The sequence below is a fragment of the Cyclopterus lumpus genome, chromosome 18 (genome assembly GCF_009769545.1).
Source record: "Cyclopterus lumpus isolate fCycLum1 chromosome 18, fCycLum1.pri, whole genome shotgun sequence".
Taxonomy (NCBI): domain Eukaryota; kingdom Metazoa; phylum Chordata; class Actinopteri; order Perciformes; family Cyclopteridae; genus Cyclopterus; species Cyclopterus lumpus.
In genome coordinates, this window is record NC_046983.1 from 8,668,824 (window position 1) to 8,799,869 (window position 131,046).

The window sequence follows — 131,046 nt, forward strand, 5'->3', positions numbered from 1 at the left end:
TTTTGCCACATAATATATCAACTTTTACATTGTTTCAAGCTGTAACTTCTGGCTGCTGTTGTTGTTGTGTGGTATCTTTAAAAAAAAAATTGATACAGATGTTTGTATAAAACATAACACAGTAATTTACGGGTTTATAACATTTACACTAGCGTGACATTAAATACCACTTCATGACAGAGGATCGAGCTAATATAAAAGAAATACATAACCGTTTAAATACTGAAATCAATCACTAACGTTAGTAACTAACTTTAAACGTGGTTGTATAACGTTGTGATTCACTGCTGGTAACCGGAACGACCTGTCAGGGGCAAAAGTAGCTTATGTCACAACAAGAGATGTTAAAAGTTGGGATTTGTTCTTCTTGTGGTCCTCAAACTGGTTGAAGTTGCTCTCTCCCACTACACGTGGTGGGAGCTGGCACAGAAACAGTCTAGACGTGGAAGCACCCACTGGGCGATACCTTTAGGGTCAGATTAATCCTTGTTGGGGGTGGAGAGGAGGTTCTTATGAAGAATTCAGTGAAGACAGTGGGGAGTGAAGTATGAAAGAGCCCAACCCTCTTATTTGCCCCACGTGTTGTCAGCATTCCGGCAGCAACATGCTGTGTCAAGACAAACTCCCCAGTCCCAAAGAGTCTAATTTATCATTTCCACCAGCTGCAGTAATCTCTCCAGATGCTGAGCTAAAAATACAAAGAGGAGGCTGGACGACTGCACCGCAGGTCCACATTGGCAACACATCCCCAGGTGAAGAAGGTAGCTTGTTTCCCAAAAGGGAAATTGTTCAACTAAGACAACCACAGTCTTTCCATTAATTATTGACAATTATGACTAACTTGGCAAACACATTTAGCAAGTAGGAGAATTCGGAGCTGTGAATGTCTTGCGTAAGACTTGGGGAGCTATGAACTAAAACAAAGAAGTTATTTCAAGTCTTCGGGGGGCTAGAGGTTAGGATGGGATGGTGAGGATTTCCCTAGTGTCATAAATACCAGAATTAATCACGTACAAAAGAGAAGAGAGTCAGTGTTGTTGGAAATACAGCCATCAAAGCTTTTTAATCGTTGTGAACAACCTCAAGACCACAGAAGCAGGAAGTACAGGCCACAAAAGCTACGGTCATGTTCAAAACAAAGGAATGATATAGAGGAAATATTCAAATATGCATTAAAAGTGTCATTTGCCTCCCTTTTGAGTCCTGTCCAGCATATATGGTCCAACAAAAGTGGGTACAACTTTCTAACCCGGTAAAACAGTAGTTTGACAAATAAATTCAAACTCAAGGTTTACTAGCTTTTTTCTTCTTTTTTTTGCGCTTTCAACTGCATGTCACAGACTTCCTCAGCAGAAAACGAGCTTGACAAGCTAGTAGGTGGACATTGAATCAAGATTTTTTTGATCACACTTAATAAAGTCTTTATACTAGTTGTAATAAATAGCTTAATTAATGGTTCATCCCTTGGCTTGACGAATTGTTCGCTCTAAATTCATTTAGATGGTTTATTAGAAAGTAAAGACTTGTAATAAACCCATTGATTACAACGTATAAACTATTTGCAATGTATGCTCTACTTAAAAAAAAAAGTACCCAAAAGTTCATTTCCGGCTTCTTCCATGGTTGTCCTTGCTCCAACATGGCTCTTAATGCACCCTATCATTAAACTAAACCATAACAAAAACATATCACTGTCCAAATATCACAACCAGTACTAAAAATCAACAAGACGCCAGAAATCGTAACAAATATACAATATCTATCACTGTAATATTGATTTTTTTTTTTTTTGGAGTGTACATGCAGCCCATCGTTAAACTAATTCCCTTTCGAAAGACAGTGCCTCAGGCTTAAAAAGTGCAGCAGTGTTTCCCTTCAGACAATTGTGGCCTTGTAAAGGTCAGCCTTGCAGTCCTTGCCCTCTGGTGCGTTGCGGCCGTTCTGGGGCATCTGGGTATTCCTCAGCTTGCTCTGGCACTGCCGCAGCTCAGCGACGTAGCCCTGGAAGCTCAGGCTGAGCTCGGAGTCCTCTCCCCGCGATGGTCCGGGTGTCGCCTCCTCTAGATGAACCCCCTCCACATCCATCACCTCCTGGACCGCCGGTGCAGCTTCGGCTCTGTCGGCGGGCGCTTTGGTGTCAGCGTTGGGCTTCGTCCCTTTCTCTGTGCACGGGAGATAGAGACGCACATGGAAGATTTAAGACCGGTCGATGCATGGATTGCCGTGGTCCATTTAAATATTATAGCTATCCCTTTAACATGCCACGTCGTAATTAAATCCATTGTTTATAGAAATATATTGATGACGGCAGCTTTAAATGAGCAAATTAAAACAGACAAACCCATCTTCATATTACAACTTTGTGTCAAATATATTGTTTTTTATATACAATGGTGACTAAATATAAATGCTAAACATGTTTCCCCATCTCTGTGCAGCTTTGACTCACGTGAACCTGCGTGCTGCCCGTTAGAATGCATGACGACCAGATGCTCAGCACGACTGTGAGACTTCAGAGGGTCTAAGGGATGGAAACCGTCCCCCATGACGCGGATGCACATGCATTTCAACTCAAATGAACACATCAGTTTAACATGTGTGTGTAAACTGACAACTGCATCAGCTGTGTAATCCAGCTGTTGTCAAGAAGGAGAAACAACAATGACATAACTTCTTCAGCTCAAACTCGCTTGGCCAATCGTGGGAAAGAACTGAAGAAAATGGCGACAGGATTAAATGTATTATTTCATAGACTTGTTGTCACATGCGGTTTATTTCAACATTACCACTTGTGCTTTTTTTCCTTCTTTTTTTTAACAATTCAGGGCTGCATGACCTCATCAGACACACGTTAATAAAACCTTAAACCCACATGTGTTGGGCATGAGGCCACCCCCTCCCCCCATCTCTCATGCGGGTACCAAGCAGAGTTTCTGGGATGCAGGCCTGATGAACTCTCCCATCCTCATGTGAACCCTGTGGCCCCTCACACTCTAAACACAGAGGCCCGGCTGACACAAACACACAACTTCAACACACAGACTCTCCTATCTCTGCCGACCGTGATTCACTGCCGTGCAGTTCAGATGTAAACACAGCCTGTGAGCTCCAACAGCTGACCTTACACGGACCCTCAGCCCAACTGCAACAACTTGAACGGCGTGGGTGCAGATCCCGAACCATAGTCCGAGGACTTTTCATGCAGCAACCGCCTCAGGTCTTGTCTGAAGTTCGAGGACACGATCCCGACGCGTGTTTGGCAGTCGAGGTCGTGGTCGTTGATGAGAATTTAATAGAATAGGGGTTTCCCGCAGGATGTGATGTTTTGATGCTGGTATGCAGAGTGGCTCGATGACGCGCTGCGATAAAGGATTAGGATTGGTCAAACTAAAAACAATACGTGTACTTTCAACGTCATAAATGTGTATATATATATATTCTTTTTTAAGAAAAAGCTAAATATTAAAGTACAAACAAAGATACAAACCTACTCCTTAGTTATTAGGGATGGGTTAAATGCAGAGTAGAATTTCCCCACTGTGGGATTAATAAAGAATTATTATTATTAACAATTAAGCCACTAGTTATATTTACAATAAATGCCCCTGTGTGTCTGAAAGATGGGAAACTCCAATGAGATTTTTTTTTTTTTTTTAATTCTATGGATCAATCTGCACACCTCGCTTTCTCTACATTATTTACCCAAAACTCATCTCAAACACTTTCTCCCTGTCCAACGGGTGCTCACGCCGCCGTGTCACCATGTCTCCTGTGGGGAGTCTTCGTCAGCTGACACAGATCAGCCAGACTGGAACGGACCCAGCAAACAGTCCTCACTGAGGACGACTGCCAAAGATCTGCATCGAGCCTCCAGCTGGATGGTAAGGCTGACCCCGGGTCAGAGGCTGCCAGCTTTGAGAGCCGACACAGAGACACAAGGAGGAAACGGGCCTGAAGGGAAACAGCCACGTGGCCCCCGAGGTCAGGTGTACCGCGGAGTCAATACAGTCTGAGAGTGGATGTCCCATTTACTCCCAGGAATCCTTTGATCTTCTCGTATGGGCCAAACCTTTCCTCTGAATTAAAACGTCTGACTCTGAATGTCATTTCTACCATAACTTCATCATATTTATCACTAAATCAGTCATTACACTGTGTGATGTCGCCCTCTAGTGGGCGTCCGTATCCCCACCACCCGGCCTGCTGGCCAAGAAGCGATGACAGCTTGATTAGGAAATGATCTGGTGACAACAGGGCAGCAGTTCTTGATATGAACAGTCTAGTTAGGGAATACATTACACATTACTTTTATATTTTGTATTTTTTCTCTTATTATAGTGGTATTTCTGAACTGACTCGGACTATTGGTTCTAGGCACAAATGGCAAATAAAACTTTGAAACTTGAAACTTGATGTTTTAGTACAAAAGTAACTGTACCCCCTAAAAATAAATCTATAAAGATATTTATGAATTTGTATAGTTTGGTGACTTTGCAGTACATTCAGAGGAAACAATAAAGTCTCAGTATTAAAAACAAATGTGGTTATTTCTCTAAGCAACATAACTTCATATGAAGAAGATTCATCCGCACTTTGTCCTCTGCCCTTCTATAGTACTTTATTATTCATGGCATAGTGGCAGCGGTGTCTGATGAACATGTTGAGCAGGTCATTATTTATTCCCTTGGAACAGCAGAGGGCGTCAGTTTTACAGCGATAAACAGGAGAGGGACGTCTGCAACTGCTGAAATCCAGCAGATTGACCAAAGTAAAAGAGCATAATTGCTACTGAACCATTGTTTACATGCGTGGACTGGTAGCCTTTGACTTACTCCGTGGGTGTTTGTTTCTTGAACACATTATTAAGCCTGTGAGCATGACTTTCCACCAGAATTCAAAAGTAACAACTTCATAAAGTCTCTAAAAAGTGGAGGCGTGTTAACTTGCTTGCGTATATCCATGTTTGCAGACCGCTCACAGCTTCAAGCCTCAACGTGGTGACAAACAGAGATAGAGGCCTGAATCATAGCTGTTTCTATTTTAGCTGGTGGGAGAGAGGGAGAGAGGCTGGGAGATGGATGAAAACCAGCAGCAACAGTTTCTATCTGTAGCTCAGTCAACTCATGGATAAGGTTACCATGGCGCCCAGTGGTGGGATACATCAGGCAGATGCACTTAGCAACCAGAAAAGAGAAGCGAGTCTGTGGAGGAAGCTTTGATTCCTTCCTCATCGTGTCGTAGGCTTTAAAGTAAGGTATGTACCTTACATTAAAACCTTGCTATCAATATAAAAAGGTGGTGAGCGCACACGTGCTCCTTCGATGAAGGGCTTTGAGTGAAAGACTCGTCAGCTGTGTGGTTGAAAAACATGTAGAGCGGGATTATGTTCTGCTTCTGTAGAGTTCACAAGGTTTCAAAGAAGGTTTCCTGGCATTTTCGTTAAAGCCAATAATCCAAAAGCACGTTGCCTCTGATTGGATATCTGAAAACCGAAAGCTTTTGGCCGTAGTTGATATATATATATATATATATATATATATATATATATATATATATATATATATATATATATATATTCCTGGCAACTCTGAAAATGTCCAGTGTAGAACAAAAATCCCATCACCATTACAAATCAATTCACCACTTGAGTGTTTACCTTATGTCAGAGTGGGGGAAATGACATGGAGGGGGAAATAGAAAATTAAATCCATCTGCAGGAGAGGCACTTCACACACGAGTCAACACCGAAAAGACGTCACGCTTCGAAAACACAAGTTTGAAAGAGGGCGGACTCAAAAAGACCCACAATGCCACGGCTGAGGCGACACACAAGAGAGCGGTGACCCCCGCCGTCAAATCACAATACACCAAGCAGGCGGACCGAGCTGTGTTTTAACAACGCCGCACTGAGCAATCTGAGCAGAACACACACGGCGAGCGGCGACACCCTGGAACGAGCACACACACACACACAGACACACACACACACACACACACACAAGTACACAAAGGAGTGGGAGCTGATGAGAGGAGGAAGCCACAAGACAAAAATGAGACAGCGCTGAGGGAGAAGGGGAGGAGGCATGCGGAGGAGAGGTGGCGGCGGCGGAGGAAGAAAAACTGAGCTCACAAACATGTAAAAAGACAGACGAGAGTGATTTCAAATTCTAACATTTATTAGATCTACTCAATCACAGGTACAGAGTTTATTGGCAGTGATTATCTACAACAGGCATCTAGAGAGGGAGTGAATGACCCACATAGAGAATGACAAGCAATTCAACAATGTCACCTGAGCGAAGGAGCACTTGTCCTCCAGTGACTAATTATTTGTGTCATTGCTCAATTTGCTGACTCACAGGTTTGAGAGAGATACAAAAAAAAAAAAAAAAAGAAGCTTTTTGACAATGTTGAATTGCTCTTAACTCGAGGTGGTGGGATGGAGAGGAATACAGTATTTATATTGTACTGACGGTTTCGCAGTCGCAGGTCCAACACTGTAAAACAATTCTATGGGTCTGGTTTGCTACGACGTTTTCTAATTGCACATAATGAACCCATATGCCAGGAAGCACAGCGGCTAATCGCATCACTCTCAGTCGTTCTGAATTCACTGACTACAGCACTGTCAAATATTGAGAATTAATCTGTATGCACTGTGCATATATTGTTCGTATTCACAAGCTCTGCAATCAGTTACACCTGCATTCTCATGAACGCCAAACTACAAAATAAACTGAATATCTAACTGGAGTGAACTAATAATCCCGGTCATGTGGCGTAAAACCCAACAATTTGTGGCGTGGGAAGTGACATCCAAATAAACGTTATCTACTCAACAAAAATATACACATCGCTATTTACAAGACGATCCGAGTGTAATTATGATCAATCACACACATGCTTTGCGAAGTATAATAAAACAAATCAGTTTAAATGAATGGCAAACTGAGAGAGAGTCAGGATCAATTTGTCATTAAAGTGCATCAGAGTCAGTGTAGAGGGAGTTTAATCATGAAGGTGGTCGGGTGTAAACCACCGGGGGGGGGGGAGAGCGCACACATGCACATACCACACACACGCAAACACACGGAGCACTGGCTGGTTACACTGTAGAAGTACCTGAACTGGACTTTCCCTCCCCACCTACGCCTTGAGATGGAGGGCAGGGTGGTGGCGGGGTGAAGTTGGCTTCAGGCAGGCTGCTGTCGAAGGACGGCACGACGGACGGCGACGGAGGCAGCAGGGTGCTGTTGGGGCTGCTGATGTCGCCCTCCCCCACCAGAGTCAGGTCGTTGTGGGCGTCCTCCTCGACGGTGCGGAGGATCGGCCGGGTGTCCAAGGGCCGGGGGATGGGGGAGAGATGGGTGCCAAAAGTTGGGTGGCGAGGAGGGGGCATCAGGCACCGCCTGTTCCCAGAGTGTCCGTTGGCACTGGAGCTGAGGGAGGAGTCCAGGCTCTCCGAACGAAGGCTGGCGGTGAGGGACACCCGCGAGGAGACGCCGTTCTCCCGGCTCGGTTTCAGGCAGTCGGGGGTGGAGCAGGCCAGGTTAGAGGAGACGGAGCAGGAGGAGGTGGGTGGAGTCAGGCGCAGGAAGTCGGGAAGCACCAGGTCTTCTTTGCTCAGGAGTCCGCGCTGGTCGTTGACTCGGGTGCTCTGCGCCCGGCTCAGCAGCTCAAAGAATTCTGCAACAAAAGAGTTCAAACAAGTTTCCTCACTTAAACGGAGTTGAGGGTTAACGTTCAGCGTAGCAGCCTCACACCTGACAGAGAAAATAACCCTCCAGAGCTGCAAAAGATATATCGGTTAGTCCCGAGGCAAAGCAAAGCAAAGCTAAGAAATCCACCAACGAGTCAAAGAGAGAAAGAGAAAGAAGGACAAGAGGGATTTACCTTCAGCTTCATCTATATTAATCTTTTTCTGTTTTCTCTTTTCCCCTGGGAGTGCTGAGTCTGGTCCACTTGCTCTCAGAGAAAAGTCCTTTGGTGTTGACCTCTCATCTCCCTGCAGATGCAACAATAACAATGGACTCTGTTAGGGGATGGGGGAGCGGGGGAGGAGTCATAAAGGGGAGGCTAAGCATGAGCTGCCAAGCACCCTAGTGAGCAGAGTGTCCGGATTTACTGACACCTCATGTATAGATGAGCCTCGTCCATCTGCCGGCTCTCTGTGTCTTTACGGACCTCGCTAGGCCGCGAGTGCTATCTGCCTCCGTACGGTGCAATAAGCATGGAAAGTGAGCGAGTGAGTCAGCCACAGGCAGTGTTAGGGCAAGAAATACAAACAAAACAGGAACCCACCAACTTAAAGCGTGTCAAAGCGTGTACATTGTTAATAAAGTTGAATGTGGGCCACTAATGAATGACACTGAATGTTGCATAGGCAGCGCAGCAGTTGAAAAGGGACAAAACACCACACCGGGGACCGTAAGCCACATATATGAGAGCAAAGATGTAGCAAGTACTTACTGTGGCAGAAAAACTTCGACTTGGAGGGTGGTTTTTTAGGGAGGAGGCTTTAGATTTGTCTATTTGAAAGAAAGACAGAGAGATGTACAAGAAAATAAATGAGAATGAATGGAGGAGAGAATGAGACAAGAAAAGAGAGGGCATTTTATACATAAGGGAAGAAACTGATGTTTACAAGTTCCATTTAAAATGTATCCAAGTTTGTAATATTTAGTAATGATATTGTGCTACAGTGTGTTTGATGGTCTCACCTTTCCCTGAAGCTGGGTCGATCCGCTCCAAAACAACTCGAAGGCCATCCAAGCTCGATATGGGGGCGCCCAGGTCCAAAGGCTCAGTTTCTCCGCTCTGAAACAAAACACAATGTGATTGGTCAATCTTCACCTGTTGTGGAGAAATCTAAAAATACGGAATATTTTCTCTTAGCATGTTGAGCACAAGGCTGATATTTGACTTCACGTGCCCTTATTTAATGTATGAACTATTCTTTAGCTCTGGACTACTGTATAATACAGTTATAATGCCTAAAAAACCCACAGGACGAAAATAAATCTTCTTTCAGGGGTTTAGGGGAGGAGTTGGCATGTTTAAAGGGTGTCGTCATTCTTAATTATAGCCCTGGTGCTCCATCTTCGGAGGCTGGGCTGAGTCAGAGAGCTAACCATCGTGTGGAGATGGAAAAGGATGCGGTCGCTTCCCTCCCCTAACCATGATACTCCACCCTGTGGCACTGTCACACACTACACAGGCTGCTCCCTGTACACACACAAGCTTTAAAAAGATTAAGGCCATTGTAGCCACCGGGGATGACTTACTACTTTGGCCACAAGATCACTGAGGTGGAGGCCGTATTTGGCCACCACGGGGCGCAGGACCTCAGTGACCGGTTTGGTAGGTTTGGCTTTAAGCCCCACGGAGCGGTTAATGGGTACCAGGTCCAATCTAGGAGCCGGAAGAGAGCACAAGTAAATGTCAGCACAGACATGAAAGCGTAGACAGAATATGTTAATATGTGAAACTTTGATTCATTATTCATACCTAAACAAAGTCCGCTTCTCCACTCTCAACTCTCGAGAGCTGAGGGTCAGGCAGTCTTGGTCCAGCACCAAAGGCTATGAGGAACACAATTAAACTAGCCATTAGCAACACATAAAGCTCCAGCAACAACAACAACAAAAAGACTGTACACATACACTTTAATCCTTGGAAATCTTTTCAATTGACTTTGGTTGAAATTCCTCTTTTTACAGTTCTCACAACGACTCCTTGCAAAATAAAGAGCGTGTAAATGTTGAGTGTAGTCGTGCAGTATTTACCCAGGTTTGATTTATAACAGATTTATAACAGAGGGTTGAGTCAATTAATTACAGAGGAGCGTGCAGCAGTGCTCTGCTCTCTGATCTATTAGCAGCAGATGTTTTTTAGCAATCGTCAGTAGTTTGTTGTCGGTTTGTTTTCCTCCCTCACCTTCTCCCCTCCCACCAGGAAGAGGTCAACAGCAGCGATGTTGATGCTAATGCTCTGACAGAGCTCTTGGAGGACTTCCCTTATGGAGGCACCAGGCCGAAGGCTGATTGAAGGGCAGGAACCGTTGGGCAGCACCACGCTGCAATGTTTGGGCGAACGCTCCCATACGGAGTGGCGATTATCAGACTACACAAGATTTGAAGAAAAAAAGAAAAAAAAGAGTATAGATCTGGATTATGGCTTTTAAAGTGTCAACGATACATAGTTTTGGTTGAAATTATAGCTCGTTTTATTTATTTTTGTACTCTCATTTATGCCATCTATAAACAAACAAGTGACCAGTAAAAGATAAAAACAACTGTGGCTTGTTACGATGGCTTCACCAGACACAGGGCTCTGTGTTGCCATGGTGATCTGTCCAGAGGAATCTTACCTCAATCTTGCCAGCGGAGCAGGAAGTGGCCATCTCCACACTGGTACCAGACGACAAGGAGCCCTGGGACTCCCTCCGCCCATTACTGCCCCAGTAATCTGCACAAAACCGCACAGAGGATGATGAATACATGCAGATAAGAGACATCAGCATTGAAGGACTCACAATATGTAACACCAAGACAGCGACAAGCTGACTTGTGATCGTTGTTTGACACCATAAAATCTTCACAGGCCAAAAAAAGTGAAAGTCGTCACAGAAGATAGTTGCGATAGGTGTTTCATTAAATGATGGTGCAGCTGAGACATTTAGGTTGACGCACCGGTGTGAAAGTAGGTTCAATTTAGGAAGAAATCACACGATTGAAATGGAGATAATTAAGATGGTGGCCAAGCTGTGCTATCTGCAATGTTATGTAGACCAGAATGACTACTTTCAGAGAATATTTACAAACAATAAATGAGGAATGGTTATTTATATATTCTACAAAGCTTGAAAGTGTAAAAGAAAAAAAAATCAGAAAAAGACACAATTGGAGCCTTGAAAATAAGACACATAATTTAACATAAGAAGCTATAATTTGACATTATAACAGTAAGATTCTCAAACGAAGATTTTCAGAATCAATATCATATCAACCTCATGTTGGTATTTTGCCACCTTTAAAACATTGGCCTCTAACTCTCTCCGGTGTGTTTGGAATACTTTGAGGACTGCGGAGCAGCTGTGTTCCTACGTGCCTCTAGAGTTCATGGCAACCCTGGAGCTGCGATTTTGGTGTCTTGTTCAAGGACACATCAGCACTTTGGAAGTTTGTGTCTTGCAAAAGCCTAAAACTGTAACCAGACAACATCAAATTCTTACCGAGGTTAATGTCGGCTATGTCTTTCTTCTTCGGACCCTTCCCAAAGCTCCTGTTGCGTGACCACGAGAAGAAGATGCCCCGTTTCTTGTCAGCGCTCTCGTCCCTGCTGTCTTCATTCAGTGACCTCCCCGGCCTCTGCTTTCTGGCCTCCTGTTGGTTGGAGAACAAAAAAAAAAACAAAGATTGGCATCGCTCGTACTGACGTGATGAGCGATGCCCGCAGCGTTGTGTTTCCACGACGAGCGGCTTCGACGCGGTCATGAAGCAATAGTGGCACCTTTTTGGGAGTGGAGAGCGCAGAGCGGTCAGAGCTGGCACTGTGCTTCGAGGGCGCCGGACTGCAGGGAATCTGGTAGGGGTCCGGCAGGGATCGGCCATCCACCTCGGCACACATGCACTCTTGGTAAAGGGAGGACTTGAGGAATCGGGAATAACTGTCAAACTTCATCAGGTTGAAGATCTGAAGATGTAAAGAGTGGGTGTTGGTAAGTTAAACAAAACACAATGAAAGTGATGGGGAGGGAGAGGTGAGATACACAAAAGAGGCACGTCAGGCTCAAAATAAGGGAGTGAGGAAGAGAAAATGACACATTGACAGAAACAAGAGAGAAGAAACGACTAGTGTTAACATATGGTTACAGTTGATGCCATGGCAGATCTTAACAGTTAGCATATCATCACGCTCGTGTGCAGGCTGAAAATACACAGATCTCTGACTGCATGTCGATGTGTCAGTGTGTACAGTAAGCGCGAGATTCTCCGTGGGTGTATGCCACTTTGTGTTTATCGCTCTTGTAAAGGCTCAGAGTCCTTTCGTAAACAAACCCAGATGGCCATCGAAAAAACCCAATATGCTCGCGCACAGTGACTAAAGGCTAGATGAGAACAACCCCCCCCGTCAAGACAAATGTCTCGATCTTCAGTGTTCATACGGAGCAACCGAACATGCGTGTATGTCGTACAGACTGTAAAGCCCTCTGAGGCAAATTTGTGAGATTGGGCTATACAAATAAATTAGAAATTCAACAGTGTACATTTGAAAGTCTAAATTAACCAAAGACACAAAGGTATTTCATTAAGAGATGAGCTAGAACTGCTGATACCTGTAGCTGCTGCGTCTTGAACATGTCGGGCCGCGGGGAGGTGAGGACGTCGTCCGCCAGCTGGGCCTGGCTGTCGATGTTGATGGGCATTGTGGCCTTGCTGGACAGGAAGCTGTTGTAGATCTCTCCAGCTCTCTGGGACAACTGCAGCACAGAGGTTGGATGACGGAGAATTTTAAGAACAAATGTTTTTTTTGTTTTTTAGTCGTTTTTTAGTCGCCACGTGTCTTCTTATGTACTCTTTCATTGATGTATTTTACACACAAATCCTAGAAGCATCCAGATGTCATTTAATGTGGATTGACCATTTGTGACTATATAACTGTCGTACTAACGGAGAATCAAAAACGTGCAAATTCTACATATGCAGGTACACAAAGTTATGTTAATTAGTTGTATCTACCCCATAGAAGACCTTCAAATACAACAAACTGAGGAAAGGAAAATGTACTTGATATTTTCAAATTGGATTGGTCAGGTTTGACTGTTTTATTGACGTGGATATTATACAAATAGGTATCAGCGTATATGTTTTGTAGCAATGGCCCTCACTCGTACTGTGGACTTACCTGCTTTTTATCAGCTGCAGGGACATGACTGTAGTATTCGCAGGCCTGCCAGAACAAGATATTCTCCTCACTGAATTCTTTCTTGAGAAATTCCTGTGGAGACAGACACAGTACGAGAGTTTCTCTATGATCTCAAGCTCATTCCTTCTCGTCGCTCCAGTGCAATTGTTGAGGCCAGTAGTGAGGGCAGAAATGATCGAGTGTGATGCTGTGAACAAGACTGGTGCAAGGTGTAGGCGAGGGAGAGTGTGGGCGCACAGCGCAGCTCTGAGGGAAGGTGAGGAGCGAGGTGGTTCTGGGACGCCGTAACTCAATGTCGAGCGTTCTTGAACGTGTTGTGGGCTCAATTCAAAAGACACATCTTTTATGTGGGAGGTAACATAAATAAGGTGCCCGTGCTCGGAGAGGTTGGACATCGAGAACCGGTTCCAAAATAAACCTAGGATTTGTTTAAATATGTGCTTTTTAAAAATTCGGTCAACTCTCCAAAGTCTGGCAATGAGAAAAAAAAAAGAAGGTTGACTCAACAAAAAAGTAATGATGCGTTGAAATGATTAAATTCACAAGAGGAAGATAATCTAGTCAAGGACTAAACTAAACCAGGACCAAGTCAAGACAAAGACCAAAGCCAGGCTTAACCGGGTCAGGACCAAGACCAGTGTGCTTCAGATAAAATGTGGAACATGCGAACCAAAAGGATCTGAAAAATCCACATTCCTACAGAAAGCAAAAGAAGATTCCTCTTCATTTCATATACTGTATATGTGTGCATGTATATACGTGTGGAGAAATGTCTTGATACAATAACCAAAAAGAGAGTGTTTTATGTGTGGAGGTTCACAGTAATCAAGATAACAAAGTACTCGAATCACAACCAGGCTTCAACAAGAAACCAAATGAATAAGCAGAATCAATAAAAATCAGACGCAGTCTACTGCCGCTCGCCCACTTTAGTTTTGCTCTGGTAATCTGAGGCACCGAGACACTTCACGCTGCAGGTTTTGACAACCACTTTTGGCTGGTTAGTAAAACAGGATTAAATCTATTTCGGGAAAAACTTTTCTTCGTTTTCTTACCGAGAAGTAGCGCACACCCACTGGATCCTGGAGGAGGCGTTCGAAGCAGGCGGCCCAGCTGGCCACACGCTGCTCCGAAACCCCTCGAAGGCTGCCTGCTCCTGGGAGACTGCCATTACTGTTCAGGCTGCTCTGGCTGCAGCATCCCTGCAACTGGACTCCACTGTAGTCTGCAAGACGGAGAGAGCACAATGCAAAAGGTTAGAGGGCTCACGTGTGAAAGGGTAATCCCAGCCACAGGGAACGTTGGAGCGATTCTGCTGTGTGTCCTGCGGCCTTTTTTTTTTGTATTTGCTTTTCTTTTGAGAAGGTAGACTGAGTTAATTGAATCCGTGGAGGAAAACAGAGCTTTCATTAAAAAAAATATATATAAAGTTTTTAAAAACATTCTCTTAAAAACCAACAAAACATATCTTCTGTTGCTACACATCGTGTAAGCAAGAAACTACGATAAAACAGCACATTTCTGCCCTCAGATTCGGGTTACGGTGTTAATTTCTACACCTAAAACTCTCACTACAGTCTTTTCACTACTTTACTTCAGAGTACAGGGAATGACATACGAGTTGTCCGCAATATAATAAAAGTCAACTTGCCATAAAAGGATCTCGACATAAAGGGGAGCTAAAAGGTGCCCTATATGTGCACCGAGCATAATTGCAAACGGAAAGTGGATTAGACTATAAAGTGAAGGCCGAGGGATTTAAAAGGAAAGCTCATGGCTCTTCACTCTACCCATTGCTACACCTCCCACCGGTAAATGTCACACACTAAGTGAAAGTCAAAAGTTCAAAATATGTTACGGGGGAAGTGTGGAGAACAAGGATAACAGATCTGATCGCATCCGACAAAAAGCAGATGTCACTCGGTTGGTAAGAGAGGAGCCGAGAGGGGGCAGCGAGGACAGAGAGCAGAATAAAAAGAAGACACAACAGAGGAGACGAGGATGATTGGAAGGACACATGGAGGGAGAGCGGGTGAGGATCCGGGAGCTGCTGGTCAAGTAAAGTGTGTGTGTGTGGGGGGGGGGGGGCTTCGGCCAGCACAGCCCCTCCAATCATGGCAGCAGATGGCCACTTTACAGCTGTGGGGCCGAGCAGGCACAGTAAACACCACAGACACCCACAAAAAAACAAAAAGGGTCACGGTGTGAGATATATTACAGACACATTGCCGTTGTCATTCTGGGGAGAGTCAACTGGTCGGCACGGGCAACGGGTATTAACAGAGTGCATCTTTGCCCCTATAAGTGGGGTGGATTTTACAAATAGGTGTAGCTCAACTGTGGCGAAATTAAAGCGCTGTAAATAATACACGACGTCACCAACAGTGAGGTCTTTCAGAATGTTACTCAGGTGGCCTCTACGTGACCTTTAAAAACGCCGTGCATCAGCCGTCTCAGGCATCAGTCCAGTCTTCAAACGTGCACAGCCTTTACGTTGAGCAGGAGATTCTGTGGGATTTGCTCTCTTACGATGAGGCCAAATGGCTGGTTTCCCCCGGGCCTCTGGAAGTCCCCATCAGGACGGAGGCTTTAGGAGACGTGTTTACCACATTGTGTGCCGCTCGGTTAATGGCTTTAGAGAGCAAAGAGCCGTGCATTTGTCTGATGCCGGGCCTCGCCGCAGACTCGGTCAGCCTGTTAGAAAACGTTATTTAAAAACTGCATTGAAAGGGAGGAGCAGACAGGGTGCGCACGACCATCCCCGGTTAACCCAAAACACGCTGGGCAAACATCCTTTGTTAATGAGGCATGCTGCTGCCTACAGTGCATCCTCCTCACTGGGCCTCTTTTATGAGAGCGTTTCTTTTGAGCAGCTACAAAGTTGAGTGTCGGGCAGAAAACGAGAAATCAAAATGCAAGAAAAAGCCTTCCAATCCCGTTTCTCTGGCGATTCAATTCAGTATTAGGAGTTTCCCCATACACGGCCGGCATTCTTTTTTTTTCTTTTTTCCCACGCTTCACATCAAATGATCACATTGAGATTCTTCCGGTATCGTGTTTTAAAAGTAGTAGGAACAAAGGAATTGTACTCACCGCCATCGGAGGAAGCAGCAGACTGAAAGAGAACAAAGGGAGACATGAGTGAGAGGCTGCCCTCATGACCTCCTGTGCTGAGACAAGAAACTGAAGATAGCAGTGTCTCTTCAGGCATCCCACCAGTCGCTCTGAGCTGTGTGTCCTTGTGGTCTGTAAGTAAGAGTGTGTGTGTGCGTGCTACTGGGAAAGTAGAATCTTGGGTCCTTACACAAGGCCATCAATTTGTCAGTGGGTGGACCCCCAGGCCTCTACCACACACAGCTGTTCACACCTCCACACCAGGACTCACCCTTTATTTTATATTATCCTCACACACACAAACACACGCACACACACACACACACACACGCTGTGCATTCCTGCTAACTGCAGTCACAAAGATCAGAGCTCATCAAGGCAGAGCTACTAGAGAGGCCCTCACTGGCCGCAATGGTCCTCTTTTCACTTGCTAATTCAAGCAATCGGGAGTTTATGCATGTGAAGACGACCGTGAATAAAGAGGCAAATGGCACGTTTCCATAATTGGGTGTAATTATAGCCACGGAATAATGCGGAATTAAAACACGAGTCGCGTCTGATTTTACGATGGATCAACAAATATCCTCGTGGCAACGTTTCAGTTTGAAATCCCTGCCTCAGCTTGGGGCTTCTCTTAAAAAAACCTGTTAGCATCCTATTTGGTGAGGCTGATGGAGAGAGATTTAAGGCCAGAACTGTGGAGCTGCTGTCGCGAATATATTTAACTGCAGGGGAGGACATGAGAGGCGCAGCTTAGGGTTCGGTCCAAGAACACAAGAACAAAACAAGAACAAAAAAAAACAAAAAAACACGGCGCGTTGGAGGATTCATCTGAAAAGGGGAGACTATTTCCAGAAGAGTGTTTTCTGAGCTGCCACTTCAAAGTGTGAATATCGAAGGCTGATAATGCGTCTGAACAAGGCTCTTGTTACCAGGCTGGTGCCTCGGTGTGAGCAGTACAGACCGTTTGTACTTCAGTGCAATTGCACAATACTGGACTGCAACGCCGCGACAATCACAGAACAATGGAAAGGAACAAAAGTCGCGTGTCAATTTAAATAAGCCGTTTTCAGATCGATCAATCGGGGCCGAAGAACGAGCTCAGACGCACTGTGGGGCGGGCCCCGTTGAGGCTTCGACGGGGCTACCGGCCGTCTGAAGGCACGGGATGTGACCGTGGGTCATGAGCACTGACGTGATGCCCCGTTCCATTTTGGGAGAGACCACATGTAAAAGCTCCATCAGAGCTGAAACCACTAATTGTCTGTCACGGCCTCTTTACAACTCTGCTGCTGGTGAGTCCAAACCCCCGATGTAGTCAACACCCAAAAAGCCACCCCATCTGTGGCGGCTCGCATGTGTACAGTAATCATGGGCGGGTAGGACGAGGACCAAACAGAGCAGAGAAGAACACCCACTCCATCTGGCTGTCCCTTCGGGTCTAAAAACAGCTAAACCTCAAACTTTAAATATATACATTGAGCGGTTCGTTTTAAAAGAAGCAGACCCGACATGACACACGACGTGACGCAAACTTTGGTTTTTCGAACAAAGGTCTCCAGGCTGAAGAGAACGGTTCGGTGTATTTTCCTACTCTCCATTCTTTGGGAGTCAAGACTACTTTCCAAAACCTACGTATGGAAAGATTTGACTTCTGTGGTGACAAATAGGATAAATATCCACTTCCTCTCATTCGCAGACATGTGATATGAGTGGGGAGAGGTGAATCCTAATGAATGCACCTCTTGGTTTGATGCAATATGTCGTCATTTAAAGCACGCTTGTGTCAGAGGAGATTTATGTTGATGACAGATATGCCTGTATAGCTTGGTATGCAGGAGGAGGTATCCCAACCAACCCAGGGTGAGGAAGAATGTCTGTTAATCACATAACCACTGCAGTTTTTATTTCTACTGTTTTTTTTCCTTCTATTCTATTGTATACTCGAAATTTGTGTGATTGATTTTAGTTTTATTCTTTTGAGTCTTTTGTTTTCAACTCAAGTGTTGTCTCATGTCTGGCGGTTTGTTTTGTTAATTTAATTTACATTTAGAAATACATATTATAACACGATAGAAGCTTTTGGCAAGCTAAACAAACTAAATAGATAAATGCATTGTCAAAAGTATGGTTCGATCAAGTACTTGCAAAGAAAATGACATCATGATCAAGCATCACAGTTGTAAAAGTTGACACCGTCACCTGGCCGAGGGGGTGGTGTTTGTATGTGTGTATGAATGAGGCTGCCGGGGTGAGACCACACACACCCCTCGTTATTGCTTCCTCGCCCACAAGTCCCCTGCAAGGAGGCACACCATCACCTCTTGTCCACCTTCCTCTGTCGACACCTCTGGTGACGAGCCGGTCCGCCGTGGGTGCTTAAGCGGTACTTCGAACCCGCTTTGATCCTGTTCATATACGGCTGAATTGCAGAGATCCCATTTCACAGCTGGAATCCCTCTGAAAGCCGTCCACGTTAGAGGCTGTTATCAACCAAATGGACCAAATCCCAATTCCAGTCCCGGCGAGTACCCTGGCTCCAAGCGGAGCCGGATTTGGCTCTCCAGTGGGAAAATACTCTCCTGGCTTTAGTGTGGTACAGCCCCCACGCCTTACAGTCTGGCATCCCCGAGACACCACATGCTGAAGGAACATAGAAGATCCCACCAAGACAGACTCATGTGTGATCTCTGAAGTGAGCCGCCGCGACAAAAGCACACTTTAACCGGTCAAACAGGCTCCATTAACACAAATGCTAACGTCACCCATTACCACCTCTCACAAAGTCTATTATTTCTGATCTTTTAAAAGTGATTTCTATTACCTTTTGGGCTTGTTTAGGCATGTTCCTTCCCTCAAAAACTGGATTGAGATGTACCCTGCGCCGCACTTCACCAGTCAGGTAAAAACAAATAATGTTAAAAGCTCCTGCTAAACTTTTACACAAGTCAAGGCTGATTCTAGCATCCCACAAACAAACAACCGCAAGTCCCAACCGCTTCAAACAGCTGTTCTGAGTGGTTGAGAGAAGCACCAACGAGGGAGATTAATGAGAAAAGCAGCTGACTGAAACAAAAGGAGTCTCCCGGCTTCATACAGAGGAGGAAGAGGAGGCTCGGCGGGCAAACCACAGTTTACTTACAGTGTTGAAGTTCCAAGTCCTCTTGAAGGAAAGTCTCTTTTTGAGACTCATTGTTCCCTAGTCTGCTACACAAGCAGCGCACAGACAAATTATGTGTGTGTGTGCGAACGCATACCTGAACATTCCCCACCCAAAACTCTGCAAACCATGTCTGTACAAGTCAGAGAGAGAGAGAGGAAGAAAGGGAGGGAGGGAGGGAGAGGAAGAAATCTGACAAGGTACTGGACAGAAAGAGAGAGGAAGAGGAGGAGGAGGAGGAGAGGGTTGAGAAGGAGGAAAGAAAGAATGCCGTACGCCACAGCTGTTGCCATGGCAACGCGCCCGACAATACATTCAGTCTCTGCCACAGTGGCATGAAGGAATCAAATGAATTAACTTAACCGCTTTTTTATAACACACACACACACACACGCACACACACACACACACACACACACACACACACACACACACACACACACACACACACACAAACACCATGTCCAAACCACAGTGGCCTTCCCCCTCTTCTGTTTCCAGTTGGGGCACTCTCTCTTTAGAGAGAGAGAGAGAGAGAGAGAGAAGAAATACCCAGTCAGTTTAAATGGAAACCAGATGAATTTTGTTTCATCGAAATAAAAAGTCAGCCACGAGTTAGCCGCTGTCACAGGGCACCGGTTTGCCCTTTGACCTCCCTGAGGCAGAGCGTCCACCGCAGCCAGGCGAGCCCATCTACACTCACATAACAAAGAGCGAAGCAATGTTGGAACTCTTCGAACCCCAAAATGCCTGTCCGTGCCCCCCCGGAGAAGCGTTTTTTTTCTACCTCTTGCTTCAGAGCTGCCACAAAGTGAATAGGTTCCACGTGAGTTCTGAGCCTCCGCTTGAATTTAATCAATTCATAAAACGTTTGACAGGCTTTAGAGCGACAAACGAGCGCTGCTTGTCACAAGACCGAACTAATTGAATGTCAAGTTCTCCGCCAGGCAATCTTGAGCGCAGACGGAAAACTATCTGGGCCTGCTATCTGTGGCCGACGACGAACTATTCCCTGACAATAACATCAGGAGAGACCCTCACATGGAGGCGACTTCCTTTTCGAGGCAGAGCGGGGGCGAGGGTGCGGTGACTGATAAGACGGGGGAGACATTTAGTTCCCAACCGAACAAGGAGTCTGGGGAGAGAATTATGAAACACCCCTGGCGGTATCTCAGTGAAGATAGTGGAGTCAGACAACCGGGTGTTTGATTTTCCGAGGTTTAGGAGGATCCAGTGTGTTCACTGTGGAAACATCTTGTTTGGCACAGCGAGTCTGTCCGACACTCACACAATCACATTAGCAAAGGTCTGATGAGGTCAGCATGCTTAAACGATACGCGGCGGACAGGAATGGTAAACAACATCAACATAATTAGCGTCCCCTTTAGATTTCCTATCTGTATTATGTCCATAGATTGAGTCTCTTCCGACAACAGCATATTCATGTGAGAAATTCCTATTTGATCATTTTGAAACGATGCGAGTGGTGTAATTCAACTTTACTTAAGTTATGATCTAATTTGGTGTCACATATTCCCGGGAAATAACTTAATTAGATTTTCACTAAAAACCAGGGGGCAGTGGAAAGCATGTGATTTGGGCATTCCGGCTTTTATTTTTAGACAAAGTGTAACGGTGTTATTGCCAAACATTTTAAAAAAAAAAGATTTGCATGGCAAAATTACAATTCAAAACGGTTGCCATTACCTCACCGGTACATATTCAGTCGTTGACAGAAATGTAGTGCTCAGATTTTTTTCTATAAATACAATACATTAACAAAGACCGTCCCTCAAACCTTACAAAGATGCTGGGTGAATACGTGTCTGGCCCTCGGTTGTCGAGCCATAACGGTCCAGACTTTTAAGTGTAATCTCCTCAGCCAACAAATGGGTTGTTCTCGATGTCTTTAAAGACACGAGTGATGTGCATGCAAACAGAAGCCATCGCCGCGACGCGTTTCATCTCTTAATCCCCTTCGTCAGCAGTAATCTACGGATGCTCCCCAACTTTAACCGGTTAGCCACGGCAGATGGGTACGGCTCTGCTCCCGTCTGGATTAAAGTGGCATTACTATGATTTTGTTCAGTGCTGCCGGTGTGCGAGTGCGTGTGTGTGTGTGTGTGTGTGTGTGTGTGTGTGTTGCCGACAGGGAGTACGAGCATTCCTCTGGTTTAAGATGTTTACCTTTTCCCCTCCGCTGCCCTACTTCTCACTGCGTCAGGAACGTGGCGCTTGAACCGACATCAGAATGTGTTTTTTCCCCCAACTTATGACGACAACGTAAATTCTGATTTTGAGATCTTCGTCCTGAACCTGTACAGCTCACGGCACCGCTCGCTCTACCAGAAGCTTCCCTGTGAAGCCTAAAAGCATGCATGGAAACATGACGTTATTGTTTGGAGTAGCCATAAATGAATGCTAGGTTGGAGGAAATGGAAGTAACAAATACAATACATTTGATTTGCAAGGCACTGCTAAACAGTTAATAGAATAACTTCGGAGAGGGAAACTGGAACCAGTGGCCACGACCCCTCCCATCTCAAATTCAGAAACGTCTGCGCTCACATGAGCCTGGAGGGCTCGAGGTGGGTAAACCGCATAAGATACCACCACACCCTGTTACGGCTCCCTTTCTCTTCCATAAAAAAAAACACCTGAAATGGACTTTCCATCCTGAAACCCGACACTTGTAATTAGTCCTGTGAGGTTCTTTTTTTATTTTATTTTTTTTTACATCAAGAGTAACTGACACAAAAGTCTAGCGCACAGTGTTTTGAAAAGTCTGGGTGCTTGGGTACATTTGTTGTGTGGTGATTTAAATGAATATCTGCCTCCTGGAAGTGCACAAGGCTATATGCTCCAAAGGACTGCCATAAGTGTTTACTTCCAGCCCACTGTTAATCATTTTGGTCATGCAGGGAACCTGAGCTGGTTGAGGGACACTGGAAAAGAGTTCATCCCTCTCGGTCGGATGGCATTTTGATGGCAAGTGCACATTAATGCTAAAAAACTCTACGATATGTGCGACATGTGCTGGTCATCTTTTGCTGAAACAACTCACACAGCGCTGCACCATTTGCATTTCAAGGCAACCTTTTTATCTACTGCCTTTAGAAATGCCATGACACACGGTGGAGGTCAACGTATGAACAATGTGTCACAGTTTACTCCACCTAAAGCAGTGAGGTCATGCAATAACCAAGCCACCTAAACAGATTTCTTGACGTGGACCACAGGATGAATATGTTGTAGGAATAGTTCACGAGGGAAAGTTGGTGTTTAGAATTCCAAAGTCGAGCGCCAAGCCAATACATCACAGTATCGCGGGGAGAGTAAGTTGGCCGCCACCAACAATCCATGTTTATGACTTCCACAGTGGGAAAGTAGACATGGTTTTAGCTTGGTTCCACGGGGCAACCTGCGCCAACACAAGGCCAAAAAGATACACTCAGTTTCCGAGCCTCCCCGCAATCCTCTCCGGGTTCAAACAAGACGAGCCGTCTTGCTCAATGCCTCAAAAGACAGACGTGAAGCAAAAGCGCCGTGGCGTCACCTGAGCTCCAGGTGTGATGTAAAGAGTTGAGCACGACGAGCGGCCCACTGTTCCCCAGACATGTCTAAACTGTTTCCAGGGACGTGATACAAGACTTTGGCCCTTTCAAAGCCGTTCCTTGTTGAGTAAACTCCACACCCTTGGCAGTAGATTCACCTTCAGTGGCGCAGATAAATAATAATAGTAAAATTGAGGAAGGTAAACAATGAATCACCCCCCAAGAAGAAATTGTGTCCCACATTCATCTGTCCTGGTTCACTCTTTCCTATCGCCAATCAGCACGGGATGATGAAGCGCTTGTGCGGTTAACTCATAGCGTTGGTGTGACAACGGCCCAAAACGGAGCTGCAGTGCGTCTCCGTCCAGAGATGCCGAGGCGGCGGGTATTTTCCGTGGTCACAGTTTTGGTCAAACAGCAAACTCAGCAACCGCAGCCACATCTGGTCATCTGGTTATTGGCTGTTGCATATTCAAACCCCGAGCAGCTGGACAGTTAAATAACTTCTATTCAAGTTCTGTTGTGTTAACATACTGTTTTTCCACCAGTCGGTGGGTTTGGAGAGAGACGTAATGGCAATAATAAAAACCCTTTTGCGGGAGAAGAGAGGCAGAGAAGGAATCACACTGGAGACATTCGGGGGAAACGTGGGGCTGCTTGGTCTTTGCATTCGGTAACGCGAGCCTAAGGACCCGTTTCCTGAGCGTCGACCGTCCACCCACACTCCAGAGCCGGCCGAGTGATGCGTGTCGTGTTCTCCCCGCCTCTCTCTGCAGCTAATCCCCAGGAACACGCCATTTCCTGCTCATCTTTCTCAAATCATAAAACATCAAGAATAGAAGGAAGGATTCATGTGACGAAGTGCGGCATCTAAATTTAGCAGCGTCTGGAATATTAATAATAATCATGATTCGACTTGTGAGGAATATAGGTTTGGATGCTTGGAATAAAACATATTGTATGAGTCACAAAGATCACGTGGTAGCCATGGAGACGTCTTCTTGAGAAAAGTGATTAAGAGGGCTGGTGAATCAGAGCGGGGGACATGCCTGCACAGGCAAGGCAACAAACCACAGGCAACCATTTCAAGTTCGATCCCCTCAGAATTGAAAGCACGACTTCAGTTCGATCCGACCTCTGACCTCTGACCCCTGACCTCCGCTTCCCTCACACCGAACCCAACGTCTCCCAACGCCACCAAAGTGACTGCAACAACAAAAAGCGGGTCACTTCAACAAAGCACACACTTCATTCAGCGGCCCGTACAATCTGGGGGGGCGGAGGGGAGGGGGGGTCACTTCACAAAACAACCTTTTAGTGAGGCGTCTAATTTAAAGTCAGCGCGCATCCCGATATAGATGCTCGGACACATTTCACTATATAGAGTGTGCGTGTGTGTGCGTGTGTGCGTGTGTGCGTGTGTGCGTGCGTGTGTGTGTGTGTGTGTGTGTGTGCGTGCCGCTGGTCAAAACATTCCTCCGACGGACCACACAAGCCAACCACTGTATGCCGCTCAACAGGCTGCAACCGGAGCTCCAACGAGCCCAAAGACGGAGCCGCGGCCGGCGAGACGGAGGAGAAGCGAAGACACACACACACACACACACACACACACACACACACACACACACACACACACACACAACCACACATCCACGCAGACTCCGGGATTTCCTGGCAAGACTTACAGCGCTGAGAGTCAAAGTTTGCTCCATGTATGTCGCCGTGTGCGTGCGTCGGGCTCGTCCTCAGCGCTGCTCCACACGCCCGCTGCGTGGAGACCGATCCATCCGCCGGGTGCTCCGCGGCGGCGCGTGCGGTGTTTGCGGTGTTTGCGGTGCAGAGAGACGGCGCTCAACCGGGGGCAGGAGAGAGAGGGAGAGAGAGAGAGAGCGTGCAGGAGAGCCGAGGAATCCTGACAGCTACTGGGAGTTCAAAAGCTCCCTCTCACTTCCACTGCTGCCTGCTCCCTCCCTCTCTCTCTCTCTCTCCCTCCCGCCCTCTCCCTCTTTTTCTCTCTCTCTCTCTCCCTATCTCTATCTCCCTACCTTTCTCTCTTCTCTTTAAATTCCTCCTCTTTCCCTCTCTGTGTCTTCATGCCTTCTCTTGGTTCTTTGCTATACGCCCACAAGAAAGACCCATTACCCGCAGGCGTGCAAACAAGAGCTGCTAATGTCTCCACACCTAAGAGGAGGGGAGAAACTTCACACTCACGGGGCAGGAGAAGAGGTGGCACAGACTTTTTCCCAGCAGGCATTCGCCTGAATAAAACACCCCGCTTTGACGTAAGTCACATGAACAGATGTTTTCACCTCAGGAGACAAGAGGCAGTGTGACCCCGGGGGCGCGGAGTAAGAAACTGGCTTGCATTGGCAGAGTGGCGTGCTGGGATGCACGGCGGCCTTTGCAGCTGGGCTCTTGACAAGCTCCTAGTAGGAAAAGAGACCGGGAGGTACAAAGCGGCACATTCTTCGACATGCCCCAACATAAGGGGATGTGTCAACGAAAGCTCAGCGTGCATCAAAAGCAGCCTTCGTCACGAGATGGGAAGACGACTCGGAGGAAGCACAGCGCTGTACCGTCGTCCACCCCCAACCCCCCTCCGCTGAACCAGGAGGACGCAAATCCAAAACAAAAAGCACGGGACCACATTAATGCAGCTGACTTGGTGCATGGGTCGCAAAGCCTACGTGCCACAGTCGTTAGAAAAAAGAACATTTGCTCATTCCTGTGCTAGCCACTGTGACGCACAACGTGGCCACACGCGTCCAAATTGTTTCCGGGCTCGTCCGCAACAGGCAGCGAGGTCACGTACTGGGGTTACCCGCAGGGGTCTTTCCCCCCCCCCACCGAGCGGCGATCGTGAACTCCAAAATAGTCTCACGGCGTCCTTGTGAGTCCAGGTGCATGCGCTGGCTGAGCGCTTATCACGTATCTTTGCGAAGCTTGCCGTGAGAACAGTCCCTCGGTAAATCCCTCACAACAACACACACACACACACACACACACACACACACGTTAGAGAGACCAGAAACCATTCCAACCCCTCGAGTGCGTATACTTTCACACTGAATATATAGAGGCAAGGAGTGATTCAAGGTCAACATCTTCGCCGTCTCTCCCGTCTGATGCAATGGCTCTTCAGAGCAAAACCCGTCGCTGAAGTAAAACCACCAACGTTTGCGTGGCTCGACCTTTCTAACGACACACTTAGTAATGCCATTGGAGTGGTTTCGGTTTGCTGTGGCAGGGGCTCTTAGAAGTGCACCACCAGATCCCTGACCATGAACCCCGGGGTGAAGCTCAGCCCTTGAAACCAGAGTCCTAGGGCAAGTGCTGCGTGAGGATCTAATAGCCTTCGACAACCGTGAAAACCTCCCCTATGGTGGCCTAGCATGACTTCAAACTGCGCCGGGTAAAATGACCTGTTCCTGAAGATTGGATGCAGTCTGAATACCTATTGAGCCGGCGGCGGCACGAGCGCATAACCCTCGGATTTCTTTTATGCCATCTCACAGGAAGTGGAGCGACATCATCTCCAGAAATCGGCTAATCCGATTAGTATAACATCCGCGTGTTTGTCTGCAGACATCGCGGGACAGAATTGAAATCGATACTTTTTTGGGAGAGATACCGTTGTCATTATATTGTTACATATGCGAAAACTGTGCGCACTCTCCACAGTTGGTTATGATTCTTTGAGAAACAAATTGCGACAACCTTTATCGAGGCATGTTTGTTTTGTGGGGAAATTGAACGTCTACGTCTCTTCACTCCCAGCAACTGCAGTCGATACGGCTTTGTGCACAAACAAACAGCACACAACTCTGTTTGCAGAACAGTGACTGTTTTCAATTGTGGAAATGGAAATTTCTATTCAGGGATTATTTTTGTATTTTTTTTACATGAACATTCTTACATTTGTCTTCAAAAGATGTCTTTTGTAGCCCCCCCCAAAAAAAAGAACACAGTGATATACAGTACCTGCACCAGCATGAGTCACACTCAGCTGTGTTTTATCCCTTTCGTTCAGCAGCCAACATGCCAGAGCTTGATCATGTAATGTTACCCATAATGCTTTGCATGCGAGAGCTGATACGAGACAAACATAACAGACCCCCCTGTCGGTGTCGTAGCAGCTCCTAAAAGAGTAGGTGTGTGAAGTCCACGTTTTACATTGTGCACAACTCATTATGTAACGAAGAAATCAACACAATACTACAAGTGTGAAAGCATCCTGCTTTCTGTCCAGACAATGTTGTTTTGTTCAGTGAGAAATAGTTCCACATGAGAAAGCGTAAAGTAGGAAAGTGATTATGGCTACTCAGTTCTTTAAAAATATGTTTTTTAAAACTTTTAACAATGCTTAGCAAACAGCTGCATCAGTAGGGATATGTGTGAACTCAGAAGTAATTATGCTCTTAGATGCAAACCAATTTGCAACTGCTGAGAAACCATGACCAGAGCAACTGAATCAAATTAAACACACGACAAACATGGTGAGGGGATCTCTGCATATTGGCCAACTCTGAGCAAAGAAACAAAACTAAAATGCATATTTAACAAAAAGAAGTGTGTCTGAGGAGAGCTTCTATGAGTATATGTGTGGTCGGCAGGTAAGTCTGTGCCTGCTATATAGACAACGCACTTTGGTTTGTTTTTGTGTCCGCTCGTGTGCTTTCAGGGCAATTACGAGAGGTAGGACGGCCCAGCTGGCGTGTATTCTTGTGGATATGAATGAGTGTGCATGACTATTGCACTCATGCGAGTGAGTTCCTTTAGCGGCATCAAAATGAGAAAATGTGAGCACGATATTCCGCCGCGCAGCAGCGCTCATTAGCGAGGCCAAACAAACAGGACCACGCCTCTGGTGCACACAAAGACCACTTTGTGAGCCAGCCCGTGCCACTAGTTGAACAGCGAACGCAGAGTTCAAGGCAACGGAAATGGAAGGTTGAGAAAGAGCTAAAAGTGGAGCAGCATGAGAAAGGGGGGGGGTTCAACTGAATGCCCACGTGAATGTAGCAGACCGCTGATGATTTTCCATTTTGAAAAAAACTTTTGCAGAATATAAAAGCTGAACATATATGAATGTTCTGATTCAAATCAAATGAAAGATGAGAGAGAAAAAAAAAGAAATTTCAAGCGCGTCACCTACCTCAAGGTCATCCAGTGATCGTGCCAAGCTCATTCGTTTGCAAGAGCGGCGCTTGGAGGAACGCGTAACACCCATACCCCAAAACCTGGAGCCCTGTGAGAATAAAGGAGTAACAGATGAGCAAAGACACAACGGACAATAATATAGACAGCATATTCAACACCATTATCTTTGTATTTCATTGTGAATTAACAGACCGTTTGTCAGTCAACAATACTAAGTGACTGAAATTAATTTCAAATCAATTTCCTTACATTCAATTGTATTGTCATTTCTGGCTTGGATGAACTATCAAATATGACCAATAAGGGGTGACAAGCTCTGGAAATCTCTGATTTTCTACGGAGCTTCTGTATTCATATATAATGGGGGTAATGACACACAGTCCTGTCTGACAACATGCAGATTGGTCTCATGAAGTGGACCTGAACTACTACAACCCTGTTTCCAAGGTAACGATACAGCACCAACTAAACCACCATATGAGACCAGACAAAACCACCCTAGTGTTCTGCCTTTCATCACTTTAGAAGGGATAAAGCAGTTTCACCAACCACCGCTGTTCTTATGATTGGAGAGGCGGAGCCTAATGTTTGATGGAGAGTTGAAGAATTGCAGATAATTACCATTGCATGACATGGGCTCTACCCTGTAATTTGCAGGCTTCCTGTGGAAGATTGTCTCCTTTCTGATCTAATGCGCGACACAATCTGCTTCTGATTCATAAACACAGCTAAATGCTTTGCCTGAATAAGGCACAAAAAAAAACACACCAATAAATAGTGTCAACGACAGTTCAGAAACGATATATTTTGAACACGCAATAACACGCTTAGTAGCCGCATCAAAACTAATGTCACGGAATTGGCAGGACGTTAAATTCACCATCTGCCAATATCTGGAAACTAACAGAGATAAAAGAAATGGAAATGATCACAGAAGAGGAATTTAATAGAAGCTGGAGTAAATATGTTATGGAATAGATAGAGGGAAGTAAGAGATCCCTGTATGGTTACCTGGACAAAATTACCTGAATTTTTATTTTATAGCTACCGGCATGTTCACATGTCTAATGGCTGATTGCATTAATCCCCTTGGCTGAGAGAGTTCAATAAACTGTGAGATTCTGCATACAGATCATGTATTTCCTCACGTACGGGACTGTGTGGATACACAGGGCCATCTTGTGGGCAGAAAGGACAGTTACATTTAAAAAGAAAATCCCTCTCTCGGCATGTTGTAATGACATCATTGACTTAAAACAGGTGCTTTCTTGAGTTCAATTCACACTCTGCACCAATTGACTGCTGAAAAAGGTGTATTGTATTTCATTTTAGGTGCCACCAAAAACAGGCTTACAAACAGCCACTCAGTGTCTGGAAAGTCAACTCCGCCTCATTATTTAATACTTCCTGTGTCGCTGTGTTAAACCTGAACGAAGTACAGAAACAGATGTCTTAGTATGACTGTGCTTCCAAGGAGTTCTCATTTATACATGGCTAAAAAAAACAATATATGCAAGGATACAGTTTAAGTGAGCAAAAACAAGTCTCAGCAGTACGAAAAAGTACACACAAATCAAGTTTTGATTTAAGATAAAATAGCCATGGGTTAAATGTTTTTACCTTCTCTAGAAATTAAATAGGAATGAATTTGTCATTTTTCACACAATCTAACTGTAGGCTTCTAAACATTTTAATAAAAAAAGTGTCTTCTACTTACATTTTTGGTACCGCATTCTTTCCGCTGTTGCTCTCTTTGTTCAAGAAACCTTCTGGTCCATTCCTGTCGGGGGGGAAGCATCATGACCTCTGCTGAGCAGTACCTGTCTGAGGGGATCTGGTTCATGGGGGGAGGCAGGTTATTTGTGCCGGTGCTCAGACCGAGGCTGGAGGACCAGTTGTTGGTCACCGGGGGCACAGGATCACCGCTTAGTGCCTTAGACCACTTTGGCTTTGAGAACCACCTTTGGCTACCTCTGAGAGGGTCTCCTAAGGAGTTAGCTTTTTTACTCAAAGGCAGGGGAGGCGGTGGGGGCTTAAACTGGAACTCGAGCCTGGGTGGAGGACCTCCATAAAAGCTATGAAGAGAATCAGGGCCAGGTAGTGACTCTGAAAGGGAATGTGTGCCGGCACTGTTCTCGGGATTCAGTTTTTGCCCGCTCTTGGAGAGATTTATTGGGGTGAGGTCTTCAGCCCGGGGATAATCCCATGGACAGCTGGGGAGGTGGGCTCCAGGGTGGTTTTGGACGGCAGAGGGGAAATCCCTGTCCGCTCTCTCCTCAGGGGGGGACGCATTTCCAATTCCACTGTCCCCATTGCTGCTGGCGCTGCCTTGTTTTCCCCTGCTGCCGATCTCCTTGGCTTGCTGCTGAGTCTCCATGTCCAGTTTAACTCGAAGCCTCTCCACAGCCGCCCCCATGTCACTGTACAGCACTGTGACAAAGTGAAGAACATCTTGGGGAGTCTGAGGGAATTCCACGCAGCCCAAGGCATCTGGATCTGGAGTGCAGTCAAAGCCAAAGCGTCCGGCAATGCCTATATGGTCCTCGTGAGTTCCCAGCTCTGGGTCGATGAAGAAAACATGGCAGGAGGCCCGCAGAGGACCATCCTCGGGTACACGGCCATTGATTATATGTGCAGTAGTGACAAGGCATAAAAAACGTGGGTCTTCAGCACACACGGCCCCTAAAACCAGGTTCTCAGCAGGCAACGCTGCCAAAACAGCTCCTGCGTCGTCACAAAGTCGGATGCAGTCAAACATGATCTTCATCATCACCAGAGTGTGGGTACTCTGCTCTGTTCCCAACAATCGGATTCGCTCCCGAATGGCTTTCAAACAGTCCTCATCTGATTCTGCAATATTTAAAATCAGCTCTGTGGAGCTCAGATAGCCCACCACCAAGGTCATGTTGAACATGGCCCAGTCTGAATGAGCTTCTTCTGTGTCTGTAAACGCAGAGTCTCGGTCCCCGGCTCTGCAGGGTTCCTCCCGTCGCTGCTCAGCTAAAGAGTTCCACTGGTGTCCGCTCCACTGGGACCATTGCGACATATCAGGCTCGGACACCGGCCTCTGTTTGGTGCTGCTAGCAGGACTTGAGTTAAAGGAGGAATTGCTTGAATCATGCGAGATAGTGCGGAGAACACCCGCCTTTTTGAAAATACCACTTTTCGGGACAATCCCAAATTTTGCATCAGTAAGAATGGGGTTCCCCATGATTCGGCTTGCAGCATGCACCACCAACTGCAAGGTTCCTTTGCAGCTGCCAATCAACTGCACCACAGTCTCGTGCAAAGCAGTGGACACGTCGTTGCCATCGATGGCCATTATGTGATCCCCCTGTTTGAGTCCCACCAGGTCAGCAGGGCTTCCCTCCAGGATGCCGCTCAACAGACATGGCCTCTGTCCCGAAATAGTAAAACCATATCCGGCTCGACCACGGGTGACCTCCACGCCCCTCAGCTCACCGACCGCATTTAAATCCAGACGCCGCCGTGCGCCCTCAGGCTGCCCCTGGATCCTCATCTTTCTTGTCGGGATGCTGTGAGATCCAGTGTGTGGGGACTGAAGCAATTACAGGTTGCCAACACTATTGTGTTATTGTCATCCTAAGTGGGGAAAAAACAGGACACTTTAAAAGCAGTTTGTTTGCCAAATTATACCCCCCGAAAAAAAAGAGAACAGAAGTATTATCACACAGGATCAGACAATAATTCAGTTGCTCACCAGCTATCACCAGAGACACGTGGTGAACTACTCATTTGAAGCGTTACACTAGGGCTCCAGCACTTATTTTCATTATCTCTTATCTGCCAAATTCCTTGGCAATGAGTTGAGTTTGGTCTTTGTGAAATTGTGGAAAAAAAACACAGTTTCCCAATATTGTGTGTCTAAACAACAACGCTATTTAGTTTACAGCCATTTGAGGCGATATAAAAGAGAATGTCCACTTCTGAGAGGCTGTGACAGGTTAAGTTGTACTTCAACTATCATCAACATTGTAACTCATTCATTAACTGGTGATGACCTCGACCTAACCAATTAACTGTTTCAGCTCCAGATCATACAGTATAATAACGAGGTTGTGTTTAAATAAAAATGTTATACATGAATAAAAAAAGAAAAAAGAATTACAAATACACTTTACACATTAAGGGCAGGGTGTTGCTCCAGCTCTTTCTCACTCGTACTAAAGTAAACTATAAACCAAGACTGACATCCATCTTTTTTAAGCAATTATCTGTCAGAGATAAGGCACAGACAGCTTTCATGGCCCAGCACAGCTTGCAAAGTATCCACCCCTCCACCCACTCCCCCAAAACAGAGAGCCAGCTGGCCCCCTGCTCACGAGCAACATTTAAATGAGAACCAGACTCTTTGGTTTCGGTCAACCATCGGTTTTAAATGGTCAAATACTCTGCTGACCACACAAAATAAACATGTTGAACTCCGGAAACACGAAGCCTAGTGGTTTTATTTTGTATTTTTTATCAGTTATATTTAGTTAAAAAGTTTAAACCGAGGTTACGCTCGAATCCGAAACTATCGCCACAACGAGGCTGCGCGAGGACTAACTTTACAAATTACCTTTTACGGGAGTGAAACAAAAATAAATCCTCAAACGCTTCCACGGATTAATATGAACGCTGTTTACATTTCCCCTCTGAGCGTCCTTTGTTTTGGTGGTCCATTTGTCTTTCACTGCCGTGCTTCAATAGTTATTCCATGTGGCAGCGCGCGAGCACCGCGGCGCACCATTCGCTGCCGGCAGAGATCACACAGCGTCTTTCATTGTAACCATGACAGCGTAACGTCTCTGGAGCACGTGACCTCCGTTTCTGGCCAATCACCACGTCTGTCACGTTCAATATTCAAACGATTGGAGAGACGCTATTGGCTGATGCTGATGACTGTTGACAGTCTTTATTTTGCAGAACTAATTTAAAAGCATAGAAGGTTATTATTATAAGTAACGCCACTTCAATATGGAAATAGTGTGATTTAAACAAACTCTGTTATTATTACGTCAACATTAAAAAATGCACACACATTAAATGTTAATGAGTTACCAACATACATATCTGAATGAAAACCCACTCATTATAAGTCTTACCTATATGATTTTGCTGTTACTGCCATGTGTCTCAATCCCTGTGCATGTGGTTCGCCCCCAGCGTCTTCCACACAGGAGCAGCAGCACTTGACTTGTCTGTAAACATACCTCTCTGGTCAAAGGGCGCAACGGTCACATGGTTATATTACACATGTGCAGCAGCCTACACATTTGCAAGAAAGAGGGTTTAATAAAGATTTGACATAAAAGATGTCACATTGTGATTACTGATGAATAGGCGAATGCCCTTTGTCATGGAGCAATTGTTTATTTTCTATATATAGTTTTGGGTAACGTCACTATCAAAGGTAGGAATATTTGCTTCACATCTTCAACAAACAGTTGACGCAGTGACGTCCATGGAGTTGGTCCATTGTGCGGTGAAACTAACTTAATCCCCAGTTCCTCCAAATCCTCTTAAAATAGTCTGAAAGGCAAAGACTTTAACATTTTGACTCTATCAGGCCATGCCTTGTGTGTATTTTGCATGTCAATATTTACTCTGTAGTAAAAAAAAATGAAAGACGATAAATAATGGCAGACTGTTTTTTGTTTTATTCAGCAGAAATGCACACCTTTGGACATCTTTGCATATTCTAGAAATTGCAGAATTTGTTTTGCGGTTTCTGTCTCCATTTGGCCATTAATCTAATCACACAATGCCATGCATGTTTAAACTGCACGCTATTTGTTTGTCATTAGTCAGTCCAAATGTGCAGGCAGAGAGCCAGTCTGTGTGGTCACAGCGACGTACAATATGAATTTGCTGGATATGAACAGAAAAAATTAGTCAATGGACTCAAACATTGTCAGATATTTTTTATTGCAGCTAAATAAGAGTCACAAAATAGACATGTCTGTGGGCTGCAGCCTGTTATGTTGACATTTGCTGACAACATTTCCAATCCCTTCATTATTGCCTCAACTTCTGCTTCATAATGCTACTACACATTGCTCTGTTTCGGCATCAAAGTTTTTCAACTCGTAATTATCCTGGCACAGTGAAAATGTGACAAGATAAGTGTGGTTTTTTGCAACACTGTTGTTCCCACAGGGATTTTAATAGGGTACTTGACAAATTATCACGACAGAAGATCTGATACAGCTATCCTTACAATAAAAGCACACATTGGGGCCTGACAAACATTAGATGCTTTTTAAGTACCATCATTTGTCAATATGGTTATTAACATGGTCCATGCCCTTAATGATATTCAAGCTGATGACACTTTTAAAAATCGTAACAGTATAAGTTTGTACCTCTCGGCACTGATAAGAGATACACTTTGACATATGCAACATTATAGACCTTAAACATGTTCTGTATTGAACTAAAATCCATAATAAATATATGTTATTCTTGCTTTAACAAGGCTATAAGTGAGGCAAGATCATGATCTCCCCCTCTGTGCACCAGAACCCACACACTTCATGGCTTCACTGGATCTTTGACCCCACTCTGACCCCACGATGCTGACGTGGCGGAAGGAGGCTGGATCATCTTCTCAAGAAGGTTCATCATGCGTTCCTGCAGCTGCAGACACTGGACCTGCAGAAGGTTCTGTTGGTGCATGACGCGTCGGACCTCCCTGCACGTCTCCTCTATGGCCCGGCTCGACTTCTTTTGTTGCTGTAACATGGCCTGCATCACCCGCAGTTTCTTTCTCTTCATGGACAGGTGCTTGTTGGCATGCCTTTTCCTGGCTGAAGTCGGGTGAGAGCTGGAGAACAGAGAGTGGACCTTTCAGAGCAGATAGTGTCTTGTAGTAAGAGATCACCTCTTAACGCAATAGCTCACCTTTAGTCCTTCAATCTAAAACAGTGTGTTAACATCAGCAACTCTCTCAAAAAGCCAGAAATCGTAGAACTTAAGGACCAAAGGTAATGAAAAATACAGAATAAACTAATTAAATTGGTATCAATGTATACAAAAGCCAGAATGCAGTAACTAAGTCAAATTTGAGTTAAGACCAGACACAAAGTAAAGGTTTTACCATCGCTATCAGCTACATTGCTAAACACCAAACCAAACAGTCAACTACCGAAAGCTCAAGCTAGCTGAAGAGAATCATTCTAAGCACCTCCTGTCCCCCCTTGTTATGTCACATATGTGTGAGTTCAAAGAAAACAGTGTCAAACTCAAAGTTTACTACAAGAGAGCCCAATCCAGTGAAAGCTAGCTGAGGATAGATGCAGCTAGCCCAGCTGTTTCCTGGAATTGAAACGTATACATTTGGATTAACTAACATCAAAGTCATTTAGTTGGTTATCTCTTGATATTAAGAAAGCAGCCTTGAGGATCAAAACCAGCTAAACTACTCCTGCTACAAAGGTAACTTAGCATAGGAGCAGTCACCGCAATGGTAGCTTTTTACGCTCTTGAATTTGTGGTTAAGCTGTTAAAAATCACATATTCATGAACTTGGAAATAGTTCAGGGCAAAGAAGAGGAATACATCCTGTTTCATTAGTATTGAATGTTTTCTAATTCACGTGTCTCCCTGACGTTTGTTCTAAAATACTAAAAACTTCAAAAGCCCTTTTTCCTCAACGTCAACTTTTTGCTGTAGTTATACGTTGCTCCGCTCTCTAAAGTAAGTGGAGCTACAGAGGTTATACCTAATAGCGGGTTTACTTGAGATTGCAAGTTCAGTCTCGAGTTATTAAGACGTCATAGAGATGGAGAGGCTATTTTGTTAATACAGTGACGTGATAAGGTGGTTTTATGATATTGTAGTCATGTCAAAGTATCAGATCAAGGCGTTTAATCTTTGATATTATCTCTTGTGATAATGTCATAGAAATATCTTTCCCTCTCTGACAACTCCATCAGCTCAGGAAGACGACAAAATACGCCTGAAGGCTAACCGTGAGTTTTTTGCCATTTAGTTTCTCTTCTTCAAAAATACATATAGATCACTAGTTCCTGTTACCTGGAGCCCTGCGTGTGCGTCTCACTGTCAGAGCTCAAAGAGTCCAGCTCTTGTTTGATCTCCATCTCATCTGAGGAGCCTGTGTACTCTGGCAGGAATCCCATCACCCCTTCCTCCGACTGGGGCGCCAGGTTGTCTGTAGACTGGGAGGAAGTGGAGGGACCTGCAGCGGAGTCCTGCAACTCCAAAGAGTTCACCCGCCCGTTATCCAGCGGCTTGGAGAGGATTTTCTCGATGGCCTTGAAATACGGCCAGTCCGGCGTCTCCCCACTTTCACAAACTACGGTTTTCAGTCGCCTGTAAAGATAAAACAAAAATACATAGATGTTTAAAGTCATCCAACAGCTGGAGTTTCCTGTCATACCTCTGATTGGAGCATTTGGACCTGCTGCACTCGCCTGAATTGAAATGACATGTTGGTGATTTTCATCTTGATCTCCTCTTTGAATCGCTGCTCTCCGGTCAGCTGGTAAAACCTCTGGGACATCTTCTCGTAAACCTTGGCGTTCCTCTTGCTCATTTTCAGTTCGTGGTGGTGGTCCTCCCACACGTACAGGAGGGCTTTCATTTCGCCGTCGGTCCAGTTCGGGGCCCGCCTGTGTTTCTCATTTTGACCTGCCATGAGGTAGCTGAAACCGTCCTCGCTTGCCATTTTTGTAAAGGCTGCTCTCTTGGCCTGCGTTTGCAGAAGCAGGATCTTTGGTGGTTGTATTTGAAAGTCTTTTACCGTGCTAAGAGCCGTGTTCAATCTGCAGTGAGGGAGGGATGCATGCAAACAGGCACACACACCGTCCTGCCTGTGCCCTTCCCCCTAGCCTAGCTGAAAGAGGACTCAAAATGGGGCCTAAGGCGGGAGAGGAATCCGGTTAAAAGCTTTTAGTGGTGCGTGATGTCATCGTGACATCAAGTTGCCTTGGCAACGCCGAGGGAGGCCCACTTCATTTTCCCTCCCTCTCCTCTAACCACTCCCATCCGCTCTCCTTTCCCCTCCACTCTGCTCCACTGGCAGTACAAAAAGCTTTTAGCTGAAAGGCAGCAGTGTGAGCGCATGAGATTGCCGACAGTTTTGAAATATGAGCCTCTCGGGACGAGGGAAAAAAAAAAAAGGAGAGCTCAAGGTATGTGTTTCCCTGGCAACAAGGCACTGGATTTGGTCATCAGCCAACACACTGCTCCATTTAAAAGCTTTTAATAATAGACAAGTCATTTTGAGACAGACGATAGAGGTTTTGCTTTATGTATGATGTAGAAGAGAGGAAGACGCTTCTAGCCTGCAGTTTAGCCCTAAAAGGCAAGAAAAAACAGCTCACTGAAAAACTGTGAAACACTTTAGGTGGAAATACCAGGGGGGCGGGGGACATAGGCAGCATTGCAACCGAATACAAATTGCTGACTGCTCTGTAATCTGTAATCAGCTTTCTATTCATAGCCGCGGGCTGAAGACAATGGACCCCTGCAGGAGGGGTTTCTCTGACCAGTTGGATACCCCACCCCCATTTAGATCTCAGCAAGGGGTGGATCTCCACCTCCCCCCCCCATCTCAAATCCCCTAATCTAGCATATTATGTGCATTTATTTCCCCTTGTCTCTTTCTCTTCCTCCCTCTTTGTTCCCATCTTTCTTTCAGGAATATTTATGTATCGAAGCCACAGTGCACAGAGCTCCAACTGCTCCCTCCCTGCAGCATTTGTTGCCATTTTTTCTTTGTCTCTCCATATTTACTTTTGATACCCTAAAGGTGCAGAAAATGCTAAGGCACTAACACATAAGCCCACCCTCACTTCATCTTTATTAGTGCCACTAGTTGCTGTCAGTGCAGCTTAACTCAGTTCTGGCCTGATTAGATATTTAACCCATCTGCTCCTCAGTAACCTGACAGGCGGCCAGTGCATTTATTTAAGCCACAAATGTGCTTCTTTGCCCAATCCATCACATCTGTCACTTAAGACAAACGTTAATCTCTGCGGTCACAAAAAAGGAAGCGCAAACGAAAGTTGATGTGAAAGGTTTTTGTGTGCGTTTGTTTATCCACTGATGCCTCCATGTGTGCAGGTACAATATCTGTGACTCAAAAAGTGAATTAGCCTTTTGGGTATGGGTTTATATGTATTGCTTTCTGACTCCCTGGCGGTAAAATACTACTTGTGCAAGGTTCTCTCGGGATGAACAGGGTAGGTGTTTTTTCACAGGACAATGTAAATACTCACTAAACCTCGTCCGTTTCAATATCCTGACTAAATCCTCTCGCTGGGGTCCACTATAATTGTGTTTAATTATCTCCGTACATTTTTTCATTCATTAAAGTGGAAGTAATCCAGACTACTAATCCAGGAGCCAGACTAATCTACAGATAAACTGGTCATGCGCCGCTCTTGTCTTGAAGTAATGTACCCACATCTATAAAATCCCAAGACTAACAGGATCTACAGTAATTTCCAGGAGACTTTTACATTGTGACTTGCTCACAATGGCAGAACATGTATCTGTAACTGCACTATCTATAACACAGTGACGTTTGGAAGTAAATGCTGTATAGTTTTTAAATGGCAAAAAAAGTTTGAATGAGTTTAAATAGATTATTTCAGAGTGGATGGTGAATTATAATGACTCTAGTGCAACATAGTGCACAAACGCACACAAGGAAAAACTGATTTCTCGTCTCGATTTTTCCATTAGATTGTCCCACTTCACTATACTTTACAGTATATTCAAGTTGCACTTTCCACAAATATGTATATAAAGGATTCAATTACATTTACAGGTGGTTTTCCAGTAAATTCAACAGTGCAATAGCAGCACAGAGTTGCAGAACAGACATTGACCCGTGGGATGACGTGTCTGAACCAGCTTTTAAAAAGAAAAAACTCTGTAGTGCAAGAATCATGATACATCTCTAGCCCAAACATTCTTTCCAAAATGTTGATACAAGTTAAACATAACCTGTTAATCCTAGAAATCAACAGCTACTCTTTTATGTTGCCACAGAGAGACGTGATGTAACGTTCATGGGTTTGGAAATCTTCTAGGAGAAGAAATAGACCATTCGTCCTCATACAAATGAAACGTTACTGTTACACAAAGCTTTAGCATTCAGTATTAATTTGTATTTATCACATAAGGGGAGGCTTAAGAATTTCCTCTTTGATAGTGCTTATAGTTAGGGCTGGCTCAGGTTTGCCCTGGTCCAGCCCCTAGATATGCTGCTATAGGCCTAGACTGCTGGGGGACATCTTAGGATACACTGAGCTCCTCTCTCCTCTTCTCTCTCTCCTTCTGTATGAATTCATGTCCCATCAATGCACATTACTAACTCTACTTCTTCCCCGGAGTCTTTGTGCTTTCTCGCCTGACAGGTTGGAGGATCGTGGTTGTGTCTGGACCCTGGTCCTGCCTGACACTATAGCTACTATTATTATTATTATTATTATTATTATTATTATTAATATTAGTTACATTGCTATTGTTATTACCAATACCATTACTGCTTCTACTACATCTACTGCTACTAAGTGGTCGTAACTTTTTCATCATGCCTACTCTTGTATGAATAGTTCCTGTTATATGCAGTGAATGTGTTATAACCCTGTTATGTTGTTCATTCTGTACACATGACATCTATTGTATTTCTGTCCATCCTGGGAGAGGGATCCTCTGTTCCCGTGCCAATGTGAGGTCCCGGGACACAGGATGTCGTATGTGTGCACATTGTAAAGCCCTCTGAGGCACATTTTTGATTTGTGAGCTACAGCATCTGCTGTTACAAAGTCCTACTTTAAAGGTGTTTGAATTACAGAGCATATCTATGGCCTTCACATGGCGTTCAACACGGTGGGGGTTAAACGGGCAGCTGACTGAGCTAACCTGTGAGGCACATGCACGTGCACTAACCAAAAGGCATGCAGGCCGGACGGCCGGCCGGCTACGTCAACAAAGCAGAGAGAGAGACTCAGATCACAACACACACAAACGACAAGTGACTTAATTCTCTGCTCAGGTCGGCATTACTCCATTAAATCTTTATATTTCAAACTGTTGTTTGATGCTAACGCTCAGCAAACATTATAATGTAATGAAAGCTGGCACATATATGGAGTTCAGTAAACCTTAAATAACACACCTAACATATAAAACAAAGGACCAGAGTAAAGTTCTGTTATCTCTTTGAACCTTAGAAAAACGTTTAATGCAAATTTGTGCACATAAAACACATACATACAATACAGTGCATACAGTAAGTATCATAAAGTATAAATGCTTTTAATGTTGGCCTACATTAGTATGTCAACACATACGGTTGTACATCTCATCTACTGTACCTCATATTAAACCGGTCCACAATGGACCGAATGCACACTAACTGGACCACTTTGGCCAAAGCTGGATCCACAACAAGAGATAGTCTTCTGCACCTGCTCATGGCAAAAACTACATATGATGAAAACAACTGATGAGCACATGTTTAGTGTGAGTAGAGCATTTGAGGCTGGTGTGTGTGTGTCCTACACAATTATACAGTAGATACAAGCTGTCTGGTTCATTTTGATACTAAGTAGAAAGCTCTGTGCAAGTCTGAGCTCAGGCAGGAGGTCCAATCCTAGCTTTTTGGGAATTTACTCCTCCTGGGGGGGGGAATGGTGTAATCCATAGTCGCCTATCCTCTATCAGTTCTTAACATTACTGCAGATACAAGAAGACATAGAAAGCTATTAAATGCACCCATGCTCTGAGGGCAGAACAATTAAGGAATGTCAGTTTGTGAACTAATCTAATACAAAATACTGAGAAAAAAACAAAACAATTTTGTTAAAGAAAGGGGGCTGGTATATGGCATATAAAGTGTCAGGCAAACTCTGGTACACCAGCAGTTTATCTTAACTTCACCCCACAACTGAAAACAATGCAAAGAAGCACACCATATAAAACAACATGTCTAATTAAAATGTTAAAAAAACATGACAGAATGGAAACAATATCATATATCAAGTATTCATAATATACAACAATACAATAAAATATAAATCAAACCTAAACAGGAATGTAGTTCTGGAAAAGTACCACTAGAGGTCAGCAAATATTCATGCTCAGATATCCAGTTATACATTTGAAATATTTATCTGCAATGACAAGTTTCTTCTGCTTGTGGACTTGAAACAACTTACAGACCTTCACTCCTTTTCAGTGTAACCTCCGTTCAGCTCCACATAGCAGCAGCAGCAGTAGTAGTTGTGGTAAACACTTGATCAATTCAGCTAAATTCACTTAAGTTACATTCTTGAAATGAAGTCTCACAGTATAAATGACAGTTGTTGTTGTTTTTTTTGTTTTTTTTTAAACCAACACTGACTTGTATGTGCACAGTGGTCTCAAATGTCTCACTGAATAACATCTTGGATCTTGACACGGTTACTGCATTGGGAGGAAAAAAAAAAAGTCTTCCCATGTATCGTAACTGACTCATGCAGTCATGACATTTAATTCCCAGCAAAATCTGCTGAAACACTTACTCCAACGCTCCCGTAAAGTTTTGCTTTTTCTCAGTTGGTAAAAGTTCTCTCTGTTTGTCTTTTTTTAAGCATACTTTTAAGTTCATTTGTCTGTCTGGCCGTGAATCCCGTTCCAGGATCCCGTGTTTCTTCTCGTGTCTACAGCGTTTTTGGATGCGTCTGTTCAGTCTCTGGGCAGGCACTCCTCCTCGGTGATGCCCTGAGCCTTGAGCTCCTCCAGAACGTTGTCCAAGTGGCCCGGGTCGGGGTAGCCGTGGCCCGTCAGGTTGGAGCCGAACTCTGTCTTGTGGTGTACCTCGTTCCAGATGACTGTATCCGACTCGCCGGTGGTGCTGGATGTACCCACGGAGAAAATGAGCCGGCGGTCCCACGCTACCAGAAGAAGCCTCAGAACCTGGACGGAGAGATGAAGAAAGAAAAGATGACGCTTCGTCAGGGAATCCCCTTACATTAACTTGAACCCAACCAGGAAGTTAAACCGCAGAAAAGACTTTACCTTGCGTCCCTTCTCGCTGTCAGGGAGGTAACAGTGTCTGGGGAACCCGCGGGCAGTGAAGGGTTTGCCTGGATTCGGGTGCTCTGGGCCCTAAACAGCGAGAGCAAAGGTCATCACATCATCCAAGCAAAAATAACGCTTCCTGTAGTCATCATTTAGAAGCTAGTGTTCATGCAAGCATGGGTAGGACTTTACCTGGATGCCAGGAGGGATGTTATAAATGATACGGATGGTTTTGCAGTCCGGGTGGCCCGGTAGCGAGTGGGGGATGACGTGGTACTCCATTTTGCCGGGGGGCTGGTTGCCGGTCTTGACTCCGTAGATGGTCTTGCAGGTGGGACACTGCAGGCTGCCGTCCTTGTTGCCGTTGTTGTACATAGCGACGAGGCATTGGAGATGGTACTGGTGGCCGCACTGTGCGAGGCGGCCCACTGACTCGGCCCGGGAGATGCCACCCACGCCGGGGCCTTTGTAGCCTGATGGCCCGGCCAGGGCCTCCATGCAGATGGTGCAGTCCTGAGACGGGAAGACAAGTACGAGTTATGACTTGCCCAGTCGGATGCAGACGGTTTTCAACATGTGTTTTCCTCATGTTGGTCTTTTTAGGTTCAGCCAATTAAAAACAGGTCTTTCCAAATGAATGAAACAAAAAACATCGGTAAGGGACAACTCACCTCCTCTGGCGGATTGCGGACTTTCTGAAGGTACCTCTTCACCACCTCCTCAGGGGTCTTCCCTACGAGACGGAAAGGCGAAATAAGACGATCCATTTATGACCAGAATGCACATGATAGGCGTGACTGCACACGAAAAAAGCAAACAAATAAGCAGGCTTCATGGTCAAACCCACCTTTACGAGCCTGTTTCTTGGTGGTTTTGCGACAGCAGTGGCCCAGACCGGGGACGGGCTTGATGTCACTCTTGCTGATGGGTGGAGGATGAAGCACCAGCTTGGGAGGGCGGGTCAGGCAGACAGGAAGTCCTGCTGCGCTCATCAGGATGCCTGTAATGCCTGGAAACAGCCAGTAGAGGGGGAAAGTGACACTGTATTTGGGGTTTAGTCAGTGGTGATGAGCTCTTTATTCAAGGAATTATCTATTAACCATACTCTAGAGGTCTGGTCAGGTTAACTTGTTAAATTTAGGGCTACATGTCATTAACTGTGGTGTCTGTAGGGCAGTAAAAGTAAAAGTCTATTTAAAGAGCTAGTTGAAGAAAGATGAATCCTCCAAGTTTTGAGAGCAGACCTATTTTTAATTAAGCCCTTTTGATGGATTCAAATATAATGGATATAAAAAAATAGTTGCCTCAATTTGTTTACCTGCCAGTGCAGGATGTACAGGACTTGATCCATTCAGGTTCTTGACTGGAACAGTTGGCACTCTGAAAAACAGGGAAACAAAACACATTAATCAAAAGACACACAAAAAGCAAGCATGCGACTGTCCGAGCCACCTCGGCCTACATCGAAGGCATCAGATGAGTCACATGTTTTAAAAAAAAAAAAAAAAAAGGTGGAATGACAGAACATTGGAGCTTCCGGTTCAGTCAACGTCAGCAGGCTGAGGAGCTTTTGCCGAGTCATGTAGAGAAGAAAACAGATGCTGCTCATCACGACTTGACTTACTGTCCTATAATTACCAGGTAGGCCCCCTGCTATGTGAGGCTTAAGATTAGGATTGTGTGTACTGTAGCATTATCGACAATTTGGACGTGGCAAAAGAGGTATTTAGCTATTAGTTATTTTTCAAAATTGACTGAAATCAGCTTTCATTTGAATCTAACTGCAAAGCAAGGAATCTCTGTCTGCCTGTGTTCTGAGCATATCTCAAGGACCGCTCATCCGATCTACTTTCTACTTGGCAGGCGTATTGCTGGGGGATCCAGTGGATCACTTCATCAAAGTTGGTGCAACACGCAACGCGTTCAATATGAATAAACAAGCACACGGCTCTGTGTGACAGCAGGGGCGGAGCCTCGGGGGCTCTGTGGACATCGGGCAGCAGACTCTTTACACTGTGGGTTTACTGAAATATGCAAAAATACAATGCACGTTTGAATAACTAATAATAGTAAAAACTGTTAATACCACACAGTAAACGTCCTGCATTAAAATGTGTCCTTGAAGTGAGGAGTGAAAAAGAGGCTTCATCAGCACAATGCACTTCAAGTTTAAAATGGAGCTTTCAAATCCAATATGATGCTGGATGGTTTAATAAGTAACGATGTATAATAATAATAAATGTATAAGTAGCCTGGCTGAGGACCCGAGAGAGCGCAGTGTTGAGTGTGGAGTATGAGCGGTTCTCCAGAAAGCAGCAGCAGCGCTCTGCCCGTTCTGAACAGGCACGTTTTGAATGCTACTAGATTGAATTCAAATGTCAAACCATCCTTCACCACTGCTGTGCTGCATCTCTGCTCATCAACAGGCAACACACACATAAACGCATGTCACTATTACTATCCAGTCACAGGTGTCTACTTACGGTGTGCCAATTCTGATAATTGTCATTTTTTTTGGACAATGCTAGAAAGCACCGAAGACCAACTCAAGACACTTTCTACTCGTCGCAGTGTTTGACTTCCTCCGGTACTTGTCCGTCCATCCCTCTCTCTCTCTTTCTCTGTTTGTGTGTGGCCGTCGGGTATCCTCCCTCCTTTTATAGGGATAATCCACCTGTTTCCATCTGTTGACTAAACTCCGGGCTAGAGATCCTTCACAGGAGGGATTACCCGTCAGTTACCATGTCACACTGCCAGGCTGCCAGAAGGCCGACACGAGCACACACACACTAACGAAGTACCACCGCATCATAGAATCCTAACCTTAGATTGGGGCAGGAGCATTTTAATACTCTGTTGTGTTACATTCATCAAAGCTGTCCATGGAAGTTTGCCGTCTGAACTCACTGATCTATTTTACTGGAACTGGAATGTTTACAACCCACATTCCCCGTCGATTAATGCTCACGACAAAGAAGGCCAATTAACTAGAAGAGCTACACTGATGTGTTGTTGGTGTTTGGGGGCCTTTGCTCCTCGACTGCCTAGTGGAGATGTTTACATCAATCTATTTATCTTTTATGTATTTTATTCCTTCTTTCTCCCCACAAAGACAGCCCATCCTCTAACTTTTATTTATTCATTTGAAGTCATTATTTTTCTGTGTGGGGTTTCTTTTTTAATTTTTTATGTCTGAATGTTTATTATTATTTACCTTTTATTTTTGACATTTATTCTCTCCTTTTGATTTGTGCAATGGGAATAACACATTTAAAAACAGCACTGCATTTACAAAAACAAAAAAAACATTCCCTAGAAATCTTTTCCTGTGTCTGTCTCCACCTATGTAATTACAGTTCATTTAACTATGTATTTCATTAATATTGTTTTTGTGAGTATATTTTCATGTTATATATTTGGTTATACTTTACCATAGTCTCTAACTGAAACTTTAAATTGGTAAAATGAAGGACTAAAAGAAATTGGGTAAAAGCGAAGAGTGGGTGACACAAGACAAAAAATGTTGAACAATGCTTCAATGATAAGTCTCTTTTTTAGAGAATGTTAAAATTACTCACAAGCTGGAAGAATATATGTGTCCCTACGAATGATGCAACCATGAAACGTAGTCAAGCGTTACTAAACTGAACCTGACAACCTGCCTCCACTGTACTCTGTTAAGTACAAGTGTCCGCGCCATACGTGACTCACCTAGTCACAGAGACGTTCTCTGGCTGGGTTAAACATGAGCATAATAAACTGACCGACATCGGCGAGTCATATGATAATACAGATTAAAGGAAGGTGAAGGAAAAGCAGTCACGTTTCTTTAATCCCGGCTCATCGAGGACCTCCATCTGGACGGACACACACACACACACACACACGCACGTATACACACTTAACAGTGTAGGTCTTGTGACACGCTTGCAGAAATCAAAGCCAGTGCGGTGAGAGGAGAACGCATCACAACAGGTGTGTGGACCAAAGGTCACTCTCGTCCCTGTGATGGATTTGTGACGTCAGCGACCCCCTCGGAGTTCAACACTTCACTCGGAAACCATCTGCTCCGTTTCACTTCGGGCAAGCAATGACATAACAATAACAAATGTGAGACTTTTTTTTAGGAATATAATGATTTTCCTTTTGTTTTGACTTCCCCATTTCTTACTAGCTTTGCTCGGACCACACCCATCTTCAAACTCGGCCTTCATTTTTATCTCAACGACACGCACCTCTTTTGTGGCTGCATTTGTAGCCATTTAGTGCCACTTGTGAATTTGGGGATAAAGCAATAAGACGATGACAGCAGGAGCACTAAGTGGCGTCAGGAGCAAATAGAGGGCGAGAAGAAGAGCGAACATCGGAGGGCTGAGCGGAGAATCCCCGGCTCACTGTTGATCGGTGACGTTGGTTCTTCTAGCTTCGCCACAGCAGCAGCAGCAGGTGCTCTCACCCGATAGGTTGAAAGAATGGGTTTGACACACAATTCACCCGACACAAAATACAGATTACTGGAGCCAGGATATTAAGCCTGTGGTGTTTGGTATTAATATGAGGCTTAGCTGGATGGCTAACGCGAGGATTCTGAGAGTTGGAGTTTTCTGCAGGGGCAATGTTGGGTTTGCTCACGTCGAAAATCCTGTTAATTTTTTTTAAATCATAGTACTCCAAGTAGCTCCATGCAGATCTGCGAACGTGACTGCATGCGTTTGATTAATTTATTGCATGTTACAGCCGAGGCAACTGCAGAACAAGTGAAATCTAGAGCACTCCAGAAATGTCGCTGTTAGAAAACGTTATAAAAAGAAAGGCTATAATTGGAATCTGTCGCAAAAAAAATTGGGACGCTCACAACAACAAGGCACCCGAAAGAGAACCAGCTGCGAAACTGACAGGAACGATAACATGATGAAGGAACAGCAGTGCTCTTGGTCCACGAGTCTGCTCGTAACCTCTTTCCACCCCCGACCACAGATGTCTCGCTAATCAGCGGCCTCTGGCTACGACACCTGGATACTGTGATTTGTGTTATCCATCAACACCGATGCCAACGACTGTTGTGTCTTTACAATCAGCTCATGTTTCAAACGGGAGGTTTTTAAAACAACAAAGTTATCCAGATATCTCAGTAAACCTGCCTTATGAAACAAGCCCCTGGTCCATACTGGTTGCTACGGTTACTAACCCCAGTGCTGACACACACAAGTCCACAAAGCATTTTCGGGCTTTTCAGATTTCTCGAGGCCCTGAGCGACAAATTGTTTCCATGAAAACGATACACAAACTACGCACTGTATATATTCGTCTGTGTGTGTGTGTGTGTGTGTGTTGGCAAAGTAAATCCATCATCCAGCGACGGCATGACGAATGTCTGGAATGCGAAAGACTTGCGAGAGCTCGGCTCGTTCGGCGTGAATGCTCGTCATTGTTTTTCCAGGGAAGTGAACGTGCCCGAATACCCGACGGACTTTGTCACAAAGATGAAAGGCTCAAACGAATGCTAATGAGACACTGTGTAATGAGGGCTTCAAACTAATTACACAGTCCGGTCTGAATTGTCTTACACTTCGGGTTTAGTTTCATAAACAGTATATTGATAACGGATGGAATGTCCCATCAAACTTTAAACAATAAGAGCCCATTAAAACAATGCTGGCGCTCAAACCGACACACCGCTTATGTACTTTTTACAATATCATTTATTTGAATTGTTTCCATCTGTTCTTGGTCGGTTAGTATGTTCATAAAAAGGTTATTGTATTCTTATATTGAACTCGAAGGCCGACAGTCACAAATGCTCACCAGCTTGTCACTAACCGCCTTGAGCTAACTCACAGTGATAAACAGAGATATTTATCCACGGCTTCATCAATACGAGCGATCGACATCACTATTTGATCCACTGATCATATAATGATATTATACTAATCATGTGTATAATTCAGTTATATATATATATATATATATATATATATATATATATATATATATATATATATATATATATGCGCAAACTGACTACTACAGCGGTTGTGTACTCACCCAGAGGCAATAAGGGCGCGCGACTGAGCCATGGCTATACGCTGCAGCGCAGGTCGGCTCAGCCCCGCCAGGCTGGACCGGGGCGGCAGAGGGGCTGCGCAGGCGGCAGCACCAGACGAAGACACTGGACCCAGGACGCGGGCCGAAGGCGATGGCGTGCAGGTGGAGGCAGAGGTGGAGATGAGAGGCGGGCCCGGAGCGGGCGCCGCGGGAGCGGAACCGGCGGCAGAGAGGGAGGACGAGGTGGAGGGGTGCGGGGGGGAGGTGGCAGCGGATGAGAGGGTGGTGGCGGCGGAAAGGGGAGGCGGTGGTGGAGGCGGGAGAGGCGGCGGAGGGGGCCGGGTGGAGGAGATGGAGAGGGCACCGGTGGCTGAGCCAAGGAAGGACAGTGAGTGGGGGAAGCCTCCTCCGTAACCGAAGCTGGCACTGCCAACACCGCCACCGCCGATGAAACCGACGCCTCCTGCACCACCCATACCACCAACACTGAAGCCACCTGGCACCCCGACTATGGACGTCCTGTGGGGGGAGTAAGACCGAGACAGGGAAGGAGGCCGAGGGAGTGTCAGCGAGTACGAAGACCCTGGGATGGGGTAACTACTGATTTTGGGACTAGGTGGCTTGGTCTGTGGCGGCCTCCGACCCAGAGTGTGAGCAGACATGGCGCCCGCTTTGACACTCAGCACCAGCATACACTGCTGACAGGCGCAGGGTTGTCCTAAGGAAGTGATGGCTGAGGCCGGGAGCGCCCCACTGGGGTACGCGCTCCCGTTTCCAGTCCCACCGCTGCTCATCCGTACCCCCATGCCCACCCCAGATACGTCCACACCGAGCAGTCCTCCATGGCTGGGCATGGACATGGGCCCCCAGGCGTGGTGGGATTTGGGCAGGGGCCCGGACACCAGCGGGTAAGCCAGGTCGGAGCGGCGCTGGATGCGTCGGCAGCGCTGCGTCTGCCCGTTGATTTGGGTCATGCTCTCGAAGTCAATGAGGTAGCAGAAACCCAGCGGCGCCAGGTCCAGCCAGGGCTGCTGGCGATCGCGTGCTGCCTGTATAGCGATGCCCACCTCCGTGTCGTACGCCGTCCAACTGCCAGCGTCGTTCTCCCACTCCCACAACCAGCCCTGGCCTGGCGCTGAGGTGGGGTCGTAGAAGCTACGTCGTACCGGTCGAAGGGTACCTGAGGCAGGGGTGAGGAGGTCAGAACAATGCAAAAGACCAATGCACTTTGTTTGGATTTTGAGAACTGCTGGCAATACATTCCTATTTGCATTTGGACTATTTCTGTGAATAAAACTTTGGACCGATTCAATGACGATTTCTACACGGCTTCCACTGTCACTATGAAGTCATTCTTTGGCCCTCGACCTGAACGACTATCATGACGGTTGGTGACAAGAGGTAGTTCCAAATAGGAGATAAGAGACTGTTTACTGTAGACAAGTGGATTGCAACCCGGACAAATTCAACATGTCTGTGTTTGCTTGCTAAGGATTTGGGCAAACAGGTTGCCCCTGGTAACAGCACACAGTGTTCTGAATTCTGATTGGCTGGCAGGCTTGATCCAACCCAAAGCTGGCTGTGTTTGCTTTCCCAGGGAGTCCAGAGAAACTCTACGGAGCCTCCATACTGTAAAGCATTCACACATCCAATCCCGTGCCTCAAACCTCAAAGATTAGTGCATTTGAATCCACAAGTGTGAGATGAAACTATTGCGGGATCAGAAAACCTTCCTAGAGTATACTTACAACTAGGCATTTAAAATACATGTAGTATCAAACATTCTTAGCAAACCATCTCTGATGTCCTCTGAAAAAAAAAAATGAGGAAACAATACCTATAACACGTAATTTGGAACAGTATTCTTCGACATTTAACAAGACAAGGGAGTTCATTCATGAGATCTGCTCCCATCGACCCCATTTCATCAATGACCTCAGACTCCTGAAATTCTTCCCCACCCTTCTCTCTCCTCTCTCCTCCTCCCTGTCTCCTATTTAGACTGGGGGCCCTGTCTGCCTCCAGACAGGGCCCCCAGTTCTTCAGCTTCTGCTGGGTTTGGAAAACAAACTTCACAAAGGCTTTTGTCAGCCAATGTTTAGAGAGAGAAAGGGGAAATGTTGGCTTCTCTGCCAAAGTAAGACGCCTGACAACTGACAACTCCCTGCTTTGTCTTACTGCTCTGCTTGCCTCTCTTTAGTGAAGCTTTGACTTGTGAAAGATGATTTATTATGCCCACATTCTGCTATAAAAGACAGTAAAACCATTTTTTTTTAAAGAATACATTTGGTGTGTGTGTGGTTATGACTGGACACTTCAGCTGCCACTGTGGCCTTTGTGCCAGTTGCTAACACACACACACAAGCCCAACCAGTATGACTCACTTCACCACCGACACCTTTCAGAATCACAGACAGAAATCTCCCCCTCACCTTTAAATGAAATGTCACATAATACAGAAAAAGGTGTAACCGAGACTGGACTTGGGAATCTACATTAAAAAAAAAATAACAAAGAAAAACAGAATGCCATTGTCATTGCTGCAAAAAAGGAGACGCAACAAAACACTTCTGGAGACAGAATCAACATGAGGGCTTGCAAAGACAAAGTAGACAGACACACATGAGCAATACAAAAAGAAGAAGAAGGAAAAAAATAAAATAAAGGGCCTCCACCTCAGGCCCGGCTATACACCGCTCCAACCCCCGCCCCTGTGTGTGTCTCTCTCGGCTATCTCACCTGTGTCTTGTCGGAACTGGTGCATGGAATGCAAGTCGATGATGTAGGGCGAGAGGCGAGAGTCCACCTGGCCGAGGACAACACTACCACACCGCGGGTCGCTCCGGATGACTGCCTCGATGTGATGACAGACAGCCGGGCTGTAGGGCCGCCAGCGTCCGTGCTCGTTCAGCCATTCCCATACCACCACGGCGGATGCTAGTAACATCCTCCTCCTGCAACAAAAAAAAAAGGTGGAGAGAATTTTTTTTTTTTTTACTGACAACACGGAGGCACAGATGTAGGCAAAACCGCGAGGATGATGATGATGATGATGATGATGGGGCGTTTAAAGACAACCTGCTGCCGCTCCACCGTGCATCCCTGCGCACAGCGGCGCTGCATCCATCTTGGACAGTTTGCAAACCAGATGTGTTTTCCTATCTGTGAATACATATATATATATATATATATATATATATATATATATATATATATATATATATATATATATATATATATATATATATATATTCTTGCCATGACACGAAATGCAAACCGTACCTTCCATGTTTGTAGTTTCGGTTATGCAGCAATTAGTAGGTCCTTTAAAATCACACGGCCAGGGTACAGTGAGTTTCAGTGCGCGAGAAGCTTGATGCAGGATGGTTGCATTTTACTCCCTATGCAGATGAGTGACGTCTGCTGAAATCATTTCTCCGGCACAATCAAGTTAGGGTGAGAGGAGAAAATGCAACTTGGATGCTCACGGTGGTGCGGCACTCCTGAAGTAGGTTACTGTGGCTGCACGGCTCTTGATCGTGCCGTGCAAGGTTGCGCGTTTCTTTGTTTCTTCTTTTTTGGTACTAGATCTGTGCTGCCGGTGAGGGAGGATCCGATTCCTGGAAGCAAATAATAGAAATATTTACCGGGTTAGATCAGCTCCAGTGTCTCCAGTCAAAGCACAGAGGAGTTTGGGTGCGTTAGCAGCCTAATGGTCCACCTGTCACTGTGAGAATGTCTTCAGTCTTGAGGTAAAATCACGGATTTCTGGTTACATAATTGCTTTGATGATGTTTCACTGCAACAGTTATGTTTACGTTGACTCTGGTATACTTATTGGTTCATCCATAATGTCTCGATCGAGGGGCTCTCACCCACCACTGAAGATATTTTGGTCGGTGGAAAAACAATGTTTGACACTCGCGTGCGTGAACACTCCCACACTCACGCTCCTCGAAGACCTCCAACGTCCAATCCGAATCGAGCCTGCGTGCCGTCTGGCCAATCACCGACATGTCACATCTCACACGCACATTGTACACTTCACACCAGTATGAATTGTTTGTTGAAATGTTTTTGCATTTGTTACTAATAATAAAAACGGCTTTAAGACAAGAACATTGTCTCATGATACGTTGTGCCGTATTGTGAACCTGAAGAGAAATAAGTTGTTAAAATTATGGAGATGCCGGGGATTGAACCCGGGACCTCATACATGCGAAGCACGCGCTCTACCACTGAGCTACATCCCCATTTATCCAAAAACTTGAACGAAATTGCGGTTTTAATAACCATAGCAGATGTAATCGTACTGTTGGTAAGACGGTACTAAAAGGATAGTTCTAATGTAAGAAAGAAAATCCTCTTTTATGGATTTTCTTGCGTACAAACATTTACACATGTACACATTGTGCGAACACAAACGACCATGAACTGCCTATAATACTTTAATTGTACAGGGAAGTAACTCAAATATGTACATCTATCACAAGGGTTTTGAGTTTTAAGTAACCGTATTATATGTTTTAATGTCATGGTATCATCATTACAACAAGATATATATATATATATATATATATATATATATATATATATATATATATATATATATATATATATATATATAATCTTATAGTTTTTTAGTACATTAAACATTCTGATATGTTTACTACAATTTAAGCCACATTGTAACTCACATACAATGTGAAATGTTACTTGATTGAAACATTAATATGACTCCAGTTGCAACCAAATATTGTACTGTAAATATTCTTCCAATTGCCTCCTCAACTTATCATTACAGCATGAATCCACATTTAAGAAGCTAGGACAATCTACATTTTGTCAATTGTCTTACCTAAACAATTATAAAAACTCTTCTGACGCTCAATCAATTAATTTACTAATGTTCTCATATTTATATCATGAACAATAAAAATGCAGTCCATTGTTTTTGTTGTTTTTCTGTTTTTAATTTTCATGTAAATGAAAAATAAACATTTAAAGATATAAAAAACAGTCCACAATAAACAATATGCAATAAACAGTACGCTTGACACAATAATACACATTTTTATTTGAACAGTTTTTCTGGTAAACATTTAAACACACATTTAAAATGCAATCCATTGTATTCCTTCATATTTATAACAGCTTCATCCATCAATCACATATTTATTCTCATGCCTCAACAGGAAGTGAAGTTAAGACAAAAGCCAAAGCTAACATTGAGGACAAGGTCTCCAGCGGTATCTAGGGGGGTTTTATAGGGTGATTCCAGTATTGTAGACTACTTTGAGACTTTTCTTCGGCAGTGTGCAACAGTATTTACTCCTTCATGTTGGGAAATCCAATGTACACAGAATATATTTTAACATCTAATTAGGAAACTTGGACTAATGACCTCTGTAGGCTACTACATCCGAAGCCTCCAAAGTATTATTTTTTTTTGTACACTGATCTCACAGTGCGGTCACATTACTGATGTCTATGTCCTCACTTCCCTCTTGCTCATACCAGATGGCACTTCCAGAGAACTGCTTTAGATCTATCAACAATCCAGCACCCCCACTTGCTTTGCCTTTACCTTCCCCATCTCCCACTTTCTCCCCAGTCTCTCCCCCAGCCTCCACCTCATCCGTTAGTCTGTCTTGTACCTCTGCCTCCGAACTCTGCAAACTTGAGTCATCATGTGTGTCACTTCCTTCTCCCTTAGCCCCACCAAACTGCCGCTCCTCCTCCTCCTCCTCCTCCCCTTCTTCCTCCTCCTCCTGGTCGTCCTCCTTGCTGTCACTCCCCTGGCTACCACCCTCCTCCACCTGTTCCTCTTCATCTTGGACTTCCTGCATTTCTTCTCCATCCTCATCTGTATCACTTTGAGGCCACAGCTGGACTCCGAGACGTGTCTCCAGAGCGAACACTGCCCTTCTCACCCGGTCCCTGACCCCTCCTTCCTTATACACCATGCGCCGCACGGTGTACTCTCCATTGGCCTCCTTGTTCAAACTCTTGTACAAGAAGAAGAGCAATACTAGGAGGCCTAGTAGAGCGAATAAAAGGATCAGCACCGTTGAAGTCGATGATGTATATGTGATTTGTGAGTCAGCCATGCCTGAAGTGAAGTGAAGAGAGAGAGAGAGAGAGAGAGGTTACCACGGTCGCACAATTGGATTTATTCATTTCTGAATATTGTTGTACTCTGTGCCACCGACACTTGAACAAATAGTTAGGCAGTTTGGTCGTTCATGCCCCTCTCTCTCCTGTACAGTTCATATGTAGCCGAAGCAGCTAGTTAGCTTAGCTTAACATAAGAGCCATTGCTAGCGTTTATTTTAGGCGAAACTACGCTAGCTAGCTGTATCTTCATATTTACCATACAGAGACAAAGTATTCCTAGAGTTTTTCTTTATGTGATATATTGTACTTGGGTGCCACGTGGGTGTGTTTTGTCATACAAAACAATAGTCTACTAGGCCTTCTGTGCATGAATGATTAGATGATGTCAGCGAATGTAAATGTCACGTTTTACATGAAGCTATAAAACATCCCTGGAGGTGATATAAAACAGGTTGACACAGATGCTGAACACTATGAGGACTGTTAGAACGTGGCCTCAATCCACTGGTGGTCCTTTCCAAGAGCAACAGAAATCTTCTCATTCCACAAAGCAGACAGCTTAGATTTATAAATGTACTTTACCTCCTCAGAGTAGAGTAGAACAATTCCACTGGCTTGGAGTCACAATTACAAGCAGAATATAGAAGAACTCTTTGTACTTTAAAACAGTTGTGAAGTTTTCAGGAGATCCATTGATTGATATTAAGGATCTAGAAGAAAAAAAACATTAGAAAACTAGATAATGGTTCATGGTGCTTCCAGCTAAACCATTAGATGGCGTCACATAAAAGATTACCCATTCAGTTCAATTGCTGTAGCATTTGAGGTTTACCTCACCAAGAAATGCCAATATTAGCTTTAAAAAGCTGCGAAAGTGGCTTTAATTTGAACATAAAACATTTGTTCTAAATACGGATATCTAAACCAGACTCAATTTACAATAAGAGTCATATTTTCTGCTGGCTGACACGTAGCCAAAGGTTCATAATTGCAATATAGAAACGTACATTGGAAGATGTGACAGGAAGTCTGTATTGCCTTTTATCTTATGTGCATGTAAACTGTCTGTATGGTCTGGGGTGGCAGGAAGCTAGCAGAGCGTTTGCAGCGTTGCTGGTTTCCTGTCAAAAGGATATTTGAACAGCATCAGTCAGCCTGACATGGGTGGAAACTTTTTTCGTCATGGTTAGTTAGAGTGTTGCAACATCTTTTAATGTTGTTTAATGAAAAAAATAAAAATACGATTTGGGAAATAAGTACATGTACCTAACATGAATTTAAAGCTGAAATGCATGAAGATCATTTGTGGCAACTTAATGCCTGAAATGATACGACCATTTAAAAACATGAAGCACATTAAGTTAAATATTCATATATCTAAGCTCCGAAATATGAATAGCGCCAGAGTAATTCAATATAGAAGAGCAGCAGAAACACAAGACATTTAATATCACGATTAATTAAGAATAGACACAAATATGTGCAGCAAAAAAAAAAAGAGTTAAGATAATGTTAAATATATTTTTTAAACGTTGGAAATAAACTGTGAGGCACTTACCCTTAAGTCGTGAGCAGAAGATAAAGTTTGAGGTCTCAGAACATGAACGTGGTTAAGGGACTGACTTTTGAACTGTGTGTGTGTGCGCATGTGTGTGTGTGGAGGAGACAATGACGCAATGAGAGAGGGGCTGATGCATGAAATGTGGAGAAGAAAGCATGCTGCAGCCCTTTGGGGTAGGAGGAGGCTGGAGAGGGACTCAGATTAAAGATAAAACCATGCAGGGTGTGGTGGAGCACACAGATAACCAAATGTGCAATTATTTATGGAAAGAGGAAGACATCTTATATTTTCTCCCTGCAAAGTTGCCTTTCGGTTTGCAGCTCAGGTGCAGATTACATCGTGCAGCATAAATCACATTGCATTTAAAAGATAAATTCTTCAGGAAACATATACATTATATTAGACGAGGTTAACATGATGCCATGCTTTGTCAAAAATCTCACCATCAAAATTGAACTTTTTAAAAGTAGAATTTATGAATTTCTTGACGTCACGTCACGTTTAAATGACAAGACAACCCAAGAACTAAACCACGATCTAGATAAGTCTTTTGAATTCCCACAAAAATATTAAGGTTTTTGCTTTAGAGATTTGAACCGAAGAACACGAAGAGTACATCTTCATAATGTGAAAGAAGAAGACCACATCCTGTTTTCACTCCGGACGCCCGGCAGCCACAGCTCAGATGTCAAGCGAAGTTTTACAGCATATCACCCAGTGAGATATCGGTGTGCAATCATGAGATCATCTGCATTGACTGATGGAGAATGACAATGTTAAATTGTTATCAGATATTGTTTTTAGGTCAATTAAGATGCTAGATCTTTATTTAGTTTTGAAGTCGAAGTATAAGATGAGAAACTTTTTTTTTTGTTGCTTTATTTCCTTCAAGGTGGTTTGGGTATATTTCCATTCTTGTGTCTTTTGATTTGGATTTTGGAGTTCAATACTTTCTGTAGCTTCATATTTACAGTACAGACACGAGAGTGTCATTAAGCTTCTCATCGAGCAAGAAAACAAACAGCCCCTTTAAGAATACTTAAATAAGATAAATTTAAAAGAATGGCGAAAAAGGCCTCTATAAAATGTGAGAATTAGCCAGCGTGTTACATCCTTAATGGAGGCAATGTGTTTTGTGTCCATAGGTCTATTTAATTGGAGTGTGCAGCCGTTGCTTTGCACACTCAACATGTAGACTGTCCAAGTAATTGTAAGAAATACCAAAAACATGTGATCATGATCAGAACATTTCCTTTAATACAAAAGGAGGAATGCATGTTTATTAAGCTTTCACAATGTAGTCTCATTTAATCTGCTACTGGATTTACAGTTAGTGTTGGGAGGTCAGTGCATAAAGAAATATAAAGCGAGTAATAAAAGGGATAAGCTTGAAGTGGAATGTACCATTGTTACATATTCACCGACCGACAGGTAACAGAAAAATGTCTCTAAACGTAAATGGCAAAAAACACAAATCCAAAGTAAAAAAAGAAAAGAAAAAAAGAGCCATCTTTAACACCAATATAAATGCAAAAATGATTTCCATTTCAGAGAAACTTCCTCTTTGAAATGCTGTTCTGAGACTGCACCGTTACTTATGCTAGGTCATATTTGCATGTATTGTATACAGCATAACTTCGGCCATGTCCACAGAATAACTCTTATTTTAGCTTACAGCTCGTGCACAACTGACGACTAAACTCGAAATCAAGTTTATTTTAGGGGGCACAAGATACTGCGGCCTTTCTACACAAGTCTTAAGGAAAGAGGCAAGAATTTATGTGTATTTAATCTCTTAATGATTATGTGGACAAATACTATGCCGTGTGAGATTACAGAAATCTTTGTAAAGCCGCAGCTCGTTCCTGATAACGCGTAAAAAAAATGTTTAAAAAAAGGGAAAAAAAGTGCTACCTTTTCATCGACTGCAAAGACGACACAAAATCACGATACACATAAACTATTCAGCTACACTCCCGTCAGCTATCAGCCACACAACTCTCACGGTCATGGTATGTGTACCACAATATTTTTCTACGGTTACATTTACACATGGCGTCCTATAATGAAGCAGTGAAACAAAGCATAAGTCACACAATGAATAACAATTGGGGGCCTGATATGACATCACAGTTTAGCAGCTTCAACTACTTGATTAAATAGCCCTAATGGTTATATTTGTGAGTGCTTTAGAGGAAGAAAATCATGTCGGAGGTCCCCATTTGCTTTGCTATCATAGGTCATCCTTCATTAACTTTAACACAATGCTTGTAATCAATACTTTGTGCAATATAAGTGTGGGTAATGCAAAGCTCAAAGCTGCACTATATGTGCCACCAAAGAGCTGCTACAATACTCCTTCATATGAAAAACAAAATATTATCTCACTGTCAGAATTCACCTTTACGGAGATGACGCCCTTTCTCAATCACAGAGGCTGGAAAACATTCACAGAAATAATGAGTGGTCTCGTTTTCATCACAATAGTGGACCTGGTTGTAAGCCACTGAGATCCACAGCTAGTCGGCATCCTGCACTACACTCTTCCACTCACACAGCTCACGGTACTGTTGATTCTAGTAAGGCTACGGTCTGGATTTAGTAACTATGCCCTACGAATGTAGTGGTTCTCTGCCACGCTCATACATCCCCGTCCTCAATTCGAGCCAGCTGTCTTTCCAGTAACTCTATTCTCTGGCTCTGAGCGAGGACGACAGCGCGCAATGCCTTCATTTCTGCCAACAGCTCGTTCAGCAACTCGTCCTGAAAGAAGGAGAGAAGGAGGAACGTGTCAGAAAACGACGACTCGGCGCACTTAAATCGTTGCAGCGGTCAATACGTCTCATTCCGTCAACTCGCCTCCCTCTTTGGCCTCTCGGTATTTCCATCCGTCTCCCGCGTGGCTACTCGGGGCTGTGGCACATCTTCGTCCGCCTCTTTGGCGGCAGAGCCAGACGTGGGCGCGGCCGCGTTGCCGGGCGGGGCGGCCCCGGTGCCAGAGTCCTGCGAGGGAAGCTTGGGTTTGCTTCGGAGGGTGTCTCGGTGCTTGGATGGAGGAGCCGAGTAGCCACCGCTCAGAGAGACCAACAGGGGCGGCGCATCCTGCCCGGCGATCCATTCATCAGCCAGGAGAGCCGGCTCGGAGCCGGCTGTGTCCGGGTAAAGGTCTCCCTGAAACAGATCCGACTGGGGAAAAGAGGCGGGGACAGAAAAGTGTTGCATACATTTATTATACAGTTATGGATACACTTCCCAGGCATGCAAAAGCTGCTTTCACTTTTTTTTTTTTTAAATCTTAATTTTCTTTTTAAAAAGGCGGTGCATGTCTTACCTTTCGTGGTACAGTCATTGAAATGGGTTCCACTTTCCTTTCATGCAGTTTGTAGAACCTACAGAAGACCAGGACATTAGTAATCACAATAAAGTATATATATCCTATTCAATATTTTTCTTTTTATTAACACACATGAAAAAAAACATGAATCTAAATGCTTTATTACTTATTGATGCTAACTGCGGCACTAAGGCCCAAATCCAATTGTTCCTACAGAACATATACAGGAAATCCAACACGTCGTCTCAATTTGTTGTTGTTTTTGTATTGTTGTCTTTCAATGGACTCGGTTGATGACAAGGAACATATACAATTTGATCGGCAGCCATTTAAAAATATTTTGAAGTAATTAAAAGAAGGAAAACATCACCAAACATATTTACCTGGCAATTTCGCACTTGTTGACATCGACACCTCTTTTACTAAGAAAGCCTGCACCTCTCTGGGGCTCCTTGCTGCTGTACAAGCTGAGGAAGTGAACATACGGGGACTCGTCCGTCACTTCAAAATACCGGATGGTGCAGTCCCCCTGAAAGCCAGCAGACAATCCAATTAAGACCACAGACCCGAAGATGAATGGGACTCGATACCAATTTGACCATTTGCATAATTCTGTGTCGTCAACACAACTTAGGTCCTACCTTTCCACACAGGTAGACCATGTTTGTGTCAGGGTCGTAAAAGGGTAAAAGGACCCCGTTACTTGTATCCATCTCCTGGACTGCCATTGGCTCAGAGAGATCCTTCTAAAAAAAGAAGAAAAAAAAGCACAAAACATTTATTTTTAATTCTCATTAAATCTATTTTTTTTTTAAAGTGTCTGTACATGAAAAAAACGTTATGGTTTAGATGATGGATTGGCAGTAGTTAGGGCATGTAAGGCGCCAACAACTACTATGGTATGTTAAATGTCAAGTCAAACTCTTAATGGGATAGGGACATCTTTCTTGCTGTAATCATTCATCCAGCCTTGTAAATTATTATCTGCTTGTTTTGACTTGCTCCAAACAGCTGACGCCTCATGTTGCCTTCAATAAGTTAAGATCAACTTAATTCATGTGCATCCACCACCTCAACCGCCACACACTCTTGGTCTTACTAAATAAAGTGTGCATTACTTCCTACATCGACCCTGAAAGAGACTTACCGTATCCCACAAGGCCATCTGTCTCTCGCTCATACGGCTAAAGCCTGTTGTGAGGATTTTCCCATCCGAGAGGAACACAGCTCTCATTGGCCTGGTGCCATCATGGACCTTCTCCTTCACCTGGGGGGGGGGACGACAACAACAGGTAAATACACATGCCCAATAGAGTGTAGCACCACTTATTTTTGATATGCATCTGCACGCATGGCAACTAATGTGAAATAACCTTGAGGACGGTGCCCCTTCGCGGGTCGATGACACGCAGAGCCTTGTCCTTGCAGACAGTACAGACAGCACTGCCGTCCTTGTTCCAGCCGACACTGTAAATCAGGTCTGGGTGGGCATCACTCAGCTGGTACACAAGCTCCCCCGTGCCCACGTTCCACACACAAATCACATTATCGCAGCCTGGAGAGGGGAAGACACAACATCCATTCTTTAAGTGCGTGAAACAGGAAAATACATTTAGGGAGATTGCCGTCTTGTGATCTGAGAGATCTGCCGAGTTTGTAGAGCATGCCTGATGTCTGTGGAAAATGCCATTAGGAGCTGTGTATAGCAAGAGGAGGATCTGAAATGGATATGCAAGACGGTACAGTTCTGAAAAGCAGCAGGGAGCTAATGTGGGATTCGGAGGATTGTAGTGATGTGGTCTGATTGGTTTCAGAGGAAGCCGACAGAAGGGTCAACTTTTACAGATGGAGGGACACACAACATTTAAAAAGCCGGAGTACAAAGATTTTAGCGAGGGGCAAATAAAGATTATGTCACTTATTTTGAAAACCTATTTTCTCAACAAATTCTGAGTTTGACCGGTTTTGGAGATTTCATCATCACTCGTTTGGAAAACGATGACATCCTGTACTTCTGAGCACCAATGAGAAGAGCCGAGGTGGACACCTAGAAAAAGGCTGGACCATGCACGTGTGCTAAATTGCGACCAAATTGTTACAGAAATAGTGAATGTGAATTCCTGGATATTAAATGTTCATCTGCAATTTTCGGTCGCAATCCCAGTAACATTTGTTTACAAATTGTTCTGAAGTAGGATAACACACGACATGGTTAATGGGTGACTTTTTCAATCTTGACCTCTTATCCCAATATTTTTGTGTCGAAGAGAAACAAAATGGGGCCAACAATCTTTAAAATTGGTCCAGTATTGATGGAGAGCAATGCAGCCGGCAGCCACGAAACGGGCTGAAATGTATTTCTCCCTGACAATCGTAGAATGGACGTCCACTAAAAGTGTTATTCTGAGTGTCCGACAACATTATGGAAAGGGCCGAGAAATAAAAACCATTACCCTGCGCTTGATCCGGCCCCTGTTCTCTCTGGATAATGTGAAGAGTTTAGCACATGGATGACAAAACATAAATACCGTTGGCAGCCATGCTTCTCATAGGCATCGTCAGTATTGGTTAACAAGGGAACATGGAAATGTGGCAAAGTCGATTTACATTCGACAACAACAACAACTCGTCCTTTGACATGTAAATCTATGTAAAAACATATAAACCACATGGGTCTTCCTAATCAAGTCATCCGTCAGCAGTCACAGACACTACAACAGAGACGTTACCTGCAGTCAGGAGGATATTGAAAGCAGTTGGGTGCCACGCCAGGATTCCCACTCTTTTACTGTGTCCCTCGAGGTTCACAATGGGCTCAGTCATTGGGCTCGTCAGGCCCCCGTCTGGGATCTGCCACACCTTCAGACCGCCGGGGCGAAAAGCAGACATTTATTTGTGAATGAGAGCCATTCAGGTGCATGAGAGCTCCTGTTGTTTTATGTAATGCAGCGACATGTTTCGTGTCATGTTTCTGGGCACAGAAACGGGGAAAAAGGTTCGTCAGGCAGAGCAATGCCACGTTGAAAATCTTTATTTTTGCCTAATTTCTGCTCTGCTTGTGAAAACACTGAGATGTTAACTAGTCAGCATATTAACAATCACTCTCAAATAACTAGAGGCTTTTTAAAACTGAAGGTTTTCCTTGCTCCGGAGCAGCACAACATTTTGAGACGTACTCTTACTTGCTTTCTCCTCTGTCCGTTAAATATGAAGCTCTTAGCTACGAGACGTGAGCTTAGTATAAAGAATGGTAGCAGAGGGAAACTAGTCCAGCACATAACACCTCACAAAACCACAAATTATCAATTCAGAATTTGTACAAGACAAATAAACAAGATATCATGTATTAATTATTCATGTTTATCAGTGCTTTGACAAAAACAGGTCAGACGTTTCCCTCCTGCTTCCAGTGTTTGATCCAAGCTAAGCTTACCTTCTCGTAGCTAAAGCGTCATATATCCATCTTCTTAAACAACTCTTGGCAAGAAAGAGGGAACACATGTATTTCCCAAAATGTCAAAGTATTCCGTTCAGGTTCTCTGGAATGCGCACTAAGCCGTGTGTCAGAATAAAAAAGGGGATTTTAATCAGCGGTTACATCGTGGGCCGTTAAAAACACGAGCAGCTCTTTAACGGCAACAACAATATGCTGAAGAAGAAATAAATTCACTGCCGGTGTTAAGAGGTCTAGTTTACACAACTGTGGTCAGGAGGACCTATGTCTTATGTGACACTAATAACCGATGAAGGGCCAGAAAACCAGCAGCACACGAGCTTGACCGAGGCGTGAAACTACCTTTACGGTGCAGTCCTCTGAGGCACTTGCAATGATGTTGTCGTCATGAGGAGACCACTGGATGTCCAGCACCGGCCCCGCATGGCCGCACACCGTGGGACACGTCTGATCGATTCTGCCGCTCTGTGGGAGGAAACTAAAAGTTAAGATCACGACCCTGTGACGGCTGGCGCAAAAAAAGCTTTTTAAAAGCGCGCTACAGGAGTAAAACCGTTGTAAAACTATTGGTCTTGTAAATGTTAAAGTGCTGCATAGGCATCGGCCAGCCATGGGTCGAGGCGTCAACGACTTGCTGACACATTGCTTTTAGTAGCAGAGTGAAAGACTGGAAACAAGATAGAAGCTTAACATATTAATATTCATTAATATATTGATCTGCTGTATTTTTGATGCCGAACCTTGCTGATCGGAACGACGAGGAAGGCCCCTCCGCCGCTGGCTTCGATGATGACGGCGATGAACTTGGGGTTGACCGCACAGAGGCCGGTGTCCCACGTCACGCGGGACACTCTCACGTCGTCGATGCAGTGCTCGGCTTTCCACGCCTGGGCAAAGACGTGGCGGAACTTGCTCTGCCTGACGACACCGCGCCGGAAAGACATGTCTGTCGGAGAAGGAACAAGAACACGAATAATGTGGCACATCCAGCTGAAAACATCTGGGAGAGTGAACAATATAGCAAAGCAGGACTTTCGATAATAACGACGTTGAATTCATCTGCCACCTTTATTGCGTGGGCAGTTTTATTTTCTAAATCTTTTTTGGGGAACCACACAATAATGTTTAACGATTTTTTTTTACTTTAAAACATGGGTCATGTTTGAGAGACGGAATCGACTGTTCACATAAGAATGAAGAAAACAACAAACAAGATCAAATCAAACTAAACTTTTATTTTCGGACTTCTGCTATTCTGAATTGTACACCTGTTAGTTCGGAGTTTTGCTAATGTGTAACTAGATGATGTCTCGCTGTACTTTCGGTGTTTGATAAATAGCTGTGTTTGTTTGAGATGGGCAAAATGTTTGACATGGACTCATGACTCACTTCAAATATAAATACATGATAAATGACAGCTTTAGTCTTTTCCATTCCAAGCAAGTTAAGCAAATACACTCCGAATTAAAATAATTGTACATTCCGTTATTTCACAGCTCATTCGACAAATGCCCAACACCTTTAGGTTGTCAGCTAGAGGAGAGGAAAGGGTCCAAAAACAGCAGACACATTCTTTCATACTGGGGAGTCAGTCCTGAAAAGCTTCAGTGGGACAAAAGGGCACCATGATCCGCCTCAAACCAAAACAAGCCGTGGCAGTGAGGGGAAGGGGGTTGGGCAGCCAGAGCTGCTGAGGCAACTCGGTGTGCTGCTGCACGGTTCTCATAGATACGATGTATTTGAGCAGGTATGCAGGTGGTCGTCTCCATTTCGCCCCCCGAGTAGCGAGCGAGGATAAAACGACTCCACATCCACGCAGCTTTGAGAGCCACAAACTGGGACACTCGCATCCGTGATAGTCCAATAAATGATGTGGTGTTTAGTTCCCTTCTATATAGTTACAAAAAACATCCACATGGTACTTTACACCATTTGCGTTGGGTGTTTCTATTGTTGCCTGCACGCAATGCGAGCAAATTTGGCTTTTTTTGCAGAGTAAACTACATGCATGCGCGACAAAGGGTGCGCAGCAACGCATAGTTGATCCCAGACTGAGACATTTTTTTTTTTTATGGAAACGACAAGGTTATTGTTATCGAGTACAATAGCATACCTGGCTTTCGACTTCTCCTAAATGGAAGAAAGAAAGAAGAAAAAAAAGGATCCCTAAAGACTCGGGCGTGACAGGAGGAGGCCAATAAAAATAATCCACCGCCAGCAGCAGTAACTTAATCCTCTACTGTGTCACGGCAGGCGTTCACGTTGATTGCGCAGAGCTATAACAAAACACGTCCATTAGAGATAAACACGCATCCGTACTATCACCAAACACTCATCTGTCCTCGCGCTAGTTCGTCAATAATTGCGCACGTCTGGTGTAGTACAAGCCGAACCTGACCGCGCATGTCCCGTGCCGATACAGAGCGACGCTAAACGATGCACAGCGACGCTGGAGGGAGTCGGAGGACCGAGTGCAGACCGGGTCGCAGGACTACGTTAGTGTTCGCCCCGTCTCCCTTCGCAAACCACCAATTTGATGAGCAGAGCAGAATCCCAGACACTTCCGCCTATGGCAGGATATATCAAAGACACCAGGGGGGTCAAGAGGGAGACGGTCCGTCTACATCCGGATTCCTGTCTGACAGACTGGATGTGTGCGCATGCGCAAGATCACCATATTAAAAACATTTACCCCATTCGCTCAACGACGACTGAACCATTGTTCATTTACAAAACGTACGCGCGCACGCGCACCCGTGGGTGTATAGAGAACGGGGCTCTACTTCTTCTACCGCGCATGCGTTAAACAAAAGTATGCATGAATACTAGTTTTCGAAGACTTGTCGACTTTTGTACGTGTTAAGAAGTGCCATAAAGAATGAGCAATATGCTGGAAAAGCTCCCCAGCAGGCTGCGCCACCTTTCGTTGCTCCCACTTGGTTAGGAAGGAGCTGAACCAGAAAAGCGTGACCCATGCCATAAAAAGGCTTGTTGATTGCACACTGCTGGCAGAGGCAATACGGTTTGAGGAGGCACATGTACGTTTTTACTGGTTTAAAACATACGCAATAATAATTCATTAAAGTGAATTTGCATTTATTTGTTATGTTTACGGGTTTGGACGTTTCTGTGTTCTTGATGTTTTTACACTTTGTTAATTATATAGAACTTTATTTAATTACATTTTATTGCATTATTTAAAGTTGATTTATGATCATTTATGTTACACTTTATCATTATTATCATCATCATTGTTGTTCTAACTACATTACAAAATATAAAACGGACGTTTCTGTGTTACTGTGTTCTGTGTATCTTCTTCATTATCTTCCAATTTATTATTATTATTATTCATATTATGAATTTATGATTTCAACAACTTCACTCAAATGTACAGTTTTAAATGTTTATAAACCCAAGATCGGTTTTCTGAACTCAAGCTCTGTCGATAAATTATAATCCTCACATTTGTCCTATTCTTTGTCTTCTTCATCATCACATAAGGTCCTTAGTTTGGCTCTGCGGGCCTTTTACACAGTGGTGGGCTGTACAATTGTGAGGTACGTTACCTGGGTATTTCCATTATATGCTATATTCATTCATATTGTACTTTTCACCCCACTTCATTCCCAGATCTCAGATTTATTTTGGCCTTGTCACTTAATCTTCTGGACATTTGGTAACACATTACTTAAGGCAGCTGTGTAGTTTATATGCCTATCAGTTGTATTCAGTCATGACCACCTTGTAATACTGATTTCATATTATGCCCTATATCATAGTCAGATGATGTCCCAGAATCACTATGAGTCAGAATTAAAGCATTGTAAGGGGGCATATGCGTCACGACAGGTATATTATTATTATTATTATTAATAATAATAAATAAGTATTAAACACGGTACTTTAGTAAATTTAGCAATACCACTCCATGACAATCAGACTCTTACTTAATTAGAATGAGCTCGTACTGTTTTTGGTAAAGCCAAGCCGTATGACGCCTTTAAGTGTGTCATATTGATTTGAAAAGGTGATTCCTAGAAATGAACTCAATTATATGGAATTAAATGAAATAATTTGTGTGTTTTGTTATTAGGTGGGGACTCGGTCGGAACCGTAGAGTCACCGGTTCAAGACGTCAAGCGTGTCGTGAATGGGGCTTTACCGCCACCCAGTGTTTAACATCCCACAACGCAGGTTCATTATTTGTTTCCAAATGTAGTGTTTATGAAAGAAATTGTGGTTTTTGCTCCAGGTAAATCAACGCCAACGGCCATACATTATGAGCAGTATATGATCCATACATGTCATGTTTCTTACATAGCCATACATCCTCGGGAATTAAATAAAGTGTCTGTAACCGTTTATATGCAACAAGTGGCTCCGTGGCGCAATGGATAGCGCATTGGACTTCTAGGTCATAATTGAAGTGATTCAAAGGTTGTGGGTTCGAGTCCCACCGGAGTCGTATTTTTCTTATATTTCTTTTTCATATGGCGATATGTTAGACACATTTTAAGCAAAATAATGCACATGTCCACAGTTTCGTTTACAGTTCAGTATGTGTAAACTGGTATTGTGTCCTTTTCAGTAAAAAGGTAGCTAGCCAGCTTGCTCCAACGTTTACATAAACGAGGAGTGCTCTCATTAATATACCTTCCTAACAGCGTTCAGTAGTTTAAATGTATTTTATTATTAATATATTTGACACTGTTGCCGACGTAAACGTTAGTTGAGCGAGCTAGTGAGTAGTACAAATAATCACCCGAATGTGCAAGGTTAGCAGCATTCAATCAAGTTTGTTTCCGCTTGTATCCTTCAAAATAAAACACGTTCTCGCGCTAAAATACTAAAGTGGAATAGGGGAACACTTATCAGTAAATATACTGATTTTCTGACACGCAAAAACGAATACATTTATGGAAATGTAGATATCACATCATTTGTATTGTGATGACCGCTGACTGAGATGAACATTAAGACTTGTTTTTAAGCGGCAAATAATACCGACAAAATGCAGTTTTACTTTGAAGGCAAAGGGGAAACAATGTTGCCCATCTGTTTCCAGACGAGACAAACATTATGTTGCACCGGGTGTAACCAACGAGCCAACGCTAGGCTAGTTAGATGTAGCTAGCTGTAGATTATTAACGGCGTACGCAGCTGTAGAATGAACACTATACACACTAGCATTGAGGGACACTCATGAAACCCGTCGGTGTCACTTTATTTTACAACCAACGCGCTCGTGTCGTCGACGTCTTCGGTTTACTTGCTTTCACCATAAGCTGTCCTGTGTTGGTCAGCTAGCTAGCCTTCCCAGCCAGCTAGCTAGGTGCAGTAGCGTATGGGTGTCAAAGTTAGCTGTGACTTCACCGGGTGTCTGCTTCCCTCAGCTCACATTTGGGACACGTCAAGGTAAACATTTGTCCCGTCGGCCAGCTTGAAAGCGAGCTCGTGGATTAACGAGCGGTGCGGCTTTCTTTTTTTCTCTCTTTAAAAACAACAACAACAACGACCATGTAGTGAATGTGCACTGTGTCAGCTGGTTGAGTTCGAGAAAACACGACACGTCGGGGTTTCTTTACTTTATGGGCTGTCATTACCATGACTCCCATTGGCCTACGTGGAGCTAACCGGTTAGCCTCTGGTGTCATGCTCATCAATGTGTCAGAAGCTTTCATGTTATCATCTGTGTTCTTTTGTTAATTGCACAACTGTCAAATTTCCCTGTCTATAACATTATAATCACAGGGTTTTAAAATATTGTCTACTGTGTAAATTCATATTTAACTGGGTCGTAGGCAAATTAGGAAAACAGAATCACACTTAGGGGGTTTAATCACAAGTCAGTCCCTTTTATGCACATCTAATTCCAGGTGAAACACGTTTTCTTAGTAAAACGTGTCAGCAGTAAATCTGTATTGATTCCATGGTTAATGTTTTACCTGTTAAACCACACACTGAAATATCAATATCAATCACCAGTGTTTTAGCCCCCTTACTGTAGTATTAATGTAAGACTGCGTTTAACAGATGTCTTCATTATTTATTAATTATTGCAATTTCACAAAGTCCAAGATAGCAGAAGAAAATATCTTGCCTTGTTTGACACAGTCCAAAATAATAATAAAAAAACACAAAAAATATGCTCATTTGAGAAGCTTGGAGCAGCGAATTTGTGACTTGTTTGCTGAGAATAAGTTGAACGATGAATGAATTGACAAAAAAAAGTTGCTGATTAATTTTGAGGCAGCCTGCTTATTGTTAAATAATGTCCTCCCAATATGAGAACACAAGCCCCATCATTTAACATACAATATTTTTATTTTAATTTCCCCCAAAGGTTCCTAAAATCTGTCTCTTGATTTTGGGGGCTGTGATGTCGGAGCCCAAGACCCCCACTCCCCCTCCTGCTGGCGACACATACAAAGGATGGGTGTTCAAGTGGACAAATTACATCAAGGGTTATCAGCGGAGATGGTTTGTCCTGAGCAATGGCCTTTTGTCATACTACAGGTAGGCTTGCCTGTAAAACACATAAAATCGGGGGATATCCCATGATCATGTCACCAGAGAAATCTCTCAACCTCAATGTGCCAAACTACTGATTCATTAGTAGGCTGTTGATTAAGCAGGGGGACAATCAACCTCCAAAAAATATATATGTCTTTCCTACTTCAGTTGAATTTTGTTGGTGGATTGAAGCCTAGTTCTAATATTGTACTCAATGAAACACAAACATGCTGTTTGTTTTCTGTTTGGTTACATTTCCCCAACACCTCTGATCAATAGGACCCAAGCAGAGATGGGCCACACGTGTCGAGGTACAATCAACCTGGCCACAGCAACTATCACTGTGGATGACGCCTGCAACTTTGTCATCTCCAACGGTGGAGCACAGACCTACCACCTGAAGGCCAGCTGTGAAGTAGAACGTCAGCGCTGGATCACTGCCCTGGAACTGGCCAAAGCCAAGGCAGCACGCATGCAGGCTGAGTCAGGTAAAACGTAAACATAGGCAGACCAAAAAAAACAAGTATTCAGTGCCCCATGAAAGCCTTTTTGTTCTGATGTGTTTTTTTGCTTTCCTTTTGCTTCGATCGTAAACAGATGACTCGGGGGACGACTTTTCCCCGTCTTCCCCGCCGGCAGCACCCGGACAAGGTGGCGTATCGCAGAATTCAGAAGTTCAGTCTGCTCTCAGAACACTAGGCAGCAAGGTGGAGGATCTCAGCACCTGCAACGATCTAATTTCAAAGCATGGCTCTGCCCTCCAGAGGTCAGCCTTGAACAACCTATTGCTCTCGCTCTCTCTCGTCACTATTACTTCCTGAGACATACGCACACTAATGTTTGACATGAAAACTCCATTTCAAAACCTTTTTTTAAGTAATGGCCTTATGTCCAGAATATCATATCGCTGTTGCATTGACAGTCACATGCAGTGTTTAGATGTGATGTTGCACTATTTGTAAAAGATCATGTAAATAAACAAACACAGCAGTTGACAGACATAACAAGCATGAGTTTGAATAATAAACCCATTGAGTCTGAGGCTGATGGCCTTTTACAGTGTATGTTGATGGTATATTGTCCCAACTGCTTAATCACATTGTACATTTTGATATTTATTGCAGGTCTTTATCAGAACTGGACAGTTTGCGAATGACTGGAGAGGCTGGGGATAAGATCCGCCAGGTGACAGAGAGGGCCACGCTGTTCCGCATCACCTCCAATGCCATGATTAATGTAGGTGTTGCCTCTTTGCTCAGTTTACTTATTTCTTATACATGTCTGATGTGTAAAGGAGCCACTCTCCTTTACACATCTACACTTTATACAATCTGTAGTATGTGCAGGCCAAATTAACTGTTCAAAAAGCTCTAGTTAGACCGTGTTGCATGTTTTGCCCTTCAGGCGTGCCGAGACTTTCTTGCGCTCGCTCAGGCTCATAGCAAGCGGTGGCAGAAAGCCCTTCAAGCAGAGCGGGACCAGCGGGTCAGACTGGAGGAGACTTTAGAGCAACTGGCCAAGCAGCACAACCACCTGGAGAGAGCGTTCAGAGGGGCTGCACAGGCTAATGCTACTGCAGACAATACAAGTAAGACGGGACTCTGACGCTGTTACAGTGAGGATATGCTCAGTTCTTTTCCCAACTCACTATCAGGGTTTCCTGAGCAGTTTTCTTGATAATTGTTGTCAGCAATGGGGAAAATGCTTTTAATTTAAAGTTAAATACAATTTAAAAAAAGGATTTATTCATAACTGTAATTAGGTTTTAAGTATCTATATAGGACACACTGACAAAGCAGTCTTTGGTTAAGGTGCTGCTGGTCCGGGAAAAGGTGAGGCCAGTGACGACGATGACGACGACAATGAGTTCTTTGATGCAATGGAGGAAGCACCTGAGTTCATCACTGTGCCGGCAGACCCCCAGTTTCACAAGTCAGTGGACATTCATTCGCCGTACACACTTATTTACTGCAAATGCCGTCACATAAGGAAAGACTCTTTAATTGTTGAATTCCCACGGACCTTTTAATCTTTTTTACAGTGCTTACAATAAAAGCATTGTAAGCAAGATACAATGCCTTAACCCAGTTCCTTGTATGACTTGCTTGATGAGATATGATTATACGGGTTGATGTCGTCAACCCTCCCTTATTGTGAAACGGTTGATTGATTGATTGAGTTGAACCAGGTAATGTTGAATTTCCTTGTATGATAAACTGAGACACTTTGTTTTTGAACCTCTTTGCAGAAGGTCAAGCAGTAATATCAGCGGTTTCAACAGTGACATGTGTCCTGATGATCAATCGGTAGGTTTTATTCTGGGATGACTGTTAAAAGACTGGTTCACTGTTTTTTTTCAGCTTGAACCTCATTAAAATGATTTCAACTCTCATTTATTACTTTCAATATAAATTGCAAACATATTTTAACAAAAACTGTCAATCTGTTTTGAAAGTTTTTATTATTTCCAGAAATATGCTGTTTATTGACATAATGTTCTGCCTTTTAGCTTAATGAGGAGCCTTTAGCGATGAACCAGGAATCTCCCTCACAGGAGTTGGTTCCACTGAAGAAAAGACGGACATGCATTTCAGACAAACCCAACTACTCTCTCAACCTGTGGAGTATCATGAAAAACTGTATTGGCAAAGAGCTGTCCAAGATCCCGATGCCCGTGAGTATTCTCTTTAGAGGTTACTCCAAATCAAATGTGACTGACAGGAAGTTTGTTATTCAACCTTGCCACTGAAGGCCTCGGGCAGTTCCACCTCCTCTTCGGGCGGTTGCTCTTTTATACGTCTTTGAATGCTTCCAAAACAAAAGCATTCACTGTGACAAAGACAATCAGGTCCCATCAGTAAACTATTGGCACCATTGTGCAGCTGTGCCATGGGTTGTGTCACAAGACATTCTTTCATTTGTGGTTAAAATAGCTCTGTTGACAGTTTAGAGTGACAGACCATTTAAAAAACAGGTTTGTTTGTTCCTTTAGAGACTTACTGTAGATTTACACCTGTGTTCTGTCTAGTCTGACGTGGGTGTGCTCCTCCAACATCACCTTTCAGTCAACAATGCAGGAATCTGGGTTTGGTTTGGTTTCATGCAGTCATAAACAAACTATACATAACACTCTTCATCCAAAAAGTAATACAGTAAATGAGTAAAAACAAAACAAAAATACACAGATTCAATCCAAAATGGAAAGACACAAACATTCCACAAGACAAAAAAAACACCACAAAAATCATCATCATCATCATCATCATCATTACTACTACTTATCACACTTGCCACAATATTCAATACAATAATACAATGTACTCATTATACAAACAGTACATACTTATTCAATTATTAAGACTGCTCAGTATGTATATTTGTCACAAAAAAGGCGTCCTTTTTAAAATACTTTGTTGATAGTATGTGTTCATGTTTTTGAATTGGCCGATATATATCGTTATCATATTTTTTATAAACCCAATTGTCAATAACAGTATCAGCCTCAAGAATCCAGTATTTTAGGGCTATAATATAGAATTCATTATACTGTATATAGTAAAAGAGCATGCCCTATATTTAGATGTGTAATTGGGCCTGTTGTTGCTTAGAAAGACCATGGTAGTAGAAATTGACATTTCCAACTAAATATTATGGGCTGAGCGGGAATGCTAACATCAATTTGTTTCATTCTGACCTCCAGGTGAACTTCAACGAGCCCATTTCCATGCTGCAGCGGTTGTCTGAGGACCTCGAGTACCACGAGCTGCTGGACAAGGCCTCCAAGTGCCAGAGTTCGCTGGAGCAGATGTGCTACGTGGCCGCCTTCTCCGTGTCTTCCTACTCGACCACCGTCTACCGCACTGGCAAACCCTTCAACCCTCTGCTGGGAGAGACGTATGAGCTGGACCGTCGGAGAGAGAGTGGCTACCGCTCCCTCTGCGAGCAGGTGAGAGAAAAAACAAACACAGAGATGTAGAACTACCACCAAGGACATTAAACTGAAGGAAGGAAGTCTTAAACTTCATTTTTATAGTATTTTGCTTCCTTTTTGGATTGCTTGTTACAGATAAGTAACAATTATGTGTCTTGACAAATCACATCAGTAATTGAAGGACAGTTTGATCATAATTAAGGTTTAGAGGAGTCGTGGTTAATCAACAATCTTTTTGTGGTCGCAATTTAAACTAAACATGTATTAGAAGTTATTTGTGTTCGTGGCATTTTGACCTAAAGATACACGACTCCGATGAAGATATATGTTTGTGATAATATATAATTTGGCGCATACTCTGGCATGGATGTTTAAAATAAGCAAAGTCCGCTTTCTTTTTTGGGTAAAAAGCAGAACCGGAAAATGATTTGGGGAGGGGACTGCAGGACACAGATTGGAGGCTTATTGCTGGAAAAGTGGCTGAAAGGTTCCTATTCCTGAAGACCAAGAAAATAAATCCCGTCTAACAACACACATCCGGTGATCATGTAGCTGTGGAGAAGGCGCTATTTAGAGCTGCTAGATCACTCAATTTGCTTTTTTTGATAAACCTCTACAGATAAAGTGGAATTGTTGAATCTCAACTGTTAAGTTGTTGAAATATGACAGAACACTTTGCACTATTTGTGGACAGACTTTCCATTGTGCCGTGCCAAGTTCTTTTTTATTTTTAAAACATTTGTACCCTTCGTGCAACCTCAACCTTTTTCTCAGGTGAGTCACCACCCCCCTGCAGCAGCGCACCATGTGATTTCCAATCGTGGCTGGACCCTGAGGCAGGAAATCACTGTTGCCAGCAAGTTCAGAGGGAAGTACCTCTCCATTATGCCTTTAGGTAAGAGAACATATTAAGCATGCCTTGCAGTGTAATCATGATGTAGGTTCAGGGAGTGACTCCATTGTGGGTTTCTTTCAAACACGTATTGAATGCATGACACAGTCGGTGCTCCTGTGAAGAATTCAGTTTAGCCGGCGGAATGCAAGTCACACCTTTTGGTTAATTGTAGATCAACAGTTTGTTTTGTTTCCTTTTCGCTTTCCTCGCAGGCACAATACACGCAATCTTTGAGAAGGGCAACAATCATTACACATGGAAGAAAGTCACCACCACAGTGCACAACATCATCGTAGGAAAACTGTGGATCGATCAGGTGAGACTGACGGATAAAAAAGTAAAATGACACATTTAAACATACAATTTTGACACGTTTTATGTTTTTATACACATAAAAAAATATAAAGAATTGCACAACATTCTTTTTATTCATTTTGTTCTACTTCTTATTGTTGATAGCGCACTAGCCTGTGTTCTTTATAACTTGATTCTTCTTGCTTTCTGCCAGTCAGGAGAGATAGACGTGGTGAACCACACCACCGGAGACCACTGCCACTTGAAGTTTGCTCCTTACAGCTACTTCTCCAGAGATGTTGCCAGGAAGGTGAGAAAAGGGCCCCGAGAGCCTGTGCCCCTTTCCATCCTCCGACCCCCCCCTACTTCAACCTTCAATTTGAGCTTGCAATACACTGACTGGTGTAAACCGCTGTTGATTTCGTCTTCCTAAAGCAGTGGTTCTCAAACTTTTTCTGTCACGCCCCACTTTGGAGGAAGAAAAGTGTTCATGCCCCAAACAAAATGGTCTATGCTGACTTTTTATTGAAATAACCTTTTGTGACTCCTCCATCTGTGCTTTTTCAAATAATAGAATAAAGAAAATTGCAATCACTTTCAAGTAAACCAAATGTGAAATCACTTTGTTAGAACAATGCAAATAGAGTTATACATGTGCGAAAAAGCACACTGGCAAAGAAATAGCTTATTGTGGATTTTTGAAATTTCCTCCTGCGCCCCACCTGTAGTACCACTGCGCCCCACTAGAGGGGAGCGGCCTACCGTTTATGAACGACTGTCTAGTGAACAAACACAACATCCACCTCTACTAAAAGTTCATCTGTAGTAAATTGGGCACGGCCTGTCCGACATTTCATTTGTAAACAAACATAATGTCGTGTTAACATTTTCTTATTGCTGAATACTAATGCAATACAAGGTGGGTTTATCAACGGGACGCCGGCAGCACAGGTTGCCGATTAGGCTACTTTTTAATTTGCCAAAATGTGTCTTAATGACAAATGACAAACATCCAGTTTGCATGGAATCAAACCAGAAATCAACTCAACAAAGTCTTAACTATAACTAAACTACAGTAAGACTTCTATGCCCTCTACCCTGTGACCAGTCTCTTAAGTTTAAATGACCCGTGATGCTTCACTCCCCTGTTAACTCTCTCTCTTCAGGTGACAGGTGTGGTGATGGACAAGGACGGCAAGGCCCACTACGTGCTGTCGGGCACGTGGGATGAGAAGATGGAGTTTTCCCGGGTAATGCAGAGCAGCAGAGGAGAGAATGGCACAGAGGGCAAACAGAAGACCGTCTATCAAACGCTCAAAGCCAGAGAGGTTTGGAGGAGGAACCCTCTCCCGTAAGTACTATCAGTACATGGTTAGGTGTGAGTAACATTATGCTCTGAAATATTTGAAAAGCACTAAAAAGACATCAGTTATCTATCAAAATGTAATCATATACTGTACAAAATCATTTTTCATTTATTTATAACCAGAAATAATCACAAAATACACGGTAAAAGATGGTTGGCAGGAAATTTGAGGAAAAAAGGGGGGATGGGGGGGTCAGGGACTCACTGCCACAATAAAATATTGTGCAACACCCTGCTCTTATAATTGATTAAAGCTGAACAATTCTCAACACTCCACACCAACACCAGTGTATTAGCTCTGTGGCCACCCATGCTATCCACGTACACTCAGTCTCAATTCTCCTTGTTTGTATATGTTCGTTCATTTTGTGTTCCTCATTTTTATAGTATTAACAATCAACTTTATTTTTAAAGCCGATTTCATGAATATGATTCAACTCAAAGTGCTTTACAAAAAATTATATGAAAAAAAAATATGATGTCACGCCAAATACTTTAATGTGCTGCAGATGGATCTCCTGCCAACCAGCAAGGTACTGCCTGTATTTACTTGTCGCCTTTCAAACTCGTCTTTCTTGGTGTGTTTATTGGAACACATCCATATAAAAATAGCAGCGTCATTTTGACTGGCGCTCCCTTTCAGCGTGCATTTTGTGTATTCTTTATTTTGATTGTATGGACTGTATGATGTCCAGGTACTAACCAGTGCACATTTAAAAAAAAAGCTACAAACAAACAATTTAAAATATAATAATACTTATTCAATAGAATAAGCGAGAGGTAATAAACAACAAGCTGCGTCAAAAGTTAGTTATTGTCTGTGTAGTACTACTTTCCCATCAGTGAAGAGAGAATTGCATCTCTGTTAAAGGTCTATTCAGCCCTTTGACCGTTTTTCATCTTTGCTTCTCCACAGTGAGGGAGCAGAGACCATGTACTACTTCACTGACTTGGCGCTGACCCTAAACGAGCCTGAGGAGGGCATGGCTCCCACTGACAGCCGGCGCCGGCCTGACCAGCGTCTGATGGAGGACGGCCGCTGGGACGAGGCCAACTCGGAGAAGCAGCGACTGGAGGAGAAGCAGCGCAGTGTCCGGCGGGAGAGAGAGAGGGAAGCTGCCAGCCAACGCACCTCCAGCCAGTCAGAAGAAAGTGAGTGTCTAGTGTGTGTTTACTTTATCTGTATTCCTCTCTGTCGTGCATGGGGGAAATCTTGGAATATGGTGGTAAAAAAATGATCCTTTTCTCTTCTAAAAGCTGTCGAAGAGGACTCTCTTACTGATCTATCCTTAAAAAGCAAGTACTACTTTATTGCCGCCCCATCATGCTTTCATTCCTGTTTGAATCCTCTATCTAGGTTTTCTGTCTTTGTTGTTAACACATGTTTTCTGTCGTTCAGGCGCGCCTCATGACAGCTACCAGGCTCTTTGGTTCGAGCGCTGCGAGGACCAAATCACAGGTGAGCAAATCCACATCTACAAGGGAGGCTATTGGGAAGCCAAGGACTGTGGCAGCTGGGAGGGCTGTCCGGACATATTTTGACCTCAGCATTGACTGCAAAGTGCCCCGAAGAGACCGATCCCTCGAAGCCACCTGGTGGACAGCTACCACAAAGGCCGGCTTGTCCCCCCACTTGGACAGTTGACTCCCTCCAGCGGCTCTCTGTTCTAAGAGATCTCCAGGACGATCACTGCTGTCTGACCCAGCGGGGGAGCAGGGTTTTTCCTCTGGCCTCCCCCCTTCATCCCATTTTGGTTCCCCTCTCCTTGAGTCTTAGCGCCTACCCCCTTGTTGCCATCACACATCTGAGAGGACTGGAACAAAGACATTTTGTGCTGCTTTGACTCGGGTCCGGCTGTAGGGGAGGAAATGGAATGCACAGTGCTTCCAAATCACACATTCATCTTTTAGTCTCTCTGCTCAAGTGAGCAGAGAGCAGGTTTTGTGCTTATAACATCCTGTGAGATGATATAGTTTTCCTGTTGTCATCCACAGCATTGTGTGCTTTGGTAATCACAAAAAAGAAAAGAAAAAAGGGGGTAAGACCTGGTTAATATATACATTTATGTATAGATACGATTCAAATAATTTCATTAAAATGTCGACTGGTGGCCTTCAAAACGTTAGCAAGGATTTCTTGTTTATCTCTCTGATTTAGTGTCTTAATGTAATGAAGTGACGGTTCTAGTGTGCTTGTGTGTATGACTGCATATCTGCTCTTGCATCACTTTACACCACTGCCACTGTGCAGTACACAGTGTTTAAAAAGAAATGATTGTCTGAAATACAGATTGAACCTCCATACTCATGTATAGTAGGTAGAACAGATTTTATATATATATATATATATTTTTTTTTTTCCATCACAAATGGCCTGATGAAAATTATGATGGTGAAAAGTTTGATTTGGCCACTAGGGCCCTCTCTTCGCCTTAGAAAAGAGCAACCAGCTCTTGTTTGTTTTTAAATCACACCTCCGTGGATATGTTGCTGACATTGAGAGGTTTCTTGTGCAACAATTACAACTTTTGAAGAAGTAGGGAAAAGACTTGCAATATGGCAAAACGCTTGTTTTGCCATATTGCCATATGAAATCTTCCAATTAGTGCGGTTTCATTTAATAACAATTATTGAAATTAACCCTTTTTAAAATATTGGAATAATGTTCTTTCCATTTTGCAGATTGTTTTTGTGTTTTGAGAGGAACGCAGACAAATAAGCAAAGAAAACGATTCAAAGTAAATGCAGTGGTCAAAATACACCTTTGTGTATCTGCTGAAGAGTTCATACATATGCAAGTACATTTTGACACCAAAAACATGGGATATTGTGTGTGTTTGTGTGTGAGAATTTCATAATTTGTTTGTAAGTGTACTTAAAAATTAAGAATAAAGAAACAAGGAATTTAACAGCATTGCAAATAACTATGATTTTATAAATGTATAGAAATTAATTTAGTATTAAAAACTTTAAGGTAGATTTTTTTTCTTTCAGTTTTGGTTCCAGTCATCTGATTGGAAAAGGAATGTCTTTATTTTCAGAAAAAAAGTGAGTTTCTATACTTTACTGAGAGGGCCGATATGAATGACATTGTTCAGTATTTTGTATTAACACGAAAAAAGATAATGTAATAAACAAATGCTGTGATGTCAAACAAATAGCTTTTCATAGTGTTCTTTAATTTACTACAACATTCCCATTAATGATTAATTAGGTAACAAAATGAATGACTTGCAAAATCAATTATTTTGGGAGTTTCTGTCCTCATGTTTAGTAGGAGCTCAAGAAGGTATGACAAATCTTGTCAATACAATAATAAAACCCAATTAAAACATGTTTGTGTTCCAGTTGCATTTGTTATTTGTATGCAACGGTTAATTTAAAATCAATATAAATACAGAATTTTCACAGGTAACCAAATTAGATTGTAAGCAAATGAAATAAAATCCCATTTAATTTGTACCTTATTGTTAAATTGCTAAAAATACCATGAAAATTGTCCGCATTTATTAAAATAGTTGATCTGTGTATGGATATGTGCGTTAATTGATAGTGTTGGCCCTTAAAAACAGTATTGGGAGCAGCAAACAATTATACAACATAGACAAACACAAAAAGATGAATGACATGTGTGATTATGCCAATTGGCAAAAGAAAGAAGTCTGACAAATGGGTATTACAACACAATTAAACCTACTATTAGGTACCTCCTTGTATTTACAGGTTAAGATTGAATGCGTGTTTATTTTCCCTGTGAGTGGAGCTGTTTCTTTCACTGTACACATCACAGGCGCCTCTCCTGCTGTGTCATGCCAGCAGATTTATTTTTAGCCAATATCTCTGAAAGGTAGACTGGAACCTACCGTCCTATACATGGGGCAGAGAGAATTGTGTGTGTGTGTGTGTGGTGGTGGTGGTGGTGGGGACGGGGGGGGGGGGGACCAAAGGAAGCAACTGATGCACCACATCACACTCAGGACACACCATAGAGTATAGTACAGTGCAGTGGACAAGAGGTGGTAGAGAGACGGTGAGAGCCTGTACAGAGGGAGGGATGGGAATGCTGATTCAGTGAAACTGCATGAAAGCCTGGGAGAGGGTAAACCACGGGGGGAGAATGAAGAGAGAGGGTAGGGAAGGGTAGACTGGGTAAGATGTACAGTACGATTCCTCTTATTTGTGAATGTGGAGCTGAAAGTTAATCCTGTTTTACCTTGAGTTAAGAGACTTTAAATAGACTTTTAATCTCAGAGACGCTTCAGTGAAACCGGAACTGCCCCTTTACAGTTTCCAGCAAGCCAGAACAGCGAGGTAAGGTTTCAAGAATCAATATGTCCGCTTTGTGTTGCAGTTGTTGTCTACAATGTGCCCAGTGACATCAACACTGGAGTAAGTGATACCTCCCACCGAGTGAAACCAGGGGAATCAAACATCCGTGTGTCATTTTACATCATTTGATGTTGATGTGTGTGGAATAAAAAGAGACACAAGTAGCGTACAAGCAGAGAAAATGCAAAGCAATCTGTGCGTGTGCCGCTCGAAACTGGATGCGGAATATACAGTAATAGAGGAGGACGAAACAATAAATCCTTGAATTCTTGCACTTTTTCCACTGTATCTCTGCCTGCTCTCTCTCAGATGGAGGTGGACGAAGTGGTGTGTTTACCAAGGCTGTCCCGGGTCGCTGTGTGCGGTGGTACCCATGGCAACGAGCTGTCCGGGGTGTACTTGGTGAGAGAGCTGCTGAAGGTGAAGAAGGGAGTGATGGAGAAGGAAGAGGAGCAGGAGGAGGAGGAGCCTCTGTCAGTGTTGAAGGTGCTGTCGAACCCGCGAGCCATGCAGCAGTGCCGCAGATACGTCGACACCGACCTCAACCGCTGCTTCACTCACGCAACCCTCAAGTAAGGCGATGAGAGGGGACGCTGCTCGTGGTTACTGTTGTGATGATGATGCTCAGATTGTTTCTCTGTCTCCCAGTGGTCTCACTTCAGGCACTGTCCCCTACGAGATGATCAGATCCCGAGAACTGAACGCCATGCTGGGTCCCAAAGGACGTTCTGGGGCAGTAGATCTTGTTTGCGACCTCCACAACACCACTGCCAACATGGGCCTGTGCCTCATCGCGTACTCTGACTGCGACTGGATCTGCCTGCACATATTCAGACACCTGCAGGCAAGCGCCAACTGTTCCTGAGCACTCAAGTACAGTCCATTCACGCTGTATGTTTGAGGAACTTTACACTTAAATGGAGCAAAGAACTGATATAATCCCAGAAATCTAAAGTCAAGAGTGACTTCTCATTTTCAGAGGAAGATGCCAGATATACCAATGAGGTACATTCATTTTGAAGTCTCCAATAAAGAATCATATTCCCTCGATTCTGTGGGAAAGCATGGCTTCGGTGAGTTTTTCATATTTACAATAGGGCCAGTTTATTTAAAGCAACGAGCATGTTTGATAATCTACCATCTTTCTCATCTAAAATCCATTTTCTGCAGCCATGGAGATCGGCCCCCAGCCCCACGGTGTGGTGAGGTCAAACGTCTACACGGCAATGAAAGCTGGCGTGCAGCACATGCTCGATTGGGTTTGTTTCTTCAACTCAGGTACAATTTGAGTATTTTTGCTTCTCAAACTTTGTGCATCTTTTAAGCCCTTTTAGGTCTTGTTTTAAAACCCTTCTTTTATTATTAGGTACTCTTTTTGAAGGAGAATCTGTGGATGTGTTCACCATGATTAAACACATCGACTACCCAAGAGACAGTGAGACCCGCAACATCACAGCAGCCGTTCATCCTCACCTCCAGGTATGTCTGAAACCCTTGTCTAACCTATCCTGTAGCTTCAAGGACTACAAATAGGCCGATTTAAATGCAAGCCTATTATCTTGGTTTGAATAGTCCAGGGAGTGTATATAATTACAAGACCAACAATAAGAATATAAACTACTTAACACTAGTGGGCAGTTAAACAAATAATCCAAAAAATAACAAAGCCTTTTGACTTATAGTTGGTGTCAATCTATTGTGTGTACTTGGTGGCACTTTTATTTTCTACAATGAATATTCGACCATGCGCACACACAGTTGTGACGCATAACACAGGGTGGGGCCTCTTTGTGTAACGTAGTCATGAGACAGCATGACGTCCACAACATGGTTTTCATAACAGCAAGTAACCTGTAATTATCACCTGAACTCAAGCTATATTTACACTCTTCCTTCTCGTAAACAAGCCCATTCTGCACGAAGTACGCAGTGAAATAAACCAAAGAGCTAATAGAACGATCGCCACGCGAGTGTTTATCCGTTGCCCTGTACTGTTGTTGCTATGCATTGAAGATAATGTCAAATAGCCATAAAAGTCTTGTTTGAATGGGGAAATCAGTATTATGAGTGTTGACAGAAAGGATTAAGAAAAAGTGACTGTTGTGATGTGTTGATCACACTGCAACTGGCAGTGTGACGTTTCCAGTAGAAAACCGGAATAGGAACAGGTAGGTTCAGTTTAAAGTACAATAGTGTCTTTGTTATTGTCTGGGGCTGACACAAATAGCATTCTTGCCATAAATAGCCGGCTCTGTGAACTTCACATCGTAATTTATGCTGAAAATGTAACACACACGCTGATCGTATCGTATCCGGTGTTTGGCAGGAAATCCTGAGTCAGTGAAATTTGAATTGTCACTGTAGTGTCATGATTGTTAATCAGGACAAACAACCATGAAGGACCTTGAGGCCCGTGCGTGTGCGTGTGTGCGTGTGTGCGTGTGCGTGTGCGTGTGTGTGTGTGTGTGTGTGTCCACTACAGTAAACAGCTTGTTAGCACCTATTGTTTGTGGCCCGGCTGCTTTCAAACCTCACATATATACACACACACACACACACACGTGGAGATTGAGTTGCAAACGTTACATCTCACAGGTGTTGCTCGTTAGCAATCAACCTAATTGACTGTCCCTCCACACAGGACCGAGATTTCTGCCCGCTCCACCCTGAAGACCCACTGTTCCAGACTTTCTCAGGGGAAACTCTGAGGTACAAGGGAAATGAACCTCTTTATCCTTTCTTCATCAATGAATGTGCTTATTACGAGAAGGGCATCGCACTGTCCCTGGCAAGAAAAAGGCGCGTGGTGATTCCCACAATCCGGGTGCAGACGGAGCAGGAACAAGCAGCTCACGTACAGGAATTGGCTTCAGAGGAAGAGGAGTGAGGATGGACTTTGAACTCACCTCGACATGATGAGACTGATGTGACTATGAAATAAATGTTACAAAAAGCTTTTATTGAAACAACAGCGGCTGATTGGAGAGAACACACACACACACACACACACACGATATTTAAGTAATTAAATAGTAACGACAATTATTAACCGTTTAGGCTCACAACTGGAGAGTGAACAACACACCCACTGTACATTCACAACAAAGCACAGGCGTACGTGGATAATGGATTTCATATTTACACTACAGGGAATGCAGTGATGGAACAATTTCTTGAATTATAGGGTTGAATATGCAAGATACAATCTGACTGATGAGACCCATCAGACCACACATTTCATTTCACAGACATTCTTTAGTTTTTTAAATTTATAATTCATTTATATATCTGCAAACATATATCATAGTTTTTAGGATAATGTTTCTTTTCTAAAATAATATCTTTTTAGGATACTTCTTCAAAAAATAGAAATTCACAACTGACCACTCCAGCAATATTATTCAGGATTTGTTAAAAATAATCTAAATGCAAAGTAATACTGTCGTTTATCACAATATGGACTTTAATTTACATTCTTAATGCTTAACAGGGAAACACTGTTTCCCTGAAATCCTGTTGAATTGAAATGGTGGTAGCAAATTAACAAAAAATAAACAAACAAATATAAATCAAATACATAACAACAAACAACGTAATTCACAAAAGGAAACCAATTATAAGAGCAAAGGGCGACAAGAAAACATGAAATGCTGAAAACAAACGCTACTTTGTTGAAACATCTTTTGATCTTTCGCCTACAAAATCAGTCAAAATGTAAAAAGAAATGCTTGAAAAACAGAACATAATTCATTGAAACACAATCTGACTGTAATAATGGACATGAATAAATAAATGCCATTTAAGTAAAGTCTTTTTGTAATAACAGAACAATATATACACAATAGTCTAGTCGTCTCTTACGATAATAGCACACCTTTCCTACTAAATCTTGTTGCTGCGTTTTGATGCAGCACCAGACAACACACTCAGGGTGTGTCCAGTACAACCTGTGCTGCAAGGTGTTTGTACGAATGCAACAAAGGGTTGAAATGCCAACACACCCATCTGGGAATCTTAGGTGTGAACAGAGATGCAATAGACTTGAAAAGGTCAACCGCAAAATGTCTGTGGAACAAACGCGGTCTCCCAATTCCACACGCAAAACTGTTTCTAGTATATCTTAAGTACTACTGTATATAATAGAGAAAAAGAGACACAAGTAGCGTACAAGCAGAGAAAATGCAAAGCAATCTGTGCGTGTGCCGCTCGAAACTGGATGCGGAATATACAGTAATAGAGGAGGACGAAACAATAAATCCTTGAATTCTTGCACTTTTTCCACTGTATCTCTGCCTGCTCTCTCTCAGATGGAGGTGGACGAAGTGGTGTGTTTACCAAGGCTGTCCCGGGTCGCTGTGTGCGGTGGTACCCATGGCAACGAGCTGTCCGGGGTGTACTTGGTGAGAGAGCTGCTGAAGGTGAAGAAGGGAGTGATGGAGAAGGAAGAGGAGCAGGAGGAGGAGGAGCCTCTGTCAGTGTTGAAGGTGCTGTCGAACCCGCGAGCCATGCAGCAGTGCCGCAGATACGTCGACACCGACCTCAACCGCTGCTTCACTCACGCAACCCTCAAGTAAGGCGATGAGAGGGGACGCTGCTCGTGGTTACTGTTGTGATGATGATGCTCAGATTGTTTCTCTGTCTCCCAGTGGTCTCACTTCAGGCACTGTCCCCTACGAGATGATCAGATCCCGAGAACTGAACGCCATGCTGGGTCCCAAAGGACGTTCTGGGGCAGTAGATCTTGTTTGCGACCTCCACAACACCACTGCCAACATGGGCCTGTGCCTCATCGCGTACTCTGACTGCGACTGGATCTGCCTGCACATATTCAGACACCTGCAGGCAAGCGCCAACTGTTCCTGAGCACTCAAGTACAGTCCATTCACGCTGTATGTTTGAGGAACTTTACACTTAAATGGAGCAAAGAACTGATATAATCCCAGAAATCTAAAGTCAAGAGTGACTTCTCATTTTCAGAGAAAGATGCCAGATATACCAATGAGGTACATTCATTTTGAAGTCTCCAATAAAGAATCATATTCCCTCGATTCTGTGGGAAAGCATGGCTTCGGTGAGTTTTTCATATTTACACTAGGGCCAGTTTATTTAAAGCAACGAGCATGTTTGATAATCTACCATCTTTCTCATCTAAAATCCATTTTCTGCAGCCATGGAGATCGGCCCCCAGCCCCACGGTGTGGCGAGGTCAACCGTCTACACGGCAATGAAAGCTGGCGTGCAGCACATGCTCGATTGGGTTTGTTTCTTCAACTCAGGTACAATTTGAGTATTTTTGCTTCGCAAACTTTGTGCATCTTTTAAGCCCTTTTAGGTCTTGTTTTAAAACCCTTCTTTTATTATTAGGTACTCTTTTTGAAGGAGAATCTGTGGATGTGTTCACCATGATTAAACACATCGACTACCCAAGAGACAGTGAGACCCGCAACATCACAGCAGCCGTTCATCCTCACCTCCAGGTATGTCTGAAACCCTTGTCTAACCTATCCTGTAGCTTCAAGGACTACAAATAGGCCGATTTAAATGCAAGCCTATTATCTTGGTTTGAATAGTCCAGGGAGTGTATATAATTACAAGACCAACAATAAGAATATAAACTACTTAACACTAGTGGGCAGTTAAACAAATAATCCAAAAAATAACAAAGCCTTTTGACTTATAGTTGGTGTCAATCTATTGTGTGTACTTGGTGGCACTTTTATTTTCTACAATGAATATTCGACCATGCACACACACAGTTGTGAAGCATAACACAGGGTGGGGCCTCTTTGTGTAACGTAGTCATGAGACAGCATGACGTCCACAACATGGTTTTCATAACAGCAAGTAACCTGTAATTATCACCTGAACTCAAGCTATATTTACACTCTTCCTTCTCGTAAACAAGCCCATTCTGCACGAAGTACGCAGTGAAATAAACCAAAGAGCTAATAGAACGATCGCCACGCGAGTGTTTATCCGTTGCCCTGTACTGTTGTTGCTATGCATTGAAGATAATGTCAAATAGCCATAAAAGTCTTGTTTGAATGGGGAAATCAGTATTATGAGTGTTGACAGAAAGGATTAAGAAAAAGTGACTGTTGTGATGTGTTGATCACACTGCAACTGGCAGTGTGACGTTTCCAGTAGAAAACCGGAATAGGAACAGGTAGGTTCAGTTTAAAGTACAATAGTGTCTTTGTTATTGTCTGGGGCTGACACAAATAGCATTCTTGCCATAAATAGCCGGCTCTGTAAACTTCACATCGTAATTTATGCTGAAAATGTAACACACACGCTGATCGTATCGTATCCGGTGTTTGGCAGGAAATCCTGAGTCAGTGAAATTTGAATTGTCACTGTAGTTTCATGATTGTTAATCAGGACAAACAACCATGAAGGACCTTGAGGCCCGTGCGTGTGCGTGTGTGCGTGTGCGTGTGCGTGCGTGTGCGTGTGCGTGTGTGTGTGTGTGTCCACTACAGTAAACAGCTTGTTAGCACCTATTGTTTGTGGCCCGGCTGCTTTCAAACCTCACATATATACACACACACACACACACACGTGGAGATTGAGTTGCAAACGTTACATCTCACAGGTGTTGCTCGTTAGCAATCAACCTAATTGACTGTCCCTCCACACAGGACCGAGATTTCTGCCCGCTCCACCCTGAAGACCCACTGTTCCAGACTTTCTCAGGGGAAACTCTGAGGTACAAGGGAAATGAACCTCTTTATCCTTTCTTCATCAATGAATGTGCTTATTACGAGAAGGGCATCGCACTGTCCCTGGCAAGAAAAAGGCGCGTGGTGATTCCCACAATCCGGGTGCAGACGGAGCAGGAACAAGCAGCTCACGTACAGGAATTGGCTTCAGAGGAAGAGGAGTGAGGATGGACTTTGAACTCACCTCGACATGATGAGACTGATGTGACTATGAAATAAATGTTACAAAAAGCTTTTATTGAAACAACAGCGGCTGATTGGAGAGAACACACACACACACACACACACACACGATATTTAAGTAATTAAATAGTAACGACAATTATTAACCGTTTAGGCTCACAACTGGAGAGTGAACAACACACCCACTGTACATTCACAACAAAGCACAGGCGTACGTGGATAATGGATTTCATATTTACACTACAGGGAATGCAGTGATGGAACAATTTCTTGAATTATAGGGTTGAATATGCAAGATACAATCTGACTGATGAGACCCATCAGACCACACATTTCATTTCACAGACATTCTTTAGTTTTTTAAATTTATAATTCATTTATATATCTGCAAACATATATCATAGTTTTTAGGATAATGTTTCTTTTCTAAAATAATATCTTTTTAGGATACTTCTTCAAAAAATAGAAATTCACAACTGACCACTCCAGCAATATTATTCAGGATTTGTTAAAAATAATCTAAATGCAAAGTAATACTGTCGTTTATCACAATATGGACTTTAATTTACATTCTTAATGCTTAACAGGGAAACACTGTTTCCCTGAAATCCTGTTGAATTGAAATGGTGGTAGCAAATTAACAAAAAATAAACAAACAAATATAAATCAAATACATAACAACAAACAACGTAATTCACAAAAGGAAACCAATTATAAGAGCAAAGGGCGACAAGAAAACATGAAATGCTGAAAACAAACGCTACTTTGTTGAAACATCTTTTGATCTTTCGCCTACAAAATCAGTCAAAATGTAAAAAGAAATGCTTGAAAAACAGAACATAATTCATTGAAACACAATCTGACTGTAATAATGGACATGAATAAATAAATGCCATTTAAGTAAAGTCTTTTTGTAATAACAGAACAATATATACACAATAGTCTAGTCGTCTCTTACGATAATAGCACACCTTTCCTACTAAATCTTGTTGCTGCGTTTTGATGCAGCACCAGACAACACACTCAGGGTGTGTCCAGTACAACCTGTGCTGCAAGGTGTTTGTACGAATGCAACAAAGGGTTGAAATGCCAACACACCCATCTGGGAATCTTAGGTGTGAACAGAGATGCAATAGACTTGAAAAGGTCAACCGCAAAATGTCTGTGGAACAAACGCGGTCTCCCAATTCCACACGCAAAACTGTTTCTAGTATATCTTAAGTACTACTGTATATAATAGAGAAAAAGAGACACAAGTAGCGTACAAGCAGAGAAAATGCAAAGCAATCTGTGCGTGTGCCGCTCGAAACTGGATGCGGAATATACAGTAATAGAGGAGGACGAAACAATAAATCCTTGAATTCTTGCACTTTTTCCACTGTATCTCTGCCTGCTCTCTCTCAGATGGAGGTGGACGAAGTGGTGTGTTTACCAAGGCTGTCCCGGGTCGCTGTGTGCGGTGGTACCCATGGCAACGAGCTGTCCGGGGTGTACTTGGTGAGAGAGCTGCTGAAGGTGAAGAAGGGAGTGATGGAGAAGGAAGAGGAGCAGGAGGAGGAGGAGCCTCTGTCAGTGTTGAAGGTGCTGTCGAACCCGCGAGCCATGCAGCAGTGCCGCAGATACGTCGACACCGACCTCAACCGCTGCTTCACTCACGCAACCCTCAAGTAAGGCGATGAGAGGGGACGCTGCTCGTGGTTACTGTTGTGATGATGATGCTCAGATTGTTTCTCTGTCTCCCAGTGGTCTCACTTCAGGCACTGTCCCCTACGAGATGATCAGATCCCGAGAACTGAACGCCATGCTGGGTCCCAAAGGACGTTCTGGGGCAGTAGATCTTGTTTGCGACCTCCACAACACCACTGCCAACATGGGCCTGTGCCTCATCGCGTACTCTGACTGCGACTGGATCTGCCTGCACATATTCAGACACCTGCAGGCAAGCGCCAACTGTTCCTGAGCACTCAAGTACAGTCCATTCACGCTGTATGTTTGAGGAACTTTACACTTAAATGGAGCAAAGAACTGATATAATCCCAGAAATCTAAAGTCAAGAGTGACTTCTCATTTTCAGAGAAAGATGCCAGATATACCAATGAGGTACATTCATTTTGAAGTCTCCAATAAAGAATCATATTCCCTCGATTCTGTGGGAAAGCATGGCTTCGGTGAGTTTTTCATATTTACACTAGGGCCAGTTTATTTAAAGCAACGAGCATGTTTGATAATCTACCATCTTTCTCATCTAAAATCCATTTTCTGCAGCCATGGAGATCGGCCCCCAGCCCCACGGTGTGGCGAGGTCAACCGTCTACACGGCAATGAAAGCTGGCGTGCAGCACATGCTCGATTGGGTTTGTTTCTTCAACTCAGGTACAATTTGAGTATTTTTGCTTCGCAAACTTTGTGCATCTTTTAAGCCCTTTTAGGTCTTGTTTTAAAACCCTTCTTTTATTATTAGGTACTCTTTTTGAAGGAGAATCTGTGGATGTGTTCACCATGATTAAACACATCGACTACCCAAGAGACAGTGAGACCCGCAACATCACAGCAGCCGTTCATCCTCACCTCCAGGTATGTCTGAAACCCTTGTCTAACCTATCCTGTAGCTTCAAGGACTACAAATAGGCCGATTTAAATGCAAGCCTATTATCTTGGTTTGAATAGTCCAGGGAGTGTATATAATTACAAGACCAACAATAAGAATATAAACTACTTAACACTAGTGGGCAGTTAAACAAATAATCCAAAAAATAACAAAGCCTTTTGACTTATAGTTGGTGTCAATCTATTGTGTGTACTTGGTGGCACTTTTATTTTCTACAATGAATATTCGACCATGCACACACACAGTTGTGAAGCATAACACAGGGTGGGGCCTCTTTGTGTAACGTAGTCATGAGACAGCATGACGTCCACAACATGGTTTTCATAACAGCAAGTAACCTGTAATTATCACCTGAACTCAAGCTATATTTACACTCTTCCTTCTCGTAAACAAGCCCATTCTGCACGAAGTACGCAGTGAAATAAACCAAAGAGCTAATAGAACGATCGCCACGCGAGTGTTTATCCGTTGCCCTGTACTGTTGTTGCTATGCATTGAAGATAATGTCAAATAGCCATAAAAGTCTTGTTTGAATGGGGAAATCAGTATTATGAGTGTTGACAGAAAGGATTAAGAAAAAGTGACTGTTGTGATGTGTTGATCACACTGCAACTGGCAGTGTGACGTTTCCAGTAGAAAACCGGAATAGGAACAGGTAGGTTCAGTTTAAAGTACAATAGTGTCTTTGTTATTGTCTGGGGCTGACACAAATAGCATTCTTGCCATAAATAGCCGGCTCTGTAAACTTCACATCGTAATTTATGCTGAAAATGTAACACACACGCTGATCGTATCGTATCCGGTGTTTGGCAGGAAATCCTGAGTCAGTGAAATTTGAATTGTCACTGTAGTTTCATGATTGTTAATCAGGACAAACAACCATGAAGGACCTTGAGGCCCGTGCGTGTGCGTGTGTGCGTGTGCGTGTGCGTGCGTGTGCGTGTGCGTGTGTGTGTGTGTGTCCACTACAGTAAACAGCTTGTTAGCACCTATTGTTTGTGGCCCGGCTGCTTTCAAACCTCACATATATACACACACACACACACACACGTGGAGATTGAGTTGCAAACGTTACATCTCACAGGTGTTGCTCGTTAGCAATCAACCTAATTGACTGTCCCTCCACACAGGACCGAGATTTCTGCCCGCTCCACCCTGAAGACCCACTGTTCCAGACTTTCTCAGGGGAAACTCTGAGGTACAAGGGAAATGAACCTCTTTATCCTTTCTTCATCAATGAATGTGCTTATTACGAGAAGGGCATCGCACTGTCCCTGGCAAGAAAAAGGCGCGTGGTGATTCCCACAATCCGGGTGCAGACGGAGCAGGAACAAGCAGCTCACGTACAGGAATTGGCTTCAGAGGAAGAGGAGTGAGGATGGACTTTGAACTCACCTCGACATGATGAGACTGATGTGACTATGAAATAAATGTTACAAAAAGCTTTTATTGAAACAACAGCGGCTGATTGGAGAGAACACACACACACACACACACACACGATATTTAAGTAATTAAATAGTAACGACAATTATTAACCGTTTAGGCTCACAACTGGAGAGTGAACAACACACCCACTGTACATTCACAACAAAGCACAGGCGTACGTGGATAATGGATTTCATATTTACACTACAGGGAATGCAGTGATGGAACAATTTCTTGAATTATAGGGTTGAATATGCAAGATACAATCTGACTGATGAGACCCATCAGACCACACATTTCATTTCACAGACATTCTTTAGTTTTTTAAATTTATAATTCATTTATATATCTGCAAACATATATCATAGTTTTTAGGATAATGTTTCTTTTCTAAAATAATATCTTTTTAGGATACTTCTTCAAAAAATAGAAATTCACAACTGACCACTCCAGCAATATTATTCAGGATTTGTTAAAAATAATCTAAATGCAAAGTAATACTGTCGTTTATCACAATATGGACTTTAATTTACATTCTTAATGCTTAACAGGGAAACACTGTTTCCCTGAAATCCTGTTGAATTGAAATGGTGGTAGCAAATTAACAAAAAATAAACAAACAAATATAAATCAAATACATAACAACAAACAACGTAATTCACAAAAGGAAACCAATTATAAGAGCAAAGGGCGACAAGAAAACATGAAATGCTGAAAACAAACGCTACTTTGTTGAAACATCTTTTGATCTTTCGCCTACAAAATCAGTCAAAATGTAAAAAGAAATGCTTGAAAAACAGAACATAATTCATTGAAACACAATCTGACTGTAATAATGGACATGAATAAATAAATGCCATTTAAGTAAAGTCTTTTTGTAATAACAGAACAATATATACACAATAGTCTAGTCGTCTCTTACGATAATAGCACACCTTTCCTACTAAATCTTGTTGCTGCGTTTTGATGCAGCACCAGACAACACACTCAGGGTGTGTCCAGTACAACCTGTGCTGCAAGGTGTTTGTACGAATGCAACAAAGGGTTGAAATGCCAACACACCCATCTGGGAATCTTAGGTGTGAACAGAGATGCAATAGACTTGAAAAGGTCAACCGCAAAATGTCTGTGGAACAAACGCGGTCTCCCAATTCCACACGCAAAACTGTTTCTAGTATATCTTAAGTACTACTGTATATAATAGAGAAAAAGAGACACAAGTAGCGTACAAGCAGAGAAAATGCAAAGCAATCTGTGCGTGTGCCGCTCGAAACTGGATGCGGAATATACAGTAATAGAGAAGGTCGAAACAATAAATCCTTGAATTCTTGCACTTTTTCCACTATATCTCTGCCTGCTCTCTCTCAGATGGAGGTGGACGAAGTGGTGTGTTTACCAAGGCTGTCCCGGGTCGCTGTGTGCGGTGGTACCCATGGCAACGAGCTGTCCGGGGTGTACTTGGTGAGAGAGCTGCTGAAGGTGAAGAAGGGAGTGATGGAGAAGGAAGAGGAGCAGGAGGAGGAGGAGCCTCTGTCAGTGTTGAAGGTGCTGTCGAACCCGCGAGCCATGCAGCAGTGCCGCAGATACGTCGACACCGACCTCAACCGCTGCTTCACTCACGCAACCCTCAAGTAAGGCGATGAGAGGGGACGCTGCTCGTGGTTACTGTTGTGATGATGATGCTCAGATTGTTTCTCTGTCTCCCAGTGGTCTCACTTCAGGCACTGTCCCCTACGAGATGATCAGATCCCGAGAACTGAACGCCATGCTGGGTCCCAAAGGACGTTCTGGGGCAGTAGATCTTGTTTGCGACCTCCACAACACCACTGCCAACATGGGCCTGTGCCTCATCGCGTACTCTGACTGCGACTGGATCTGCCTGCACATATTCAGACACCTGCAGGCAAGCGCCAACTGTTCCTGAGCACTCAAGTACAGTCCATTCACGCTGTATGTTTGAGGAACTTTACACTTAAATGGAGCAAAGAACTGATATAATCCCAGAAATCTAAAGTCAAGAGTGACTTCTCATTTTCAGAGGAAGATGCCAGATATACCAATGAGGTACATTCATTTTGAAGTCTCCAATAAAGAATCATATTCCCTCGATTCTGTGGGAAAGCATGGCTTCGGTGAGTTTTTCATATTTACAATAGGGCCAGTTTATTTAAAGCAACGAGCATGTTTGATAATCTACCATCTTTCTCATCTAAAATCCATTTTCTGCAGCCATGGAGATCGGCCCCCAGCCCCACGGTGTGGCGAGGTCAACCGTCTACACGGCAATGAAAGCTGGCGTGCAGCACATGCTCGATTGGGTTTGTTTCTTCAACTCAGGTACAATTTGAGTATTTTTGCTTCGCAAACTTTGTGCATCTTTTAAGCCCTTTTAGGTCTTGTTTTAAAACCCTTCTTTTATTATTAGGTACTCTTTTTGAAGGAGAATCTGTGGATGTGTTCACCATGATTAAACACATCGACTACCCAAGAGACAGTGAGACCCGCAACATCACAGCAGCCGTTCATCCTCACCTCCAGGTATGTCTGAAACCCTTGTCTAACCTATCCTGTAGCTTCAAGGACTACAAATAGGCCGATTTAAATGCAAGCCTATTATCTTGGTTTGAATAGTCCAGGGAGTGTATATAATTACAAGACCAACAATAAGAATATAAACTACTTAACACTAGTGGGCAGTTAAACAAATAATCCAAAAAATAACAAAGCCTTTTGACTTATAGTTGGTGTCAATCTATTGTGTGTACTTGGTGGCACTTTTATTTTCTACAATGAATATTCGACCATGCGCACACACAGTTGTGAAGCATAACACAGGGTGGGGCCTCTTTGTGTAACGTAGTCATGAGACAGCATGACGTCCACAACATGGTTTTCATAACAGCAAGTAACCTGTAATTATCACCTGAACTCAAGCTATATTTACACTCTTCCTTCTCGTAAACAAGCCCATTCTGCACGAAGTACGCAGTGAAATAAACCAAAGAGCTAATAGAACGATCGCCACGCGAGTGTTTATCCGTTGCCCTGTACTGTTGTTGCTATGCATTGAAGATAATGTCAAATAGCCATAAAAGTCTTGTTTGAATGGGGAAATCAGTATTATGAGTGTTGACAGAAAGGATTAAGAAAAAGTGACTGTTGTGATGTGTTGATCACACTGCAACTGGCAGTGTGACGTTTCCAGTAGAAAACCGGAATAGGAACAGGTAGGTTCAGTTTAAAGTACAATAGTGTCTTTGTTATTGTCTGGGGCTGACACAAATAGCATTCTTGCCATAAATAGCCGGCTCTGTAAACTTCACATCGTAATTTATGCTGAAAATGTAACACACACGCTGATCGTATCGTATCCGGTGTTTGGCAGGAAATCCTGAGTCAGTGAAATTTGAATTGTCACTGTAGTTTCATGATTGTTAATCAGGACAAACAACCATGAAGGACCTTGAGGCCCGTGCGTGTGCGTGTGTGCGTGTGTGCGTGTGCGTGTGCGTGTGCGTGTGTGTGTGTGTGTGTGTGTCCACTACAGTAAACAGCTTGTTAGCACCTATTGTTTGTGGCCCGGCTGCTTTCAAACCTCACATATATACACACACACACACACACACGTGGAGATTGAGTTGCAAACGTTACATCTCACAGGTGTTGCTCGTTAGCAATCAACCTAATTGACTGTCCCTCCACACAGGACCGAGATTTCTGCCCGCTCCACCCTGAAGACCCACTGTTCCAGACTTTCTCAGGGGAAACTCTGAGGTACAAGGGAAATGAACCTCTTTATCCTTTCTTCATCAATGAATGTGCTTATTACGAGAAGGGCATCGCACTGTCCCTGGCAAGAAAAAGGCGCGTGCTGATTCCCACAATCCGGGTGCAGACGGAGCAGGAACAAGCAGCTCACGTACAGGAATTGGCTTCAGAGGAAGAGGAGTGAGGATGGACTTTGAACTCACCTCGACATGATGAGACTGATGTGACTATGAAATAAATGTTACAAAAAGCTTTTATTGAAACAACAGCGGCTGATTGGAGAGAACACACACACACACACACACACACACGATATTTAAGTAATTAAATAGTAACGACAATTATTAACCGTTTAGGCTCACAACTGGAGAGTGAACAACACACCCACTGTACATTCACAACAAAGCACAGGCGTACGTGGATAATGGATTTCATATTTACACTACAGGGAATGCAGTGATGGAACAATTTCTTGAATTATAGGGTTGAATATGCAAGATACAATCTGACTGATGAGACCCATCAGACCACACATTTCATTTCACAGACATTCTTTAGTTTTTTAAATTTATAATTCATTTATATATCTGCAAACATATATCATAGTTTTTAGGATAATGTTTCTTTTCTAAAATAATATCTTTTTAGGATACTTCTTCAAAAAATAGAAATTCACAACTGACCACTCCAGCAATATTATTCAGGATTTGTTAAAAATAATCTAAATGCAAAGTAATACTGTCGTTTATCACAATATGGACTTTAATTTACATTCTTAATGCTTAACAGGGAAACACTGTTTCCCTGAAATCCTGTTGAATTGAAATGGTGGTAGCAAATTAACAAAAAATAAACAAACAAATATAAATCAAATACATAACAACAAACAACGTAATTCACAAAAGGAAACCAATTATAAGAGCAAAGGGCGACAAGAAAACATGAAATGCTGAAAACAAACGCTACTTTGTTGAAACATCTTTTGATCTTTCGCCTACAAAATCAGTCAAAATGTAAAAAGAAATGCTTGAAAAACAGAACATAATTCATTGAAACACAATCTGACTGTAATAATGGACATGAATAAATAAATGCCATTTAAGTAAAGTCTTTTTGTAATAACAGAACAATATATACACAATAGTCTAGTCGTCTCTTACGATAATAGCACACCTTTCCTACTAAATCTTGTTGCTGCGTTTTGATGCAGCACCAGACAACACACTCAGGGTGTGTCCAGTACAACCTGTGCTGCAAGGTGTTTGTACGAATGCAACAAAGGGTTGAAATGCCAACACACCCATCTGGGAATCTTAGGTGTGAACAGAGATGCAATAGACTTGAAAAGGTCAACCGCAAAATGTCTGTGGAACAAACGCGGTCTCCCAATTCCACACGCAAAACTGTTTCTAGTATATCTTAAGTACTACTGTATATAATAGAGAAAAAGAGACACAAGTAGCGTACAAGCAGAGAAAATGCAAAGCAATCTGTGCGTGTGCCGCTCGAAACTGGATGCGGAATATACAGTAATAGAGGAGGACGAAACAATAAATCCTTGAATTCTTGCACTTTTTCCACTGTATCTCTGCCTGCTCTCTCTCAGATGGAGGTGGACGAAGTGGTGTGTTTACCAAGGCTGTCCCGGGTCGCTGTGTGCGGTGGTACCCATGGCAACGAGCTGTCCGGGGTGTACTTGGTGAGAGAGCTGCTGAAGGTGAAGAAGGGAGTGATGGAGAAGGAAGAGGAGCAGGAGGAGGAGGAGCCTCTGTCAGTGTTGAAGGTGCTGTCGAACCCGCGAGCCATGCAGCAGTGCCGCAGATACGTCGACACCGACCTCAACCGCTGCTTCACTCACGCAACCCTCAAGTAAGGCGATGAGAGGGGACGCTGCTCGTGGTTACTGTTGTGATGATGATGCTCAGATTGTTTCTCTGTCTCCCAGTGGTCTCACTTCAGGCACTGTCCCCTACGAGATGATCAGATCCCGAGAACTGAACGCCATGCTGGGTCCCAAAGGACGTTCTGGGGCAGTAGATCTTGTTTGCGACCTCCACAACACCACTGCCAACATGGGCCTGTGCCTCATCGCGTACTCTGACTGCGACTGGATCTGCCTGCACATATTCAGACACCTGCAGGCAAGCGCCAACTGTTCCTGAGCACTCAAGTACAGTCCATTCACGCTGTATGTTTGAGGAACTTTACACTTAAATGGAGCAAAGAACTGATATAATCCCAGAAATCTAAAGTCAAGAGTGACTTCTCATTTTCAGAGGAAGATGCCAGATATACCAATGAGGTACATTCATTTTGAAGTCTCCAATAAAGAATCATATTCCCTCGATTCTGTGGGAAAGCATGGCTTCGGTGAGTTTTTCATATTTACAATAGGGCCAGTTTATTTAAAGCAACGAGCATGTTTGATAATCTACCATCTTTCTCATCTAAAATCCATTTTCTGCAGCCATGGAGATCGGCCCCCAGCCCCACGGTGTGGTGAGGTCAAACGTCTACACGGCAATGAAAGCTGGCGTGCAGCACATGCTCGATTGGGTTTGTTTCTTCAACTCAGGTACAATTTGAGTATTTTTGCTTCTCAAACTTTGTGCATCTTTTAAGCCCTTTTAGGTCTTGTTTTAAAACCCTTCTTTTATTATTAGGTACTCTTTTTGAAGGAGAATCTGTGGATGTGTTCACCATGATTAAACACATCGACTACCCAAGAGACAGTGAGACCCGCAACATCACAGCAGCCGTTCATCCTCACCTCCAGGTATGTCTGAAACCCTTGTCTAACCTATCCTGTAGCTTCAAGGACTACAAATAGGCCGATTTAAATGCAAGCCTATTATCTTGGTTTGAATAGTCCAGGGAGTGTATATAATTACAAGACCAACAATAAGAATATAAACTACTTAACACTAGTGGGCAGTTAAACAAATAATCCAAAAAATAACAAAGCCTTTTGACTTATAGTTGGTGTCAATCTATTGTGTGTACTTGGTGGCACTTTTATTTTCTACAATGAATATTCGACCATGCGCACACACAGTTGTGACGCATAACACAGGGTGGGGCCTCTTTGTGTAACGTAGTCATGAGACAGCATGACGTCCACAACATGGTTTTCATAACAGCAAGTAACCTGTAATTATCACCTGAACTCAAGCTATATTTACACTCTTCCTTCTCGTAAACAAGCCCATTCTGCACGAAGTACGCAGTGAAATAAACCAAAGAGCTAATAGAACGATCGCCACGCGAGTGTTTATCCGTTGCCCTGTACTGTTGTTGCTATGCATTGAAGATAATGTCAAATAGCCATAAAAGTCTTGTTTGAATGGGGAAATCAGTATTATGAGTGTTGACAGAAAGGATTAAGAAAAAGTGACTGTTGTGATGTGTTGATCACACTGCAACTGGCAGTGTGACGTTTCCAGTAGAAAACCGGAATAGGAACAGGTAGGTTCAGTTTAAAGTACAATAGTGTCTTTGTTATTGTCTGGGGCTGACACAAATAGCATTCTTGCCATAAATAGCCGGCTCTGTGAACTTCACATCGTAATTTATGCTGAAAATGTAACACACACGCTGATCGTATCGTATCCGGTGTTTGGCAGGAAATCCTGAGTCAGTGAAATTTGAATTGTCACTGTAGTTTCATGATTGTTAATCAGGACAAACAACCATGAAGGACCTTGAGGCCCGTGCGTGTGCGTGTGTGCGTGTGCGTGTGCGTGCGTGTGCGTGTGCGTGTGTGTGTGTGTGTCCACTACAGTAAACAGCTTGTTAGCACCTATTGTTTGTGGCCCGGCTGCTTTCAAACCTCACATATATACACACACACACACACACACACACACACACACACACACACACGTGGAGATTGAGTTGCAAACGTTACATCTCACAGGTGTTGCTCGTTAGCAATCAACCTAATTGACTGTCCCTCCACACAGGACCGAGATTTCTGCCCGCTCCACCCTGAAGACCCACTGTTCCAGACTTTCTCAGGGGAAACTCTGAGGTACAAGGGAAATGAACCTCTTTATCCTTTCTTCATCAATGAATGTGCTTATTACGAGAAGGGCATCGCACTGTCCCTGGCAAGAAAAAGGCGCGTGGTGATTCCCACAATCCGCGCGGGCAGACGGAGCAGGAACAAGCAGCTCACGTACAGGAATTGGCTTCAGAGGAAGAGGAGTGAGGATGGACTTTGAACTCACCTCGACATGATGAGACTGATGTGACTATGAAATAAATGTTACAAAAAGCTTTTATTGAAACAACAGCGGCTGATTGGAGAGAACACACACACACACACACACACACACGATATTTAAGTAATTAAATAGTAACGACAATTATTAACCGTTTAGGCTCACAACTGGAGAGTGAACAACACACCCACTGTACATTCACAACAAAGCACAGGCGTACGTGGATAATGGATTTCATATTTACACTACAGGGAATGCAGTGATGGAACAATTTCTTGAATTATAGGGTTGAATATGCAAGATACAATCTGACTGATGAGACCCATCAGACCACACATTTCATTTCACAGACATTCTTTAGTTTTTTAAATTTATAATTCATTTATATATCTGCAAACATATATCATAGTTTTTAGGATAATGTTTCTTTTCTAAAATAATATCTTTTTAGGATACTTCTTCAAAAAATAGAAATTCACAACTGACCACTCCAGCAATATTATTCAGGATTTGTTAAAAATAATCTAAATGCAAAGTAATACTGTCGTTTATCACAATATGGACTTTAATTTACATTCTTAATGCTTAACAGGGAAACACTGTTTCCCTGAAATCCTGTTGAATTGAAATGGTGGTAGCAAATTAACAAAAAATAAACAAACAAATATAAATCAAATACATAACAACAAACAACGTAATTCACAAAAGGAAACCAATTATAAGAGCAAAGGGCGACAAGAAAACATGAAATGCTGAAAACAAACGCTACTTTGTTGAAACATCTTTTGATCTTTCGCCTACAAAATCAGTCAAAATGTAAAAAGAAATGCTTGAAAAACAGAACATAATTCATTGAAACACAATCTGACTGTAATAATGGACATGAATAAATAAATGCCATTTAAGTAAAGTCTTTTTGTAATAACAGAACAATATATACACAATAGTCTAGTCGTCTCTTACGATAATAGCACACCTTTCCTACTAAATCTTGTTGCTGCGTTTTGATGCAGCACCAGACAACACACTCAGGGTGTGTCCAGTACAACCTGTGCTGCAAGGTGTTTGTACGAATGCAACAAAGGGTTGAAATGCCAACACACCCATCTGGGAATCTTAGGTGTGAACAGAGATGCAATAGACTTGAAAAGGTCAACCGCAAAATGTCTGTGGAACAAACGCGGTCTCCCAATTCCACACGCAAAACTGTTTCTAGTATATCTTAAGTACTACTGTATATAATAGAGAAAAAGAGACACAAGTAGCGTACAAGCAGAGAAAATGCAAAGCAATCTGTGCGTGTGCCGCTCGAAACTGGATGCGGAATATACAGTAATAGAGGAGGACGAAACAATAAATCCTTGAATTCTTGCACTTTTTCCACTGTATCTCTGCCTGCTCTCTCTCAGATGGAGGTGGACGAAGTGGTGTGTTTACCAAGGCTGTCCCGGGTCGCTGTGTGCGGTGGTACCCATGGCAACGAGCTGTCCGGGGTGTACTTGGTGAGAGAGCTGCTGAAGGTGAAGAAGGGAGTGATGGAGAAGGAAGAGGAGCAGGAGGAGGAGGAGCCTCTGTCAGTGTTGAAGGTGCTGTCGAACCCGCGAGCCATGCAGCAGTGCCGCAGATACGTCGACACCGACCTCAACCGCTGCTTCACTCACGCAACCCTCAAGTAAGGCGATGAGAGGGGACGCTGCTCGTGGTTACTGTTGTGATGATGATGCTCAGATTGTTTCTCTGTCTCCCAGTGGTCTCACTTCAGGCACTGTCCCCTACGAGATGATCAGATCCCGAGAACTGAACGCCATGCTGGGTCCCAAAGGACGTTCTGGGGCAGTAGATCTTGTTTGCGACCTCCACAACACCACTGCCAACATGGGCCTGTGCCTCATCGCGTACTCTGACTGCGACTGGATCTGCCTGCACATATTCAGACACCTGCAGGCAAGCGCCAACTGTTCCTGAGCACTCAAGTACAGTCCATTCACGCTGTATGTTTGAGGAACTTTACACTTAAATGGAGCAAAGAACTGATATAATCCCAGAAATCTAAAGTCAAGAGTGACTTCTCATTTTCAGAGGAAGATGCCAGATATACCAATGAGGTACATTCATTTTGAAGTCTCCAATAAAGAATCATATTCCCTCGATTCTGTGGGAAAGCATGGCTTCGGTGAGTTTTTCATATTTACAATAGGGCCAGTTTATTTAAAGCAACGAGCATGTTTGATAATCTACCATCTTTCTCATCTAAAATCCATTTTCTGCAGCCATGGAGATCGGCCCCCAGCCCCACGGTGTGGCGAGGTCAACCGTCTACACGGCAATGAAAGCTGGCGTGCAGCACATGCTCGATTGGGTTTGTTTCTTCAACTCAGGTACAATTTGAGTATTTTTGCTTCGCAAACTTTGTGCATCTTTTAAGCCCTTTTAGGTCTTGTTTTAAAACCCTTCTTTTATTATTAGGTACTCTTTTTGAAGGAGAATCTGTGGATGTGTTCACCATGATTAAACACATCGACTACCCAAGAGACAGTGAGACCCGCAACATCACAGCAGCCGTTCATCCTCACCTCCAGGTATGTCTGAAACCCTTGTCTAACCTATCCTGTAGCTTCAAGGACTACAAATAGGCCGATTTAAATGCAAGCCTATTATCTTGGTTTGAATAGTCCAGGGAGTGTATATAATTACAAGACCAACAATAAGAATATAAACTACTTAACACTAGTGGGCAGTTAAACAAATAATCCAAAAAATAACAAAGCCTTTTGACTTATAGTTGGTGTCAATCTATTGTGTGTACTTGGTGGCACTTTTATTTTCTACAATGAAAATTCGACCATGCGCACACACCGTTGTGAAGCATAACACAGGGTGGGGCCTCTTTGTGTAACGTAGTCATGAGACAGCATGACGTCCACAACATGGTTTTCATAACAGCAAGTAACCTGTAATTATCACCTGAACTCAAGCTATATTTACACTCTTCCTTCTCGTAAACAAGCCCATTCTGCACGAAGTACGCAGTGAAATAAACCAAAGAGCTAATAGAACGATCGCCACGCGAGTGTTTATCCGTTGCCCTGTACTGTTGTTGCTATGCATTGAAGATAATGTCAAATAGCCATAAAAGTCTTGTTTGAATGGGGAAATCAGTATTATGAGTGTTGACAGAAAGGATTAAGAAAAAGTGACTGTTGTGATGTGTTGATCACACTGCAACTGGCAGTGTGACGTTTCCAGTAGAAAACCGGAATAGGAACAGGTAGGTTCAGTTTAAAGTACAATAGTGTCTTTGTTATTGTCTGGGGCTGACACAAATAGCATTCTTGCCATAAATAGCCGGCTCTGTGAACTTCACATCGTAATTTATGCTGAAAATGTAACACACACGCTGATCGTATCGTATCCGGTGTTTGGCAGGAAATCCTGAGTCAGTGAAATTTGAATTGTCACTGTAGTGTCATAATTGTTAATCAGGACAAACAACCATGAAGGACCTTGAGGCCCGTGCGTGTGCGTGTGTGCGTGTGCGTGTGCGTGCGTGTGTGTGTGTGTGTCCACTACAGTAAACAGCTTGTTAGCACCTATTGTTTGTGGCCCGGCTGCTTTCAAACCTCACATATATACACACACACACACACACACACACACACACACACACACACACACGTGGAGATTGAGTTGCAAACGTTACATCTCACAGGTGTTGCTCGTTAGCAATCAACCTAATTGACTGTCCCTCCACACAGGACCGAGATTTCTGCCCGCTCCACCCTGAAGACCCACTGTTCCAGACTTTCTCAGGGGAAACTCTGAGGTACAAGGGAAATGAACCTCTTTATCCTTTCTTCATCAATGAATGTGCTTATTACGAGAAGGGCATCGCACTGTCCCTGGCAAGAAAAAGGCGCGTGGTGATTCCCACAATCCGGGTGCAGACGGAGCAGGAACAAGCAGCTCACGTACAGGAATTGGCTTCAGAGGAAGAGGAGTGAGGATGGACTTTGAACTCACCTCGACATGATGAGACTGATGTGACTATGAAATAAATGTTACAAAAAGCTTTTATTGAAACAACAGCGGCTGATTGGAGAGAACACACACACACACACACACACACACACGATATTTAAGTAATTAAATAGTAACGACAATTATTAACCGTTTAGGCTCACAACTGGAGAGTGAACAACACACCCACTGTACATTCACAACAAAGCACAGGCGTACGTGGATAATGGATTTCATATTTACACTACAGGGAATTCAGTGATGGAACAATTTCTTGAATTATAGGGTTGAATATGCAAGATACAATCTGACTGATGAGACCCATCAGACCACACATTTCATTTCACAGACATTCTTTAGTTTTTTAAATTTATAATTCATTTATATATCTGCAAACATATATCATAGTTTTTAGGATAATGTTTCTTTTCTAAAATAATATCTTTTTAGGATACTTCTTCAAAAAATAGAAATTCACAACTGACCACTCCAGCAATATTATTCAGGATTTGTTAAAAATAATCTAAATGCAAAGTAATACTGTCGTTTATCACAATATGGACTTTAATTTACATTCTTAATGCTTAACAGGGAAACACTGTTTCCCTGAAATCCTGTTGAATTGAAATGGTGGTAGCAAATTAACAAAAAATAAACAAACAAATATAAATCAAATACATAACAACAAACAACGTAATTCACAAAAGGAAACCAATTATAAGAGCAAAGGGCGACAAGAAAACATGAAATGCTGAAAACAAACGCTACTTTGTTGAAACATCTTTTGATCTTTCGCCTACAAAATCAGTCAAAATGTAAAAAGAAATGCTTGAAAAACAGAACATAATTCATTGAAACACAATCTGACTGTAATAATGGACATGAATAAATAAATGCCATTTAAGTAAAGTCTTTTTGTAATAACAGAACAATATATACACAATAGTCTAGTCGTCTCTTACGATAATAGCACACCTTTCCTACTAAATCTTGTTGCTGCGTTTTGATGCAGCACCAGACAACACACTCAGGGTGTGTCCAGTACAACCTGTGCTGCAAGGTGTTTGTACGAATGCAACAAAGGGTTGAAATGCCAACACACCCATCTGGGAATCTTAGGTGTGAACAGAGATGCAATAGACTTGAAAAGGTCAACCGCAAAATGTCTGTGGAACAAACGCGGTCTCCCAATTCCACACGCAAAACTGTTTCTAGTATATCTTAAGTGTATATAACTGTATATAATAGGCCCTTTTCACAGCAACCATTTTGACATGTCATAGCAGCGTAAACATTGCTACAAGTAGTCGTTGTACCAATTGAAGAGATGCGTCTTAAAATATTTTTTAACTTCTGAAAAAACAATTAAAAAGAGTCACCAATTTGATGACATGTTTTTGATGTCAACAGTTAACCAGTGGCTTTTAAACTATACTGCTCATGTTTCTTGTCCCGTCAAAATGACTTTTTAAGCGATGTTGCTGCATTCCTAAATGTCAGAAATCCCTTTGGCGAGTACTGTGTTTACCATATCATCGTTTTCACTGAAAGCACTACATATAAAAAGGAACTGGGACACAGCTAATGCTTTCCAGCTTGATGTTAAGTTACTCTTTCGCAAACATATGTTGCGCAATACACATCTTTCTGGTTGACCTTTTTCAAACCAATTCTGTACCCCGTAGAGAGATAGAAATTGGATATTTTAATGCAGCAGATAGGATCATAACTACATGCACTTACTCCACCCGAGGGCAAAACTGTACAGATTAACCAACATCCCCGTTCCTCAGAGATCATTAAAAAACGTGTCTTGGTGACAGAGGAAGGTGTACATCTAAACAGGGCAGAGCTCAGCCTATGCCACCCGGTAGGCGCTCATGCGGTAGTAGTTTTGACTGTGACTACGTGCCGCCCACACAAGCAGAGCAGCTGCCATCATGTGGAGCGGCGAGGAAATGAGGGCCAAGTAGAGGGACCAGCCCAGAGAGCCATCCACCTTATCAGGCAGCATCGACACCCTGTGGAGCAGGTCCATCCCAGCCAGGTAGCAGCACACAGTGGCTAAGGTGCAGAGGCCTGCAGGGCAAAACAATTGGTAATCAATTTTGTTTTGTTTTTGCAATAAAAACCAAAATGTTGATCTGAAAGACACAAACACTCCTCAAAGCTGATTATCAAAGCATCGACGACAGATGCACCATGTAAACATGTCAATTGCATAGTATAGTCTGTGTACACAGCTTGATTGTCTAGTTGTGGAATTTGACATAATGAGGCCCAGTGACTAGCTTCATGGCAATGTTGGTCTGTCGGTCCACCACGCATTGACTTTGCATGGGATCTACTCGCAACATTGTATTATATTCATCATGTCGTCCCAATGTATTTTAGACATTTCTGATAACAATAAGCAAAGCAACCTTTAGACTTTTGATTTTCTGTATGTTAATGCATGAATGTAATATTTAGAATGAAACTATATAAATTCTGTTTTGGACATGTGTTCATTTCAGAAGATACTTTTTTTTGTAGCCAATACTTCTCCTGTTAATTAACCATTTAGGTGATCCATACAAAGCTACTGGCAAGTGGTTTCATGCAGCTGAACAGGTCTTACCAGCCAGCAGGTGAAGTATTCCAATGCCGAGTGTTGGGGAGAGGCTTCGGCAGAGGCAAGCACAGAACCCAGTCAGGCCTGCCAACACCACCAGACCCAAAGACACCAGTGGGAGCAGAAACTGGCTCCTCCACAAATCTATGCAGACATGCACACAGACATAGAAAGGTATGGGTCTGTGGGCTTCAGTCACTACGGGATTCATTTACTCACCTTATGTATGACAGAGGAACCAGCCCTGATGGTACATGTATCATTCAACATCCCATAATTATCATAATTAATGAAATATGGAGAGAATCAGATGAATTTAGTTTTTACATCTTATTGCAATTTACAACATTCAGCCCACTGTTCCTAAATGCTTTGTATGGGTGAAATGCAGAGGTCAAATTTCATATATGCACATGTACGTATATTTATTATTGTAATAAAGTTTTCTGAAGTTTTAATAAGGGTGTTGGTGACTGAACTTACAGGTGCGCAGCATGTCCTCTCCACTGTTGTGGTTGCCTGGTTCTTTATACTTGGGAGTGAACTGCTGAGATAGAGTGAAGCTTCGGCACTCCAGCATCATCTTGGCATCTGAAAGAGTTTTTTTTTTTTTACAGTAGGCAAAGAACCAGTGTCTGAGCATTTACATCACTTCAAGTCACATGCACATTAATACTTGTGTGTATTTTCTACCTTCCGTGGGCTACTGCAGATGAATAAAGCCAATTTACAGTCACAGAATGTTCTGAGAGATTCAAAATACACAAGAAAGGTTTTATACTGAACATTAACCTGTTAACCGAGTACATTATTCATATTGTGTGTGTATAATAAGAAACTCCCCTGCTTTAACTATTAAAGGAAACAAGATGAGAAATAACCAATTACTTAATTGATATCTGATGATAACAGATGATTTCCATGGCCACAAGATGGAGGACCCTTCATACTGTCATAATGTCAGATTTCAGTACATTTCCCTAAAAAAAAACAAAAAAAAACTGCAATTAACCACATTCTGCAGACGGGAATGCTGTGGCGTAAACCGGAGTCTTTGTGTGGCCCCTGGGCAGCTGTCTGCTTTGCCCCGTGGATAACCCTCATGATCATGAGACAGATCTGTTTAGTTGTGCGACTCCATAATAATGCTACTTGTCATGCATTTATAATAACCACAATGACACACGAGGTGCACAAAGTGGCTCGTATGCAATCCAAGGAATTCGGGGAACGAGCCACACCTGGTGTCATCTACCTGAGACAAGGCGGGGCTCGTGGTTAAGATAGAGCTGTGACCTGAGGACAAAAACAGGCTCGTCTGTGTATGTAATTGTCATATTGCGCCTTAGGTCGGAGAACATACCTCGCTCTTTGTGCCAGTGAGCGTTGGTAGGAACGAGCACGCAACGCCACCAGAGGCCCACAGTCCCGTTGAGGCGGAATAAGGTGTCGCTGTAGGTTTTCTCATCAAACTCCCCGTCCATGAACTCCTCGTACAGTGAGCGCAGCTCGGACACGTTGGCCTCTCCGCGCACGGTGGGGCTGCTGTACTGGTACCAGTGCTGCGTCCCGACGGCCACCGATAGATACACGGTGGCCAGTATGCTCAGCACACAGGCGATGACCAGAGCTGTAGCGTAGCGGTTGTCGACCATTGTTCACTGAGCCAGAGACGCGTCCAAAGGGATTACGTTGATGCCGGTGGTCGAGTCGTCGTCACTCGTCAATGTGGTCAATCTTGTATTGCTTTCTGTCACGCGCACTCGTATCCAAGTCACTCTGGCATGGTGCAATAACCCGAGCAACAGCTAACGACAACCTTTTGTTTTATTCACCGACACTCATCTTCTGTGCTGTCTTAACAGACCGCGTCAGCAGCCCTGCAGGCCGGCTCGGATGCGCCATCTGTTCCCATGTCCCACTTCCACAGATGGCCGGGGTGGCCCGACGCTGCGACTAACCCACTAACGTTAGTCCGGGACAACCACCCCCAGTCTTCACAAAGGACGGTCAAACAGCACTGTTTTTTTTTTTAGGATGGGCTACATTATTCGAGCATGGAAATGCAAATTGCATGGGTCTATTTTGGACCGCGGTGTAAAGTCGGGTGCACCCGGGGATAATAAGAGTTGCGATACGTTAATCCATGTTCTCCTCTTCCGGTTCCGCTGATGAGCAGTACACATAACCTTCAAGTCTCAGTCAGGACGCTTGTTTGTCTCTCTATTTTTTTTTTTTTTCGTCAACGTTACTGAGAGAGCACTGAAACACAAGAGATGACGAGATAGCATTATCGTAATGAAAAAATAAAAGTCTTCAAAGAATATATAATTAATTAATTAATTAATCATAGGACTGCAACTTGCTGTAATGATTAATGTGGTGGCTTAATTGTTTGGTCCGTAACTGAAGGAAAACAAAGGTTATAAAAGCCCACTTCAGATGCTTTATTTATTATTAGACAAAGTAAAGAAATGTGTATTTTAATTTAAGACCAGAACCATAACATGTTTGGCCTCTTTCCGGGAACAAGGACTTAAAAATGATTTTTAAAAAAACGATCAACTGACCAATTGACGTCTGCTCAGCTGTAGAAGCGGTTTTTAAAACTATTTGTAGCGTGTTGAGCTATTTATGGCAATTAAAGGCATTTTAATATATATATATATACAGTGCATCCGGAAAGTATTCACAGCGCTTCACTTTTTCCACATTTTGTTATGTTACAGCCTTATTCCAAAATGGATTAAATTCATTATTTTCCTCAACATTCTACACACAACAACCCATAATGACAAAGTGAAAACTGTCTTTTGCAAATTTTTGCAAATCTATTAAAAATAAAGAACGAAAACATAACATGTACATAAGTATTCACAGCCTTTGCCGTGACACTCAAAATGTAGCTCAGGTGCATCCTGTTTCCACTGATCATCCTTGAGATGTTTCTCCAACTTGATTGGAGTCCACTTGTGCTAAATTCAGTTGATTGGACATGATTTAGAAAGACACACACCTGTCTATATAAGGTACCACAGTTGACAGTGCATATCAGAACATAAACCAAGCCATGAAGTCCAAGGAATTATCTGTAGACCTCCGAGACAGAATTGTATTCAGGCACAGATCTGGTGAAGGGTACAAAAAAATGTCTGCAGCATTGAAAGTCCTAATGAGCACAGTGGCCTCCATCATCTGGAAATGGAAGAAGTTTGGAACCACCAGGACTCTTCCTAGAGTTGGACGCCCAGCCAGACTGAGCGATCGGGGGAGAAGGGCCTTAGTCAGGGAGGTGACCAGGAACCCGATGGTCACTCTGACAGAGCTCCAGTGTTGTTCAATGAAGAGAGGAGAACCTTCCAGAAGGACAACCATCACTGCAGCACTCCACAAATCAGGCCTGTTTGGTAGAGTGGCCAGACAGAAGCCACTCCTCAGTAAAAAGCACACGACAGCTCGCCTGGAGTTTGCAAAAAGGCACCTGAAGGACTCTCAGACCATGAGAAACAAAATTCTCTGGTCTGATGAAACAAAGATTGAACTCTTTGGCCTGAATGCCAAGCGTCATGTCTGGAGGAAACCAGGCACTGCTCATCACCTCGCCAATACCATCCCTACAGTGAAGCATGGTGGTGGCAGCATCATGCTGTGGGGATGTTTTTCAGCAGGAGGAACTGGGAGACTAGTCAGGATTGAGGGAAAGAAGAATGCAGCAATGTACAGAGACATCCTGGATGAAAACATGCTCCAGAGCACTCTGGACCTCAGACTGGGGCGACGGTTCATCTTCCAACAGGACAACGACCCGAAGCACACAGCCAAGATAACAAAGGAGTGGCTTCGGGACAACTCTGTGAATGTCCTTGAGTGGCCCAGCCAGAGCCCTGACTTGAACCCGATTGAACATCTCTGGAGAAATCTGAAACTGGCTGTGCACCGACGCTGCCCATCCAACCTGATGGAACTTGAGAGGTTCTGCAAAGAAGAATGAGAGAAACTGCCCAGAAATAGGTGTGCCGAGCCTGTGGAATCATACCCAAGAAGACTTGAGGCTGTAATTGCTGCCAAAGGTGCTTCAACAAAGTATTGAGCAAAGGCTGTGAATACTTATGTACATGTTATGTTTTCGTTCTTTATTTTTAATAAATTTGCAAAAAAGTTTTCACTTTGTCATTATGGGTTATTGTGTGTGTGTAGAATGTTGAGGAAAATAATGAATTTAATCAATTTTGGAATAAGGCTGTAACATAACAAAATGTGTAAAAAGTGAAGCGCTGTGAATATATTATTATTTTATTTGTTTATTTGATAAGGGACAGTGCACATTAATATAAACATTTCTGTAAATGTGCCAGAGTTAGCCAAGAGGCTATTTTTCATCTGTAGTCCCTGTGTGTGTGTGTGTGTGTGTGTGTATATATATATATATATATATATATATATATATAATTTCCTCTTCCAGAGCCTTGGTCAAACAATCTAAACTTCAGCTCACAAATAAAAAGTGGAATTCTTAGGCAATAAAACAACCCCTTGTCCAATACATTATAAGCAGGGCTATAGCCAGGATTGTAGAAGTCCAAGGTCTCCAAATACTCTCCATCCATCCTCAGAAATTCCAGACCATTATTAAAATAATGAATTGTATTTAATATAAACAGTATTTCCCAAAACAAAGCTGGAAATGCTGTTTAAAATGTTAAATAAATTATATATCATTTGAAAAATACTTAAATCAGCCAATTAAAACTCTAATGTGTAATATTTGACTGCAGAATTCCACCAGTTTGCTAAAACTCCCAAATAGCTGCCACAGCCTCCCTTGGTCTGGTATAACCATTATGTAGTGTTATCAAACTCAGACAGATATTGCTCAGTTTATAGGCATTATTGAGACTGTGTATTGCCTTTATGAGTTATATATACACTTGTGTTACTGCTTTATTATGAGTTAGTGTGATGTTGCAAAGACTCACGTTAGTTTCAAGTTATTCACATTATTAATTAATTAAAAATGGACTTAAAAATGGAATTGTACTGTAATTGTGTGGTCATATTGTGAAAGTCATGCACCATTATTTATTCTGTAATAAAGACCACTGCAGCATGGTTTGTTCCTTTAAAGTGTGTTTATTGCCTCTAAGAAAACAGAAGTGGCTTCTTTGTCAATTTTCAAAGGAGAACTTTAGAAATAATAAGTGAATAGCAAGTTTCTGAGAAGATGTAAAAACAAAAATGATTATCTTAAAGTGGTAGCTTTTAGTCTTTCACAACCTACATGTCTATTAAAATGCTTCTTATTTGTGAGAACTATTTCTAAAAATGAACAATGGGTGCTGCTGGTGTTAATAACAACGTGTCTGGTGGTGTTTGAATAGATAAAAGAATCTCATAGGCAAGTACACTTTGCACCCCTCCCAGTTCTCTTTCTTAACAAACCTGATTCACTGACACACCAACAGCTGAGGCTCATTGTAAGACATTAATCATTTCCTGATAAACTTCACACCAAATTTGCAAAGCATCAAACGAGAGATGATTTAAATTCTTCAAATACTTTTATTCTGATCATTGTAAAGTTTCTAAAAAAATATTGTACAAACATTTAGAAATCTCACAGAATTCAGCTATGCATGAATACATAAATACACCTTGAATAAATAAAACAAATTGACTGCAATGTTTTGACATATATACCGTATATATCATGATGATAACACTCTAGGCCTATTTGGTTCACGGTTGGTTCCACGACTCATGATGACCTGCAGTGTTGTTCCTTTAATTATTGATAGAACCCATTTTTTTTGTACATTGGCTTAATGGTATTGTATGTGGCTTATTAGTCTTGCTGTGTCGTTCTCTGGTCTCTGGACCCTGGATATTCCCACGCAGATAGTAATTTTATCTGACGCTGTACAAGATTTAAGATTAAGATTGACGCCAACCTAATCCACTGTCATAAATATGTTCCGTAATTTCAAAATAAAATGTGATAGTAAGTATATCTGACACTGTACAAGACTTCTTCGACAAGAATCAAGAAGTCATTTTTCATGCCAGTGATGGCAGTCATGCAATAATAACAATTCAAACAGTAATCAGCAATGACGCTATTGCTGGCTTGACAGGATCCATGACATCAGCACAAGGAAGGATGCAGTGATGAGACTGATGTTGTGGCTTACTCCACTTGAAACCTCTGTAAAGGTTGAGAAAAGAAAACAAGACATTGCTTTAAAAAATAAAATATATAAATATTTTTTAAAAAGTAGTAGTATTCAATATTGCTTACGTGTGCCATCCACAGAAATGGAGTTGATATCAATGTTGAAGGCTGTGATGCTTGAAGCTGCTGAAACCACAACTTTTTGAATCTGAGTGCCATTAGGAGCAGATGTTGATGAAAATCTAATGAGTGAGTTTTGGATGATTGATCCATTACTGCAAAAGGAATTAAGAAATATGATATTATTTCATTCGTGAAAATTCATGATAAGTGAATTTATTTTATCATCATAACATAAACAAATTACCTGAATGAAATCACACGGATGTTGCGGAACGAAGGAAAAGCTTCTTTGAGTAAAGGTCCAAGCTGCAGAAATACAAACAAATCATTTGTTACTACATTTAATTAAATTGCTTGTGTTTCGTTACTTGTGCCATATCTTTTTTTTTATTCACCTACAACTGCCGGTAGTAACACTATTCCAATGTTTTCAATGACTACCAGATAATGTATCTGTGTCCTATTTACTGTAAATTAAATAGTTTTTAATTTGAAAAATCAACACCAGGAATAAAATGCCACTTATTTGCTGTCAATTTTGAAACGGGAAACAATCTATCATCTAATACTTACTCTTGACTCAATCAATGCGGCTCGACTTTGAAACGCTGCAGATGATGGATCCAGCAAATCACTTGTAAATGTCTCTCCTTGAGATCTGAAAGTCAATAGCCTTGTTATGACTGTTTCAGCAGTTGTAGTGGTAACTGTAGTTGCAACACTGGCAGCTGTAGTTGCAGCACTGGCAGCTGTAGTTGCAGCACTGGCAGCTGTAGTTGCAGCAATGTTGGGGGATGTAGTTGTCGAATTTAATGTAGTTGTTTCTTCAGTAAAAAAAAAATAAAAGATGGAATAAATGAATAATAGTAGCCAGAGTGCCTTCTATTGAACAAACAAACACATGAGTATATGTTTGCTAAGTCACAGTTAATGTCACAGTGGACTTTATGGTAGTTATGATTTTGAATGCTCATTGTCAAACCAGCAATTTGTAAAAAAAAAGAAAAAGAGATCAGCACAGGACACACACCAACTCACAGACTCTGATAGATGAATTACAAATTACATGGGATATATTTCTGTACGTTAACAAATTCAGGATTAGTGTATACTTACGAAGTACAGTGACGGAAGCGGCAACAACAGTGACGTTAAAGGTACTGTTGGACACAGCGTCTACTAAGGTTTTGGAAACATCTGCAGCCTTTGGGATTTCTTGAGTCGAATTAGTTTGAGTGAAAACAAGCCCGACCTTTGCATTAGTCAGACCGGCTCGTGTTGCGTTGGCAGCTTGGCTGCATCATGAAAGAAAATAAATATATCAAATTATATTAACATTAAAAACGTATAAATGTATGTATATGTGTAATATTACATTGTTGTGTCATTATAACATTTAAACATTGTTAATAAAGTTACCTGAACTCAATCACATAACTGTAGGTGAAAACGTTGCCATATTGTTTACGGAAGATGACATTATACTTTAGGAATAAAGAAAATAGAAAAAACAATGTTAAAATAAGGTATTCTCCAAATTAAATGAAAAACTGCAAAAGCAGCAAATAAAAAAAATAATGAGAGTGAGTACTAACCACAGCTACGACTCTTCGCTCAAGACCAATGAATTGCGAGCTATTTTTGTTATTGAGTTCTTCTGAAAATTGTTCATCCAAGTCTGTTGAGAGGATCACAACTGTGGGAGCTTCAACAGTTGTTGTGGGTGCTGGAGCTGTTGCCGGTGCGAGGGTTGTTGTGGGTGCCGGAGTTGTTGTCGCTGCAAGGGTTGTTGTTGGTGCGGGAGTTGTTGTCGCTGCGAGGGTAGTTGTGGGTGCGGGAGTTGTTGCCGGTGCGAGGGTTGTTGTGGGTGCCGGAGTTGTCGCTGCGAGGGTTGTTGTTGGTGCGGGAGTTGTTGTCGGTGCGAGGGTTGTTGTGGGTGCGGGAGTTGTTGTTGGTGCGGGAGTTGTTGCCGGTGCGAGGGTTGTTGTCGCTGCGAGGGTTGTTGTTGGTGCGGGAGTTGTTGTCGCTGCGAGGGTTGTTGTTGGTGCGGGAGTTGTTGTCGCTGCGAGGGTTGTTGTTGGTGCGGGAGTTGTTGCCGGTGCGAGGGTTGTTGTGGGTGCCGGAGTTGTTGTCGCTGCGAGGGTTGTTGTTGGTGCGGGAGTTGTTGTCGCTGCGAGGGTTGTTGTGGGTGCGGGAGTTGTTGTCGCTGCGATGGTTGTTGTGGGTGCTGGAGTTGTTGTCGGTGCGGGAGTTGTTGTCGCTGCGAGGGTTGTTGTGGGTGCGGGAGTTGTTGTCGGTGCGGGAGTTGTTGTCGCTGCGAGGGTTGTTGTGGGTGCGGGAGTTGTTGTCGCTGCGAGGGTTGTTGTGGGTGCTGGAGTTGTTGTTGGTGCGGGAGTTGTTGTCGCTGCGAGGGTTGTTGTGGGTGCTGGAGTTGTTGTCGGTGCGAGGGTTGTTGTGGGTGCCGGAGTTGTTGTGGGTGCGGGAGTTGTTGTCGCTGCGAGGGTTGTTGTGGGTGCCGGAGTTGTTGTCGGTGTGGGAGTTGTTGTCGGTGCTGGAGTTGTTGTCGCTGCGAGGGTTGTTGTGGGTGCGGGAGTTGTTGTCGCTGCCAGGGTTGTTGTGGGTGCGGGAGTTGTTGTCGCTGCCAGGGTTGTTGTCGGTGCGGGAGTTGTTGTCGCTGCCAGGGTTGTTGTGGGTGCCGGAGTTGTTGTCGCTGCCAGGGTTGTTGTGGGTGCCGGAGTTGTTGTCGCTGTGAGGGTTGTTGTAGGTGCGGGAGTTGTTGTCGCTGCGAGGGTTGTTGTGGGTGCGGGAGTTGTTGTCGGTGCGGGAGTTGTTGTCACTGCAAGGGTTGTTGTGGGTGCGGGAGTTGTTGTCGGTGCTGGAGTTGTTGTTGCTGCCAGGGTTGTTGTGGGTGCCGGAGTTGTTGTCGCTGCAAGGGTTGTTGTGGGTGCGGGAGTTGTTGTCGCTGCGGGAGTTGTTGTCGCTGCGAGGGTTGTTGTCGGTGCGGGAGTTGTTGTCGCTGCGAGGGTTGTTGTGGGTGCCGGAGTTGTTGTGGGTGCCAGAGTTGTTGTCGCTGCCATGGTTGTTGTGGGTGCGGGAGTTGTTGTCGGTGCGGGAGTTGTTGTCGCTGCGAGGGTTGTTGTGGGTGCGGGAGTTGTTGTCGCTGCGAGGGTTGTTGTGGGTGCTGGAGTTGTTGTCGGTGCGGGAGTTGTTGTCGCTGCGAGGGTTGTTGTGGGTGCTGGAGTTGTTGTCGGTGCTGGAGTTGTTGTGGGTGCGGGAGTTGTTGTCGCTGCGAGGGTTGTTGTGGGTGCTGGAGTTGTTGTCGGTGCGGGAGTTGTTGTCGCTGCGAGGGTTGTTGTGGGTGCGGGAGTTGTTGTCGGTGCGGGAGTTGTTGTCGCTGCGAGGGTTGTTGTGGGTGCGGGAGTTGTTGTCGCTGCAAGGGTTGTTGTGGGTGCTGGAGTTGTTGTCGGTGCGGGAGTTGTTGTCGCTGCGAGGGTTGTTGTGGGTGCTGGAGTTGTTGTCGGTGCTGGAGTTGTTGTGGGTGCGGGAGTTGTTGTCGCTGCGAGGGTTGTTGTGGGTGCCGGAGTTGTTGTCGGTGTGGGAGTTGTTGTCGGTGCTGGAGTTGTTGTCGCTGCGAGGGTTGTTGTGGGTGCGGGAGTTGTTGTCGCTGCCAGGGTTGTTGTGGGTGCGGGAGTTGTTGTCGCTGCGAGGGTTGTTGTCGGTGCGGGAGTTGTTGTCGCTGCGAGGGTTGTTGTGGGTGCGGGAGTTGTTGTCGGTGCGGGAGTTGTTGTCACTGCAAGGGTTGTTGTGGGTGCGGGAGTTGTTGTCGGTGCTGGAGTTGTTGTTGCTGCCAGGGTTGTTGTGGGTGCCGGAGTTGTTGTCGCTGCAAGGGTTGTTGTGGGTGCGGGAGTTGTTGTCGCTGCGAGGGTTGTTGTCGGTGCGGGAGTTGTTGTCGGTGCGGGAGTTGTTGTCGCTGCGAGGGTTGTTGTGGGTGCCGGAGTTGTTGTAGCTGCAAGGGTTGTTGTGGGTGCCGGAGTTGTTGTGGGTGCCAGAGTTGTTGTCGCTGCCATGGTTGTTGTGGGTGTGGGAGTTGTTGTCGGTGTGGGAGTTGTTGTCACTGCAAGTGTTGTTGTGGGTGCGGGAGTTGTTGACGCTGCGAGGGTTGTTGTGGCTGCGGGAGTTGTTGTCGGTGTGGGAGTTGTTGTCGCTGCGAGGGTTGTTGTGGGTGCCGGAGTTGTTGTTGGAGCTGGTGTTGTTGTCGGTGTGGGAGTTGTTGTGGGTGTGGGAGTTGTTGTTGGCGCCGGTGTTGTTGTAGGTGCCACAGTTGTTGTAGGTGCTGCTGTTGTTGTCACCACGGGAGTTGTTGTCGGTGTGGGAGTTGTTGTGGGTGCCGAAGTTGTTGTCGCTGCGAGGGTTGTTGTGGGTGCGGGAGTTGTTGTCGGTGCGGGAGTTGTTGTCGCTGCAAGGGTTGTTGTGGGTGCCGGAGTTGTTGTCGGTGCGGGAGTTGTTGTCGCTGCGAGGGTTGTTGTGGGTGCGGGAGTTGTTGTCGGTGTGGGAGTTGTTGTCGCTGCGAGGGTTGTTGTGGGTGCCGGAGTTGTTGTTGGAGCTGGTGTTGTTGTCGGTGTGGGAGTTGTTGTGGGTGTGGGAGTTGTTGTTGGCGCCGGAGTTGTTGTAGGTGCCACAGTTGTTGTAGGTGCCGCTGTTGTTGTCACCGCGGGAGTTGTTGTCGGTGTGGGAGTTGTCGTTGTTTGAGCTGTTGTTTGTGCCACTGAGAGAAGTTTTTACAAGAAACATTGGATGAGATTTCACCTTAACTTTAATTTTGTTGATCACTTGAACTTGTAACTGTATTTTAAAACTTTCAAAAGAATTGGATTTAAAATCAAACAACTTACCAATCAGAATCAGGAGAATCGATGCTATCTTTCCAACATCCATCTTTTTTTTTTTAATCTATAAAATAAACAATACAGAAACTTTTAAGACACATTATGTCAAAGTCTTTTGCGCTTCATTCATTACGTTTTAAATAAATGAAACAATATCTGCAGCAATAAACTTTTTTCTTTATTAATCTTTCGTTTTGTCTTTAAATTTTAAGAAATGATAATTAACTTAATTTCACTTGGAACAGTGGCTATAAATTATCTTTGGTACACACACAGTTCCCTTCACCAGCTGCAATGTAATTCAATGCAATACAATTTTAAAGAGAAACTATGTCTTCTTTTGTGTTTTTATAATTTAGTACTTATACTGACCCCTCGTGATCCTTCACACCTCACTGACAAATTTCCTCTCATTTACCATCTTCAATTTCTCATGTGTATTTCTCATGAAGATCTTATTCACGTTAGAGCTAATGGAACATACATGTGTAATTATACCTCAAGTACTTAGGTGCAACAATCTCTACTGTTCACAAGCATCAACCAGGCTAAGAGCAAAGTTCTGTTTTTTCTTTTTTATCTGTACTCAAATTCCATGAATGGGAAGGATGCAAAGACATCGCTGCAAGAACTGGTACTGTATCACATTTTTGACAACGATTTCTACTTATTCTTTCCTGCAGTGTGTTTGTACCCAAAACAGTGTATTTTTACCAAACTGTCCAAGGAAAGGTTACACTGACCATTATGATAGACACGCAGGAAACATCTTTGAATACAAATTTTAATTAGGGGAAAACTAAGATTTCAGTCAAAAGGTTGTAGCTGGATATCACAAATTAGTACAAAAAAAGTTATGTTAACTCAAAATATCACTACTTAGTGAAAATGATGTATCATTCAGATTGAGCTTCCTATATCCTGTTTCAAAAGCAACCATGTTTGCTCCTGGTCTGATGGAGCTGACTGAAACACCACAAAAAAGAATTAAACTCCCTCCTGAAACAGAAATGCCTGAACATTTCTTGAATTTGATAATAAACATATTGATATCTGTGACATGCAAACCTTAAATGTTATGTGACAGTCTACATCCATTAAGGTCTTTATTTTGGATCAGAAAAAAAAGGCAAATTATGTGTTATTACATTATAATCGCCTTTCTCAATTATGTGACACCTGTATGTCCATTCCTTACGGCCGCCCCTGAACGCATCAGATGTAATACACAATGTTCCAAACGAGGCTAAATATTAGCGGAGTTTTGGTGATGGAAGCTGAGCTTGAATATGGATACAATCCGACTCTCTGGCTTAAAAGCTAACATCTTGAAGAATTTTGCTACTTCTTCCACCCAACTCAGAAAGAGCAAAGTGAATCATGAGCCAAACTGCACCTTCTGGGTGCGCGGCATAAAATGAATTGGTAGATGAACCAATGTAACATTTATTCATTTAAGTTTATTTTAGCTTTTGCTTAAATTGACCCTTGCTCAATATGAGCACAAAAGAGATTAAATTGCCTCCTGAACTGTCGCAAACAATCCCCCTTTCAGTTTGTATGGACCTATGTCCTGACAGTAATATCAATAGATTTAAGAATGTACTTACCCAAATGATAATATATAAGATGAAAAGTTATGAATTCCTCCCCTATTTCTGCTCTCAATGTTTTAAACTCTTTCAGTGTCTCATAAGTTAGTCCAGGTCACATCTGTCACAGTGCAAACCTTTTACCTTATGTGACAGCCCAACTCTATGAAGGCCTTTATAATGAAACGGAATGAATGTTAATGACGTAGCAGTTAATCTGTCAGTTCCTTGGCACAATATCATAAGTTACTCCCTTCTTTTGACCTGTGAATTTCTGGTGCATATGAATGTTGAAAGAAGTTCTACCAGTATGACAGTAAAACAAAGCTATAAATAAAGAGTAGTGACGCAGCAATGGAGCAGATATTACCATGTTAAATGTCAGCTATTTTTAGAACGTTTTAAGATTACACAATGTTTATTAATGCCATCATTTTATGTTCATACTGGCCAAAATATTGAAATATGTTGAAAAAAAAGTAAGATTATTTGTTACTATAACACACTTTTTCAGTCCTTCCCATGGGTATATAAGATTAATTCTTAATATTATTATCTGAATTAACACCCCTTGTACTGGATGAATAACATAAAATTGATTGATGGATCAACCAAAGTATAACTACATTTTTTTACTTTTGCTAAAGTTGAATCTTGTCCGGGGCTGCACGGTGGTGTAGTGGCTAGCACTGTCGCCTCACAGCAAGAGGGCTGCGGGTTCGATTCCCTGTCGGAGCGGTCCTTCTGTGTGGAGTTTGCATGTTCTCCCCGTGGCAGCGTGGGTTCTCTCCGGGCTCTCCGGCTTCCTCCCACAGTCCAAAGACATGCTGCAGGTTAATTGATCTCTAAATGTCCCATAGGTGTGAATGTGAGAGTGAATGGTTGTATGTCCCTACATGTGCCCTCGATGGACTGGCGGCCTGTCCAGGGTGTCCCCTGCCTTCGCCCTATGTCAGCTGGGATAGGCTCCAGCACCCCCGCGACCCTAATGAGGATAAGCGGTATTGAAAATGGATGGATGGATGGATGGATGAATCTTGTCCATTATGAGTCAGTGAGCTTCCAGCTGTAGGTAGTAAGTAGCTCGCTTACAGTGTTTGCTCCAATTTTGATGGTGCTGTCAAAAAAGGTTTAAACTCTCTCCTGAACACACAATCCACTAAATGATAGAAGATAATTACTCTTATTTATAATTTGACCTTCATCTTGCCTCTCAAAAGATGACAGGGAGCTAACTCCTCTAGCTCTATGGATCATCCTCCTTAGTTATATAAAGACCTAATAATGTATTTAATTATAATAAAAATAGTTTTTAATGATTTCAGTATCTTTTAATTCAGTCCATGTCACATCCATCATATTGCAAATCTTTCACCTTATGTGACACATTAATACACACTTTTACATTGAAATTGAATGAATGCTAATGACATAATTCATACATGATATCTTTTTTTAGAAAGAACCTCGAAATGAACAAATGACAGGATACAGATGATCTGTTGTCAGTTTATTGGCTCAGTATAATGGAACTCCCTCCCATCTTTTGTTCTGCATTATTTGCATTCCTCCTGCGTGAATGGAGAAAGAAGTTTCACCAGTGTGGAACTAAGCCTCGTTTAAAAAATAAATTTTCATTATCCGTTATGAACCCAATATCATGACATGAAACATGGCTCCATAGTAATTCATAGATAATGAATTTAAAATGTGGTTCTTTAAAGAGCGGAAAAGGCTTCGAGGGAAGCAAACGGCTTTGAAAGGCCTCCCTTTGCTCTGACTATAAACTGTGAAAAAGTCTTCTTGATGTCGTTCATAGTTCTCACGATCTCCCACTAATTTATGATCTGCGGCGGCGGTTAAATAGTCATTTTTGGTTAGGAAGGTTCCTAACTGAGTGAAATGACCCGGAAGTATCTAAGTGGCCGCCATGATAAGTGCTGGTCGAATTCTCTAATTGCAAAAGAAAGGAGCTTCAAGGCTTCCTTATTTAGCTCCTTTATTATAGGAAACATTGGACATTCATTTATGAAAGGAAAGGAGATAATGCCGCCCCACAATTCCTTGCGGCGGCATAATGTAATATTTAGAATGAAACTATATAAATTCTGTTTTGGACATGTGTTAATTTCAGAAGATACTTGTTATATACATTTTTTATAATTACTTTTTTGTAGCCAATACTTCTCCTGTTAATTAACCATTTAGGTGATCCATACAAAGCTACTGGCAAGTGGTTTCATGCAGCTGAACAGGTCTTACCAGCCAGCAGGTGAAGTATTCCAATGCCGAGTGTTGGGGTGAGGCTTCGGCAGAGGCAAGCACAGAACCCAGTCAGGCCTGCCAACACCACCAGACCCAAAGACACCAGTGGGAGCAGAAACTGGCTCCTCCACAAATCTATGCAGACATGCACACAGACATAGAAAGGTATGGGTCTGTGGGCTTCAGTCACTACGGGATTCATTTACTCACCTTATGTATGACAGAGGAACCAGCCCTGATGGGGGAAATGTATCATTCAACATCCCATTCAACATCCCATAATGATCATAATTAATGCACTACTATGCAGAGTGTCCACTGTTCCTAAATGCTTTGTATGGGTGAAAAGTAGATGTCAAATTTCTTGTATGTACATGTACGTATATTATTATTGTAATAAAGTTTTCTGAAGTTTAAGGGCTTTGTGACTGAACTTAAACTTGTCCTCTCCACTGTTATGGTTGCCTGGTTCTTTATACCTGGGAGTGAACTGCTGCGATAGAGTGAAGCTTCGGCACTTGTTAGGGAATGTACGGCCTTCTACATGGAGAGTTTCGTCTGCCATGAGGTCCGTCAACAAAATTGAGCGGAATACAATAACAATTTTATAAAAAATGTATATAAAAAGTACAGCAACAACACAATTACAAATTGAATCACAACAATAACTACACAACATATATCCTATGGGACAGAGATCCAGTGCCCGGCCCCAGGCAGACCGGCGTAGATCGTTTTACCTGCCCGGCAGTCGGCACAAAGAGATCTCCTGATCTTCCACATTTTCCAGCTTTGTAAGCTTAAAGTCAAGCCCCCCTTCATCCTCTTCCAGTCCATCGATTGGACAAGACCTCGTTCTGTTGTTATTTCTCTTTCTCCATGTTAGGTGTCAGTCAACCCAACCCCTGTCCACATTCCTGAGCAGTCCTCAGGCCTCAGTGCGTCCAGCATCATCTTGGTATCTGAAAGAGCATTTACGACTCACTCCATGTACATTAATACTTGTGTGTATTTTCTACCTTCTGTGGGCTACTGCAGCAGATAAACAGAGCACCCTTCATAGTTGATATTGTACTTGTGTCTGTCCTGCTAGGACGACAAACTACCAGACAAGCTTTGGTTTGAAAATTCACAATTTTATTCTTTTGTTAATTTTTCATGTACACCTTGTTTTCTTTTTTAATGGACATAACTGCAACATTTGTTGTTCCTATAAAGTATTTATGCTTGCCTCTAAGAAAACAGAAATGGCTTCTTTGTCAATTTTAAAAGGAGACCTTTAGAAATAAAGAGTAAATGGCAAGTTCTAAGAAGATGTATGATAAATAAAAATATATTATCTTAAAGTGGTAGCTTTTAGTCTTTCACAACCTGCATGTCTATTAAAATGCTTCTTATTTGTGAGAACTATTTCTAAAAATGAACAATGGGTGCTGCTGGTGTTAATCACAACATGTCTGGTGGTGTTTGAATATATAAAAGAAATCATAGGCAAGTACACTTTGCACCCCTCCCAGTTCTCCTTCTTAACAAACCTGATTCACTGACACACCAACAGCTGAGGCTCATTGTAAGACATTAATCATTTCCTGATAAACTTCACACCAAATTTGCAAAGCATCAAACGAGAGATGATTTAAATTCTTCAAATACTTTTATTCTGATCATTGTAAAGTTTCTAAAAAAATATTGTACAAACATTTAGAAATCTCACAGAATTCAGCTATGCATGAATACATAAATACACCTTGAATAAATAAAACAAATTGACTGCAATGTTTTGACATATATACCGTATATATCATGATGATAACACTCTAGGCCTATTTGGTTCACGGTTGGTTCCACGACTCATGATGACCTGCAGTGTTGTTCCTTTAATTATTGATAGAACCCATTTTTTTTGTACATTGGCTTAATGGTATTGTATGTGGCTTATTAGTCTTGCTGTGTCGTTCTCTGGTCTCTGGACCCTGGATATTCCCACGCAGATAGTAATTTTATCTGACGCTGTACAAGATTTAAGATTAAGATTGACGCCAACCTAATCCACTGTCATAAATATGTTCCGTAATTTCAAAATAAAATGTGATAGTAAGTATATCTGACGCTGTACAAGACTTCTTCGACAAGAATCAAGAAGTCATTTTTCATGCCAGTGATGGCAGTCATGCAATAATGCCAATTCAAACAGTAATCAGCAATGACGCTATTGCTGGCTTGACAGGATCCATGACATCAGCACAAGGAAGGATGCAGTGATGAGACTGATGTTGTGGCTTACTCCACTTGAAACCTCTGTAAAGGTTGAGAAAAGAAAACAAGACATTGCTTTAAAAAATAAAATATATAAATATTTTTTAAAAAGTAGTAGTATTCAATATTGCTTACGTGTGCCATCCACAGAAATGGAGTTGATATCAATGTTGAAGGTTGTGATAATTGAAGCTGCTGAAACCACAACTTTTTGAATCTGAGTGCCATTAGGAGCAGATGTTGATGAAAATCTAATGAGTGAGTTTTGGATGATTGATCCATTACTGCAAAAGGAATTAAGAAATATGATATTATTTCATTCGTGAAAATTCATGATAAGTGAATTTATTTTATCATCATAACATAAACAAATTACCTGAATGAAATCACACGGATGTTGCGGAACGAAGGAAAAGCTTCTTTGAGTAAAGGTCCAAGCTGCAGAAATACAAACAAATCATTTGTTACTACATTTAATTAAATTGTTTGTGTTTCGTTACTTGTGCATTGTCTTTTTAATTCACCTACAACTGCCGGTAGTAACACTATTCCAATGTTTTCAATGACTACCAGATAATGTATCTGTGTCCTATTTACTGTAAATTAAATAGTTTTTAATTTGAAAAATCAACACCAGGAATAAAATGCCACTTATTTGCTGTCAATTTTGAAACGGGAAACAATCTATCATCTAATACTTACTCTTGACTCTATCAATGCGGCTCGACTTTGAAACGCTGCAGATGATGGAACCTGCAAATCACTTGTAAATGTCTCTCCTTGAGATCTGAAAGTCAATAGCCTTGTTATGACTGTTTCAGCAATTGTAGTGGTAACTGTAGTTGCAACACTGGCAGCTGTAGTTGCAACACTGGCAGCTGTAGTTGCAGCACTGGCAGCTGTAGTTGCAGCACTGGCAGCTGTAGTTGCAGCACTGGCAGCTGTAGTTGCAGCAATGGTGGGGGATGTAGTTGTCGAATTTAATGTAGTTGTTTCTTCAGTAAAAAAAAAATAAAAGATGGAATAAATGAATAATAGTAGCCAGAGTGCCTTCTATTGAACAAACAAACACATGAGTATATGTTTGCTAAGTCACAGTTAATGTCACAGTGGACTTTATGGTAGTTATGATTTTGAATGCTCATTGTCAAACCAGCAATTTGTAAAAAAAAAGAAAAAGAGATCAGCACAGGACACACACCAACTCACAGACTCTGATAGATGAATTACAAATTACATGGGATATATTTCTGTACGTTAACAAATTCAGGATTAGTGTATACTTACGAAGTACAGTGACGGAAGCGGCAACAACAGTGACGTTAAAGGTACTGTTGGACACAGCGTCTACTAAGGTTTTGGAAACATCTGCAGCCTTTGGGATTTCTTGAGTCGAATTAGTTTGAGTGAAAACAAGCCCGACCTTTGCATTAGTCAGACCGGCTCGTGTTGCGTTGGCAGCTTGGCTGCATCATGAAAGAAAATAAATATATCAAATTATATTAACATTAAAAACGTATAAATGTATGTATATGTGTAATATTACATTGTTGTGTCATTATAACATTTAAACATTGTTAATAAAGTTACCTGAACTCAATCACATAACTGTAGGTGAAAACGTTGCCATATTGTTTACGGAAGATGATATTATACTTTAGGAATAAAGAAAATAGAAAAAACAATGTTAAAATAAGGTATTCTCCAAATTAAATGAAAAACTGCAAAAGCAGCAAATAAAAAAAATAATGAGAGTGAGTACTAACCACAGCTACGACTCTTCGCTCAAGACCAATGAATTGCGAGCTATTTTTGTTATTGAGTTCTTCTGAAAATGGTTCATCCAAGTCTGTTGAGAGGATCACAACTGTGGGAGCTTCAACAGTTGTTGTGGGTGCTGGAGCTGTTGCCGGTGCGGGAATTGTGGGTGCTGGAGTTGTTGTCGCTGCGAGGGTTGTTGTTGGTGCGGGAGTTGTTGTCGCTGCGAGGGTTGTTGTTGGTGCGGGAGTTGTTGCCGGTGCGAGGGTTGTTGTGGGTGCCGGAGTTGTTGTCGCTGCGAGGGTTGTTGTTGGTGCGGGAGTTGTTGTCGCTGCAAGGGTTGTTGTGGGTGCGGGAGTTGTTGTCGGTGCTGGAGTTGTTGTCGCTGCGAGGGTTGTTGTTGGTGCGGGAGTTGTTGTCGCTGCGAGGGTTGTTGTTGGTGCGGGAGTTGTTGCCGGTGCGAGGGTTGTTGTGGGTGCCGGAGTTGTTGTCGCTGCGAGGGTTGTTGTTGGTGCGGGAGTTGTTGTCGCTGCAAGGGTTGTTGTGGGTGCGGGAGTTGTTGTCGGTGCTGGAGTTGTTGTCGCTGCGAGGGTTGTTGTTGGTGCGGGAGTTGTTGTCGCTGCGAGGGTTGTTGTTGGTGCGGGAGTTGTTGTCGCTGCCAGGGTTGTTGTGGGTGCCGGAGTTGTTGTCGCTGCGAGGGTTGTTGTGGGTGCGGGAGTTGTTGTCGCTGCGATGGTTGTTGTGGGTGCTGGAGTTGTTGTCGGTGCGGGAGTTGTTGTCGCTGCGAGGGTTGTTGTGGGTGCGGGAGTTGTTGTCGGTGCGGGAGTTGATGTCGCTGCAAGGGTTGTTGTGGGTGCGGGAGTTGTTGTTGCTGCGAGGGTTGTTGTGGGTGCTGGAGTTGTTGTCGGTGCGGGAGTTGTTGTCGCTGCGAGGGTTGTTGTGGGTGCTGGAGTTGTTGTCGGTGCTGGAGTTGTTGTGGGTGCGGGAGTTGTTGTCGCTGCGAGGGTTGTTGTGGGTGCCGGAGTTGTTGTCGGTGTGGGAGTTGTTGTCGGTGCTGGAGTTGTTGTCGCTGCGAGGGTTGTTGTGGATGCGGGAGTTGTTGTCGCTGCCAGGGTTGTTGTGGGTGCGGGAGTTGTTGTCGCTGCCAGGGTTGTTGTCGGTGCGGGAGTTGTTGTCGCTGCCAGGGTTGTTGTGGGTGCCGGAGTTGTTGTCGCTGCCAGGGTTGTTGTGGGTGCCGGAGTTGTTGTCGCTGCGAGGGTTGTTGTAGGTGCGGGAGTTGTTGTCGCTGCGAGGGTTGTTGTGGGTGCGGGAGTTGTTGTCGGTGCGGGAGTTGTTGTCACTGCAAGGGTTGTTGTGGGTGTGGGAGTTGTTGTCGGTGCTGGAGTTGTTGTTGCTGCCAGGGTTGTTGTGGGTGCCGGAGTTGTTGTCGCTGCAAGGGTTGTTGTGGGTGCGGGAGTTGTTGTCGCTGCGGGAGTTGTTGTCGCTGCGAGGGTTGTTGTCGGTGCGGGAGTTGTTGTCGGTGCGGGAGTTGTTGTCGCTGCGAGGGTTGTTGTGGGTGCCGGAGTTGTTGTGGGTGCCAGAGTTGTTGTCGCTGCCATGGTTGTTGTGGGTGCGGGAGTTGTTGTCGGTGCGGGAGTTGTTGTCGCTGCGAGGGTTGTTGTGGGTGCGGGAGTTGTTGTCGCTGCGAGGGTTGTTGTGGGTGCTGGAGTTGTTGTCGGTGCGGGAGTTGTTGTCGCTGCGAGGGTTGTTGTGGGTGCTGGAGTTGTTGTCGGTGCTGGAGTTGTTGTGGGTGCGGGAGTTGTTGTCGCTGCGAGGGTTGTTGTGGGTGCTGGAGTTGTTGTCGGTGCGGGAGTTGTTGTCGCTGCGAGGGTTGTTGTGGGTGCGGGAGTTGTTGTCGGTGCGGGAGTTGTTGTCGCTGCGAGGGTTGTTGTGGGTGCGGGAGTTGTTGTCGCTGCAAGGGTTGTTGTGGGTGCTGGAGTTGTTGTCGGTGTGGGAGTTGTTGTCGCTGCGAGGGTTGTTGTGGGTGCTGGAGTTGTTGTCGGTGCTGGAGTTGTTGTGGGTGCGGGAGTTGTTGTCGCTGCGAGGGTTGTTGTGGGTGCCGGAGTTGTTGTCGGTGTGGGAGTTGTTGTCGGTGCTGGAGTTGTTGTCGCTGCGAGGGTTGTTGTGGGTGCGGGAGTTGTTGTCACTGCAAGGGTTGTTGTGGGTGCGGGAGTTGTTGTCGGTGCTGGAGTTGTTGTTGCTGCCAGGGTTGTTGTGGGTGCCGGAGTTGTTGTCGCTGCAAGGGTTGTTGTGGGTGCGGGAGTTGTTGTCGCTGCGGGAGTTGTTGTCGCTGCGAGGGTTGTTGTCGGTGCGGGAGTTGTTGTCGGTGCGGGAGTTGTTGTCGCTGCGAGGGTTGTTGTGGGTGCCGGAGTTGTTGTGGGTGCCAGAGTTGTTGTCGCTGCCATGGTTGTTGTGGGTGCGGGAGTTGTTGTCGGTGCGGGAGTTGTTGTCGCTGCGAGGGTTGTTGTGGGTGCGGGAGTTGTTGTCGCTGCGAGGGTTGTTGTGGGTGCTGGAGTTGTTGTCGGTGCGGGAGTTGTTGTCGCTGCGAGGGTTGTTGTGGGTGCTGGAGTTGTTGTCGGTGCTGGAGTTGTTGTGGGTGCGGGAGTTGTTGTCGCTGTGAGGGTTGTTGTGGGTGCTGGAGTTGTTGTCGGTGCGGGAGTTGTTGTCGCTGCGAGGGTTGTTGTGGGTGCGGGAGTTGTTGTCGGTGCGGGAGTTGTTGTCGCTGCGAGGGTTGTTGTGGGTGCGGGAGTTGTTGTCGCTGCAAGGGTTGTTGTGGGTGCTGGAGTTGTTGTCGGTGTGGGAGTTGTTGTCGCTGCGAGGGTTGTTGTGGGTGCTGGAGTTGTTGTCGGTGCTGGAGTTGTTGTGGGTGCGGGAGTTGTTGTCGCTGCGAGGGTTGTTGTGGGTGCCGGAGTTGTTGTCGGTGTGGGAGTTGTTGTCGGTGCTGGAGTTGTTGTCGCTGCGAGGGTTGTTGTGGGTGCGGGAGTTGTTGTCGCTGCCAGGGTTGTTGTGGGTGCGGGAGTTGTTGTCGCTGCGAGGGTTGTTGTCGGTGCGGGAGTTGTTGTCGCTGCGAGGGTTGTTGTGGGTGCGGGAGTTGTTGTCGGTGCGGGAGTTGTTGTCACTGCAAGGGTTGTTGTGGGTGCGGGAGTTGTTGTTGGTGCTGGAGTTGTTGTTGCTGCCAGGGTTGTTGTGGGTGCCGGAGTTGTTGTCGCTGCAAGGGTTGTTGTGGGTGCGGGAGTTGTTGTCGCTGCGGGAGTTGTTGTCGCTGCGAGGGTTGTTGTCGGTGCGGGAGTTGTTGTCGGTGCGGGAGTTGTTGTCGCTGCGAGGGTTGTTGTGGGTGCCGGAGTTGTTGTAGCTGCAAGGGTTGTTGTGGGTGCCGGAGTTGTTGTGGGTGCCAGAGTTGTTGTCGCTGCCATGGTCGTTGTGGGTGTGGGAGTTGTTGTCGGTGTGGGAGTTGTTGTCACTGCAAGTGTTGTTGTGGGTGCGGGAGTTGTTGACGCTGCGAGGGTTGTTGTGGCTGCGGGAGTTGTTGTCGGTGTGGGAGTTGTTGTCGCTGCGAGGGTTGTTGTGGGTGCCGGAGTTGTTGTCGGAGCTGGTGTTGTTGTCGGTGTGGGAGTTGTTGTGGGTGTGGGAGTTGTTGTTGGCGCCGGTGTTGTTGTAGGTGCCACAGTTGTTGTAGGTGCCGCTGTTGTTGTCACCACGGGAGTTGTTGTCGGTGTGGGAGTTGTTGTGGGTGCCGAAGTTGTTGTCGCTGCGAGGGTTGTTGTGGGTGCGGGAGTTGTTGTCGGTGCGGGAGTTGTTGTCGCTGCAAGGGTTGTTGTGGGTGCCGGAGTTGTTGTGGGTGCGGGAGTTGTTGTCGGTGCGGGAGTTGTTGTCGCTGCAAGGGTTGTTGTGGGTAACGGAGTTGTTGTCGGTGCGGGAGTTGTTGTCACTGCAAGGGTTGTTGTGGGTGTGGGAGTTGTTGTCGGTGCTGGAGTTGTTGTTGCTGCCAGGGTTGTTGTGGGTGCCGGAGTTGTTGTCGCTGCAAGGGTTGTTGTGGGTGCGGGAGTTGTTGTCGCTGCGGGAGTTGTTGTCGCTGCGAGGGTTGTTGTCGGTGCGGGAGTTGTTGTCGGTGCGGGAGTTGTTGTCGCTGCGAGGGTTGTTGTGGGTGCCGGAGTTGTTGTGGGTGCCAGAGTTGTTGTCGCTGCCATGGTTGTTGTGGGTGCGGGAGTTGTTGTCGGTGCGGGAGTTGTTGTCGCTGCGAGGGTTGTTGTGGGTGCGGGAGTTGTTGTCGCTGCGAGGGTTGTTGTGGGTGCTGGAGTTGTTGTCGGTGCGGGAGTTGTTGTCGCTGCGAGGGTTGTTGTGGGTGCTGGAGTTGTTGTCGGTGCTGGAGTTGTTGTGGGTGCGGGAGTTGTTGTCGCTGCGAGGGTTGTTGTGGGTGCTGGAGTTGTTGTCGGTGCGGGAGTTGTTGTCGCTGCGAGGGTTGTTGTGGGTGCGGGAGTTGTTGTCGGTGCGGGAGTTGTTGTCGCTGCGAGGGTTGTTGTGGGTGCGGGAGTTGTTGTCGCTGCAAGGGTTGTTGTGGGTGCTGGAGTTGTTGTCGGTGTGGGAGTTGTTGTCGCTGCGAGGGTTGTTGTGGGTGCTGGAGTTGTTGTCGGTGCTGGAGTTGTTGTGGGTGCGGGAGTTGTTGTCGCTGCGAGGGTTGTTGTGGGTGCCGGAGTTGTTGTCGGTGTGGGAGTTGTTGTCGGTGCTGGAGTTGTTGTCGCTGCGAGGGTTGTTGTGGGTGCGGGAGTTGTTGTCACTGCAAGGGTTGTTGTGGGTGCGGGAGTTGTTGTCGCTGCAAGGGTTGTTGTGGGTGCTGGAGTTGTTGTCGGTGTGGGAGTTGTTGTCGCTGCGAGGGTTGTTGTGGGTGCTGGAGTTGTTGTCGGTGCTGGAGTTGTTGTTGCTGCCAGGGTTGTTGTGGGTGCCGGAGTTGTTGTCGCTGCAAGGGTTGTTGTGGGTGCGGGAGTTGTTGTCGCTGCGGGAGTTGTTGTCGCTGCGAGGGTTGTTGTCGGTGCGGGAGTTGTTGTCGGTGCGGGAGTTGTTGTCGCTGCGAGGGTTGTTGTGGGTGCCGGAGTTGTTGTGGGTGCCAGAGTTGTTGTCGCTGCCATGGTTGTTGTGGGTGCGGGAGTTGTTGTCGGTGCGGGAGTTGTTGTCGCTGCGAGGGTTGTTGTGGGTGCGGGAGTTGTTGTCGCTGCGAGGGTTGTTGTGGGTGCTGGAGTTGTTGTCGGTGCGGGAGTTGTTGTCGGTGTGGGAGTTGTTGTCGGTGCTGGAGTTGTTGTCGCTGCGAGGGTTGTTGTGGGTGCGGGAGTTGTTGTCACTGCAAGGGTTGTTGTGGGTGCGGGAGTTGTTGTCGGTGCTGGAGTTGTTGTTGCTGCCAGGGTTGTTGTGGGTGCCGGAGTTGTTGTCGCTGCAAGGGTTGTTGTGGGTGCGGGAGTTGTTGTCGCTGCGGGAGTTGTTGTCGCTGCGAGGGTTGTTGTCGGTGCGGGAGTTGTTGTCGGTGCGGGAGTTGTTGTCGCTGCGAGGGTTGTTGTGGGTGCCGGAGTTGTTGTGGGTGCCAGAGTTGTTGTCGCTGCCATGGTTGTTGTGGGTGCGGGAGTTGTTGTCGGTGCGGGAGTTGTTGTCGCTGCGAGGGTTGTTGTGGGTGCGGGAGTTGTTGTCGCTGCGAGGGTTGTTGTGGGTGCTGGAGTTGTTGTCGGTGCGGGAGTTGTTGTCGCTGCGAGGGTTGTTGTGGGTGCTGGAGTTGTTGTCGGTGCTGGAGTTGTTGTGGGTGCGGGAGTTGTTGTCGCTGTGAGGGTTGTTGTGGGTGCTGGAGTTGTTGTCGGTGCGGGAGTTGTTGTCGCTGCGAGGGTTGTTGTGGGTGCGGGAGTTGTTGTCGGTGCGGGAGTTGTTGTCGCTGCGAGGGTTGTTGTGGGTGCGGGAGTTGTTGTCGCTGCAAGGGTTGTTGTGGGTGCTGGAGTTGTTGTCGGTGTGGGAGTTGTTGTCGCTGCGAGGGTTGTTGTGGGTGCTGGAGTTGTTGTCGGTGCTGGAGTTGTTGTGGGTGCGGGAGTTGTTGTCGCTGCGAGGGTTGTTGTGGGTGCCGGAGTTGTTGTCGGTGTGGGAGTTGTTGTCGGTGCTGGAGTTGTTGTCGCTGCGAGGGTTGTTGTGGGTGCGGGAGTTGTTGTCGCTGCCAGGGTTGTTGTGGGTGCGGGAGTTGTTGTCGCTGCGAGGGTTGTTGTCGGTGCGGGAGTTGTTGTCGCTGCGAGGGTTGTTGTGGGTGCGGGAGTTGTTGTCGGTGCGGGAGTTGTTGTCACTGCAAGGGTTGTTGTGGGTGCGGGAGTTGTTGTTGGTGCTGGAGTTGTTGTTGCTGCCAGGGTTGTTGTGGGTGCCGGAGTTGTTGTCGCTGCAAGGGTTGTTGTGGGTGCGGGAGTTGTTGTCGCTGCGAGGGTTGTTGTCGGTGCGGGAGTTGTTGTCGGTGCGGGAGTTGTTGTCGCTGCGAGGGTTGTTGTGGGTGCCGGAGTTGTTGTAGCTGCAAGGGTTGTTGTGGGTGCCGGAGTTGTTGTGGGTGCCAGAGTTGTTGTCGCTGCCATGGTCGTTGTGG

General features: G+C 43.8%; 12 protein-coding genes, 2 long non-coding RNA genes and 2 other non-coding genes across 24 annotated transcripts; 8 read left to right on the forward strand and 8 right to left on the reverse strand.

Moving 5' to 3' along the window:
- Positions 1-1,074: 1,074 nt before the first annotated feature.
- Positions 1,075-32,685, reverse strand: LOC117747712 (regulator of G-protein signaling 12-like). Of its 5 annotated transcripts, XM_034557127.1 has the most exons (19): positions 32,501-32,685; positions 29,636-31,521; positions 27,914-28,006; positions 16,021-16,042; positions 13,983-14,152; positions 12,907-12,999; positions 12,338-12,481; positions 11,512-11,694; positions 11,234-11,384; positions 10,370-10,467; positions 9,937-10,122; positions 9,508-9,581; positions 9,285-9,411; positions 8,721-8,817; positions 8,470-8,528; positions 7,894-8,005; positions 7,123-7,686; positions 3,492-3,537; positions 2,061-3,359 (listed from the first exon to the last, which is right to left on the reverse strand). In XM_034557127.1, the coding sequence occupies exons 2-19, from the start codon at positions 31,436-31,438 to the stop codon at positions 3,290-3,292; spliced, it is 4,092 nt and encodes a 1,363-aa protein (XP_034413018.1). In that variant the 5' UTR covers positions 31,439-31,521; positions 32,501-32,685; the 3' UTR covers positions 2,061-3,289. The 5 variants fall into 5 exon arrangements, with proteins under 5 accessions (XP_034413016.1, XP_034413021.1, XP_034413020.1 ...); XM_034557125.1 differs by lacking the exon at positions 3,492-3,537 and having other exon boundaries at positions 1,075-2,162; XM_034557126.1 differs by lacking the exon at positions 3,492-3,537.
- Positions 32,686-33,904: 1,219 nt separating this feature from the next.
- Positions 33,905-36,779, reverse strand: msantd1 (Myb/SANT-like DNA-binding domain containing 1). The gene is made up of 3 exons (XM_034557341.1): positions 36,357-36,779; positions 35,959-36,255; positions 33,905-34,747 (listed from the first exon to the last, which is right to left on the reverse strand). The coding sequence occupies exons 1-3, from the start codon at positions 36,608-36,610 to the stop codon at positions 34,456-34,458; spliced, it is 843 nt and encodes a 280-aa protein (XP_034413232.1). The 5' UTR covers positions 36,611-36,779; the 3' UTR covers positions 33,905-34,455.
- A 3,334-nt stretch (positions 36,780-40,113) lies between these two features.
- On the reverse strand, positions 40,114-51,910 carry dtx4a (deltex 4, E3 ubiquitin ligase a). Of its 3 annotated transcripts, none has more exons than XM_034557708.1 (10): positions 51,728-51,910; positions 51,289-51,626; positions 50,746-50,960; positions 48,007-49,186; positions 43,280-43,341; positions 42,809-42,970; positions 42,633-42,694; positions 42,154-42,474; positions 41,959-42,048; positions 40,114-41,856 (listed from the first exon to the last, which is right to left on the reverse strand). In XM_034557708.1, exons 3-10 carry the CDS (start codon positions 50,951-50,953, stop codon positions 41,626-41,628), a joined length of 2,316 nt encoding a protein of 771 aa, XP_034413599.1. In that variant the 5' UTR covers positions 50,954-50,960; positions 51,289-51,626; positions 51,728-51,910; the 3' UTR covers positions 40,114-41,625. The 3 variants fall into 3 exon arrangements, with proteins under 3 accessions (XP_034413599.1, XP_034413600.1, XP_034413601.1); XM_034557709.1 differs by having other exon boundaries at positions 40,122-41,856; positions 50,746-51,168; XM_034557710.1 differs by lacking the exons at positions 51,289-51,626; positions 51,728-51,910 and adding an exon at positions 51,085-51,147 and having other exon boundaries at positions 40,122-41,856.
- A 277-nt stretch (positions 51,911-52,187) lies between these two features.
- trnaa-cgc lies at positions 52,188-52,259 on the reverse strand. Its single transcript has one exon. It is a non-coding gene; the product is annotated as a tRNA-Ala (tRNA).
- Positions 52,260-53,059: 800 nt separating this feature from the next.
- Positions 53,060-55,813, reverse strand: LOC117747637. The gene is made up of 3 exons (XR_004611435.1): positions 55,682-55,813; positions 54,706-54,833; positions 53,060-54,118 (listed from the first exon to the last, which is right to left on the reverse strand). It is a non-coding gene; the product is annotated as an uncharacterized LOC117747637 (long non-coding RNA).
- A 1,105-nt stretch (positions 55,814-56,918) lies between these two features.
- On the reverse strand, positions 56,919-65,121 carry coro1b (coronin, actin binding protein, 1B). Its single transcript, XM_034557025.1, has 11 exons — positions 64,586-65,121; positions 63,213-63,418; positions 62,815-62,937; positions 61,748-61,877; positions 60,392-60,573; positions 60,166-60,285; positions 59,660-59,764; positions 59,402-59,547; positions 59,016-59,073; positions 58,544-58,870; positions 56,919-58,447 (listed from the first exon to the last, which is right to left on the reverse strand). The coding sequence occupies exons 2-11, from the start codon at positions 63,414-63,416 to the stop codon at positions 58,325-58,327; spliced, it is 1,518 nt and encodes a 505-aa protein (XP_034412916.1). The 5' UTR covers positions 63,417-63,418; positions 64,586-65,121; the 3' UTR covers positions 56,919-58,324.
- Positions 65,122-66,851: 1,730 nt separating this feature from the next.
- On the forward strand, positions 66,852-66,940 carry trnar-ucu. The gene is given in 2 exon segments: positions 66,852-66,888; positions 66,905-66,940. It is a non-coding gene; the product is annotated as a tRNA-Arg (tRNA).
- Positions 66,941-67,552: 612 nt separating this feature from the next.
- On the forward strand, positions 67,553-78,632 carry LOC117747724 (oxysterol-binding protein 1-like). Of its 3 annotated transcripts, none has more exons than XM_034557150.1 (17): positions 67,553-67,944; positions 68,819-68,991; positions 69,268-69,476; positions 69,586-69,754; positions 70,113-70,224; positions 70,393-70,576; positions 70,800-70,920; positions 71,237-71,294; positions 71,498-71,662; positions 72,689-72,934; positions 73,694-73,814; positions 74,027-74,130; positions 74,323-74,418; positions 75,275-75,459; positions 76,391-76,626; positions 76,732-76,770; positions 76,874-78,632. In XM_034557150.1, exons 2-17 carry the CDS (start codon positions 68,855-68,857, stop codon positions 77,014-77,016), a joined length of 2,325 nt encoding a protein of 774 aa, XP_034413041.1. In that variant the 5' UTR covers positions 67,553-67,944; positions 68,819-68,854; the 3' UTR covers positions 77,017-78,632. The 3 variants fall into 3 exon arrangements, with proteins under 3 accessions (XP_034413041.1, XP_034413040.1, XP_034413043.1); XM_034557149.1 differs by having other exon boundaries at positions 67,553-67,890; XM_034557152.1 differs by lacking the exon at positions 76,732-76,770 and having other exon boundaries at positions 67,553-67,890.
- A 1,327-nt stretch (positions 78,633-79,959) lies between these two features.
- Positions 79,960-82,763, forward strand: LOC117747630 (N-acyl-aromatic-L-amino acid amidohydrolase (carboxylate-forming) B-like). The gene is made up of 6 exons (XM_034557012.1): positions 79,960-80,375; positions 80,452-80,647; positions 80,783-80,876; positions 80,974-81,081; positions 81,170-81,282; positions 82,445-82,763. The coding sequence occupies exons 1-6, from the start codon at positions 80,113-80,115 to the stop codon at positions 82,688-82,690; spliced, it is 1,020 nt and encodes a 339-aa protein (XP_034412903.1). The 5' UTR covers positions 79,960-80,112; the 3' UTR covers positions 82,691-82,763.
- Positions 82,764-83,686: 923 nt separating this feature from the next.
- Positions 83,687-86,751, forward strand: LOC117747628 (N-acyl-aromatic-L-amino acid amidohydrolase (carboxylate-forming) B-like). Its single transcript, XM_034557009.1, has 7 exons — positions 83,687-83,996; positions 84,111-84,373; positions 84,450-84,645; positions 84,781-84,874; positions 84,972-85,079; positions 85,168-85,280; positions 86,445-86,751. Exons 2-7 carry the CDS (start codon positions 84,111-84,113, stop codon positions 86,688-86,690), a joined length of 1,020 nt encoding a protein of 339 aa, XP_034412900.1. The 5' UTR covers positions 83,687-83,996; the 3' UTR covers positions 86,691-86,751.
- Positions 86,752-87,688: 937 nt separating this feature from the next.
- On the forward strand, positions 87,689-90,765 carry LOC117747627 (N-acyl-aromatic-L-amino acid amidohydrolase (carboxylate-forming) B-like). The gene is made up of 7 exons (XM_034557008.1): positions 87,689-87,998; positions 88,113-88,375; positions 88,452-88,647; positions 88,783-88,876; positions 88,974-89,081; positions 89,170-89,282; positions 90,447-90,765. The coding sequence occupies exons 2-7, from the start codon at positions 88,113-88,115 to the stop codon at positions 90,690-90,692; spliced, it is 1,020 nt and encodes a 339-aa protein (XP_034412899.1). The 5' UTR covers positions 87,689-87,998; the 3' UTR covers positions 90,693-90,765.
- A 923-nt stretch (positions 90,766-91,688) lies between these two features.
- Positions 91,689-94,757, forward strand: LOC117747626 (N-acyl-aromatic-L-amino acid amidohydrolase (carboxylate-forming) B-like). The gene is made up of 7 exons (XM_034557007.1): positions 91,689-91,998; positions 92,113-92,375; positions 92,452-92,647; positions 92,783-92,876; positions 92,974-93,081; positions 93,170-93,282; positions 94,451-94,757. Exons 2-7 carry the CDS (start codon positions 92,113-92,115, stop codon positions 94,694-94,696), a joined length of 1,020 nt encoding a protein of 339 aa, XP_034412898.1. The 5' UTR covers positions 91,689-91,998; the 3' UTR covers positions 94,697-94,757.
- Positions 94,758-95,694: 937 nt separating this feature from the next.
- On the forward strand, positions 95,695-98,783 carry LOC117747629 (N-acyl-aromatic-L-amino acid amidohydrolase (carboxylate-forming) B-like). Its single transcript, XM_034557010.1, is given in 8 exon segments — positions 95,695-96,004; positions 96,119-96,381; positions 96,458-96,653; positions 96,789-96,882; positions 96,980-97,087; positions 97,176-97,288; positions 98,475-98,660; positions 98,663-98,783. Coding segments are annotated over 7 exon segments (1,020 nt in total). The 5' UTR covers positions 95,695-96,004; the 3' UTR covers positions 98,723-98,783.
- Positions 98,784-99,720: 937 nt separating this feature from the next.
- Positions 99,721-102,810, forward strand: LOC117747631 (N-acyl-aromatic-L-amino acid amidohydrolase (carboxylate-forming) B-like). The gene is made up of 7 exons (XM_034557013.1): positions 99,721-100,030; positions 100,145-100,407; positions 100,484-100,679; positions 100,815-100,908; positions 101,006-101,113; positions 101,202-101,314; positions 102,491-102,810. The coding sequence occupies exons 2-7, from the start codon at positions 100,145-100,147 to the stop codon at positions 102,734-102,736; spliced, it is 1,020 nt and encodes a 339-aa protein (XP_034412904.1). The 5' UTR covers positions 99,721-100,030; the 3' UTR covers positions 102,737-102,810.
- Positions 102,789-107,527, reverse strand: LOC117747632 (claudin domain-containing protein 1-like). The gene is made up of 4 exons (XM_034557014.1): positions 106,730-107,527; positions 105,850-105,957; positions 105,373-105,510; positions 102,789-104,831 (listed from the first exon to the last, which is right to left on the reverse strand). The coding sequence occupies exons 1-4, from the start codon at positions 107,019-107,021 to the stop codon at positions 104,611-104,613; spliced, it is 759 nt and encodes a 252-aa protein (XP_034412905.1). The 5' UTR covers positions 107,022-107,527; the 3' UTR covers positions 102,789-104,610.
- An 8,787-nt stretch (positions 107,528-116,314) lies between these two features.
- Positions 116,315-118,364, reverse strand: LOC117747958. Its single transcript, XR_004611510.1, has 3 exons — positions 118,155-118,364; positions 116,551-116,608; positions 116,315-116,423 (listed from the first exon to the last, which is right to left on the reverse strand). It is a non-coding gene; the product is annotated as an uncharacterized LOC117747958 (long non-coding RNA).
- Positions 118,365-131,046: the final 12,682 nt, after the last annotated feature.

What these genes read in the sequence shown, in the direction of transcription:
- LOC117747712 (XM_034557125.1), bottom strand. Translation starts at nt 31,438, where the DNA reads ATGAGGATCCAGGGGCAGCCTGAGGGCGCACGGCGGCGTCTGGATTTA. An exon ending in CATAGCCGACATTAACCTCG is followed by an intron (nt 10,468 to 11,233) that starts GTAAGAATTTGA and finishes GGTTTTGTGCAG; the next exon opens with ATTACTGGGGCAGTAATGGG. An exon ending in GGAGGGAAAGTCCAGTTCAG is followed by an intron (nt 2,163 to 7,122) that starts GTACTTCTACAG and finishes TCCCGTGCACAG; the next exon opens with AGAAAGGGACGAAGCCCAAC.
- msantd1 (XM_034557341.1), bottom strand. Translation starts at nt 36,610, where the DNA reads ATGGCAAGCGAGGACGGTTTCAGCTACCTCATGGCAGGTCAAAATGAG. An exon ending in AACATGTCATTTCAATTCAG is followed by an intron (nt 36,256 to 36,356) that starts GCGAGTGCAGCA and finishes TTATCTTTACAG; the next exon opens with GCGACTGAAAACCGTAGTTT. An exon ending in ACGCACACGCAGGGCTCCAG is followed by an intron (nt 34,748 to 35,958) that starts GTAACAGGAACT and finishes TCTGTTCTCCAG; the next exon opens with CTCTCACCCGACTTCAGCCA.
- dtx4a (XM_034557708.1), bottom strand. Translation starts at nt 50,953, where the DNA reads ATGTTACTAGCATCCGCCGTGGTGGTATGGGAATGGCTGAACGAGCAC. An exon ending in CAAGAAACAGGCTCGTAAAG is followed by an intron (nt 42,695 to 42,808) that starts GTGGGTTTGACC and finishes TCCGTCTCGTAG; the next exon opens with GGAAGACCCCTGAGGAGGTG. An exon ending in TCCGCAATCCGCCAGAGGAG is followed by an intron (nt 42,475 to 42,632) that starts GTGAGTTGTCCC and finishes TTCCCGTCTCAG; the next exon opens with GACTGCACCATCTGCATGGA.
- coro1b (XM_034557025.1), bottom strand. Translation starts at nt 63,416, where the DNA reads ATGTCTTTCCGGCGCGGTGTCGTCAGGCAGAGCAAGTTCCGCCACGTC. An exon ending in GAAGGGGCACCGTCCTCAAG is followed by an intron (nt 60,286 to 60,391) that starts GTTATTTCACAT and finishes CCCCCCCCCCAG; the next exon opens with GTGAAGGAGAAGGTCCATGA. An exon ending in CCGAGAGGCCAAAGAGGGAG is followed by an intron (nt 58,448 to 58,543) that starts GCGAGTTGACGG and finishes TCCTTCTTTCAG; the next exon opens with GACGAGTTGCTGAACGAGCT.
- LOC117747724 (XM_034557150.1), top strand. Translation starts at nt 68,855, where the DNA reads ATGTCGGAGCCCAAGACCCCCACTCCCCCTCCTGCTGGCGACACATAC. An exon ending in ACGCATGCAGGCTGAGTCAG is followed by an intron (nt 69,477 to 69,585) that starts GTAAAACGTAAA and finishes GATCGTAAACAG; the next exon opens with ATGACTCGGGGGACGACTTT. An exon ending in CTCCAGCCAGTCAGAAGAAA is followed by an intron (nt 76,627 to 76,731) that starts GTGAGTGTCTAG and finishes CTCTTCTAAAAG; the next exon opens with CTGTCGAAGAGGACTCTCTT.
- LOC117747630 (XM_034557012.1), top strand. Translation starts at nt 80,113, where the DNA reads ATGGAGGTGGACGAAGTGGTGTGTTTACCAAGGCTGTCCCGGGTCGCT. An exon ending in TGTGGGAAAGCATGGCTTCG is followed by an intron (nt 80,877 to 80,973) that starts GTGAGTTTTTCA and finishes CATTTTCTGCAG; the next exon opens with CCATGGAGATCGGCCCCCAG. An exon ending in GGTTTGTTTCTTCAACTCAG is followed by an intron (nt 81,082 to 81,169) that starts GTACAATTTGAG and finishes TTTTATTATTAG; the next exon opens with GTACTCTTTTTGAAGGAGAA.
- LOC117747628 (XM_034557009.1), top strand. Translation starts at nt 84,111, where the DNA reads ATGGAGGTGGACGAAGTGGTGTGTTTACCAAGGCTGTCCCGGGTCGCT. An exon ending in TTCACTCACGCAACCCTCAA is followed by an intron (nt 84,374 to 84,449) that starts GTAAGGCGATGA and finishes TCTGTCTCCCAG; the next exon opens with TGGTCTCACTTCAGGCACTG. An exon ending in TGTGGGAAAGCATGGCTTCG is followed by an intron (nt 84,875 to 84,971) that starts GTGAGTTTTTCA and finishes CATTTTCTGCAG; the next exon opens with CCATGGAGATCGGCCCCCAG.
- LOC117747627 (XM_034557008.1), top strand. Translation starts at nt 88,113, where the DNA reads ATGGAGGTGGACGAAGTGGTGTGTTTACCAAGGCTGTCCCGGGTCGCT. An exon ending in TGTGGGAAAGCATGGCTTCG is followed by an intron (nt 88,877 to 88,973) that starts GTGAGTTTTTCA and finishes CATTTTCTGCAG; the next exon opens with CCATGGAGATCGGCCCCCAG. An exon ending in GGTTTGTTTCTTCAACTCAG is followed by an intron (nt 89,082 to 89,169) that starts GTACAATTTGAG and finishes TTTTATTATTAG; the next exon opens with GTACTCTTTTTGAAGGAGAA.
- LOC117747626 (XM_034557007.1), top strand. Translation starts at nt 92,113, where the DNA reads ATGGAGGTGGACGAAGTGGTGTGTTTACCAAGGCTGTCCCGGGTCGCT. An exon ending in ACATATTCAGACACCTGCAG is followed by an intron (nt 92,648 to 92,782) that starts GCAAGCGCCAAC and finishes TCTCATTTTCAG; the next exon opens with AGGAAGATGCCAGATATACC. An exon ending in GGTTTGTTTCTTCAACTCAG is followed by an intron (nt 93,082 to 93,169) that starts GTACAATTTGAG and finishes TTTTATTATTAG; the next exon opens with GTACTCTTTTTGAAGGAGAA.
- LOC117747631 (XM_034557013.1), top strand. Translation starts at nt 100,145, where the DNA reads ATGGAGGTGGACGAAGTGGTGTGTTTACCAAGGCTGTCCCGGGTCGCT. An exon ending in GGTTTGTTTCTTCAACTCAG is followed by an intron (nt 101,114 to 101,201) that starts GTACAATTTGAG and finishes TTTTATTATTAG; the next exon opens with GTACTCTTTTTGAAGGAGAA. An exon ending in CCGTTCATCCTCACCTCCAG is followed by an intron (nt 101,315 to 102,490) that starts GTATGTCTGAAA and finishes CCCTCCACACAG; the next exon opens with GACCGAGATTTCTGCCCGCT.
- LOC117747632 (XM_034557014.1), bottom strand. Translation starts at nt 107,021, where the DNA reads ATGGTCGACAACCGCTACGCTACAGCTCTGGTCATCGCCTGTGTGCTG. An exon ending in TCACTGGCACAAAGAGCGAG is followed by an intron (nt 105,958 to 106,729) that starts GTATGTTCTCCG and finishes AAACTCTTTCAG; the next exon opens with ATGCCAAGATGATGCTGGAG. An exon ending in AATACTTCACCTGCTGGCTG is followed by an intron (nt 104,832 to 105,372) that starts GTAAGACCTGTT and finishes TTTGCCCTGCAG; the next exon opens with GCCTCTGCACCTTAGCCACT.